General features: G+C 51.2%; 4 protein-coding genes and 2 long non-coding RNA genes across 18 annotated transcripts in view; 5 read left to right on the forward strand and 1 right to left on the reverse strand.

Annotated features, from left to right (window-relative positions):
• PDLIM2 (PDZ and LIM domain 2) overlaps positions 1 to 8,955 on the forward strand; it is a 19,815-nt gene extending 10,860 nt beyond the window's left edge. For both annotated transcript variants that reach the window (XM_073325016.2, XM_073325014.2), the window contains exons 4-10: positions 23 to 92; positions 413 to 606; positions 776 to 860; positions 4,715 to 4,854; positions 6,507 to 6,652; positions 6,907 to 7,024; positions 8,029 to 8,955. In XM_073325016.2, the coding sequence (XP_073181117.1) occupies positions 23 to 92; positions 413 to 606; positions 776 to 860; positions 4,715 to 4,854; positions 6,507 to 6,652; positions 6,907 to 7,024; positions 8,029 to 8,227 (952 nt within the window). In that variant the 3' untranslated portion in view covers positions 8,228 to 8,955. The remainder of the gene's footprint in view (positions 1 to 22; positions 93 to 412; positions 607 to 775; positions 861 to 4,714; positions 4,855 to 6,506; positions 6,653 to 6,906; positions 7,025 to 8,028) is intronic.
• An 11,442-nt stretch (positions 8,956 to 20,397) lies between these two features.
• C26H8orf58 (chromosome 26 C8orf58 homolog) lies at positions 20,398 to 40,489 on the forward strand. 4 transcript variants are annotated; one of them, XM_073324787.2, is made up of 8 exons: positions 20,606 to 20,671; positions 23,177 to 23,252; positions 28,169 to 28,848; positions 32,796 to 32,960; positions 33,359 to 33,557; positions 34,221 to 34,333; positions 35,059 to 35,177; positions 36,462 to 37,581. In XM_073324787.2, exons 3-8 carry the CDS (start codon positions 28,291 to 28,293, stop codon positions 36,562 to 36,564), a joined length of 1,257 nt encoding a protein of 418 aa, XP_073180888.1. In that variant the 5' UTR covers positions 20,606 to 20,671; positions 23,177 to 23,252; positions 28,169 to 28,290; the 3' UTR covers positions 36,565 to 37,581. The 4 variants fall into 4 exon arrangements, with proteins under 4 accessions (XP_073180887.2, XP_073180884.2, XP_073180885.2 ...); XM_073324786.2 differs by lacking the exons at positions 23,177 to 23,252; positions 36,462 to 37,581 and adding an exon at positions 37,753 to 40,489 and having other exon boundaries at positions 20,398 to 20,671; XM_073324783.2 differs by lacking the exon at positions 23,177 to 23,252 and having other exon boundaries at positions 20,398 to 20,671.
• Positions 40,490 to 41,148: 659 nt separating this feature from the next.
• CCAR2 (cell cycle and apoptosis regulator 2) lies at positions 41,149 to 73,384 on the forward strand. 7 transcript variants are annotated; one of them, XR_012156297.2, is made up of 23 exons: positions 41,149 to 41,257; positions 41,488 to 41,617; positions 43,082 to 43,173; positions 43,683 to 43,774; positions 43,987 to 44,101; positions 44,469 to 44,595; positions 44,959 to 45,055; positions 45,176 to 45,292; positions 45,489 to 45,717; positions 45,794 to 45,907; positions 45,988 to 46,151; positions 46,584 to 46,767; positions 46,860 to 47,087; positions 47,220 to 47,408; positions 47,490 to 47,649; positions 47,744 to 47,823; positions 47,920 to 48,069; positions 48,152 to 48,260; positions 48,344 to 48,541; positions 48,637 to 48,842; positions 48,998 to 49,284; positions 60,840 to 60,999; positions 73,186 to 73,384. XR_012156297.2 is itself a non-coding variant. In XM_073325111.2 (21 exons), exons 2-21 carry the CDS (start codon positions 41,551 to 41,553, stop codon positions 49,046 to 49,048), a joined length of 2,769 nt encoding a protein of 922 aa, XP_073181212.1. In that variant the 5' UTR covers positions 41,149 to 41,257; positions 41,488 to 41,550; the 3' UTR covers positions 49,049 to 49,547. The 7 variants fall into 7 exon arrangements, 2 of the variants coding, with proteins under 2 accessions (XP_073181212.1, XP_073181213.1); XR_012156295.2 differs by lacking the exon at positions 60,840 to 60,999 and adding an exon at positions 69,343 to 69,477; XR_012156296.2 differs by lacking the exon at positions 60,840 to 60,999 and adding an exon at positions 69,343 to 69,465.
• Positions 49,394 to 105,593, reverse strand: BIN3 (bridging integrator 3). Of its 2 annotated transcripts, XM_073325115.2 has the most exons (9): positions 105,496 to 105,593; positions 85,644 to 85,692; positions 76,743 to 76,783; positions 76,130 to 76,191; positions 72,183 to 72,319; positions 71,156 to 71,196; positions 53,413 to 53,554; positions 51,027 to 51,161; positions 49,394 to 49,770 (listed from the first exon to the last, which is right to left on the reverse strand). In XM_073325115.2, exons 1-9 carry the CDS (start codon positions 105,501 to 105,503, stop codon positions 49,624 to 49,626), a joined length of 762 nt encoding a protein of 253 aa, XP_073181216.1. In that variant the 5' UTR covers positions 105,504 to 105,593; the 3' UTR covers positions 49,394 to 49,623. The 2 variants fall into 2 exon arrangements, with proteins under 2 accessions (XP_073181216.1, XP_073181218.1); XM_073325117.2 differs by lacking the exons at positions 76,743 to 76,783; positions 85,644 to 85,692; positions 105,496 to 105,593 and adding an exon at positions 72,477 to 72,541 and having other exon boundaries at positions 76,130 to 76,185.
• On the forward strand, positions 82,709 to 91,473 carry LOC140903592 (uncharacterized). The gene is made up of 3 exons (XR_012156300.2): positions 82,709 to 83,318; positions 88,142 to 88,304; positions 89,109 to 91,473. It is a non-coding gene; the product is annotated as an uncharacterized LOC140903592 (long non-coding RNA).
• LOC140903591 (uncharacterized) lies at positions 105,371 to 119,366 on the forward strand. Of its 2 annotated transcripts, none has more exons than XR_012156299.2 (4): positions 105,371 to 105,795; positions 106,775 to 106,888; positions 107,596 to 107,678; positions 109,293 to 119,366. It is a non-coding gene; the product is annotated as an uncharacterized LOC140903591 (long non-coding RNA). The 2 variants fall into 2 exon arrangements; XR_012156298.2 differs by having other exon boundaries at positions 110,008 to 119,366.
• The last annotated feature ends 3,274 nt before the right edge of the window (positions 119,367 to 122,640 follow it).

The raw sequence follows: 122,640 nt of genomic DNA on the forward strand, positions 1-122,640 counted from the left end.
TCTCTTTTTCCATTGCACTCAGGTCCCCGTTGTTCTTTCCCGGCCAGACTAATGGTGAGAGCTCCCCAGAGATGTTGGCCATGAGGTTCCAGGTGAGACCCTCCCCACCAGGTCCTTCCCCAAACCCTGGGGAGAGTGGAAACATCCAGCACCACCTGGCAGCGGGAGTCCCATGTCTTGGCTCCAAGCCCTGCCCTTGGGGTGGGGGGAAGGGGATGCTGTGCCTGTTAATGGTCCTGGGCCCTGATTTCAGGGCATGGCTGCCTTTGCCCACCCCAAGGCCTCTCCCCACGCAAGGGTCCTTCCCGCTCAACCCCAAAGAAGGGGGAGCGATGGGGAGCCGGGCCATCCTGACTGGTGTGTGGGGTGGTTCCATCCCCCTGCCCGCTTGGCTGACAGTATCTTTCCCCAGGATGTTGTGCGAACCAGGGATGACAGCCAGGGCTCGGTGAGGTCCTCCTACTCCAGCCCAGCATCCCTCAGCCCCCGGCCCGGCAGCCCCTTCTCATCCTCGTCACCCGGGTACCGGCCTGGCAGCCCTTACAGCCCCCAGAGGCCCAGCCTGCCCTCCGAGGGCAGAGTGGAGATGGTGGTGAGCAGCCGCAGGTAAGGCCCAGAGCCAGGGAGAGGTTGGGGGTGGGGTGGGTGTGCCACGCATCTGGGTTTGAATGGCCCAGGTGTGGGGGGCTGGCAGGGTGGAGACGGTGGGATACAGCTGACCTCTTTTTGATCCCCCGGTGAATGGGTTTCCCATAGACTTTTCTCCCCCTTTCAGCTTCCAGTCTCTGGCCAGTTCTCCCAGTATCTTTGAGGATCGCTCCCCCTCACCCTATGGGCACCAGCGTTCAGGCAGCAGACAGGTGAGCAGGAGGGCGCTGGGGTAACAGCATCCCAGCTGCACAGCGTTCTGTGTTGGGGGGGATCCCCCCCACATCAAGCTGGGGTGTGATGCTGCAGGGGGCAGGTGTTGGCCTCGTACCCTGGGGACCTGGCATTGTGCTGGGGCGGAGGTACGTCTGTGGGGGAGAGTCTGAGTTACGTTGTCTCTTTCCCCTACCTGAGCCGCTGCAGGAAGCCTTGTGATGCCCTGTGTGGGGCCAATGACACAAGCTCCTCCAATTCCCGCCCCCCAGGGTTTGGGATGCTTCGTCTCTGAACGCAGGGCTTACGCTGTCAAGGGGGAGCGGGGCGCCAGAGGCCCAGCTGGCAATTCCTGTCGCTGGCTGTCCCTTCTTTGTCAGGTGGGGTAACTGGACAGTCTCACCCTAGCAAAGTCCAGTCTGTCTTCGCAGTCCTGCTGAGCTCTCGGCCCCAGCGATATCTTGTGGCAGCGAGTCCCACAGGCTAACCACCCATTGTGCAGCAATCTGAAACATGCTTCCCTTCGGTGTCACTGACTGGGGGGCTCCAGGGGAGGGCCACTGCCTCCCCTGTCCTACTCGCGGCCTGTCCATCTGCACCAGCTCTTTGCCACCTCTCCCTAGGCCCCATTCAGTCTCCCAGAGCCTGTCTCTGAACCCCCCTCTCCTGGGATATTTTTCCTTGGGGCATTTGCCCCTTCCCCTCCCAGTGCTGGGTCTGGGTGCAGGTGTATTTGTAGGATTGGGGAAGAGCTCCATTGTGGCAACAGGAGGGGATTTTACTGCTGGAGGGGGTCGGGGTGTTCACATCATCCCTTGGTGCTGTGACTGTTCTCTTTTGGTCCATCCAGCTTTGCCCACCTCCTCCATCCAGCCTCCATGTTCCTGCCCTGCCCCGGAGTGACCCTCCTGGCAGAGTGAGGGCTTTGGCCTCCGTGTTGCCCCCGGGAGGCCGTGCGCTGGGCCCCGTTACTAAAGCAGCCGGCTGCCCGACTGTAGCCTCCCACTCTGTCCCCGCAGGCAGCAGAGCACCTGGCGGAGGATGTTTGCCTGTTTCTACCTGGCGTCTCCGAGGCAACGGCTCAGGGCTGGGGAGGGAAAACCAGTTTGGGGAGATGCTGCTGCTCTCCCGTGGGCATGCAAGGCAGGGACGCTGGCAGGGGAGGCTGCCTCCACAAAGACACGTGGTGGGTCCTGGGAGCTTCTGCTCTTCCCTGGAGGAGCCGCTTGCTCCATTGCCTCTCAGGGCGGGGGGGAGAGGGGGCGCTGTTCAGTCTCTGTTCAAAGCTGGATACTGCCTGCCCCAGGGCCCCAACCCCAGCCCTGGGTGCGTGTTCTCTGCCTGCTGATAGCCAGGCCCCACTGGTGCCACAGGTCCAGGGAGTTCAGGGCCGGTGAGCTGCAGCCCAGCGCCTGAGCCACGAGCCCCAGGTACCCGTCCTGCCGGCGCTCAGCAGAGCCCGGCTCCAAGGGGCTGCATGCCCCGGGGGCGGTGGGCTCCGTTCCCTGCTGCTCGCTCCTGGCTCTGGGTACGTCCTTCCCTATCCTGGAGGTGCATGGGCAGTGTGCCCAGGCTGGTTGCAGTGCAAGCCCCCAGTCGACTTTCTAGCCAGACCTACACCCAGGGGTGAGGTGCTGGGAAGCCGGTGGTCCACCAGGGGGTCTGGCTCCTGGACTCTCCCGTTTCCCTTTCCCGTGGGGACCTGTTCTGTGCGCTCCGGTGGCGTAGGGCCCGGAGCCACATCCTAGCGCACCCCACTTGGCACCGACCGGCATTTTCTTGGCTCCTGTCCTCTCCAGCGTGTTTCTACTGGGCGCTGCTGCTGCTTCCTCCTGGCTCCGGCTCCGTGGCAGCCACTGGCCCCGAGGGCCCGCTCCCTCCCCACCCTAGTTCCCTTTATTTTCTTGGGGCTGGGGATATTTTTCAAGCCCAAATTGGGAAGCGCGGTGGCCCTGGAGCGTGGCCTGTTCCAGCTGGCAGTGGGCTCAGCCCCGGCAGGCCCTTGGCTTCCCCTGCTTGTTTGTTCTCTCATTCCTTCCCAGCATTTATTTGCTTTGGTCTCTGGGCCCTGGTGAGCTCCTCCCTGCCTGCAGGCCACACCAGAGCTGGGGCCCTGCGGGTGGGATTGGAGATGGGGAGATGTGACCCCACTGGGCGGGAGATGGGCTGGGATGCTTTCCCTGAGCCACGTGGCTCAGAGGCAGCTAATCAGCCCTTCCTAGCAGCAAACAGTGCATCCAGGGCCCCAGAGGCGAGACCATCCCCCCAACCTGCCTGTCTCTTGATTCCCTCCCTCACCTGATGACACCCCCCCCAAGGGTCTGTCTTTGGGACGTTTGCTCGAGTTAACTGCAGGGCCTGGCACGTTGATATGGCCGAACCTTGCTGCGTTGTGGGAGCTGGAGTGTCGCTGATGGGAGGAGGGATGCTTAAAGTTCAGGCGGAACTGCAGGGAGAGTCTCTAAGGGATTGATCAGGGCTGCTGCTCTGGAGCCAGGGAAGTTGCTATGCACATGGCACAGGTACACGCTCGTGGGCTCTGTGCTTGGCTCCTTGCCGAGATCTGAGCCAGCCAGATCCCCTGCTCCTGGGGAAGGGGAACAGACCCCTCTACTTTCCTCCTTGCAGGGAAGGCTGAGCAGCTGGGCTCTGCTGGCTTGTGGGGTGTGCTCTGTCGAGTCTTTCTCCCAGAAACATTTGCTTCCACTTATCTGGGGTTTTGCCTTTCTTGTGGCTCCAGGGCCGCTAAACAGGAGCAGATGCCGCTGGAGGAGCGTTTCTGTGCTAGCAGCAGACAGGCTAAAAATAACAGGCTTTTCGGGGGGCGGAAGCGCGTGTCTCCTGGATTTGGCCAGAGCTGACCCAGAAATAGGCATGCTGAGCAGGGGCACAGCCCTGGCAGATAGGGTGCTGGGCAGCACCGTGACAGGGAGGAGAGGGGCATGTCTGCCTGGTGCTGCGTACCTGGCTGGTCCTTGCAGAAAGGAGCCAGGGCTCTGGCGGGAGTGGGGAGCAAGCTGGGAGGGGCGCTGTGCTGGCCACGTTCCCCTCCGCTCCCCATGGAGGGAGCAGGGTCTGGCTGGCCTTGGCACTGGCTTGGTGGGGGCGGCCAGGGACCCCTTTCAGGGCCTGCTCCAAGAGGGTGTCACTACCCAGAGCATCTTTTGCTTGCCCTGGGGTGGAATGAGCACGTGCAGCTCACCGCATGGTGCCAGGATGCTGGAGCCCTAGCCCCTAGAGCAGAGCCTCCATCTCCCCTGCAAGCTGACGGGGCATCTGCCTCTCCCAGATCCACCCATTGCCCACTTCCCCCAGCAAGCAGAGCCCTCTCTGCACTGCTCATGCCCCCGCCGGGGGCACCCAGGAAACCAGCCCTGCATCTTGGGCCAGGGCCATGCGGGACAAGGAGAGCATTGCTGTGTGTCTCCCCAGCCAGGAGCCGCCTGTCTGAGGGGTCCCCTTTGTTCCGCTGGGAAACGCTCCGGCAGCTGGGAGGAGATGTCTGGACTGTGGGTCAGGGGCGTCCTCTAGTGGCCGGAGCATGCAGTGCAGCCCTGGGTGAACGTGAAAGAGCCGCGCTCTTGTATCCCGCGGGGTGAAAATGGGGTGGACCTGTTGAGTGTCTGCACAAAGCATCCCTGCCCTGCGGCATCCAGCTTGCTAGTATCCACAGCTCCACTTGTCCCTTGCTAAGGCATCGGGACGGGTGCCGTGGCCCAGCGAGCAGAGCTCTGGCTTGGGAGGGCTGAGCCCCCCGAGTTCTGCAACCCCCGGCTGGCGTGGCTGTCTGGCTCTACAGCCTCAGTCAGGGTCTGGCTCCTCACGCTCCCTCCTCCTCTCTCTCCTGTCTCAGGAGCGGGGCAGCTTCTGCCACCCAAGCAGTTCTCCGGTTGCAGCTCTGCCTCTGATCAACCGCACACCATCCCCTCTCGGCCCTTGGGAGATGGTGGGGGTCCCGGGCAGGGCCTCACCCTCGTACAGCCCCCGCAACAGGTAAGCCTTGCTCGCCAGCTGGGTCCTGGGCAGGGAGGGGGGTGTGATCCAGCCCAGAGCGAAGGATGTTGCGGGGAAACAGTCTGTGACCCACAAGGCTCCAGGGGAAGTGAGACATAAGCCAGGCTATCAAGAGGGCCTGCAGGATGCTGCCATTTGGGGCGAAGGGGCATTGGCAGAGTCGTGCCAGCCCTGAACTGATTTGGAGAGTGAAGTGTGTGTGTGGGGGGGGGGGGGGCCTCAGGTTGAGGTGAATCGCCTCAGCGGGGCAGGGAGGGGGCTGTAGCTCGAGACTGAGGCACATTGCGGGATCTGGCTCCAGAGAGGGGTCTCTTTGGGTCTCACCTGAGCTGGGAGATTGAGGGTGAGGCTGTGGGGGTCAGTTTGGGGGTGCATAGCCTGGGGAGACTGGGTCTGGTTTGGGTTGTGGGAGGCAGGCTGGGACTGAGGCTCTTCACCAGAGCGTCCTGTTCCTACTGCCCCGCACCCCTTGCTATTCTAGTCCCACAGCCCTGCCAAAGCACCTCTGTCCTGACCCACGGCACCCCCTGCTGCTCCGCTGAGCTCTGCCAAGGCCCTGCGCAGGCTGGGGGCGGGAGGTGGTGAAAGGAGCCGAGCACTGGAGTAGCTGAGAGTGGGGCGGGGCACCTTTGGAGAGAACGGGCCCCTGGCCGAGAGGGGAGTTGTGGGGTCAGGGGAGCCCTCTGGTCTGCTGGGAAATCCCTGCCCAGTGATCCCAGGCCCCAGCCCAGGGCGCCATGCAAGGGTTAACTTGGCTGACGCAGGTGTGCGTGGGAAGGAGCAGGGCAGGCCTGGGCGTCACCCTGGCCAGGGAGTGTCAGTACCTTGTCAGCACAGAGAGCTGGAGACTGGGCCTGCAGAGAGACCGAAGGGGCAGCAGGCTCGCCCTCTTGGCTGGGCCCGGGGGTAGGTATTTGAGGAGGGGGGTGAATTACCAGTTCCCAGCCCCGGGGGAGCTGGCCATGTGTATGGGATGCAGGGTGCCAGCTGGGGTGTGGCCCCGGGCTCCCTCATGGAGGAAGTGCAGAGGCGTGGGCTAGAAAGGCACCCCCCCGAAGGCCTCGGGTGGGACGGGGTGATGGGCACAGAGTTGTCTGCACCTGGGTTGAGGAGTTGGCTCGGTCAGTGCAGCTCAGCTGCCGGGGTCCCTCCTCCCTTGGGATGGGAGTTGCAGGTGTCTCATCCTGGCTGAGGTCAAGGGGGGAGAGGGATCCTGCCAGTTCCTCCCTAGGGATGGGAGGCCGTGGCCCCAGGGGCCTCTCGGGATTAGGGGGTTAGCAGTCACCTCTGGGACCCCAAGCTGGTACGCTGAGGGGGTTGGATTGTCTGAACACCCTGCCCGCCGCCAGGCTGCTGCTGCCTTGGCACAAAGGGGATTCGCTTGCAGCTTTGGCAGGTGAGGGGACCTTAAATTCCCCGTGTGTTGGGATGGGATGAGCCCCCTGCTCCTTTCTGGAGCACCGAGGCTTCCAGGTGGGTAGCTGCGCACAGTGGGTGGTTAGCAGGGCTGGTTGGCCGGGATCTTGCTCCCCACCCCACAGCTTGGGGCTGGATGCCTGGGGCTGGACATGGCTAGGAGCTCTGTGTTCTTCAGCGGGGCTGCTATACACCAGGGCCTGCTCTCTCTGCAGCCTGGACTTGGAGCCGGCCATGCGGCGCTTGGAGGAGGACTCTGAGGTTTACAAAATGATGCAGGAGAACCGCGAGATCCGGGCCGCTCCGCGGCAGTCCAACACCTTCCGCCTGCTCCAGGTGGCTCTGGAGACTGACGGGGGAGGTGAGCAGAGGCCAGAGGGAACTGGGACGGAGAAGGGAGTGGGCAGGAATCCAGAAGAGGAGAGCAGAGGGGCCAGGACAAGGGCAGGGGTGTAATAGTCTCCAGGGTCTGGGGTTGTGCATGGATGGAAGGGTCAGGGTGAAGGGGATTAGTCTCTGGGGTCCAGGGCAGTGGGCGGGGGGGGGGGGGGGGAAGGGTCTGTGGACATGGGAGTGCATCCTGGATCCTAATGTCTCCCTTGCTCTCCTTTTCAGTGGGCACCGCGACCCCCTTTCCCAGCCAGCTGTCCCCCAGCTCCCACAAGCCAGTCACCAGCTCCGTGGCCGGGGTCCAGAAGCTGCACACGTGTGAGAAGTGTGGCACCGGCATCACGTGAGTGTGGCTTATGCAGGGGAGGGAGACTCTGGAGACCCTCAACCTCCTTTTGGGCTGACAGCTCCATTTATCCCAGGATTTCTGCGGGGGAGGGCCCAGTCGGAAACTCGCAGCAAGCCTGGGCTGTCTTGTCCTTGCAGCCCCCAGTGCCAGTTCCCGCAAGCAAGGTCTCATCTCCATGTGGCAGGAGAGGGTGTCAGCCTGGTGCTCACAGTCCAGACTCCTGGGTTCAATTCCTGGCCAAGGGGGAGCAGTCCAGGTGGGGAGCAGTCTGCCCCTCCCATATTGCTAGGTGGGGGCGCGGAATGGCTTTGGCAGAATACAGAAGGCTGATGCGCTGGTATAGCGATGAGAGTGCAGGGGCTGGGAGTCAATCTCCTGGATTCTATCCCCGCCTTTGCCACCGACACCCTTTGCAAGTCCTGGTCACGCTCCGTGCCTCACTTTCCCCCATCTGGGAAGGCTTCACGAATGTCTGCAGCATTGGAGCTGGGGATCCATCCTTCTCCGGGCTCTGGGGCAGTTCAGACCCACAGACCTGGCAGCTGGAGTCCGTGTGCCTTTACTGCCCCTTTGCTCCGTGAAGCGTGGCTAGGCATGGGGCTTGGCTGCCTTAACCCCTCGGGACGAGACGCAGGTGGACACGTGGTCGCCCTCCTCTGTGCATCTCACTCTGTGTGCACAAAAAGGCTTCCGGGGCTACTCTTGCTCTCGGCTGGTTGCTGAAGCAATGAGAGCTGCTCCGGGTGCCTGGAGCGATGCCATGGTGAGCAGCCTTAGGCTGGAGTTCAGAGGAAGGTGCCTGGGTCTTAGGGATGTCCCCACTGAGCAGGCAGGAACCCGTTGCTTGAAGGGCTTGGCCGTAGCTTGGGAGAATGGAAGGCGGAGCTGACCCTGTTGGGATATGAAGGGGGAGCCTGGGGGCAGTGGCGTCTGGAGAGTTGGGACGCTGTTGGCCAGCTCTCCCTCCCAGCTGACCGTGTCTATGCTGTCTCCCGCAGGACCCAGGCAGTGAGGATCCAGGAGAGCCGCTACCGTCACCCTGCCTGCTACGTCTGTGCCGACTGTGGCCTCAACCTCAAGATGCGGGGCCACTTCTGGGTGGGCGAGGAGCTGTACTGCGAGAAGCATGCCCGCCAGCGCTACCAGGGCCCCGGGGAGGGCGCTACTGCTGCCATGGGCATCTCCTCCAAGTCCTGAGTTGCCCCCGAGAGCATGGGGCCTGGGGCTCCCTGGATCTGCCCCCCCCACACACTTCCTGGGGCTTCCGCCAAGCACAAACGCCACCTCCCACGCTGGGAATCTTACTGATGTGTCCTGCTTTCAGCCTCCCTCGATTGGCTGCCAGGCCCTTGCTCCCACTGCTCCCCAGCCCATCGGCTTCGCTGCTCTTGTTGCCTGTGGCCAATTGAGAGAGACCAATGAGGGAGCCTGCTAGGTATAGGGTAGGGGGTGGGAATGGGACAAAGAGTGGTCTTTTGCCTCTAGGTCACCAGTTTGAATCCAGCTCCCTCTGCTCAGACAGTCCCAGCTGGTGGTTGTCCAGCTGCAGAAATGAGCTTGTTTGGTTCTCAGCCCGTTTCTTAAAAGGAGTCTGGCCTAAGGGGTGCCCAGCTGTGGGAGATGCTTGCCCTGTCTTCGTCCTGCTCAGTGAGCAGAGGGTTCAGACTCCAGGGCTGCCGGCCCCGTACCTCTCACCAGGGCACCTCCAGGACACAGAGACGCGCTGTAGGACGGCTGTATCCCCTCTTTCTCACGATCACTGCCAGGAGCTGTGTGCGCGTCTGGGTGCAGTGGGGAGGGAGGGGTGGCGCTCACACACTTAGGTACTGGGGGCCTTGCAGGGGGGAATGGGTTTGGCACAGCTTTGTACACTGACTTTGTAAAGCTTCTCTAAGGTATTAAACCAGATCTCTATATAAAATATAATATGTATGTGTATATATATATATATACATATACCTGCCCCGCACCCACCCGCTCCTGTGTCTGGTCTGTGAATGCAGCCAAGAGGGAGGGGGAGCATGCTTTTTCCCAAGGACCAATGGGGCTTAAAGGAAGAGGGTGCGTCCCACCCACCTGAGTCAGGATAGAGATAGACAGGGTTGATGGGGAAAATCTCCATTCCTATCAGAGGGGCACACTCTGGAGGTGGAGGAAATGCACCTTCCCATTAGGGATGTAGGGGGATGCTCTGGGGTCTCTCCTTCCCATGATAGAGGTTGTGCAGGGCTTTGAGTCCCTTTCTGTATTCTGCCAAGCTGAGGGGGGTATGGAAGGGGGCACCTCTAGTCCCAGGGGGTGATGCAGAGTTGGGAGGCTCTGTGGCCAACCAACCAGTTAATTGAGCAGTCCGGGGAGATTTCCAGCCGCAGTGGGTCCTCTCGCTGCCACCAGCTCCGAGTGGGAGGTGAGGTGAGGTGAGGGCGGGCGCCCCAGGCCCACGGGAGCCAGGTCTGCACTGTCGTCACAGGCTAGGCAGGGTGTTGGCAGAGGTGTCTGGGGGGCCTGGTTGGGCGTGTTGCTCGGAGGTCAGGGGAAGGCCGCAGCACCTGGGCTGATGGATCCCACTGCACAGTGCAGTGCCTGCTGTCACCTGCCCCCTTTCAGAGTGCAGTGTGGGCAGCTGGACGCTGGAGGGCAGCAGCTTCCCTTCAGCACCTTGCACTGACTTGGGACAGTGCAGCCAGCTCAAAGCCTCCTGGGCAGGTGTGCGTGTGGTTGTGTGTGTGTGTATGATTGTTTGCAGGAGAGAATGCCCAGGCTGCTTGGGCAGCAGTGCATTGTGGGTGAGCTTGGACCAGGGTCTGAGGCAGCTGTGCCCTGGCCTGGCAGGTCCCCTCGCAGCAGGCAGTTGGGTGCATGTGCAGAGGAGGGAGCTGGTTAGAGCAGGGTTGACCCATGGAGCTTTGCTCTTGCAAAATCTGTGGGCTCCTCTGGCAAAGGGCATGGCTGGGGAAGGGGCAGGCAAGCTTCCCTCCCTGCCCAGGTGGTGGTTACCTGACGGGGGCCCTGCGCTGAGATGCAGAACAGCGCTAGCAAGCGGGGCTCAAAGGCTGTCCAGTCCCATGGGGCTGGGTGTGTTCTGACCCTGGGGCGAGCCCCAGGCCAGTGGCTGCCAGATGCACAGGAGGAGGAGGCAGGCAGGCCAGTGCAGGACCTGTGCTCCAGCCCAGCTGCTGGAGGAGAGGCCACAGGTACCAGTGTGCCCATGTCTGGTGTTCCCTGGGGCATTATTATCCTGCTATACCAGGGCACCCTCAGGACAGGGTGCAGAAAGGGTCATGGGGTGGTCATGGGCAACCACCCTACAGATACGTGCAGACCCTCGTGGAGCACGTAGCCTTGAATGCTGGCCCCCTGCCTGGTTTGGTACCTGTGGGGGCACCTGCAGAACCAGCCCTCCCCTTCTCAGTCCACAGAGATGAGACCCTTGCCCAGGTGATCTGAAGGAGCATTGCCCTGTAGGGGGGCTGGGGTGCCCAGCCCCGCTCTGCCAGGGGGACGGAAGCAATTGGGCAATACCCACTGGCCCTGGGGGAGCAGCCCAGCTGTCGCTTCCACCTGCGCGTTTCAAACAGCGTCTGCAAACTGCTCTAGGGACGAGTGACTTGGAAGCAGCTGAGGAGCCTATAACTCGGCCTGAAATCAGCCGGGGGGACGGTTGAGCTTGCTCAGCCAGCAGAGACCTTCCTACCCAGAGCCCAGGCCTGGCATCACCTCGCCCTGCTTCCCAGTGAGGGGTAAGTAGCATTCTGGAAATGCTAATGTGAGTGGGGAGGGGGGTGCAGGGAGAGGAAGTGGCCTCATGGGACTCTCCTCTGTCCCAGCCTCTCCACCCTCTGCGCAGTAGGTGTGTAGCATCACTGGGGAGGGGAGGTGACGTGCCTGAGGATGCAGAGGGAATGGCTGGCAGAGCTGGGTTTAAAGCTCTGGAGCTCCTGCCGCCCCTCTGTTAGGCCTCTTGTCCATCTCCGTGGACGGGAGCTGGGAACAAGAGCCCAGGAGTCCTGGGCCCCTGTCCTGCGTCTGGGCCACATGGGATGGGATGATTGTGGCTTGAGTCTGTTGGACGTGTGCAGCGTCCTGCAGTCGCTGCTCTGCCCAGGCTCCTAGCTGCGTCCCGTTTCTCGGGTGCAGGGTGTCGCGGTGGCTGGAATGCCTGTGGGGTGGGGACTGAATTGGAAAGGAGGTGGGGGGGGTCACTGATCCCCAAGAGGTCAAGTTGTGGGGGGGGAAGGGGGAGAATCCAGCCATTTAAGAAGCACAAACAAAACACTGTGCCAAAGGCCAGGAGCAGCATTCCTGGCGCCTTCTCGCTTCCTGTTTGAAGCTGCATTCCTGTCATGAAGTCACCGCAGAAAGAGCCTGCTCTGGAATGCAGCCTGTGCGTACAGCGCGGTCAGGGCTGCAAGAAGCAGCAGTGGGGAAGGTGCAGGGTTCTTTGCCCATGTTGCACCCCAACGTGTGCTAGGGTTCCCCGGGAGCTGCAGGGGACTCCCCTGGCTTAGTCCGTGGCAGAAATTGGCAGCGCGCTCATTTTCCCTGGGACTGGAGTGACTCCAGGGCAGAGAACAGCAGGGCACTGGGCCTCCTGGGTTCTGTTCTGGTGCTGGGAGGGAATGGGATCTAGTGGTTAGAATAGCGGGGCTGGGTCCTCCTATCTCTATGTGTACTACCATCGCTTTGGGTAGAGAGAAAGCGAGGCGTAGTGGGCTGTGAGCCAGGACTCCTCAGTTCTGTTCCCTGCCCTAACACTCATAGCTTTGGACAGGGCACTTAAGCTCCGTGCCTCAGTTTCCCCATCACTAAAGCTAGGAGGATGACTGTCTTCCCCCACCCCTTGGTGGCAGCCTGTTGGAGCTGAGGACTAAACAGACCGTGGAGACATGTTAGCGTTAGATGGCCATACACCAGCCCTTTAACCCAGGGTTCTCAAACTGGGGGTAATGAGGTTATTACATGGGGGGGTCGCAAGCTGTCAGCCTCCACCCCAAACCCCGCTTTGCCTCCCGCATTTATAATGGTGTTAAATATATTAAAAAGTGTTTTTAATTTATAAGGGGGGGGGGTCGCACTCAGAGACTTGCTATGTGAAAGGGGTCACCAGTAAAAAAAAAAAGTTTGAGAACCACTGCTTTAACCAAAGCCCTCTTTGTTGCTGCCCAGGGTGGGGGATCTCCAGCCAGTGCAGGTGTGAGATGGATGCTGAAGACCCCTTGATGCTGCTAATAAGGCAGCTCAACTGCTGCACCTGGGTAATCCTCACAGGCTTTTCATGCGGCCTCCTGTGGGGGGATGAGCCCCAGGCCCTGCCCGCTGCCCCCTTGTTCTCTGTTGGGAAGTGTTAATGGGAAGTGTCAGTGCTTTATTGCTAGCTGTCAGTGGAGGCCTTTGTTCCCCTGAAGGAGGGCCAGACTGGCTCTTTATCGGCTGCTCTCCAAGCCCAGTGCTCTTTGGCTTTGCACAGAGGTGTGCTGGGGGTACTACTGGGGATTTGCTGCTTCTCTGCAGGGCCTTGTGCAGCAGCCCGCTCCCCCTGGGTTTCACTGGGCCCCCCTGCTGTCTTGCTGGTTTCAGCAGAGAGTCCTGTGCATAGATTAGGAGTGCGGAGCCGGGGTGGGGGGAGGCTCCTGGCTGGAATGGGAGCCGCATGGACAAGGCCTCCAGTCCTGGCCAGGGCGTGACTGCTCCCAGCAGGATGCTTTCCCAGCAGCAAGGCCCAGGACCCCTCTCTCCCTGGGGGAGGGGCCCATCATCTCCCCTGGGCTTGGCGTGCTGGTGATGACTGGGTAGCACATAGGGGATCCGGGCAAGGCCCTTGCACCCCCATCCCTCTGCCTGTTCACATTTCAGCTCAGAGTGCCACTGAGGGACTTCAGTGCCGTGGTACCCACCAAATGATGCCCCAGAGGGAGGAAGGGGATGTCCTGAAGGCCTGATGGAAATGCAGCAGGCCCTGCAGTGATGCGCTGGTGGTGGGCGGCAGCAATGTGATCGTAAAGCCCAACATGCCCTGTGGGGTGGACACCAATATGCCCCGGAGATGCACAATGCACCCCATGAAAGGCTGTAGAAAATCGGTGCTGTATGTGTGTGGCTAGAGGGTTGCCAACCCTTCAGGATTGGCCTGGAGTCTCCCGGAAGTGGCATTGATCTCCCGGTGACTATTGAAAGCCATCCGGGAGATTTGAATAGGATATTTTAAGAAAATGACATGTCGTGCAGGCGGGCGGGAAATCTCCCAGAATAGCTCCAGTCAAAGTTGGCAACCCTATGTGTGGCCCTTATGACCCTGGGAATGCATGGCCAGGCTTGTGTTCAGGGGCTGGTACCATACGGCCCTTGAGCCCTGTGTGATGAATACTCTGGGCTCCCTTTTCCCAACTTCTGCTGGGCCCTGCTGTCCCCACCTGCCATCCGGGTTTGGGGTGGGGTTTGAGCAACCGTGGCCTGTTAGAACACTTACCGTGGAGTGGCAGGCAGTGGGCCGCGGCTGCAAGGTTGGCTGGCCAGGAGACACATTGGTTGGGCTCTGCAGTGGAAAGATGATGGCTCGTGGCAGTGGGAATGAAAGGACCCATTTCCGTCCCTTGTGACAGCCCAGTCTGTCAGGAGAGGGTCTGGGCAGGTTGCCTGTTCTCCAGCCCTTGGGTGCTCTGGCAGTTGTTACACCTGGTCTCCAGCCCCCCTCCAGCTGCAGAAAGCTGCTCTTTATCCCCTGCTGGATTAGAAGTGAGTCTGTCACTGTGCCATTGACCCGTGCGGCGATGCACACTCCCGTGCATCCTAAAATGCCTCCTGTTTGCTGGCGTTCTATTGCAGCACCAGCCGTTGTGTCTTTCTTCCTCTGAGGGCCCTTCAGCACATCTGCTGGGTCCTCAGAGCTGCGAGCTTCCCCAGAGCAGTGCCCTGCCCATGCCAGGCAGGACTCCGGGGTGTGCACTTCCCCCCAGCAGGGCCTGGCAAATAAGGTGCAAACACTTCAGCGCCCATGCAAGCCTTCCAGGCCCTCCTACTCCAAGGTCTCTAGGTGGGAGGTTTTTTTCACTTTTGCTTGAACACAGGTTCTACCACTGAGTTATCTCAACGGTGGCCTGGCCTGGGGCTGGGTTACTCTGCTCTTTCAGAGAGGCAAGACTTGTCCCTAAAGAACCCCAACCAAACTCAAATAAATCAGGGAGGGAGTGGGGTCTAGGAGTTAGAGCATAGAGCTTCCTGGATTCCGGTCCTGGCGCTGGGTAGGGAGTGGGATGTAGAGAAGTGGTGGGCATCGTCCTTGCTGGGACTCCTGGGTTCAGTTTCCAGCCCGGGGGTGCTGTCTCTTTTGGGTTGCTTGCAGTCTGTGAAAGGGGAAGGGGGGCCTGGGCCCTGGTGTGAGGGGTGAATCCGTGGACAACAAGTGCTGTGCTAGGTACGTGCGAGGGGCTGGTCCTGTGAACCAGGTAGAAGAGGCCAGCCCTTTGTGTTTGCAGCCCAGCCCTGTCTGCAATCCCACCTGAACTCTGTCCCTTTGGTATACGTGCTCCCCTTGCCCTCGCAGATCCCTGCCTAAGCTCCTGCTGCTGCTGAGGGCTGATTCCGGCTTGTCAGCAGTGGCAGGAGGAGGGGGGCAGGTGAATTCCCGCACGTTCGCCTAAGTCCCTTTATCTCCCTTATCTCTGTCTCCCTCCCTGAAGGGACTGACGGAACAGGAGGCTCAGGCAGGGCTTCCTTCAGCAGCTGCTCCCACCCCTGCGTTCTCTGCAGGCCCCGGGAGGGCGTGGGCCCTGATGCACACGGGGGCTCCCCTAGGTGCTGAGGGGCACTGGATACATTCTAGGCCCTTCCTGGCTTGTTTCCTTTTCCCCACAGGAGAAAAAGTGAGGGGGTGGCTGACCCCTGTCTGGCACCTCTAGCTGGGTCCATGGGTCTTGGTCTTGCCCATGAGTGGCATGCTGGCTCCTCTCCTGTGCCCCACAAAGGGAGGGGCCCATGGGTCCCTGCCTCACACCCTAAATGGATGTGGTGGGGAGGCAGCTGATTACATGCCAGTCAGCCTTGGAGGGGGAGCCAGGGGCTAGTGGATTCTTGCCTCGTGCCTCGAGTGGGATGCCAGCACAGCTCCCCATCTGCTTGCAGCTTCTCTGACCTATGGGCGGGCAGGAAGCAACAGCTCTGCACCACCTTGGGCCTCCCCACCTTGAACCCCACGTTCTATGGCACTCGGTGGCTGGAGGAACCGGCCCCTCCGTCTTGACAGCTTCTTAATGGCGCCCTGATCGCTCCCTCCCTGCTGAGGCTGCACTGCTGGGCTAAGGGGAAGGACTCCATGGCGGGCAAGAGAAACAAGCCCCCAGAGTCTCACAGGAGCTCGGGGCAGCATCACACGGAGCCATGGACCTTGGCGTCCTCGTGGCTACGGCCACTGGAGAGGCCGCCTGCAGGCCCCTTCCCCCGTGACTGGTGTGGACAGCAAGGCCAGGGCTGCTGGACTCCTGGCCTGGCCTGAGGGAACTAGAGCAGGGAGGCTGCCTTGGAGGGGCTCCATGGCCCGGATGTGCTGCTTGGGGGGAGAGGTGGGCCACAGCGTGAAGGGCTAGCAGGACCAATGCTGAGGAATGCGGGCTGGGAGACGCAGTAAGACCTGCGTGCAGGTCGTGGTTTCCTGGGTGCTGCATGGGGGGGAGGCCGTTGCTCCTTGGTCTCAAGCAAGAGGATTGTGGGGGCTACTTCATGGTCCCCTTCTGTTTACTGAGGCTGTAGGGCACAGGGGCCCCTGTCCAAGCCCCATTGCTGCAGAAGGGGTGAGGGCCCTGCGTCTCTTGCAGTTGGCAAAGAGATAGTGTCCTGTGTCCCTTCCTCCTTTTTCACTTTTCTTTGGCTCCTGGGGGGAGTCAGGGACACAGGTGCTTGGGGCAGCTGGGGATAGCCAGGACTGGATGTGTTTCCCTGCCCTAGGAGCAGAGTGGGGGGCTACTTCCTTTAGCGCTGGGAGCTTGCTGGGCAACAAAGGCAGTAGGCAGGGACTGTGCCTGTGGGGAGCCCTGGGCACCTGTGCGATGCCTGCCAGGGTTGGCCTACATCCCTACCCCATGATGGCTTTTTTGGGTGGTGGGCCCGTATCTGTGCATGCCTGGGTCTGGCTCTTGTCTCTGCTCCTGAGGGACAGCATCCCCCCACTTCAGTGCACAGCCTTGGACAAGAGAAAGCAGGGTGGAGTGGCCAGGCCCGTGGCTAGATACACCTAAGACAGGAAACAATGCCCCTAATGAATTAAACATCTCTTCACCCCAATAACTGCCCCTTGTTTGCATCTGCATAGGCAGCCTGCTCTGTTTGTCTACACCCGCCCCCAGCACTGAGCCCTGACTCATGACTGCAGGGGTTTGTTTGTGGTGCATCTTAGGAACTGGCCAGGATCTAGTTCAAGGCGTTGGATGAAATCTCATCACCCCCTTGGACCATCTCCACAAGGCCCCCAGAAGCAATGAGCCAGACTCTAGTGTCTGCTCGACTCGCCACAAGCACACACTGTTTGCCCTAAGCAGTCACCACCCAGGAACCAGCAGGAAGCTAAGCAGCTATTTACCTTTTGACACCTAATTACCTCTGAGTGCAGCAGGCCTTGGGAGGGATTAGCTGAGGGGCCTTTTGTTCCCTCGCCTCTTCACCTGCCCTCCCCTGCACGTACCTGCACATCAGCACATACACACATCACCAGGCGCCCGCACCTACCGGCATGCAGAAGCGTTTGCATGCCTGCCTGCATACATGCTCAAATGCATGACCTTATACAGCCGAGAACACATGTACATATGCATCTGGGCAGGCACATGTCAACACCCAGGGCCCCCACAGGCCTAAGAGCACACACGCAACATGCATACCTGGAGACATGCCTGCAAATATGCATGTACATCCATGTTCCCTGCACACACATATGTATGTTCATATATATAAAATATACACACACAAGCCTGGGCGGGCATACACCCTATAGGTCTCTGCCCCCTAAGCCCCTGCCAGCTGGATCTCAGAGCACTTTACAGACCAATGAGGTAAGCCTTGAAAACCCCCTGTGAGGAAGGCAGGTATTCTCCCCAAAGAACAGATTGGGAAACAGGCACAAAGGGAAGTGAGTTGCTCCAGGACCCAGCTCGAGTCAATTTCAGAAAGGGGGGTACAGAATCCAGGACTCCTGATTGCTACTTCACCCTTGCTCTAACCACTTGATCACATTCCCTCCTAGGCCCAGCAATAGAACCAAGGAATTCTGCTTTCCAGATCCCTGCTTTATACGCTAGATCTGGGAGAGTTAGGAATAGAACCCAGGCCTCCAGGAGCCTAGGCCCGCTCTGCACACCCGGCCACGCCCCTTTCACCGACTATGAAGTGAAATGGTTAACACTCTTGATAGGTCTGTGAGCTTTAATTAGGCTTCCACATTAACACTCCATCAAGGAAATTCGCATCTTCTCCTCCTTGTTTTCCAATCTGTCTCCTGATCCCACCAGCCCATATTGGCAGGGCTGGGCTGGGCTGTCTATTAGGGTGCAAAAAACCAGACACTGTCCTGGATTTGAATGTAAATGCTGAGAGTCCGACAGAGAACAGTTGAAAAATCTGGCTGTGTGAATTGTATTATTGTAGCTGATGGCTCGTCTCACCTTGTCCATGTGCACAATGAATGCCCCCTCCTTCCGAGTGTCTGCAGCATCCTGCAAAGTGTGTGTGTGTGTAGATATAAACACACAAATAAAATAGTCATCTGTTTTCCAAGGGAATTGTTGTACCTGGCTATTTTCTCAGGGGTTACAATGAGTTCAACCCTGGAGCGGCAGCCCTGCCGCATGAAACCTGCCGCTCCGTAAAATAGATGCTGCACAGGCTGGGGCAGGGCAAGCATCCTCCATACACTGCTGCCCTTCCAGATGCCTCAGCCCTGCACTGGAGAGATGGGGAAACTGAGGCAAGGTGGAGCCATATGACTTGACTGAGGTTGCAAAACAAATCAGTGGCAGGGTAGGAATAGGTTTCAGAGTAGCAGCCGTGCTAGTCTGTATTCACAAAAAGAAAAGGAGGACTTGTGGCACCTTAGAGACTGACAGATAGTTATAGGAATAGTTGGCTTGTCATCTCTTCAGGGCAGTGGTTGTCTTTTTGTTCTGTTCGTGCAGCGCCGAGCACAAAGGGAGCTTGCTCCCTTAGCCACTACCCTGAGGAATGAAGTCCTGGGGAACCCTGCCTTCTAGACTCCCCAGCTCTAAGCATTGGCCCATACTCCCAGCTAGGAGGTCTGACTCCTAGTTCCTTTGCTCTAACCTTACTGCTCCTCAGTGTTTTGTTTCATTATTCCTTGATGGCTGCAGGTGAGCGCCAGCTCTGAAATAGCAGCGTACCCTGGGCAGATGCCAAGTGGAGTTCCCTGCTTTAGCTGCTGGTTAGGACTGGAGCTCCTTCCTTGTCCAGGGCACGGTCTAAACTGCTGCCTAGAAGGAATTAAACGCCCTAGTGACCCCATATCTGCACTCAGCAGGGGCCGGCCCTGAGCTGCACTCCTCACCTCCTGCCAGTGCATTGCCTGGGCTGGCTGAATGACATCCAGCCAGTCACCTCCCTTCCAAACCATGCCTGCGGGTGCTTGTGCTCCAGGCTATGCACTTTCCTCTTGGCCTGCCCTGACACCCAGTGCCACAGGGCGAGCGTGACGATCCTCAGTGAGCTAGTTCCCGCTCCTTCTTCTTCGTTCTGCTGCCTGCGGAGGATATCAGTTCCACCACGGAGCTGTGAGCCTGGCTGCACAGCTGGCCAACACCCCCATCAATGCCTTATGCAGTGCGAGAGAGACCCTGGCATGAGCCTGGTGCAAGGCACCAGGTTGCTGTCACCTCCAGAACCTGCTTGTCCAGAGCCCTGCGATACTGCCTCCTCCTTGCACTGGACAAGCTGCCCAGCCTTCAGAAGAGGAGGGGGAAACTGGATGATGGCGGGGCAGGGTGTTCTCTTTAACTGTGGAGGCCTTTCCAACCGTCATCTGTCCTTGTGGCATCAACTGGTTCCTTTTTGCAGCAGTGGGCATTACCCAAGGGTCTCTGCCCTCCTGGGTCTCCCCCGTTAGCTGATCTCCTTTTTCACCCCAGTGCCACATTCCCTTCTTCCCTGGGCCTGGGGGCCAGCCCCCAACCAGGCACAGCTGTTGGCATGACGGGGGTTAAATGCCCTGCACTGTTAATCTTCTCTAGGGAGTGGATTAGGAACCTGGCTGGCTGCTTTCCCTGTTCTTAGAGAGAGACTGAGAACCTCCGTGAGCCAAATTTTTCAGGGGATGACAGAAACCTTCCAGTAATTTTGTGTGGGTGGGTCATTTAATGAGAGGAGCCTGTGGAGTGAGACGCAACCAGGCAGGTGGCTGGTTGAGGGGAACAGGATGTTACCACACGTCTTGAGATGCAGATATTTTCTGAGCAGTAGTAGCCCTGCGATGAAATACCCAGCCTTTGGTTAGGACACAGGAGGGGCTACGTGTGCATGCAGTTAATTTCTCCTTACAAGTGCATTGATTTTTAGTTGGAGGATTAGGCCTCTTAAGTGCTGGATGAAGGTGATTAATCTAATCAAAAGGATTTCGGTTCCCAATCCCCATTTATCTGTGTGAGGGCAGCTGTGGGTAGGCCTGACTTCCTGTCTCTCTCAATAATAGCAGGTGCCCTGAGCCCTGAAAGGGATTTTCTTCCTTTTACAGGTGTAATAATTTGTTTTTCCATTCCTTATCCCTGTTACTCCAGCCCCTGCCCTCTGTTGGGAGTGTAGACTAGGGGTTAGTGTGAGCTGGGTTCTTCTCTCCCTAACTCTGCCACTGAATTGCACTTTGGCAAGTTGCTTCCCCATTCTGTGCCTCAGTTTTCCCGTCTCATAAATCGGTGCAAAGGGCATCATCTCAGGAGGAGTGGGCCTTTAGATCAGACTGTTGCCCCATCAGGTTAGGTGTTGGGCTTCATGCTTTGGGGGAAGGCAGCAGCTCCGAGCCAGTGAGTTAGGTGCCTTTGAGGATCCGGGCCCAGATGGCTGTAGTACCCTCCCTCCTAAGCTGGGCTTTATACAAACCACCCCCTCTCCGTGCCCGTGGGGGATTAGCTCCCTCTGCCTCTCCTGGAGAGGGGATGGGACACCAGAGGTTTCGACAGCTTTATGACGAGTGATTTATTTCCCCGTTCACAAACCAAAGGAAGAGTTGCAGCAAAGCACACCGAGGGCTGGCTGGGCAGGACTCTTCTTTTTTGAGCCTTTGCTTAGGGCGTGAGCTAGAGATTTTCTCCGCACTCCCCTTCCAACCCCCCCGCTGCTCATCAACACGCCCCCCCCCCTTCACACCCCCTTCTCTCCGCCCCTCCGGCGGGGGGAGCCGTCCTCTGGGAGTGACCCAGCCCTGGCAGACCCCTCCCCGCAGACCGCGGCCAGGAGCCCACCGAGGGGGGCCGGGCTGGATCAGGCAGAGCGAGCGCCCGGAGCCTGCGGCACGCACCCGGGGCAGGGTTGGTGCCTGGCCGGTGCCAAGCGCACAAGCCCCGCGAGGGGACGCGCCGGAGCCGGTGTCCGCTCAGAGCTGCGGGGAGATGCTGAGGAGGCGGCGGGTCTTCGCCGTGGAGCCGCTCTGGAGCCGAGGTGAGCCCCCGGAGGGGTGGCTGTGGGTGGTAGCCGCGGAAGGGCTGGGGACGCCCTGGGCTCTCCGCTCCCTTTGCGCTCCGGGGCTGGGGCTGGTTGGGCTCTCCCGTCCGTGCGCGCAGCTGGCCTAGGCGTTCCTGCGCCGCGGACAGGCGCTGAGCTTCCCCTGCCTGCAGCCGAGAACGGCCCCGGTTCTCCCCCAGACCTCCCCCTCTCCACCGGGCGCTCTCTTCTTCCCCGCGCCTCGCAGGGGGTCTCTGTGTCCCCTTGTGTCTACGCCCAAATGCGCCCTGGTGGTAGGGAGTGAGTCTGCTCCTGGGTCCGTGGGGTGGGGGGCTCCCTGCGCCCTGCTGCGGTTCCTGTTTCCCAGACTTTCCCTTGGCCCAAGTCGCCCCTAGGACAGGCCCTTGTTTCTGGGCGCCTTAGGGAAGGTTCCTGCTCTGGGTGCCTTGATGGGTGTCCCATTTCTGGGGAGCTCGCTGCTCTGTGTGGGGCCTACACGCACCCTAGGGCGCTCCCTGCTCCCTAATAGGTGTTAGTAGGCTTTGGATTTGTTTGCCATTTGGGCTCTATGCGATCCAGCCCAGGCAAACAAACTGCCCCAAGGCCCAATGCTCCGCACTGCAGCTCCCGCCCTTTGAGGGAAGGGGCGAAGCAAACTTGCACCGGGATGGGCTCCCTCACTTCTGACCTCCCCAGCACAGGGGACTCCTGGGCTCGTGCCCTTCTGGAAGGGGCTTCCGGAACGCCAGTAGGTGCCAGCCCTTTCTGCAGGAGCTCCCTTGGAGGGGGGATGGATGTAGCTACAGCACACAGACCGTGCTTCCTTCTGCGGTTCACTCCCTCCTGGGCTGCAGGTCTCCAGGGTCAGCCCTGACCATGGCTCCGGTCAGCGGTTTAGCCCACAGCAGGTGTGGCTCCATTGGGCGAGTGCACAACTCTCATGCTTCCCTTTTCCACACCAGAATCCCCTGTTACACAGAAGCATGTTGGGGACCCCGCCAGCCAGCCATACGGACAAGGAGCGTAGCTGGGGACCTCTGGAGCAGAGAGGGTACCTGCTCTTTGCACTGACTGGGCTGCTGTTCTTGATACCTGATGTCAAACATGGCCATGTCTGTAGTGCAGCCACTATCCAACCTGCTGGTGAAACCGGTTTTCTGAACCAGTTTGGCTGTGTGCTGGTGTGGACCTGGCTGAGCAGTGGAGACTCAAACCAGCCCCTGTCTGTGGCTTTGTCTGTCCCACCAGGACTGCTGCCCTCCAGTGGAGATCACAGCAGAGTCCCATGAGGAGCAATAACACTTGTTCTGCTCTGTGATTGAGTCCCAGAACAATTCCAGTGGGGCTCAGTCTTTGGGTGTGGGGTTTCCAGCAGGGGTCTTGGAGCCAGGATTCTTGGGTTGTGTTCCTGGTTCTTCCAGTGACTTGCTGTTTGACATGAGGGGGTGGGGGTGTCGGTCAGTCTCCCCTCTGAGCCTAGCTCTGAGTTCAGCCCTGCCCTGTTTCCCCTGTATTATTTTGAACCCCATTTCCTCTTCCAGACTGGAGAAGGGGACTCCTCAGAGGGGTGGGAAAGACACAGCCGTGCAGGGAATGGGGTTAGGATGCAGGAGAGAGGGAACCAAAAACCATTCACAGCGAGAAGCCAGCAGTGAGTGGGGGCTGTGTACATGCCACACCTATGTCCAAGTGGAGGTGTGCCATGGACAGCTGGCTCAGCTACATGTTGGAAGAGGCTAGCTGGTTTGGGATTGGTGATGGAACAAGGAGACTTTCAGCTCTGGTTTCTGGGATCAAATCCAGCTCAGATCAATAGTAACCGAAAGCCCCAGTTCAGCTACCAGTAGCCACAGCCGCAGACTAAGGCGAAGAACTGAGCAGGCCGTCCATGCAGGCTGAACTCCCTTGGAAGGGGGTTCCTCTTGGTCAGCACTGAGGTATGTTGGCAGCGTGGACATGTGGAGAGGGCTTACACACCGGTTACTGGTGCTGTGCCTGTCCTGGGAATAAGGAAGTTGGCAGGGCTGCACTAGCATGAACATTAAATATGAGCATTAAATACACGTGCGCACGAGACTGGGAGGGTGGTAAGAGGCCCCATGTATCTGTTATAATCTGTTCCCTCTGGTCTTTCCTTGTAAAACTACCTTGTGTGTGTACATTCCACCCCACCTTGAAACTGGAGGTGGAGTTAACAGTCCCTGCGGGCTGATGGAAATATTTGGGAATTACTGGAATTGGTATAAAAACGTCCCTGCAAGGTGTGTTTTGGCCATTAATTGCAAAGTTGTTGTTTAAAGGAAATGGGGAATGCTGCAGATTTAACTGCTGCCTATCTGATTGGGCATTAATCTGCCTTCCAGTCCTACATGCATCTGCCTTTTGGTAGCATGTGCTGTTTAGGTATCTGTCTTGTCTTGCTTAAAACCAATAGGCTATTGATACTCTGCAATGTATGGTATGAATGAAATCTTGGTCTTGTGCCACTTCTGTTTTGGTCAGGATACTTCCTGGAGTGTGAGGCAAATGTGGTCTAGTGGACCGAGTATGAAGCCAGAGTCCAGGAATTCATGAGTTGGTGCGTGACCTTGGGCAAGTTACTTAACCTTTCTAGTATCTCTCTTTTTTTACATGGGTATGCGCTTAGCTGAGCTGACTCACACCACCTTGTGAGTCAATTATTGGTGACGGTTCATACATAGCTCTGGCACAGCCAGATGCATCTTCAAAGCAAACTATTGCAGTAGGATTGTTGCTGTATGATTAAATGCATAAAGCACTAGCTGAGATGCTGTCTCATAATGGGGGGCAAACAATAGATGATGTGGTTGTGTTGGATAGTCTGTGTGTCCAGGCGTGGCCCTACATCTTGGTCTCCAGACACAAATCCCGTCTTCCCTGCCTGGGAGGATAAATCAGCCCAACGCAGGGCTCTCCGGAAGGGAGAGATGCCCTCCCATAAGACCAACCCTGCCAGCCACTGAGGTCCCCGAATCTGGGCTCTGACTCATTCTTTCTCCAGCAGGGATGGAAAAGGGCCTTCCGTTGGCTGACACAGCCCATGCCCGACCCATACCATGACATGCGCTTGACCACAGCTAGCTCCTACGTTTCACACTTAGGTGTCAATAAAGCTAGGTATCTAAATCAATGTTTAGGGCTTGTCCACATGGGGTGTTGTCCATTTCCAATATATCCGGAATTGAGTTAATTTGGCATAAATCTGTCCATACATGAAGCTAATCCAGAATAGTTAATCAGATTTAAATTCATACCCTTCCTTCGTCCAGTTTAGCTTTCATGTGTAGACAAACCCTGAGTGATCTAACCCATTTTTCAGACGTTCTGAGCACCTGCAGTGGAAGCAGGGAGCTTGCCAGTTCTGGAAGATCCAGTCACTTACTCAGGGTCCGAACTGTTGATCTAACTTTGTAGCTTTGTGGATGCTCAAGTTTGAAATGTTGGTGTCTGTGTGGTTGTGTCTTTCCACTTCCTCGGTCCAGATTTAAGATTTGTTCTTAGTTCATAGGAATCGTAAGAGTAATCTTTTGCTTAAGGAAGGAGCTGAAATAAGGGAATTGGGGGAGCTTTGCTTGTTAAAACATCTCTGGCTGTTGTGTGTGGTTAAGGAGAGGTGCGTGAAATAAACTGGTGTCCTAGTAGAAGCGCGGTCGGGAAAGTAACTGAAATACTTTCCTCGTGGATTGTTTTTTCTAAATGGACAACCTACCTTCAATTCTCAATGGCTGAGGGACAATCTTCACTCATTGCTATATTTGCTTTCCACAACCAACTCTCTGTTTTACTTTTCATGAGTGATGTACCCGAATGCTTGGCTGCTAATATCTAAACTGTATTCTTAAATTTATTCACCTACATTTGGTCATTGCTGATTATGCACTGTATGTATCTTATGACTTTAAAAACAAACGTTGTATTTGTGGATAATCTAAGCACTACACCCAGATGTACAGACACTCTTTACTTAACCTGTGTACTGTATCATTTTTTAACACTGGCTTTAATAAAACTTTTAAATCTGAAATCCATGTGGCTGGTTGGTTGCCCCAAAGCCACTCTTGAGCCCTAAACCACCATATTGGCCCATGCTTGGGGTCAGTGGAAAGGTTTCTTAACGGATAGCTAGATCGTAGTCCATCTGGAGGGCTTCCTCCCTTGTGGCACCTGGGGGCATGTGCAACTGCTATCACTTGTGACTCAAAGCCTAGATCCACCTGTCTGGCAGCGTGGGAATGAAAGCTTGTCTGTCTTGTCTTGGAGGATCTGCTTTCTGGGCCCCTCCCCCTACTTCCTGACACTTTCACACTGGGGGTTTTGGGCACCTGCGATGGGAGGAGATGTGGGACTGCAATCTCCGAGTGAGTCTTGCTGGTTACACTGGGTGCAATTATGTCCGGTATTGCAAGGTGATGGCAGATGCATTCCTGCCTGTGTCTCACATAGATAAGCAGTTGACCCAGCTATCTCACTGCTGGGCCCTCCCCAGGCTATGCAGCATCCATAGATTGGGGAACTGAGCCCAGCCCTGCTGCATAGATAAGTGTAAGCTGTCTTTGGCCTCTAATGTTCCCAGGATGCCAGAGAGGTGGAGAGGGATGGTGTTGGTTTCTAGAAACATTCGCGCATGCCGTGGTAAGGGTCAGGCATGGCGCTGTGCTGAACCCAGTGTGGGGCATGGGCTGTGTCAGCCAATGGAAGGCCCTTTTCCATCCTTGCTGGAGAGAGAATGAGTCAGAGGCCAGATTCGGGGACCTTAGTGGCTGGCAGGGTTGGTCTTATGGGAGGGCATCCCTCCCTTCCTGAGAGCCCTGCTTCGGGCTGACTTACCCTCGCAGGCAGGGATGACGGGATTTGCCTCCTTGTGGAACCTGTTAACGCTGCTGTGAATCGTGCTAAGACAGAAAATATCATTGCCTCTATATAAATCCATGGTACACCCACACCTTGAATACTGCGTGCAGATGTGGTCGCCCCATCTCAAAAAAGATATATTGGAATTGGAAAATGTTCAGAAAAGGGCAACCAAAATGATTAGGGGTATGGAACAGCTTCCGTGTGAGGAGAGATTAATAAGACTGGGAGTTTTTAGCTTGGAAAAGAGGTGACTAAGGGGGGATATGATCGAGGCCTATAAAATCATGAGTGGTGTAGAGGAAGTAAATAAGGACATGTTATTTACTCCTTCTCATAAATACAAGAACAAGGGGACACCAAATGAAATTAATAGGTAGCAGGTTTAAAACAAACACAAGAAAGTATTTTTTTTCACGCAGCACACTGTCAACCTCTGGAACTCCTTGCCAGAGGGTGTTGTGAAAGCCAATACTATTACACGGTTCAAAAGGGAGCTAGATAGCCATTGATGAAGCAATCCTCCATGAATCTATTAGCCAGGATGGGCAGGGATGGTGTCCCTAGCCTCTGTTTGCCAGAAGCTGGGATTGGGTGACAGGGCGTGGATCACTTGATGATAACCTGTCTGTTCGTTCGCTTTGAGGCACCTGCCATTGGCCACTGTCGGAGGACAGGAGGATACTTGGCTTGATGGACCTTTGGTCTGACCCAGTGTGGCCGTTCCTATGTTCTTTCCTCCTGGCCTCCACAGGATGGTGCTGGGCTCTGTGTTGCTGGCGGGTCTGTTCCCTCTGGCTTCCCTGCTCAGGCTGGGGTATGTTGTCCCTAGTCGGTGCCCCTAATAGCTGTGGGGAGGGTGACGTGTGTGTGCTGGCGATGAGGGAAGTATAGAAACAGGGCTCTTAAACCCTGGTGCCTGCCGAGAGCGTGAGGAGTGGGGCAGGGAGACCTGCGTGGAGCTGGGAGGTTACCCCTCCACGCAGCAGGGCTCTGGTGCCCAACTGAAAGCACTACCTGTGCCCTCGTGCCAGCTCCCTTGCCCGGGCTGGGACACACTTTACCCGCTCATGGAGTGACGGGGTGAGAGTGGTGGTTTCAGCGGAGCCCTGGCTCGCTCAGGGCCGAGGAATGCGGTTTGGGCCTGGCGCCAGGAAGGAGCTGTTTACAAAGCACCTCAGCAATGCGTTGCACAAAGGACCTGGGATCTGGGTCGGGCCCCAGGGGATGTTTCCAGGGAGACTTGGGATGCGCTGGGCTGTCAGATGCAGGCTTGGCAATGGGCTGCAAAATGCAGATTGAATCCACCCGTGGGGTGTAAGAACTTGAGGTCAAAGGATCCCAGTTCCTAACCCAGCCGCCAGGGGAGGGCTGGGGTCACCGTGTAGAGAGATGGATTCAGCTTCCAGGGAGATGGCGAGTGACCCTCTCTGAGCTGCCCTTGCAGAAACTAGATCAGACCTCTGTGTTCTGCGGCCAGGGGCAGGGCAGGATCCGTCCCTGCTGTCCACTCCAGTCACAAATGCCCCAAACACCAGCAGCTCCCATCCCTCTTGGAGAGGGTCCGCGTTTCCTGATAACGCTTGTGCCTCTCGGTCACCTCCCCCAGGTATTTGTAGACAGTTACTGTGTCCTCTACCCCTAATGCACACGCCTCCCAGAGCTTCATGGAGGGTTGTGCTCTAGCTTGGAGCTCCCAGGCCAGGGGAAAGGAGCGTGACGCAGGGCAGCTTGGCCGAGTGGCGCATTCAGTCCCTACGCCTGGGTTTCCCTGGGAGGCTGGAAACCCGGGGGATGGGTGGGGGATGGAGGAGGGGGAGCCTTGTGTCTTCACAGTGGTGTGTTTCTCTATATCCAGCAGTCCCAAATTATTCAGCAGAGGGCTGGGACTGGAAGTGCATTGGCGGAGCTGGGCGGGAGGCCCAGAAATGGACTAACAGTGTGGGGGGGCGGTACCTGGGGTGCATCAGCAGAGCTGGAACGGGGAACCCAGAGCTGGAAGATGAGGTGTCTCAGTAAAGCCAGGTGGGAAGAGCAGGGCAGAGCTGGAGTCCGTCGGCAGAGTCGTGGGAGCGCACCGGGCTGGAATAGCTGGGGAGCCGTGGGCCAGGACTGAGGCGCTGGCAAAGCTGTGGGTCAGGATTCGCAGCGTGGGGTGGGGGGGACTTGCACATGGCTGACCGACTGGTTCTGGGTAGAATGATGCTTTCAGTGAGCGCTAGATTGACATATACCTCGTAAAAGGAGGGGAGGGGAGGAGGACTGCAGTGGCTGGCCCCTGATGTCCTAAGGACTACACAGATGCACGTGCTTGTCTTTACCCTTTGCACAAACTTCCATGGTGAACTCTCCCGCCCCCTTCCCCCCATGCTCTCTGCAGCATTTCTCCCTGAAATGCCCCGCCCCCCTGAATCACCAGGAGCTGGGTTGTTCTCCTTGGTATGCACATGGAGCAATAAGGGATAGGCATGGGGCAGGGAAGAAGGCTGGAGTTGGGGAGGGCTTGCCGGCTGGGCAGGTACCATATTCAAATGGCCACAGGTAAGGAGAGGACAGGGCTGCGGTTCTCTGGAGGAGGGAGAGAGACAGCCTCTCTGACAATGCATCTCTCTTGCCTCGCAGATGGCGCACAGAAGCCCTGGGAGAGCTGCGTGGTGCTAACCTCGGCCAGCATCTACCGCAAGCTGCAGGAAGCCTCTGGAAAGAGCACGGATCCTGCTCCCGAGCCACAGCGGGGCTGCAGAATGAGCGGTGAGCTGGGTTTATGGGACCAGGCCGGGTCACCGACGGAGCCTGACCTCCCCCAGCAGCTGGGCCTCTTCCCGAAGAGCGGGCGGCTCCTCAAGTCGGAGTCTGAGGACTCTGGGGTGGAGATGGCCGGCAACGAGAACTCGCCCTCCACCCCACTGGGCTCAGAGAGCAGCTTCTCCCTGGACTGTCTTGATGGCTTCCAGCCCTCCACCGCAGACTCTGCTGCCAGCGACCCAGAGGAGGGCTGCCCCGAAGCAGAGGGGCCAGAGGAGCCAGAGCCTCTCCGGGAGCGGGCCTACCTCCGGAACCTGTCGGTCAGCAAGAAGCTGGCCCAGGTGATGCAGCGCTCCGGGAAGCTCCATGCGCCCAGCCGCTCTCCCAAGCCACTCGGCCGGAAGAGCCTGAACCTGGTGGACTTGGAGCTGTTGGCTTCCTACGGCTTGCAGGAGCTGAGCGGTCAAGGTGGGGCTGCAGAGGGGCACAGCCAAGCCCTCTCCGGCCGCCGGAGCCTAGAGGAACAGAGCACTGAGTCCTGTGGGGAGGAAGTGGAGGTGAGTGCCAGGAATGGGCTTCCTTGTGGTTCAACAGGGGCTAGCCAGGGTGGAGAAGAGGGACAGCTTTCCCCCTCCTTCCCAAGATCTGTTGCAACTGGACTGACTTCCAGCAGGTGTGGCCTCCTCTCTGGGGCGGAAGGGTTAAGAGACGCCGTGGCTCAGCATGGAGCGGCGTCCTCATGCCGATGCCCTAGCGTAAAGGTAGCAGCAGCTGAAAAACAGCTCCTTGGGGCCCTGGGCGACATGGTCTGGGCACAGGCACTGCTGCGAGGAAGCCCGCGTGCTCTCTCCCCTGCACTGGGGGCAGGGAAGACGGGATGGCCGTCACCCCCCCTCCCTCGCCCATCTTGCCGCAGGGAGGGCGGGGCGGTTTCAGATAGGGAAACGCTCCACATTTCCATCCCATGACACAAGCGCGTGTAAGTGCCTCTGATTAGATTGCGGTGTCGTCACCGCTCCTGTGATGACTAAGCCGGGATGCTCCAAGTGGCGTGGGCAGAAGCTGGGCTGGTTGTCAGTAGAACTGAGCCAATAACTGACTTTCCAGTTTGCTGGCAGTTCGAAGAGTTGGAAAAAACATAGGGTCAAAGGGAGGTTTGGTTTTGATGTCAAGGTTTTTTATTTTTGAAACTAAATGGAAGGAAATTTCAGGGAAAAAAAGTCGGTTTGAATCAAGAGACAAGGAGGGGGAGTTAACATCTTTTATTGGGCCAACTTCTGTTGGTGAGAGAGACAAGTTCTGACCTCTGTAGAGCTCGTCTTCAAGCTTGAAAGCTCCTCTCTTGCCCCAACGGAAATTGGTCCAATAAAAAATATTAGCTCCCCCACCTTGCCTGCCGGTGTCTCCCCTGTCCTGGGACCCACGTGGCTTCAGCAACACAGCAAAACAATTTTCATTTGAATCATTTTGACTTGTTGGTTTGGAATTTTGTGGTCCGTCTCCCCATCCGTTGTGTTCCCTGCAGCCCCCTCTCCCACCCCACAAAAAATCACCACCACCCCCGCCCCCACACACCCCAATTCAGGGAGCTGTCTCGGAGTTGCTGAACCTGCATGCTCCACCAGAAATCAAGTTTTGGCCAGCTGTAGTCATGAGGTTTCACCCGGCTCTGATGTAAGAGTGTCCTGGTGATTCCTGACCTGAGATGCAGTACCCTCTGGTCACGTGACCTCGGTTCTCTTTGGCATAGGGGCAGTACCAGCTCCCCCAGGATGGCAGGGCCCTGCAGCGCTAGCCTGTGGGTCACTGAAAGGGAATTTGCTGGGATCCTGTCTGCTCCTGTTGTCCCCCCAGCTGCTTTGCTGATGCACCTGTCCCTCTCCAGAGCACTCATTCCGATGCCATGTGCTGGTCCATGCAGCGTGACTTGCTTGGTGCATGCTTGCAATGGCTCGTTAGGGCTATTGCTAGTGAGCTGAGGGATAGAGCTCTTAGGCCTTACATCTGTGCCTGGCTCTGCTGGGTTAGTGGCGGTGTGGGACGAGGCTGGCTGGTCCCATCTCCTCTCACTCCCTCCAGGTGGGTTGGATCCTCCTTTGCCCCTTAGAGGTCCCAGGTTGTCTGTGGGGCCTGCCCACTGGACAGAGCCCTCTGTGGATGCTGTAGTCCCTCGCCCGGCATGTGCTAATAGACAGTGGCACGTTGGGGTCATCCCCTGCACTGACTGCCAGGGTGAGGGGCAGCTCCTACAGGCTAGGTCGGGGTGGCTGTGGGGCCAGGAGCTTGCGGCAGCACTAGAGAGGAAGTTTCGATGCTTGGCCTGAAGCTCTTTATAGCTTTTGATAACCCGTAACTCTCCTGGGAGATCCCGTAACTCTGCTATGGATGAGGAAACTGAGGCCCAGAGAGCCAAAGCAACATGCCCAAGGTCTGTAGAAGAGGAATGGAACTTAGGACTCCCAGTCCCTGGCTCTGTCCCCTAGGTGGTGGGGGAGAGTGAATCGCCCATCAGCAAAGAGCTTAGGAGAGGACGGGAGGAAAATATTTCTGTGGGTGCACAGAAAGGAGTTCCCTCTGCTGTGAGCAGGCAAGGTAGGGCGTTGTGATGTGAAGAGCGGCTTGGCAGGCAGCCCATCGCAGCTGGAGAGGGGCAGGAATGCTGTGGGCGAGGGCCTTCCTCTCCTGAGCCAGGAGCCTTAGCCGTGTAGAGCTGCCACTCAATGAGACCCACCCACCCTTGGGCTTCGAGGGGCCGGGAGACCACTAGGCCGAGCGGACGAGATCCGGCATTGCCAGATGGAGCAGCCCTCCTGCCGGAACTCCTCCATTCTCTTCTCCCCTTTGCTCTGTGGGGCAGCTCTCCAGCCCCCTGCTAAGTAGTTCCCCATGCAGGAGTGGCTCCATTCAATGCCTGCCCAGCCTGAGACCCCCCACTTCCAGCAGCTGAGACTATCCAGTGTCTGGGACCAGTGGTTGCCTTCCAGGGACTGGGCGACCGGCATGGGGGTTGGGACACAAGGAGGCTGGGTAGATACGGAGAGGCCCATTGTCTCCCCGCAACCCTTTGGACTCGAAGCATAGGATCTGTGGGGGTCGTCTGGGCTTCCCTGTCTGGGTTGGTCACTGGCCGGAGCTCTGGCCTGTCACCTGGCGACCCCAAAGCTCAGGGCTGCAGGATCGATTCCAGGGGTTGGTCCAAGGGCCAGAGGCCAATGGCAGGGTACAGGTGCCATGCGGACAGATAGGTGCTGGACCCAGTGACCTGAGATGGGATTGCCTGGCTGAGAAGGGCTGTTGGGTGGGGAAAGGGCTGCTGCTTCCCATCGGCATAACAGGGGGCTTGTACTCCCAGCTGGTGTGGCAGCAGGCAGGGCACTGCTGTGAGGGAAGTTCACAACCTCCCCAGCCAGCAAAGGAGGGCAGTGACCTGAGGGAATGTAACCTTCATAAGGCCCCAACCCCAATTACACAGTGACGTGTTTAACCACCCTCTGAACGCAACCTGTCCTCTGCTGCGATGTGTCTGTCCACGGCTCTGTCCCTCCCCAGTGCAGTGCATCTGTCTGCTGCTCCATGCCTCCCTGCTGGGAACGGGGAGGAGGTGTAAGGCTTGGGTGTCCCTGTAGGTCCCGGAGCGATGGAGCTGGCAGAGTCCAGCCCCTGCAGCTTGGCGCCTTGCTTTTGCTCTTAGAACTGAATAAGCCCTGAGCCCCACCTCCTCTTGGATTGTCCTTGGCATAGATCTGATTCCCCACCACCCCAAAAAACAAAACAAAAAAACCCAACAAACAACTCACTCTGCCTGTGTGAGCAGCGGGATGGAGCCAGCCTGCATCAGGCATAATTGGAGATGCCCTAGTTTCATAATCTGGTTTAACCCCCTTAAGCTGCTGCTATCTCTCTAGCTTCCTCTCCAGAGCGTGTGGGGCTGGGGAAGTGCCAGCAGTCGGGGGGGCTACAGAGGATGGATGTGGGGGAGGAGGAAATCTGCCTCCTCTCTAGCTAGGAGCTTCACTCTGCCTCGGCCCACTCCTCAAGGGTGTGGCGTGGCGTGTTCACAGCACAGACCTTGACGCTAACACGGTGGGAGAGGCTGGAGGTGGCTGCATAAGTAATTCGCATTGGTGCGGTTCCTGGGGAGGCCAGTGTGGGATCTGGGAGCCAGGAACTGATGCAGGGGGTAATTGCAGTCTGAACACAGCCCCTGTTGGGAAGGATCTGATCTGTCCCGTCCGGGTCCCACCATGGAGATCGTCCCCAGCTGTGTGTTTCCAGTGAGCTCCCCCTGGGATGGGTCCCCCTGTAGGGAATAGCCCCTCCATGGACCTCTCCCGAGGATACTGCATTTGTTTTTGGACACCTTGACCCCTTGCAAGACGTTGACAAACTTGGGAGGAGCAACAAGTGCTGCCCTGGCTGGAGTAACTGAGAGCTGCAGGGCGTGCCCTGTCCCCCACGCTGCTCCGTGTCCGTGCCTGATGCTCTGTGCTGTGTGATCCCCCAGGTGCGGAGAGACCCCTCTTTAACCCTGCCGGGCCAGGGCCTGCGCTACCTGGAGCACGTCTGCCTGATGCTGGAGAAGATTGCCCAACTGCAGCAGGCCAACCTGCAGCTCCAGCAGCAGCAGAAGGCGATGGAGAGCCAGCTGTGGGGCCAGCAGGCTGAGAACGTAAGGCTGGCTGTGCGGGGGGCACAGGGGGTGAGTGTGGCTAGGAACCAGGGTGGGAGTGCAATGGCCAGGTCTTTCCATTCCTTAAGGAAGGAGGAAGGGAGGATGCAGCTGCTTGTCCAGTGGTGCAGCACCCCTTTCTGGGGGATACACCTTGCAGTGTGATCCCCTTGGAGGAAGGTGGGGTGTGTGTGGGGGGGGGTCCTCTGTCCTCTTAGATCTCCAGCCATGGTGGGGCTTCCTTAGATACTCTTGAGGAGCTGGGGGAGGTGGAAGGGGAAGGTGGGTCTTCCCTGGGCTCTGGGATTCCTCTCGCCATGAGGGTGGGAATGACTAGGGGTCTCCCCACCCCAGTCCCCACAGTAGCTTGTTTCACTCCATGCATCCTCTCTCCCTAGCAGGCGGTGCCCCCTGAGGAGAAGCCATGCAGAGCCCCAGAAGAGCGGGGACTGTCCGAGCCAGACCCAGCACCTGAGAGCAGGGCGGAGGTGGAAATGCAGGAAGAGGATTTGCCTCTGGACTCTTGGAGGCCCCACCACTTCAGGGCGCGCTCGGTCTCAGACACCGGGGTGCTCCAGGACCTGACCAGGAGCTCAGGTGAGTGAGCCCAGCTCGAATAGCAGCCCCAAGGCCCAATCCCTTCTCCTGCGTGTCCTGGCGGCTAGAAGCTCCTGACTTGTGCCAGAGTAGGAGGGTGGGGCGGAAGAACCCTGCCTATCCCTGCACCCCCAAAATTAATGAGACCCATGCTGTGCAAATCGAATGTCCTCGCTGGGGTGGCTCATTCCTTAGGGAAGGGGAAAAGGCTGCTGCTAAGAATTTCTCCTCCCTCCCGTGAATATGCCCCCACGCACCCAAACTTTCCGATCTGGCAGCAGCTCCCTCGGATTCCCCATTAGCCAGTTTTCTCCCTGTAGAGCATGCCCCGTGCCCCCTTGGGGCTGGGTGTGCTGTCCCCACTAGCCTGGGGAGAGCGAGATCCCTGACCAGGAAGTCTGTCTGTCTCCCATCCCCCCAGGCAAATGCCAAGCACAGGGTGTCTGGCATTAAAAAGGCCTGGGCTCTGAAATTAAGCTTGAGGAATGATGACTGAGGCTTTTCCCAGGTGGGTGTGCAACTCTGAGACCATTCAAGCAGGGAGTAATGACCCCAGGACTGGCCCTGGTGCTAGATGGCCTGAGTTCTCTCCGTGGGGTCGCATCTGGGCTGGTTGCTTTAACTCAGCGGATAATGAATGCCGATGCTGTCTCTTCTCTGCAGAGAACAAGCCGGTCTGCTCCAGGAAGACGGCAATGCACTGCGTCAGCTCACCCACCCTGCTGGATCAGCCGGACTCGGGAGCCCATACCCTACCGCCAAACATGAGACCCAGGGTAGGTTTAATGCCCTGTAGAGCAGGGACCAGGGGGAGAGGAGGGAGAAAAGAAGGATCCCCTACGAACTCCATGTGAATCCTCCTGATGCTGAGAAGACCCTGTACGTGCATCTACTTCTGGTGCCCTTCTTTGCCTGTGCTGGGCCAGCACTTACCCAGTGTGTCTAACTCTGTTTGCCAGAGGCTGGGAATGGGCTACAGGGGATGGATCACTTGATGATTCCCTGTTCTGTTCCTTCCCTCTGGGGCACCTCGCACTGGCCACTGTCGGAAGACGACACTGGGCTAGATGGACCTTTGGTCTGACCCAGCATGGCCGTCCTTATGTTCTGTCTCTCTGGGTGCTGCCTGCTAAGTTGTTCCCCAGGTGAGAGTAGCGCAGTGCAATGCCCGCCCAGCCTGAGACACCCCCCAGCCCCGCCCCTGCTTCCAGCAGCTGCAGGGGAAGTGGCTTTTTGGAAGTGCTTCCTGACAGCCAGCAGCTGAGACACTTGGTTCCCCATCCCCACCGCTCTACCCTGGAGAGGAGTTTGGGGTTCCTCTGCCCCTGCCAGAGGGAAAGCCCTTCTTTCTGCCCTGTCCACGTCTCCCGAGGGAGAGTTATCCCTGAGAACAAGGACTGGGTGTTTGGGTGCCAGGACTCTGGCTCGCCCCTACATGGCAGGAGAAGCTACTGCCCTCGCTCCTGCCTTCCCTCACCGCTGCCGTCTCTCTCCCTCTCAGAACGACCGCTCGCACTGGGGGAAAGTCAAAGTGCTGATCAACAGGATCACCAGGAAATCCATCCGGGCCAGCGAGCCCTCCCCGTTTGGGGAGTTGGCCGTCGACAGCAGACACTGTCGGTAAGGCTGCCCCAGCCTAGAGACTGAGTGGGGAAGAGAAGGCTGCTCCTTGTGAACAGACTGCTGGGAAAGCCCTGCAGGCCTTCACCCCAGCATGGGTACAGTCTGGGCAGGCTCCCCCTGGTGCCGCTCAGCCATCCTGGAGGGAGCCCAAGGTGGGGGGCAGTCTCCATGGCCCACTTGATCCTTGGCCTCTCTGCTGAGGATCCCAACAAGGGTCCCAGGTTGTCCCGTCTGTGATCAGAATTTACAGATTCTAAGGCCAGAAGGGACCAGTCTGATACCAGTCTGACCGCCGGCCTAGCTCAGACCAGAATAATCCCTAGAGAAAATCTCTTTAAAAAAAAATCCCATCTTGATTGGAGAAGTGTCAGTGCTGGAGAATCCACCACGGCCCTTGGTTAGTTGTTCCAACGGTTAATTACCCGCAAGGTTAAAAATGTACCCCTGATTTTCGGTCGGAATTTGTCTAGTTCCAACTTCCTCTGCTGGATGTCAAGAGCCCAGTATTAAATATTTGTTCCCCATGTTGGTACTTAGACTGTGATCACGTCACCCTTTCACATGCTCTTTAAGCGAAATACATGGAGCTCCCTGAGTCCGAGGCTAGAAGGCAGGCTTTCTCATCCTTTAGTTGTTCTCGGCTCTTCTCCGTACCCTCTCCAATTTACCTACATCCTTCTTGTGGGCGGGTGGCCCCTAGAACTTGTTTCACCCAGGCCACCAAGCCATCAGCAGGTGAGAGATCCCTCCTTGGGCACCAGCACCTCGGGACCTAGGGATGGGAGGCCCCATGTGCCTTTCCCCCCCAGGAGCGCCCCCTCCTGAGAGGCCTATATATGCTGCCTCCTCCTCCAGAAACCCTGTACTGGGCAGGTGCCAGCAACTGGGACCCCAGGAGCAGCAGCAGCTGCCTGGCAGAAGGAGCAATGCATGGGGCGTTCGTGGTCTGGGGTAACTGGGTGTGAGCCGAGTCCAGGGGGAAAAGGAAGTGAAATCACTGCCCCCTAGTGGTGCAGTGCCTCCCAAACCATCTGCCTTGGGAAGGGCAATGCAGCTGTCTCTCTGCAATGGGGGCTGAGGGAGAACAGAAGGGGATAGCTGTTTCTCCCTGCCTCGTGCCTCTTCCTGCTTGTGACTGGGTGGCAATGGATGGGCTGGGATCCACAGGGCCGTGGGTGTAATTTGCTGACTGACGTGGGATTTGACGGGGAGCACGTGCCCTGGCACGGGCGTATGGTGTCCCCAGCCTGATGTATTCCACCCCCTGCTCTTCCCTGGCAGTCTGGAAGCTTCACTGGAGAAACACGGCTCCCACCCCAGGAGGAGCTTCCTGCCAGCCCTGGGGGTGAAGAAACACCGCTCGAAAACCCTCTCTGTGCGCTGAGTGCCCCGAGGCCGCGGGAGCCTCTTGGAGACAGGAATGATTTAAAGCTGCTGAGGCTTCCCTGCCGTGAACGGGGGAGCAGTATACACTCTCCATGAAGGGTCCCCTTCATCCCCCTGCCCCCTCGACGCTGGTTTGGATTTCCCAGTCTCGCCCGCTTCGATGAGGTTGATGGGATTTCTGGCTCTTCTGTGGAAAAAGGAGGGCGGCGAGGGGCAAGTGTTGCTCTGCTTCTGTTCCTGTGGAGCTGTGACGTAGAAGCCAAGCAACTGTGGATCAAGCCTGCATAAACATCTGAACACTGGGGTGCACGCTCTCCCTATTAACCCCTCGTGGTGGGCATGCTTAGGATGCCCATTCCTCCATTGAGGCAGGTCCTCAAGGAAGCTGGGTGAGCCCCAGAAGGCCTCTGGTGTCTGTTTACACACACACTCTCACTCTCTTGCCCAGCATCTCCCCCGGGTATGTTTGTCTTTAGCAGGCTGGTTCTGAAATCTTGCTACTTCCTAGCTTGCAGCGTGCTGCTGCAGATGCTAGGAGGCGCTCCCGCTGCGCTGCTCGCTGACTCACTCCCACCACCTTCATCCTCCTGTGACTGCAGGCAGCTCCAAGGCTGCTCTTGGTATCCGGGTCTCAACGGTGGGTAACAAGGAGCCTTGACCACCGGGCCGCTCTCCCGCAGACCTTAACGGAACTACGGGGCTGACCTGTGTGCAACCGGAAGTCTCCCTTCCTCCTAAGGGGATGTCCATCCAAACTCCCGTTCTGTTCAGCCCCCGTGCGTCGGCTAGGATTCCAGTGCTGGAGTCTCTGCACAGCAGTGAGAAATCCCCGGCATTGTCAAACGTGAACGAACTCCTCTGACTGCTTAGTGGACCACTACTAGCACCTGGTCAATTTGTAAATGCACCAGTGTATTTGTATGTAATGTGTTTATATGGTCTGATGGAGAGAGGTGCTTATGGAGGCTGATGGATTCTTAGACACTTAACAAAAATAAATACCCACTGAGTTTTGCATCCTGATCGGTAAAGCGAGAGGTGGGGGCATCCTTCTCACGCTCCCATGTTACTGGGCAGTCAGTTGGCCAATGGGGGGGAGTCTGTGCGTGCAGGGCCTTTCTGCGTGATAGGACTCAGGAGTACGTGCGCCGTCCTGGCAGCTTGTTGGTATCTGTCTCCCATGCAGGAGTCCCAGGATCCTTCCCTCTCGCGCTCTGGCCTGTCCATATTGTGGCGATAACAGCTCGGCCTGAGAGACCAGTGCAGCATGAAGTACCACGTGCTGCTAGTCCGGCCGAGCCAGCCCCCCTTCTCGGGTAAGGGGAGAATTGATCACCCAGGGTCACCCTCATGACGGCTTCGTGATCTAGCCATGCTCTGGCTGCAGAGGAGTCTGCGTGGGAGCGGCACTGGGGACAAATCAGCAGTGTAGCGCAGTAGGGAGTAACACGTAGTGGAAAGGTAACCCTCTCCCCACCAACAGAGGTGAGCTAAAGAGCCAGGCTGCATGGAGGACATTACTCAGGCATCTCTTCAGAGGTGATGACTAGTGCATGGAGCAGAACTGCAGAGGAATTGAGAGAAGATGCAACTGTGACCGTGCTCTTAATGCTGAATGCCCACATCGTCCAGGATCCAAGGATGTTGGGTACCTGGAGTAGGGTCATCCCCAGCACTGCCTCCTGCCCTGTACGTTCCTGTTGTTGCTTCTGTCACCTACTCACTCCCCTTTAGCATCACTGATACCTGTAAGTCCTGGTACTTAGCATTTATAGAGCACTTACCAGTGCTTTTCAGACATAAGAGCGGCCATACTGGGTCAGACCAAAGGTCCATCTAGCCCAATATCTTGTCTTCCGACAGTGGCCAATGCCAGGTGCCCCAGAGGGAATGAACAGAACAGGGAATCATCAAGCGATCCATCCCCTGTAGCCCATTCCCAGCTTCTGGCAAACAGAAGCTTGGAACACCATCCCTGCCCATCCTAGCTAATAGCCATTGATGGACCTACCCTCCATGAACTTATCTAGTTCTTTTTTTAACCGTGTTATAGTCTTGGCCTTCAGAACATCCTCTGGCAATGAGTTCCACGGGTTGACTGTGTGTTGTGTGAAAAAATACTTCCTTTTGTTTGTTTTAAACCCGCTGCCTATTACTTTCATTTGGTGGCCCCTAGTTCTTGTTTTGAGGAGGAATAAATAACACTTTATTTACTTTCTCCACACCAGTCATGATTTTATAGACCTCTATCATATCCCCCCTTAGCCGTCTCTTTTTTCCAAGATGAAAAGTCCCAGTCTTATTAATCTCTCCTCATATGGAAGCTGTTCCATACCCCTAATCATTTTTGTTTCCCTTTTCTGAACCTTTTTCAAGTCCAATATATCTTTTTTGAGATGGGGCAACCACATCTGCGTGCAGTATTCCGGATGTGGGCGTACCATGGATTTATATAGAAGCGATATGATATTTTCTGTCTTATCTATCCCTTTCTTCATGATTCCCAACATTCTGTTTGCTTTTTTGACTGCTGCTGCGCACTGAGCAGTTGTTTTCAGAGAACTATCCACAAGGACTCCTCTTGAGTGGTAACAGCTAGTTTAGACCCCATCATTTTACATGTATAGTTTGATTATTATATGTATAGTGAATGATGAAGCCTCCTGACCCACTGACCTGTACAAAAGTAACTGTAGCTGAGAGGCAGAGCAGAGAAGTGATAGAATGGAGAGGGTGAAAATGGAATTTGGTTCTTGTGCTCACATGATATATATCTACAGCAGCTGCTTGTGTGTGTGGACAGACCTACTATTTAAGGAGTCTGTTGGGATGTATGGACAGGGCAGAGACGAGGGGTTAACCTTCTTCTGGCCCCAGGAAAGGTCACAGCTTCCTCAAGTGCAGGGATCTGTAAGGTAGCTGAGCCAAGTCATGTGTGGGGAAATTAACGAATTCTATTCTCCCAGCATGAGCCATGGGGAGGTGGGAGTGTGTGGCAGGGAGAGTGGGTTGGAAGGTTCTTTTAATTTTTTTTAATTTTTGTTTTTTTTTGAGACAAAGACCTGGTTGGATTTGGGCCCTGTGTAAGAGCAGCTATTTTTCTACCCTGTTTTTCAATAATCAGTACTATGCAGTTGTGAAAACTCTGCCTACTCGCTGCTCTGACAGGCTTGTCTAAGGCTTGCGTCTGCATGAAGCTTAGCCGCCACTTCCAAAGTGAGCTAGGCCTACATCTGTAAGGAGCCTGGCTAGCGAGCACGTGCTGCATTTGGATAGAAGTGGCGCTGTTATCAGTTATGCTTTCTACTGAGGAACTGGGCTAGGGGCAAAGGGGAGAACCTATCCTGAACAAAAGTGGGGAAGGTTTTAAAATTAACCACATGATGGCAGTAACGTCTCCATTATAATCCTCCATGCAGCTCCCTGGAATAGATTTGTTGTTCGAGATGCACTCCATTTATTGCTCAACCTCCTGCACGGTGAAATGTTTATCTGTTTACACAGGGAAAGGATTTGGGGCGAATTAAATACTTGCTTAAAATAAGGCATAAATGATTTCAATTAACAGGTTGCATAGGGTCCTAGTGTGATTAAGATGCAGGGGTAATGGCTATTCCGAACAGTTCACCTGCCACCCCTTGCCTGGCAGGGAGTAATGTACAGGCAGTGTGATTGTTAAAGCTCACTTAGACTGGGAGATGTAATGGGTGAGTTTTGTGGGGTGGATAGTGCTAGGATCCATCTGCCAGAGCTAAGGGAAAGACTGAAGTTGGGCCAGAGCCAGAGTTTAAGGAGTAAATTCCTAAGGGCCTACTGGCCTCTAGAATTAGATCTATAGTAAAGCCTGCGTGAGAGACCACCTATCACGAGCGACTATGAGTAGCGGCCGTGGACCATCGCCGCGCTCTGGCATGCAAGCCTTGGGGGAGAGGCGACCGCTTTTGATAACGCCCATGAGGGGTTGCTCTTGGCGGAGCACTGGCCTGTGTCCTGACCCTGGCTTGCTGATGGAAATGACTCTGGCTGGAGTCCATCAGCTGTGTTCACCCTCCTCCCTCCCTAGCCACAAGGGGTACAGGGGGGCTTGGCCCAGTCGAGGGGGGAGGGGGAGATGGGGTTTCGGGAGGAGGGGAGTCTCCTTGTGCGCCTGCTGGGGTGAGATGGGGCCCCGGTGCTGCGGGTCTCTTGCCTGCAGGGGGCAGTATTGCCTCAATGGGGCAGGGGGGCTGTCTAGCGAGTGTCACTGTACGGGGGGGGGTACTATGATGTCATCTAACAAAGTGATGCATAACTGTGATGTCACTGGGATATTATGATGTCACGCTATACGCTGGCATCCCTTTGCCCAGGCTCAGGCAACTCCCCCCACGCCCGAAGAACATCCGGCGGGGTGCTTTCCCTGACCCCCCCCCCCTCCGCCACACTTCCGGCTAGTGTCTCCGTTTGCCGCTCCGGGCAGCAACACTTCCGGCGGCGGCAGGCTGTGTGTCGGCGGTTTTCCGTTCCCTTCCGGTTGGGCGGGAGGGGGCGAGAGCGGGCTTCCGGTGAAGCGCTTCCGGGTCCCTATTGTCCCTTCTCCTGCTCCGCCCCCGCGCGCAGATTGGTTCCGGTTCCGGCCCCGGTGGCTTTTCCCCCGTCGCAGCTACGCGGGGTGTGAGGGGGGCGGCAGCGTCTCCCCCCTGATCTGGAGGGTGAGGGGGGCAGCGTCCATCCCCCTCGGACCCCCGGGGTGGGCGCGGGCAGCGGGCCGGGCCTAGAGGGGCCGGGGCCGGCCGGGGCGGTGCTCGGGGCCGGGGGGAGCCGCTCTCCCGGGGCTGGCCGGGCTCCGCCCTGCTCCTGACTTCGTGCCCGGGGGGCCGCTCGCCGGCCAGGGCGGCCGGTGGCTGATGCGGCCTTTGTCTGTCTCTCTTCCCTCTCCTAGCCCAAGGCGAAGCCGCCGCCGCCGCCGCCGCCTGGAGAAGAGGAGCAGCCCGCTCCGCCCAAAATGGCCCAGTTCAAGCGCCAGAAGCCTCTGCGAGCTGGCAACCCGCAGGGAGCGAGGCCGTTCTCAGGTCAGCTGGCCCGGCGCCTGGGGACGGTTTCTGCAGGCTGGAGCCTGCCTGCCAATGGCCCCGAGGGCTGAGGCGTCGCCCCCTTTTCCTGGGGAACCCGGCGTCAAGTGTTTGATCCGAGTGAGAGCCAGGACTCCTGGCCCCGCCGCTGACTCACTGAAGTGTTATCCACGTTTTATTTATGGATAATAAGGTGGTTTCACAGGGGACTGGTAAAGCTTTTCAGAGCCCTGGTTGAAGGGCAAATTCGTAATATCATGCTATTATTATTAACTCAGTTATTCCTGCATTTCTTTTTGCCACGACTAAAAGCGATAAGTGTAATATTAATATATTTCAGATGTAGCATGCCTTTCATCCCAAAGGAAACCTCATTGCTTCACTAGCTAAATACAGTTACGGAACTCGTAAATCTTCCCTTCTTCTCTGGAATATCACTGAGTTGCTGTAGGTCTAGTGAGGTTTCAAATTTTAGAATCTCTACAGAGAACAGCACTGAAATGCAGCTATCTTTGGGGTGGAGGGCTACAGCCAAGTAGTACACAGCATAATAATGTGTGTACGTATGTGGGGGGCGGGGAAATCAACTTTGGCTTCTCTAAAGACCCTCCCCTCTGCAGTTCCAGTCAGGTACAGTTGGCCTGCTTTGGGTCCCGTCTTAAATTGTTGCATGGATTCTGTGTGTTGGTGGTAATTTAACAAGTTCCACCAGAGAGGTGGGCGGATGAAGAGATTTCTCTGTGGTGTGTGAAGTACTTTGAGACTAATGATTTTTGTGAGTGTCGGAAAACAGTGAACATGGCAGCTTCTTTAATATTCTAATTGGTTTGAAATGTGTTAAATGTCAATTGATCACACACATTACCTAGCATTCAAAAATACAGGTACCCAAGCCCTGATTTTCATGGCCCAAGGCACATAATAAAAGTGGGGCTGAAGCAGAATATTTCTGCAATATTTAAGCTTTCACTTTTGGGCTGTTCAAATAACTTTCCAAGCATGGAAAAATTGTGGTACTGTCTTCCTGAGTCTGCAGGTAGACTGCTCCTGTGCTTTTATAGCTTTGCCAAGCAGCAGAAAGGTGACACTAAGAAGACATTAGCCAGGTTTAACCCTGGGGCTGTGGCAAAACAGGCAAGAATCATGTCCGTTTCATGGGAAATAGGTGAGCACAGATGGACATTGAAGCAATTCTTGTGAGAAGGAGTAGGAAAACTGGGACACCTGGACACAACAGATGTTATTCTCCTGCTTGCCCCCCTGTAATCTGGGCTGGACGAGTTGATTGTTGACACTGAAATGCCCAAAGTCTTTCCATTGAGTAGATCTGATTGGAACTACTATCTGAGTTGATCCCATAAGGTGTCGCTTTCCTGCTGAGCATGGAAGTTTGTACTTCCACTTAGTTTTTGACCTTCTAAGAATTTTCTAGGGATTAAATTTTTCTTTTGGTTTCCCTTCTAGGGACACACCCGACCTCCTTGTTGGGACCTCCACCTGGCCTGTTAAACCCTCCGGTCTCAGCAGATCTTATCCAGAATGCACGGCACCTGCAGGTATGTTGAGGACAATCCTTCCCTCAACCCCAGCTGCTTTGCTGCTTCAGGAAACCTAGAGTTTCTGTCCCCATGCCAATGTATTCTTTAACCCTCCAAGTCCTAAATCACTTCTGAGTTGGTCAGCTTTTCCCCTCATAAGATGTGGGGCTCCTAGTGCACTATCTGATGAGCCACGGCAGACTGGGTTGGAAAGACTTGTGCGCTGTGCATTCATTAGAGAGAGCAGGGCCTCGTAGCTGCTTGACTACAGTATTGTTCGGTCCTGGGGATAGTAGGGGCTGCCCAGGGCTGAGGCTGGCTGTGTGTGTGTGTGTGTGTGAGAGACAGAGAGAGAGGTGATTTGTGCTTGTACATGGAATGTGAGCACAATGACTGTGTGCATGAATATGTATTGTCTGTTGACTGCAGTGTGTAGTGGGGTGCGTGCGCAGGCGGTGACAGAGCGTAGCTTGGCAGCAGTTGTGTGCTCTATGCCATAATGAACCCGCTTGTCCTTTGCCTTGCAGGTGGGTGAGAAGCAGCGAGTCTTCACGGGCATTGTCACCAGCCTGCATGACTACTTTGGGGTGGTGGATGAAGAGGTCTTCTTCCAATTGAGGTAAGGCGAGGGCTGCTCTGTGTGTGTGAGAGTGGGGAAGAGCTCTAGGAGCACTTTAGGACAAGAGTGCTCTTTCCTTTCTGAGTTTCCAAGGGCCTTCGGGAGGGGAGCATTGCTCAGGGGTTAGAACAGAGGGGGACTGAAGTCAGGACGCCTGGGTTCTGGTCTGAAATGATAACAGCAGTGCCTTGTTGCTCTGTGTTTTGCGACAGTGTCGTGAAGGGCCGGTTACCACAGATTGGTGAGAAGGTGCTGGTGAAAGCTGTCTATAATCCAAGCCAATCGGTGCCCTGGAATGCCATGAAAGTCCAGACATTGTCCAATCAGGTATCAGTTAAAGCGCTGGTAGTTCTCTCCATGTGTGGGCTGAAGGAGAATCTTTCCAGGCTCAGAGAACATTTGCCTTGATCTGGCAGCAGTAGCAGTTGCCACATTCCATCTCCGAGGCGGCTGCACCTTAGCTATGGGTGAGGATAATCCCTGTGAGCCTACTCAGGCTGCTTGTTTACCTGCTGCTGTGCTAGGCCCAGCAGCTAGCCTGGTCAGTGAAAGGTTAAACCAGGCTATGCCCTGGTGTTCCCACTGCTGCTTCCTGCCAGGTGAACTCCCTCTCATTCCCTTTGAGGGCCACTCTCCTGTTGAGCCCTTGTTGTGAGGCTCTAGGCTTGAATATTGCATGCCTTTCATTCTGTAGCCCCTCCTGAAGGCCCCCACCCCTCTCCTGCATGTGGCATCCTTAGGACAGAAACAAGGCATCCTGGGAGCCCAACCTCAGCTGCTGTTCCAGCCTCACCGGATCCCTCCTCTGTTTCCCCAGAAACGTGAGTATAATGCGGGGGAGACTTAGAGCACTGGAGCTACAGGGATTCCTGGGATGATCCATCTGTCTTAGTGGCAAGGGTCCTGTGGACATTTTGGTCTCTCCTCTTAGCAAGGACACTTTTGGTCCTGGTGGCATGGGTAAGAAGTCTGGAATAAGCCCCAATCTTCATGAAGCCAGAGGAAAGCTTATGTGCACCAACCAATTCGATTGCCTCCAGACATGGGTTGTGGGAGCCCTGGGATGGCACCTCCTGGAGCGAGGGAGGGGGAAGCCAATGTAGCAATAACAAGCCTTAGTTAGTCCAGATAGGGATTGGCTTTTGGAGCGGCTTAGCAATAAGACTGTTTATTTGTTTCCCCAGCCATGAGCCTCTTCCAGTCATCCCCTTCGCTCCATCTGGGCCACCTTGGGAGATACCCTGGTCGGGGCCCAAAGGGCAGGCAGGACTCAGGCAGATGGTAAGGACTGTGGAAAGTGTGTCCCCTATAAGCTCCAAAGGGAGGGTTTTGGAGGAAGGAGAGAGGTCGCCTGTTAGGGCTGGAAGATGACTATACTTACGGACACTGTGCTGGTTACAGGGACGACTTTGATTCGAAGAAGCGGAAACAGAAAGGCGGCGAACCGTGGGGAGTGAAAAAGCCACGCCATGATCCGCCACAGTACCGGGTCTACTTTGCACGCTATGCTGTGGACAGGTGAGAGCCCACGGGTGCTAATGCAATAGCTCTGATTGCAGTCTAGCTTTCACTCTGCCCCTAACTTACTGCTCTCCCCCATATCCTTGAAGCCGGTAGCAACTGAAAGTCATTACCATCACTAGCTTCTAATGCTCCACTGCCTGAGGCTGTGTGTGTCTGCTGCTAGCCCGAGTTTCTCTCTGCCTGGCTCCAGCCCCTTTTGCGATGCCATGGAAATCCTGAGACGCTACTGCAGCATCCAGTTGCCCCGGGAGTTCTACGATGTCCGCCTGTGCTGGCTGGACACGTTCCCGCTCGCCCAGCCGCTGACCCTGAGGCACCCCAGCCGCATCCTGGTGGCTGACCCTGCAGAGGAGGCGGCGCCGCCCAAGACAGAGGAGGATGTTGTGCCGGAGGACGCGGATCCTGCATTCAGTGCCAAGGTGAGAGATTTCCTGCCCTGGGTGACATAGGGCAGTGGGTATCTGTGCCCGTCTGACCCTGTTGCTGTTCCCCCAGGTGATGCTGCTGTCGTCCCCAGGGCTAGAGGAGTTGTATCGCCATTGCTTATTATATATTGAAGAGCCCAGCGAGCAGAAGGAGAGTCCAGAGCACCCCACAAAGCAAATAAAGGTGAGGCTGCTGTTAATCTGTCGGGAGCAGGAATTCCCTCCTCTACAGAGGCTAATTGGGCTTCTCTTCTCCTTCCCTAGTTCCTGCTGGGGAGGAAAGAGGATGAAGCTGTGCTGATTGGAGGGGAGTGGTCGCCTTCCCTAGATGGCCCCGAGCCGGACTCTGACCCCATGGTTCTGGTTCGCACAGCCATTCGCTGCACCAAGGCCCAGACTGGCCTGGACCTGAGCGCTTGCACGAAGTGGTGAGTGTTCAGGGCTGCAGCCAAAGTGACCGCCATTACCAATGGGTGAGATAATCGGACCAAAAATATACCACTCTAAATGAGTTTTCCTGTGTTGTTCATTCCCTTCAACAGGCAGGATGGAATAGCTGTATAGAACTTTGGGGTGCCTGCTCCGGGTTGGTGGATGGGGTGCTCAGATCCATGTAGATATGGGCTGGAACTTTGGTTTGGCTGATCACATCATGGCTATATATAGAATTCCTGCACTGGGTAACCGTAGCAACTGATTTTACTTTGCTTAAACCTAGTCTCCCATGTGACTTGGTTGGTTAGTAACAGCCGAGGGAAGATGGAGACCTTCTGTCTTTAACATGGTGGGGGAATGGACCCTAGCAGTGATAGGTTTTATTCCCTGTTCCTAAAAGCTGAGCCTCCCCTCCCCTGCTCCAGGTTCCGTTTTGCAGAGTTCAGGTATCTGCGTCGGGGAGACCCATTGCAGAGGGAGACGGCGGTGATCTTCCTGCCGGATGTCTGGAGCTGCATGCCGTCTCTGGAGGAGTGGGAGGCCCTGTGCCAGCAGAAAGCCGAGAAGGCCCCTCTGCCATCCCCCTCGCAGGAGGAGAAAGCTGAGATGGTGAGAGTGGGCTGTCATAAAGCCAAGAGCAATGGTAGTAAAGGTCTTATCATTCAGTCTTGTCAAGATCTCTCTGTAATGCTTTCAAAAAGGATGTGGAGATACCAGAAGCAGCCCCTGACCAGGAAATGGAGGCCAATGCACAGGAAGTAAATGCCACAGATGCTGCTGCTGAACCAGAAGCTCCAACTCCCCCACTTGAACCTGCCATCGTTGCTCACCCGAAACCAGCAATGCAAGGTGGGCAGCCGAGCTGCTCCAACCTCTCGCTCTGCACCCTGCTGGAGTACAGGAGACAGAGGGAAAAGCTTTCATTTGAGGTAGGCTCACCTCTCCCTGGGGGCAGGCACCAGGCCAAGCTGGTGTGTGGTTCCCTGTTCTACTGTGGGTGAGCGGACCAGTTCTGTAGAGTGCTGCACTTAGAATTCTTTCTGTCCTTCTCCCTCCCCAAGGTGGCGGTGATGGCAGAGCTCTTCCAGGAGATGCTGCAGCGGGATTTTGGCTACAGGCTTTACAAGGCGCTGCTGGCTCTGCCCGAGAAGGAAGAGATGACAGAAGCAAAGAACCTGGAGTCAGAGAAGCCAGCTGAGCATGAGAAAGTGCAGGAGGAGGAGGCAGCCAGTGAGCAGGAGCCTGGGCAGGTGTGTCCCCATGCCCATGGGGCCCTCAGCTGAGACTACAGCGAAGTGCTGACTCTCTCTCTCTTTCCTGCCTGTGCGCAGACCCATCAGGAGGAGGCAGAGCAGAAGCCAGCATGCAGTGAAGATCCCCAAGAGGATGAGAAGGCCAAAGTGGAGCCCAAAGACTCAACTGATGAGCTGTGCATGCTGAGCCTAGAGGATGACCTGCTGCTGCTGCGAGACGAGGAGGAGGAGGACTTTGGTAGGTCTGGCGGGCGCACGGCGTGGGTGGCACGTGCGTCCAGTTCCTCCAGTTGGGCTGTGCAGACAACTTGCCTTGCTTGTATCCCCTGTAGGTGTCAAGTTAGAAGATGCAGAGGTGCGATCCATTGCTTCCAACCAGTCAGAGATGGAGTTCTCAGCGCTCCATGACCTGGTCAGTAAGCCACAGGGCTGGGGGAGAACAGGGCTGTCATGAGCTTGGGTTTCAGTGCAGGTCCCTAGCTATGTAGGTATGTGCCTTGTTCCTCAGCAGCCCAAGGAGCTGGACCCAAGTGCTGTGCTGCCCCTGGATGCCCTCTTGGCCTTTATCTACTTCGATTTGAATTTCTGTGGCTACCTGCACAGAAGAGACCTGGAGAAGATCCTCATGACGCTGGGGCTACATCTTTGCAGGGAGCAGGTGCGTACCAGCTGGGGGGGAGGGGAGGAATGCTCCATTGTGAAGGAAGTTGGCACTAACTGGCAGCATGTGCTGTTGACAGGTGAAGCGTCTTGTGAACAGACTGGTGACTCAGTACGTGTGTCAGTATCGGAGCCTGCACTACAGTCGCCAGGACAGCTCTGACCCCATCCCGGAGGAGGGGCTCTTGGGTAAGTATTGGCTACAGGGGCCGTGGCAATAGGTGCCTGGTGGGGGAAATCCCCCCGCCCTAAGTCAGTTGCTCTTGTTTCAGGAAACCTTGCTTTGCTGCCTGCCTCAAACTCTGTGGCTGAGGGTTCTGCCCAGCCCAAGGCAGTGGTGGAGCATGGGGATCTGATCTCCCACAGCGGGACCGTCCTCAACTTGGGAAAGCTGCTGGAGAAAGCAGAGCAGACTGAGAGTAGCCGCCTGTACCTGGAGAGCAAAATCCACACTCTGGAGGTCAAGCTGGGTGAGCCAGAGTGCACTGCTGGGGTGGGGGTGCTAGAGTAGGTCAGGGCCCACCCGGGGGGGGGGAACAGGGTTGAATTTGTTCTCTGCCCACAGAGGATGCCCAGACCAGGTTCTCAGCGACAGAGTCCTCAAACAAGGTGCTGGCTGCTGAGCTGCAGGATGTACAGAAGCAGCTGGCTGATATGGAGGAGCAGGTGAAATCAGCAGAGAGGCAGAAATCCCACTTCCAAAGGCTGCTGCAGGAGAACAAAAAGCGCCTCGTTCCCCTGCAGCTGGAGATCCAGCGGATCATTGAGAAGGTATCAGACTCTCTCCACACACCCCACCCTGAGAGAGTGAGACATGGTAGTTAGTATCTCTTCTCTCAGCTAACACCTTTGCATGGGCAGAAGTGAAGTACTGTGATGATGGGGGGGAGGCATCCTGCTGCTCATGCCTTCTTTCTCTCTTCCAGACTAATAACTGCTTAGAGAAGAAGGAGGAAGAACCAGCATCTAGCAACTGACACCTGTGGATCCCCTGAAGCTATTATAGTGTGCCGAGTCTGTGCCCTGTCATGAGCCTAGACTAAAAATGGCAAGGTCAGTGAGTGAGGGGCTTACATGCTGAGGAAGGAACCAAGAACCCTTTCACTGCCTGAGGGAGGAGACTTGAGCTGGGTTCCCATTATGGGGGAGCCTAACAGTGTTGGACTGCAGCACATGAGACAGCTCCACTCTGACCCATCATCAAACTTTTGAGGTAGGAATTGCTAATTGTCTACAAAGGTGTCTGGTAAGTGATGGCTGTGAGCTCCAAATGAAGGTCTGCCATCTGCACTTAGTATTGAGGTGGTGCTTTAGACAACAAATATGGTAACAACTTGTATTTAATGGGAAAGGTTGAAACCCCCCTCCTTTTTCTTCACTTGTCTGTGGCTATATTTTGTCTTGTCTCTTGTTTTCCTACTGAGATGACTTTTTTTTAAAATCCTGAATAAATAGTTGTGTGCTACAGGAAAAGTTCTGGTGCTTGTCCTGTCTTTGCTCAACAGGAGTAAGCTGGAGCGGACAAGAGGCTCCCCCAGCATAGGTAGGGTGGTCAGTCATCAGCCACAATGGACAGGGCCCGCAGCTCACTCAGCTTGGCTTCATTCTCTTTCTCCCTCTGCTCATCTGTAAGGCCTGGCTCATCAATCTGCTCTGTCAGGTCTCTGAAGATCTTGTGCATTTCAGTGTAGTACACAACCTGGGGAGAGATGGTATCAGCCTTACATTTTAACAATGGCTGCTTACTGGCCAGTTAACCTCAGCCCACCCAAAGGGGGGAGGGGGGGGGGGTTTGTGGTCTCCAGTCAGCTGACTCCCATAGGGAGACATACTTCAGTGGGTGGTACTGAGTCAGGACTGACCACCCCCTCCCTGCAGTGGATCAAGCTTTACTTTATTATCTGCAAGAGGCAGGGTACAATGTTAAACAGCATCCACTAGGGGGCTCCACACTCTAACTAGAGGATCAAGTGATGCCCTATTAATGAAGCTTACCTTACTGAACATTGCGACTGCAAGGAGGAGAGGGAGAGAGCAGACTAGCATTTAAAGCCTCCCTGAAGTGGGTGCATGTGCCCACTGGTGCAGAGAGACTGGGTTTTAAGCATTAGCTGAATATCTACCCTGACCTTAACAAACGATGGCAGGGGCCCCCCCCCGCTCTCTAGAACTTTGAAACCCTGCAAAGATAAATAACCTGGAATACGCCTTTGCCAGTCGGTGAGGATCGGCACAGAAACAGGGACGCTCTCGCCAGCCTGAGTCAGGACTCCTGGGTTCTATTCCTGGCTCAAGCACTGACTCATTACAATTACATTGCCTTGGGCAAGTCACCTCCCTTGTCAGTAACCTTGAGAACTCCCTGTGCTCAGTGGGATGCGAAGCAGGACTGACACCTCACTGCCATCCAAACAGGAATGGAAAAAGCCCTCTCCACATGTCAGCGTCCCAGACGCCTAACGGAGGGTGATCAGTGCCATATCGCAGGTGAATCAGTCTGTGGGCAAGTGGCTTTCGGATATGCAGATCACAAGTTCAAATGCCAGGAAGTACCTACAACATTCCACTTGTGTTGCCTCCCCTCGGCTCGAGGGCCCAGGTATTCAGATCAAAGAGCCACCCAGCCCCACAATCTCACCTGTTTTGGGGGGGCTTTGCTCATTGACTTGAGGGGGATTGTAGGATGGGGCCCTAAATAAACATCACGAATGTTTTGCTCAGGTCCTTCTGCTGAAGCGAAGCACCAGATCTGGGCAACGCTTTGAGGCAGAAAGGGCGCAAAGTTCACTCATGCTGTTCTTCCTGCACGGCATAGAACCAGATCACTATGCTGGTGAGATCAACCGTTCACCGAAATAACGTCTGAAAGAGTCTCCGCTCCAGAGAGAAGCACAAGCTAATGGATGTTGACATGAGGGCAGCCAGCGCAGGGGCAGGTTTCACTATGGGTCTCACCTGAGCACGGATCAGTGATTCAAAGCTGGGCTCGAAGTAGTTGATGCGGCTGCTGTAGAACTTGGGCATCTCCTCCAGAAGCTGCTTGTTTTTGGCTTCAAAGTCCTCCTTCACCGGCCTCAGCTCCTCACGGGCCTGGGAAACGAGAGAGGGGGTTGCTCAGCTGCCTTAAAAATCCCCTTTCCCAAAACAAACCAAGGTATGAATCTCGATAAGGGAACATTCATAAAGAGATTCACAGGTAGGTCACTCAAAGGCAGTAAGGACTCTAACACCACTGTGGCAAGCTCCTTGTATCTGCCACATGCACCAAACATTAAGAGCTTTCCTTAGCCAGTCTCCTCTATGTTGTACTATAAATATGCATCAAAGTTGCTTTTCTGTGAGCAGCAAGGTACAGATGACCTGCTGGGAGACCTAATAAAATAGTTCCTTCTCCTGCCTCACAAAGAGAAATGAACGCTATACGCCGGGGCCCTCGTCCGAAACCAAACAGAGCTCTACAGAGCAAACCCAGAATGCGACACAAGATCCTCTGACTAGCAGCTCTAGGACAATGTTAGCAAGCACCTCACTTGGACATTGGCAGATCTCTCTCGCTGGGATAACTGTGAAAAGTTCTGAAGGACCCTACAGCACACGCCATATTGGGGGCCCATGCCGGTGCCATGACCCCATATTCAGAGAGGAGGCCTCACTTGGCCAGCAAAGCAACTTTGCTATGCTGCTGGAAGTAAAGGTGAGTAGGGGAGACGCCAAGTTGAGCTAAAGCTTGGCTGTCGGACCTGCTAGCGCCGCTGGGCTGATGCCGAGACTCTGATGGTCTTTGGTCTGCCCTCGGGGTTTTCTCCCTAACCTTGTGCCCTCTCCTGTCTTTGCACTTTGCCTGTGACCTTCAGTTTGGAGAGTCCTATTGGCGATCTTTAAACAGAAGCGTGGGGAGAAAGGGAAATGTCTCTGAGAAGGGGTGGAAAAGGGCAGGGAGGGGGTGGGTGCTGAAACATGAGACAAGTTCAAGTCTGCCACTTAATCCTGGTGCAATTCCAAAGGGCGGGGGTGGGGGCTAGCAGTGAGATTCCACATGCTGGTCCTGCTCTGGCAGTATCTAATCCTATGGACAGATTGGTGTTAAGACAGGTTCCGGGGCCTTTGTTGGGAAAGCACGCTAGAGATATGGAGCAGGCATGACTTAAAGGCCCAATGTATATTTCAGGCCGGATGGAAATACCTTATGAGGGTATGCTAACTCCCTACCAAATATCTGGATCTCTCTTGAATAGCCTGGCTTCTGGTCCTCCCCAGCAGCAGCAGCAGCTCTGGCTATCCCAGGTGTCCAAGCTCAGACTTTTGATTATTTATTTCAGATTTTCATGGGGAAAAAATTAGATCACACCAGAAGTTCATTAGGCAAAAAATAAAACCGACTTAATCACCAGGACAAAAGAACTCCCATTTTTCCAGCCATAGCTTTAGTCACTGAGGCTGAGCAGCATAAGCTGCTTACTATGAAGTCTGAATTCTCTTTTGTTAATGCTGATAGGGCTGTTCTTTAACACAATACTTAATTTGGCGGGGAAAGTGATCAAAACGGTGTGTTCTTTGACTCTGATGAAGGCGACTATTCCTTAGAGGTTTCAAGCGAATGTTTTGTAGCAATGACAGATTTGGCCGGGAATGCTGGTGAAGATTTAGTAAAAACAAAACCTAAACCCCAACAATTTTGCTCGAATTTCAGAAAGACGTAAGAATTTGGTGACGGTTCATGTTAACCAGCTATTGCAATTTTGTGAGACCTAAGCTTTGTACCAGGTGGCAAAGGTGTAGAATTTTATGATTGTTTTTTATAGCTGTTTAGGCAAATTCTGAAGTTCGGGGGAGTGCTGTCTCCTAACGTGCTCTTACAGTTATCTCCAGTTCTTGTGGGCTTTAGTTTGGAGAGGACGTTCTGTTTGGTCTTAGACTGAGTGCTCTTAATTTACCTAGATTTACCCAGCATTGCGCATGTCAATTTAATTTTGAAAAAATAACGGCACCTTGCCCCAAAACACTGAATAAATGATACTGAAGGACAAAAGATCATTCAGTCCATTTCCCTGCTGAGGTAGGGTTGTACCCAAGTGTACGTTTCCAAGGGATTTCCCAGGTCTAGTTTTAAATGTCCCAAGCAATGGCGTTCCGATCATTTCCCTTGCGAGTCTATTCCATAGCTTAATAGATCTTCGATGCCTAGATTGTCTCTGTCTTAATTTCATCACGCTATGCCCACATACGCCAGGGAAATTGTACTGTGCCACCCTGCATGCAAGCCTGCACACAAGGGGTGCCCTAACATTCTCTCCAGAGCTTTTCAACCCCAGCAGTAAGCGCCCGTCTCCCAGCTCTGTACCTGGTGTAGCTTGGCAAGGATGGGGCCGGTCTTCTCCTTTTCTTCGTATTTTTCCACCTTGGACTGCAGCCGCTTGTAGTCTTGCAGAGTCTGCTCACGTCTCTTCACTGCCATGTTCAGACTGGGGAACACGCTGCTGAACCTGCAGGGGTTCAAAGAATAAACCCCCCATGAATGCTGTGGCCTAGCTGGACTCATCTTAGGGACATATCTGCTTGGCCAAACTCCCAGCTAAGAGCGTGTTAATGCAAGGTGCTCAGGCAGAATTCTGAATGATACTAGGAGTGGGCGTTAGCACCTGTCCTCAGATTACTGGTAGGGCAGAGGCAGGGGTAGGACAAGTGCTCTTAAGGCCCGATCCAACCCCCAATGACTTTAATAGGAATCGAATCAGGTCCATAATCGGCACGAGTCTTTCCATGCAACAAGACACGAGATTACACTACAGACCATATTTATCCTTTTGGAGCTTCCAGCAGATGCATCATGGGTCCTATGCCTTTACGTCGAAAATGTATTTCACATTAACAGCCTGCAAACATCTGAAAGATGCAGATATTAAGTGGGGAGAGGAATTCTATGGGGAGTTGCAAGGGGGTCTGACTAGAAGTAAGGGAACAGTATTGGACAAATGGAAATGTAGGCTGAATATCAGTAAGCATTTCTTAACAGGGAAAGCTACAAGGTCTGGCATAGCCTCCCTAGGAATGGGGTGGAAGCCCCAGAGCTCAGGATATTTAAAATTAGACAGGGAAAAATGCCAGGATGGAACATTTTTGCTCTGGCCGCTGGAGTGGGTACAAACTAATTTCTATGACGCTATGAAAGATATAGGGGAAGGAGAAAGATAAGAGCTGCTGGCCCTGCAACACGTAGCTGTCCCTTCTCTCGTCGACTGGAAACTGGGCTCTCCTTAGCCAAGAGACTGCTATTAACTCAGCCCAAGAAGGGAGAGCCCTAAGACTAAGGGAGGCAGAGACAGCCCTCAGCATTTCCCTGGGGGAAGAGAAAAGCATGAACAAAGGCCTGGGACCACAAAGGAGCTAGTCCTGAGGGATCCCAGTGGCCCTGGCCCTGCCTTGCAGTTTCTCCACTGCTTGGAAAGATTATATGAGCCACATGTTGCTCTTAAACCAGGGCTTGGGATCATTAGCCAGTCTTCCTGGGACACAAGCACTAGTTCATGACTGAGAAGGAGGAGGGTTGCCAAGACAAAAAGAGGAACAGGAAAGAAAACAGAGGGAATGCAGAAAGCATTCTTTTCTCTCTCCTGACTTGTGCTGGCTAGCACTCAGGGCACAATCCTGTGAGGCACTGAGCATCTCCAGTGATACCACGGGAGTGAAACATCTTGCAGGATTAGGCTGCAATTGATGAAACAGAAAGAAACCCCGATCACCTCTTTTTGCATGTGGAAGAGCTCCATTTTGCTATTTCCTAAGGTGAATAATTTGCTCACACCTATCCCACTTCCTGCACAGAGCATGGAAGAACAACGGGGGTTGTCTAGGTGCTCAATACTCACCAAAACATTGGTTGTGAAAAAGATATTCCCGGCAGCTTTCGTGGCATTTCCCACTAGAGTGAGCGTGATGCAATCCACACTCCCAACACCCTCTCATCCCTCTGAGTCCTTTCGCTAACATGAACCCTGCACTGTGGGGATTTAAAGACACACCACTCCTTTTACTGGGCTGATCTTACTCTTTAATTACTTTCCCTTTCAGAGAGGGACACGGTCAAGTTAGTTTAGATCCAGAATTTAGAATCTGTTAATCAAAACAAGGAGTGAAACCAAACCTAGTCCAAATAGAAATGTATTTATTATAAACTTCCATGGGCATTGTGAGACTGAGCTAACTAGTGTTTGTAAAATGCCATATTTATCCTCTTGGAGCTTCAAGCAGATGCATCATGGGTGGAGGGTGCTACTAAAAGGGAAAGTTCATAGAATATCAGGGTTGGAAGGGACCTCAAGAGGTCATCTAGTCCAACCCCCTGCTCAAAGCAGGACCAATCCCCAACTAAATTATCCCAGCCAGGGCTTTGTCAAGCCTGACCTTAAAAACTTCTAAGGAAGGAGATTCCACCACCTCCCTAGGTGACGCATTCCAGTGCTTCACCACCCTCCTAGTGAAAAGGTTTTTCCTAATATCCACTGTCATCTGCCACCACTGAGAACAGTCTAGCTCCATCCTCTGTGGAACCCCCTTTCAGGTAGTTGAAAGCAGTTATCAAATCCCCCCTCATTCTTCTCTTCCGCAGACTAAACAATCCCAGTTCCCTCAGCCTCTCCTCATAAGTCATGTGTTCCAGTCCCCTAATCATTTTTGTTGCCCTCCACTGGACGTTTTCCAATTCTTTCACATCCTTCTTGTAGCGTGGGGCCCCAAACTGGACACGGTACTCCAGATGAGGCCTCACCAATGTCGAATAGAGGGGAACGATCACGTCCCTCAATCTGCTGGCAATGCCCCTACCTATACATCCCAAAATGCCATTGGCCTTCTTGGCAACAAGGGCACACTGTTGACTCATATCCAGCTTCTCGTCCACTGTAACCCCTAGGTCCTTTTCTGCAGAACTGCTGCCGAGTCATTCGGTCCCTAGTCTCTAGCGGTGCATGGGATTCTTCCGTCCTAAGTGCAGGATTGTGCACTTGTCCTTGTTGAACCTCATCAGATTTCTTTTGGCCCAATCCTCTAATTTGTCTAGGTCCCTCTGTATCCTATCCCTACCCTCCAGCGTATCTACTTCTCCTCCCAGTTTAGTGTCACCTGCAAACTTGCTGAGGGTGCAATCCACACCATCCTCCAGCTCATTAATGAAGGTATTGAACACCACTGGCCCCAGGACCGACTCTTGGGGCACTCCTCTTGATACCGACTGCCAACTAGACACGGAGCCATTGTTCGCTACCCGTTGAGCCCGACAATCTAGCCAGCTTTCTGTCCACCTTATCGTCCATTCATCCAGCCCGTACTTCTTTAACTTGCTGGCAAGAATACTGTGGGAGACCGTGTCAAAAGCTTTGCTAAAGTCAAGGAATAACATGTCCGCTGCTTTCCCCTCATCCACAGAGCCAGTTATCTCGTCATAGAAGGCAATTAGATTAGTCAAGCATGACTTGCCCTTGGTAAATCCATGCTGACTGTTCCTGATCACTTTCCTCTCCTCTAAGTGCTTCAGAATTAATTTCTTGAGGACCTGCTCCATGATTTTTCCAAGGACTGAGGTGAGGCTGACTGGCCTGTAGTTCCCCGGATCCTCCTCCTTCCCCTTTTTAAAGATGGGCACTACATTAGCCTTTTTCCAGTCTTCCGGGACCTCCCCCGATCACCATGAGTTTTCAAAGATAACGGCCAATGGCTCTGCAATCACATTTATTTTGTTCATATAAATTAGGCAGTTGCCTGCAGTAACAAGGAAGTGGATCCAAGAATGCCCTTTCCAGTCTTATGTTCCCATGTCAGGGTTTTGGGTTTTTTTATTTAAAGATACACCAACTATTTAAAATCTAGTCCATTTCACACACCTCATTAGAAGTAGTTAAGAGGCCCCACACTTGTCTCCGAGCCCTCCTGCGGAGACTGGTGATTTTACAGTCACATTTTTGTATTTTTTAAAATATTTTTTCTCTCCTGTTCCTGCTGTGTTACAGAGCCACACAACACCGTGGGAAGCTGGCTGTCTACACAAGGGGGGAAATAAAGAAACTGACCCCTACACAAGTCCTGTTCTACGCATAAAGCACACAAACTGACAGAGGAGAGAAAAATACTATTCCCCCACTCATCTTATTAATTTCTAATCACCCGAGGTGTTATTTGCAACAACACCAGCTTCAAACAACAACGTTCAGACAGATGGGAAAGTTTTAAGTGGACGGTGGCTCTTTAAATATTGTCCTGCATAGTTATGAACCCAATGACAACAATCTTGTGTTAGTGCCTGAGAATTAAAAAGGGACGGTGACTTGCTGTGAAACTAGCCTGTCTAGTTTCACTGTCCTGACCAAGTGAGTTGCAAAACATAAGGAAATAGCAGTGAGAGGAAGTAAATGAGACTGTGAACATTTTTCAGGATTAATAATCTACAGTATTCATATAAGGCAAGGGAGCGTTTAACTCTGAATTTACCTTATCAATGTCTCTTTAACACTGAGTTCCAGCTAACGCAGTGCACCGTCTCTCTTATCGTTACCACATTTGTTCTGTGCAAAGTTAGAACCGGGTTTACCTCTCACATATAACCGATCAAATTCTAAGTATTTTGTGAACCTGACCTCCTCTACAGTCCATCCAAAATGTTACTGCCACAACCATCTCTCTAGCCCATTGCTTCACCATGACACGTCCTCTGTGTGAGGCACTTGGCTGGATCAACAATGTACTGAAGAGCAAAATCACACATCTTGCTGTCAAGGTTTTATCTCACACAGCCCCTGCCTACCACTTGCACTTTCTCGCCTTTCATATTCCCTCCTGCTTTTACCAATGATACCGATCTCGGGATCCTCCTCCCACAGCTGACTCCTCACCTCCCTCCATGCTCCCCCTTATATTTGGCACCCCCCCTCCCTGAGTCTGTTGGCCAAGCCATGTCACTTGCACCATTTAAATCCCTCCTGAAGGCTCACTTCTGCTCCCTCACCTAGGCCAAGTAAGGGGAAATAAATAGAATCATTGGCACTGCCAGGCTGTGCCTAAGCCTTATGGAGTTGCTTCATCTTTGGATCACTGTCACCTTTCTCCTTCCTCACCTCCTTCCACTTATAGCCCTCACTCTACCCAAAACCATAGGTGTCATTTGACTTCTATATTTAGGGGGTCAGCTCCAGTCAGGCCAATGTGGTTGTGCATTTGGGGGGAGGAGGAATTTCGTGCCTGCCCAACGCTTGTAGGTTTTTTGGGGGGGGGCGGCAACACTCCCCTGTCCCTCCCCAAACTATGCCCGTGCCCAAAAACCTCTCTTACTTCTGCTCATCAGTGCCAGTCCACATGTAATCTAATATCAGCCACCTTTGGGTCAGCTGACAGCAGAGTTAAGGAGATCTCCTCCTACACTCGGAGACATCCCTTGCTTTTCATCTGTCCCCTTGGCTGCTTTCACCATTGGAGAGAGGCAGTGAGGGTTATTAGTCTGGGAGTCACTGTTGTAATCCTGGCTCTAACACTCATTCCCTCTGACAAGTCACAACTGCCCCGTCTCAGCTTTCCCCATCTGTAAGATAAGGGTAATAATTCAGATCTCCGGTTTTAGGCTACACTTGATGAAATCTCTCTGAAGCAATAGCACAAAATGGGTTTTTATAATGTAGACACATACACAAACACCCAACAGGTTCCAAGTTTGAGGCATTGAAAACTGCTGATGGGTCCCCAAAAGCCGTGTTTTGTAAAGCAATCTGACGGTGAAAAGCACTATGCAAAGGCTAACTACAACCTGGGTAGAAAGCTGAAGTCGCCCCACCCTGCCCCCGTCCCTCTCCTCTTGTCACAGACTGTCCGGAAGTGCTGCTAAGCAAGAGCCTTAGTCACTGTAAGTCCCACCAGCAGCACACCCAGGATGGGAGCTCTGTGCCCCAGACTGAAGGGGTAGTAGGACTATGCTATCAAAATCCATACCGCCCATAGCCATGGAGCCAGGTGCCAACAATTATGCAGGCGACAGGAATATTCATATTAGCACCAATGTTTTGTGAATTAAGAAATGTCTGAATGAATATTTAAGTATGAAACCAACAGAGTATATTGCTGAAAGTGACAGAAGAGGCAGCCAACTAGGAGATGGAGGAAAGACCCACAGGTGACCATATTAAGCTGGTTTACAGAACTGAAATGAAGCTTTGTGGTAAAAATGAAACCACCCTCCCTCCTCACTAACTGTCAGTGGACTTCAATCATGCACACAAATGACTGCCTATCAGAGAACTTGCTCCTATGAAACTGGCCACTGTACCTCCACAGTGCCCTGGATAACTTGCTGTTCATGAACTATATGGTCAGTTTTACAGGCTAAAACCAACAAATCCGTCATGAAAACAGCTTCAATAGTACTGCAACATTTATCCTTCTGTTATGTCTTTCTTACAGGTGAGCACATTTTATACCCACCTGTACTGAAATACCTATGATCAACAAGGGGTAACAGAGCAAAAAGGAAAATCCCAATTTATGAATTTAATTGTGTTTGATATATTTAGATACATGAACTACGTCGAAGGATTCAGCCGTGGAAACAGAAGCCAGGCTTGCTTTGCAGCACTGACCACTTCGCTCTGTGCATGTTTAATATTATTTATTTTTACCGGGGCTGCACTCAATATGTGCTACGTGCTGAGCAAACACATAGGGAGACAAAGGCCTTGCTCTGAAGCACTTACAGTCTAAAAAAGACAAAGTCCAGAAGCGTTGGGGCACAGGATACAAGGACCATTAGTGTTTAATATTCCCTGCTCAGACGGCGAAATACCAGCTGGTGTTACCATGATCCCGATCGCTAGGTATAACTCAAAAATAGACATAGATGTATAGTGGGTTAGTGCAGGGGACGCAGTGCGCCTTTCATATCTAACTATGTGCCCACCTGATTACGCTTCCCACTCTGCCCAAGAGTCCACGGGGTGACACAGACTATCACAAACCACAGTCACTGCAAAGCCGCTGTTCCAGGGCTCACAAGTGCCCACAATGTCACCAGCAAGACAACCGCTAATCAGAACAGCAGCCTACAGAGACCACCCATAAGGACAGACCCTCGGGCCTTACGTTATCCTGCCCTGCAAACACCAAAGGCAACTGTGCCTTTTATTGGTGATTCTTTGCATCCACCATCCCTTTATCTCATTAAGGAAATGGGGCTGGGGCATTAATAACCTTGCATCGCCCTGTGCAACCTGAAAAAGTCATCAGCGAGCCCAAGGTCACTCTTCCATCCAGCTGGTCACATGCAGATCAGATGCTGCTACTCTGAGATTGCTTTTTATAGTCAGTTTCACACAGGGTTTGCCATTATATTTAAATGTCGTATCAGCTAACAGAGTGGCTCCCACTGGGACTGGCTGCAGAGGCCCTGCATTTCGTGGGCATGGGGGAAATATTTAAATATTTAGCTGCTATGTAGATAAGTCAAGAAACACATGTATTAAAAGGGCTGGATAAATAGGAATCTGAATGAACACAAGAGATCTGCACAGAGGGAATGTATAAACCGTCATGCCCTTCCCATATTAAAGGCCCCGTGTACTCTGTGGCAGGATGGCCATGAATTCGGTGGCTTTTTGGTGCACCAGCCTGCAAATTCTGCAGTAGCTTCACTCAAATTACATGGTCGCTATTTAAAATGAATTCGAGATGAAAAGGAATCAGACAATCAGTACAGTGACCCCTGTTTTTATTGGGATATTACAATTTAATTTATTTTAGGATCCTGAAGGAGGCAAGGGCCAGATGGCGCAGGAGGATGGTAACGGACCATGGGAGCCTTTCAGCTCCGAGTCACAACTTCAACTCCCGACCAGGCCAGATGTTATTGAAAGTTGTGACCATCCGATGGCTCAGGGGTGGCCTCTGTGCTATTAGTTTGGTGGGTCCCAGTCACGTTGCCAGCAGACGGGTCTACAGCGCAAAGCCCACATTGCCACTGATTGCCTCCCGCTTGGTAGTCTCAGCAGAAATGCCAGGACTGACTGGGCCGGGGGATGGAATTCCCCTCTCCCCAGGTCCACACTGAAGCACTGCTGTGGGGAAAGCTCACACTCCAGCTGCCTTTTGCTGTACTTGTATGTGGCTAGACAGAAGCCTTCAGTCTCCAGTAGCATTTGGCCCCAGCGCTGTGTTCACATGCACACACTTGTGGCTTTTTTTTAAATACCCTGACCACGTTTAAGGCAGTCATTGTCTTAAAGAGGAAAACAGCCTTGACATAACCACTCACTCTTCTGTGGCATCGCTGCTTACATACACCCAAGATATGTGCACGCTATGAACCGAATACATGGTGAGCTCGGAACGGACGGCCAGAAGATGGAATGCAGTCACTTGTCAGTGACAAAGGACTTTACAGAGCACAGCCATCAATTTGCAGCATTTCTCTAGAAAAGCAACAGAGGCTAGTGGTGTGAGCAGAGGGCTGGAGTCCAGACGCTCTCAAGTTCTAAGCGCATCACTGATACTGACTCTTTCTGTGGCCTCAGGTAATTCACTTATCCTTCAAGACTCCTCTCTGCCATGATGCCTGCAAAACCCAGCCGGTTGGTCATGGCTAGGCAGGTGACAAGCTGTGATTGTCGCTCCTCCTCGCTTTCTTTCCTTTTCCTCCCTACCTCCACCCTCAACTATAATCCATGCAACTAACACAGCTGAGCCAATTCTACATCATATTCAATTGCCGTGTAAGTTGCATCCCTATTCTCTGGCTGTTGGGGTCTTTACATTGTCGGCACAATGGGGCCTCAGTCCCATCGGAAGCCTTTGGGTGCTACCACAATATAAATATTGCTACCACCTATAAGAATATCTGTGCCTTACTTTCCTCACCTGTCATGTTGGAATGACTCCTGGGTGGAGTTTGGAGGATTCATGTCAGAAACATACTTTGAAAATGTACAGAGTTATGACAGCATTACACATTACCCTTTCAGTAGGCTCCTCAACATGGTTTATGGATAATGCTCAAAGATGTGTGTTTAACAAGGGCTCTCTCCACCACGACCCATTGGGCTTAGTACTAGGATAGCACTTTACACCTTGAAAGCACTGCACAAGACATCAACTAATTAGCATGTAACCATTCACATCCGATGAACCCACTAAAGCAGAAAATACTCATTTGGCTCTGAAACGTGGCGTGCGAGATCTCAGACAAGGACCTGCGACAATGTTGCCATTTGCTTGAAGGTAGATCTGTTTTTAAAACAAGGTGGCTTAAATTTTTGCGCTGAATATCTTGGATTTAACAAAGTTAGATTCTGTCGCCCACAATGGAGGGGCATCATGCTTCAGAGTGCTTTAATAAAATAGCTCCAGCACAGAGACTGAAGAGGCAGCTACTCTGTAGGCACGGCAACTTCTGTCTCATCAGGACTTTTAGTGCATGGGTTATTATATACTGTATTTTGGGGTGCTGGGGTTATTGGACTCCGCAAGCTGCCATCATCATAGTGCATCATGCCAGCTCCAGACAATCATGACAAACTGCAGATTCAAGCTCCTGAATCAAAAGAACAGAACTCTATATTCAAACAACATGGAAAGGGATGAGCCCTCAAAACCAAGGATGTCCAGGGTTAAAGCTGGGATGCCGTGGTTTGATGCTCCACGCCCCTGAGGTTTAAAATATCTTACTCAATGCTGACGTTTCAGCGTTAACTTTCAGTTTCCCGGGGTAGGTGTTATGGGCTTAAATCAGACCCTGAGAGCTTTTTTATGAAAGGCTATCCAGCAAACTGAGGATCAATGAGATCTGCACCCACTTACACGACAGCTGAATTTTTCCATAGTGCATTAATAATCATCAGTAAACTATTAACAGAAATGATAGTTTTTGGAAGTTTGTCATAGTGTCTGAGGATATCCTGGGATGCCACCGCATTGTCTCCGTTGTTAGGAGTTCTCTCATTTCAGGTCTGATCCTGAGGAGTTCTGAGCACCCACAGACACGATCAAGTTGTGATTGCTCAGGACCTCGCAGGAACAGCCCTTACTGCTCTGTGCATTCTCACAGGTAGGTAGCGAGGCACATGGTTTAATTTTATATTGCAAGGGTAATCAGGTAAAAAAGGCAACATGCGCCTTCACTGGGCTGGGGCTGGATCGGGTTGAGGAAACAATTCTCCTGCCATCAGATCCTGTTGGCTCTAGATGGAACATTCCTATGGAAATTCTCTCATTACGACAGGACTTCTAGACTTACACTGAAAGGTATGGCACATGCTACGTATTTTCCCTCCCAATTAAGGTTGTCCCTAATTTTTCTCCTTCTTTACTGGAGTGAACTGCATGTGGAAGCAGGCTCTCAAGCCAAATGCCTGGGTGGTATGAAGCACAGATGAAAGATATGGCTCTTGTTATTGCAGTGGGGTAAGGCACAGGACAGTGAGCCAGGAGACCTGAGTTTTGTTCCCAGCTTTGCTACTGAATCATTATGGGCTTCGAGTAAGTCCCATAACCTCTCTCTGCCTCAGTTTCCCACCTCTACGAGACTCACGATACCTACTTTGCAAAGTGCTTTGAGATCAACAGATGACAACTATTGTAGACGTGTTCCGTACTCGTCATAAATCCAATACCATTATTTCTCCACATACACATGTCACTGTACAGGGGAAAGATGTTTTGACAGCCACAAACACTTAAAAAAACCCCAAGGATTCTAGCATGAGCCATTTAAAAAAAAAACTTGGTGAAATAATGAAGCCGACTAAGTGGGTCTCACTTCGGTGGGTATGTTGCTGAAAACAGGTAGCAGAGGGGAGACTCAGCTGAGATTTTAGAGAAGTCTCTAGCTCACCCCGGCTTCCCAGGGCTGCAGAATCCTGCTTATAGAGTAAGCTGCCATTGCTTTCTGTCACCTCTTAGGAAATGTGGTTGTGGGGGATTCCTGAAAAGAATAGGTGAGGGTAGATAGATAGGAATAACTAAAAGAAAATACAAATAATAGTCGCCCTACCTCTGGGGGAAAAATGTACCAGTGAAACTCCTTTTAGGATGACATTTTAGCCTCAGAAAAAAAATCCAGACTTTAGAAGATTCTCTGAATTATAAATAATGTTGCCACTTCATTTCTATGCTGTAGCCTCCCGTCAGCTTCCCATAATTAAAGGATGGGGATTGAGAGACACTACCACGGAAGATAAAAGCACCATCAGAATTCCCACCACTGCCGGATTCATTAGCTAGTCAACCTAGCTGACAAGTCTGTTACTTGAAAATTGCAGACTTCTCTCCCTCTCTGGTTGTGACATGGGGACTGCAACAGATATCCGTTAGCGCCAGGGCTCTGCACGCCTGGAGTTAAAGCGCTAATAGGAGGGGAGGAGACTGTGCTGGCCTGTATGCATACAGGTGCACATCAGCTGGGCGGTGTCTTGATGGCTGGAAGGAATCGTGTGTGCAGAGCGGATCCGCTGCAAGGGGAAAAGGGATGTTCACAGGACACACGGGAAGAAGCAAGCGGTTATCTCGAAGCTCAAGACAGCAGACGAGTAGTAGAGAGGGCCAAAGTCTGTTCCCTCTGTCGATCTCTCAGCAAGTTATAACCATTCAGATGATCATCAGCACCAAGGCCAGCTAGCAATCTGCCTTCTCCCTCCTAAATGCCTCCTCTTTCTCCGTCTCCCCTTCCCATGTCCATGCAGACGCTTATACCTTCTCGGAGACAGTACAGGCTACTAGATGAAGCGTGAGACAGGGGAAAACAAGACACCTTGGTTCTATTCCTAGCTCTTCCACTGACTTGCTGAGTGGCCTTTGGCAAGTCACAGCTCTTCTCTGCCTATTTCTCCTGTCGCAGGCAGGTTGTGGGGATTAACATTGGTTCAGTGCTTTGAAAATGCAAAGTGCTGTGTAAGTGCTAAGTATTGTCATTATCTTCTACAACAAACGACCTCCTCCTCTTTATTCAAATCCCTCCTTAAAACACACTCCCTCCTGAAAAGCATTTTAGTGATGAACCTTCAGAGTGATCTGCAGCACTCTCACACTGCATCCTCAAGCTGCACAGCATGTGTATCTCAATGCTACTGTCTGTGTCTGATGCAGATTGTAAGAGATCTGGGGAGAGGGGGCCCAATTCTGCTCTCAGTGTAAATTCAGAGTCACCCGACGGAGGTCAGTGGCGAGATCCAGGATTGACACCAGTGATAGCTGAGATCCGAACCTGGTGGGATGTTTTTATGTTTGCACAGCATCGAGCATGCTGATGGCCTGCAATAAAAAAAGAACGATCCTCACTGATCCTCAATGGGCAATCTGAAGGCGTTGGGGAAAGGAAAGGGGAATGAGGAAGAAAAGAAGGTTACAAGGGAAAGGAAGGACAGGAATCAGGAGGAGAGAAAACAGTAACTAAGCATGGAAAGGAGAAGGACAAACCTGGGAGTAAGAAAAAAACGGGAAGGAAGTTGAAAGACCGAGGGAGGGATGGCTCAGAGCTAGGCCAAAGCACTTGGGCTATGTTCAGGAATGCCTGTCATTCCACACTCTGTGCCCACACGTCCGTTGTGGGCCCATCCACCCACCAGGAATGGGAAATTAAAACCATCCCTTCCGACTACAGCAAAATGCAACAGAAAAATAAGACGACAGTTCAAACTGGAGAGAGCTGAGGATTAAGGCTAAGAGCCCCGAGATGAGGGAGGATGCACCGGGGGGCGAGGCAGCCATGTGGCTTGCTTTGTGTATGAAATCCTCATTAGAGGCCTGTAAGGACATGAAAGCGGCTTTTCCTGTTTCCGGTCCCCAGCACCCCCAGGGGACCCTTACGGCTGGTTATCTGCTTTCACTGTCAGAGAAGGAAGTGCAGATTGAGGCTGTACACTAACGGCAGGGTTTTATGTGGTCACAGGGGAAAAAGGAGATCACACAGCATGTGTGCAGGCAAGCTCGGGAGGCAGAGATGAAGCAGTGCAGCTGCTATTTGCGGGGACTCAGGCCAGCTGATCAGGAGAGGCATGGGCTTTGCTCTGATGGCGCAATTCCTCCAGACGGTGGACCCCTGCGCTAAGGATAGGCCGCAGGGATTTTAGACGCTCACTCCCGTTTTTTCAGCCCTTATGGAAACCGGTCAAGGGACTCACTTGCATGCCGATGTAATTTAGTTTATACATCAATCTGCAGTGGGAGGCATTCCACTTATGGGAATTTGAGTTCTTCTGACATTAAGACCAAGCACAAACTGGCCACACATGGAGGTAGCATCACCTGCACCCCCTTTGCCAAAGCACCTTAGGCGTGGCCTGCCTTACTCCCTGATATTCTAGTTCTGGCCCCTCCCTACACGGCTCTGGGAATGCACCTCCCTCCTACCTGGCAGCCCCCCTGCTATTCCAGCCCAGGGGCCCACACAGCCCAATCCTGACCTGCAGCCTTTTCTATTACTCTAGTCCTGCCCTCATCCCTAGCTCTGCCAATTCACCGCAGTCCTGGGACCAGTACAGATTCTAACAGCCCTTTAGTCCTGAACTGCAGCTTTTCTCGAGTCTCAGGGCAGAGAGCCGACTGTGCCAAGCTCCTTCATATTCTGGCCACCATATAACTCATGCAAGACTAGTAAGCGCATGCCCCAGCAACTGTTTTGGAGGAGAGTTCACCGGGATCCCCTCATTCTACTCAGTATTTGGGTGACGTTCTTTTCCCTGCCAAGGAAGGCTGGATGCAGCTCCCTTTGACCATTTGAAAACACTTTTTCTATCATCTGGGAAACAAACTGCACAGCAATAGAAGCTGTTTATAGCCACTGCTGGTATGGGATCTCTGGATCCCTTCACACCAGTGTGGTACAAACCACATGGCTGACCCATTCACTATGACAGCAGAATCCTGATTCTCCAAACCACCTGGGTAACAGCAATTATTATTGTTATTTACTTGCAGTTGCATCTACAACATGAGGGGCACCTGTCAGACATACAGGAAAGGGAAGGCCGCTGCCCCAAAGAGCCCACAGTCTAAGACAAACAGACAAGTAGACTGATGTCAGGGATAGGGAATATTTGTGCTAAGATAAGGGCGAGTTTGACAGATTGGGAATTTAGGCTCTGAGGGAAGCCCTCATTAAGCTTGGGCTACACGCAGGTAGCTTGACAAACAGGGTGGTTCAAATCATCAGTCTGTTAAATCAAGATCCCCTTGCAATTAACGTCAGATCGGAACCCACAGCTCCAAACGCGAAAGACATTAAAGTCAATGAATCTTCAAACCGCATGGCTTATTTAAACTGTTTCCTGCCCTAAATACTGACACATAGGATGTAATATCAACATGAAAGTACACAGTCCATCAGCAACCCCAAGTCCAGCCAACGCACTTCAGCCCTCACCCAAGGGACAAGAGGAGCCCAGCCAGGCTGACGAACTGGAAGCTACAGAGTGCAGTAAAAAGCATCTGTTTTTTCACTGAGCTGATCTGGTGTGAATTTACACAAGCAGCTCCCAAGTGAAGCCCTGACCTCTCCAGCCATCCGATCTCTTTGCCCAACCCACACCTTAAACCATGTCATATTCTAGCTAGAGCTTTGCTAACTCAGTGAAATTAAATGAGTGATTTCCAGCTATGAGTTTGTTACAGTTTCAAAAGGAAGAGAAGACTGCATGATCCCAACTTTGCCATAAGCAGGGAGATCTGGATGATAGAATCACCCCTTGAGATGGTTACTCTTAATGTAGCTGATAGAAACCTCATATCGCTGGACTACAGAATGGAGATTTTATGACACATGTGCCTCTGATTACAATATATTACCATTAATATAATGCCTTCTTTCTACTTATCTGTGTCTTTGGCTAATAAACTATAGAAGACCACCAGTGAAGAAGTAATAAAGCACAGCTGTTGAATCAAAGCCTGTTTCTAGGTCAAAGCGAGTTTGGGAGAGGCCGGGGAGAATGGGCTCTACCAGGGGAAACAATACTGAACTGAAACGAGAAGAGGATCCTCCAGGCAGCTTTAATTAATCTTTAGTTTTATCCCAGAAATGTTACTGGAGTTCTCAGCAAGCAGGCCAAGAAGAGGATGCAAGTCTGCATTTCCATAGTGCATCTCATTATTAGCCAAATGAACTCCCAAGGCTCTTTATCTTACATATGCACGTACTTGCACTTGTGCATACTTAGAGATAGGGAGAGGAGACGAGTCATTCCTGGTCACCCCTGAAATGCAGCCGCCACAGTCATGAAACAGGAGCCGTTTTAGAATGCACTGTAACAGTGCTCAACGGACAAGGGCAGGAAATGAAAAATGTCACATCCAAGTACCAGGGAAACTGAAGGAGACAAAAAAAATCACCAGAGCTGGAATATGTAGTCAGGACACTGGGGTAAACCACCGTCAATCCTACAAAAGTGCTTTAATGCCAAGTGGTCAGGAATTGCGTTTTACATCTCATCACCACACAGAGCTCAGCACCACGACCCTGGGGGCGAAAGGAAGAACGTCAGCTGAATCACCAACACTGTTTTCAGTGCGATTCTGGGATTTCTCTAGACCTCTTGCACCCAAATAAGGACTTGGCCTGAATCTACTTAGCCTGAAAGATGGCTACCCCAGAACTCAAGATGGGATGGAAGGGATCTTCCTTGTGTGCATACATGATTATTTATGATTTGCAGTACTGGAGCGCCTAGGAGCCCCAGCCCCAGATCGGAACCCCACTGTGCTGGGGGCTGTGCACAGATATAAAAAAGACAGTCCCATGGAAACCCCACCTGGCTAGTTTACGCTAAGATCTATTTCTTGACAATTAAATGAGATGGTTTTAATAGAATGCCAGAACACAAAGTTGCTGTATCTTTCATGCTGAGGACTATCTACCTAATAAGCAACACAATTCCACCATAGAAGGTTTGTTTTTTTTTAATAATCAAGGATATTTGGTTATAGTGTAAACCACAAAAGCAAAACTCAAGTCACCATGTCCCCCCACAATAAAAATCCAGGGCAACTCTATGCACTGAGTGGTATATGTTGGTTTACCCTCAGACTTGGGATTAAACAACAACAAGCAAAAAAACAACCACCACCAAAACCCCAGATGTCAAATGTAAACTAAAATTGTTATTCAGCAATTTGCATCACTTACTGTCTTATTAAAGTCAAATGATTTTCCTTTCTCTCTCTCTCTCTCTCTCTTTCCGTTCTTGTAACAAAATAAAGAATCGAGGGACTTCTGAAGACATTTTGCTGCACTAAATGAAATTCTCCTTTTAACTTTTAGGGATATAGTCTCACTTACAACTCCTGCCAGCGCTGGTGGGACTTGCACAGAAATGAACATTTAAGAGTTCCATGGATGACAAGATCCCTACAGAGACGATGCATCAGTGGGTTATGACACACTGTAAGACACATGGTAACTTCTTGCCGTTAGCAAAGTGTGGCGGGAATGCCGTGATCCTGCAACAGGGGCAGTGGTATTCTCAGTGTAAAGGCACCAAAATGTCAAGTAAACGTGACTGCAGACTAGTGCTTTCAGCATCTCATCTTGGACTGACTGAAGCCAATGGAAGTTCTGGCATTGACTTTAGTGGGTACAGGATCAGGTCTGAGAAAAGCAAACAACTCCTAGGGAGCCCAGCTTTTTCATGTAAGCTCTACAGCTCATGGAAAGAAACCACACCAAATTCAACCCCCACGCCTGGCAGCAGAGGGTCAGGTGACTCATGGTCTGATCCTCCTGGGATCCTTCCCCCCCCTACAAAGGAATCTGTCTACAGAAAATAAGTCAGTGGGTGGCTTCTATGCCAATGAATTCATTATTAGACCTCTGCCTCCATGGTGAGCACCAAACACTGACTCAATGCCAAAATCCCCATGGAAATCCACCTGCCCTGCTAAGGCTCGATGGGATGCTTTCGCAGAGCTTCACAGATTCAGTTCCCTCAAGGCTTTTATCTGTCTGTGATACGTCATGCCATCAATATTTATTTGTAAGGTCTTTACTTCCTAGCTTCTTCTTGAATAAAGTTCAGGGACACTGGCGGGTCAAACCTGGCCCAAAATTTATGTTTTGAAAAAATGCCTTTCACTAAAATTAAGAGGAACAAAATATTTCTGAAAATTCCCTTTTTTACATTTACAAAGGAAACGTTCACCTCTAGCAACTGCAGCCCCAAACCAGCAGCAATGCATTAGACTGTATTATATTCGAGGGGCAGCCGTGTCAGTCTGGATCTGTGAAAGCGGCAAAGAGTCCTGTGGCACCTTACGGACTAACAGACGTATTGGCGCATAAACTTTTGTGGGTGAATACCCACTTCTTCAGATGCATGCTTCTTTAGACTGCATTGCAACTTCCTAAGGACCAGAGACTGAAATGGATTAGAAATCAAATGACACTGACTTGTCCATTGTCCTCCTTCAAGCCCAGAAAAATGTAGCAAGTAACCGACAGCATAGGTGGAGACAGGCTGGATGTTTTAAGTGCTTTCAAGTTTTTCATAACTTCAGGTGTTCTGTGAAACACAGTTAAGTGCATTTGGCAGATTGAAGTACAAAGTCAGGAACAAAGAGATTTGGGCTCTTTTTCCAGCTGTGCCACAGGCTAACAGCCTGGACCTGGTCAAATCATTTAACCTCCCTGTGCCTCAGTTTTCTCACTGTAAAATAGGGATGATACCTTCTTGTATGGAGGCTGTGACAGATTATTTGATTTTGGAAGGACTATGATTTTAAACCCGACACTGTCCCTTTAAATGATGCACGTCTCTCAGGGACATGGCTACTGAGAGCACGTGATTCTGCTGATTGGCGCATAAACTTTTGTGGGTGAATACCCACTTCTTCAGATGCATGCTTCTTTAGACTGCATTGCAACTTCCTAAGGACCAGAGACTGAAATGGATTAGAAATCAAATGACACTGACTTGTCCATTGTCCTCCTTCAAGCCCAGAAAAATGTAGCAAGTAACCGACAGCATAGGTGGAGACAGGCTGGATGTTTTAAGTGCTTTCAAGTTTTTCATAACTTCAGGTGTTCTGTGAAACACAGTTAAGTGCAGTTAAGTTCTCAGGAAAATGCTGCTACTCACTTTTTCAAGGGCTCTATCACCGTCTTTTGGATCTGGTTCACCTATTGGAAGAAAAGAGAGTGACAAACAAATGTTGTTGAAGAAGCCGCTTTGAACTAAGTTATACATTTGTGCAGCGTCTTCCACACCAGGGCTCAGGCCTCGAGGTGCTACCAGAGTACAAATGAACAACAACGTCATCATCTTCATCAAATCCTCACCCCACAACCTCCTGTGCTCTGGTCCTGTGCTCCCAAACCAGCAAAGATGGGAAGTGCTGTGAGGGCAGCACTCTGGGTCCACAGTGGAGTGGGCATGAAAGAAAGCACCTCATGTTACGCTGTAGAACTCTCTCTAGTCAGTTTAAGGCAGGGATCTCAAACTCAAATGATCACGAGGGCCACATGAGGACGAGTACGTTGGCCCGAGGGCTGCATCACTGACCCCCTTCCCGCTGCCCCCACTCCACCCCTTCCATGAGGCCCCGCCCCTGTCCCGCCTCGTCCCACCCCAACTCCGCCCCCTCCCTGCCCCAATTCCAACCCCTTCCCCAAATCCTCACCCCTGCCCCACCTCTTCTCCGCCTCCTCCCCTGAGCGCACAACTCCCCGCTCCTCCCCCCTCCCTCCTGGAAAGCGCTAAGTGCCGCCAAACAGCTGTTTGGCCACAGGAAGCGCCTGGAGGTAGGCAGAGGAGCAGGGACGCGGTGCGCTGGGTGGGAGGTGGGGCGGTGGGGAAGGGGAGCGTGGTGGCCCCAGGAAATACTTGCGGGGGAGCTTGGTGGGCTGCAGCAAATAACTCCACGGGCTGCTGTGTGTTTGAGACCCTGGTTGAAGGACTAGCCCTGATTGACTCCAGGTGGAGGCACATGTATCTCCTCTCATCTGAAGTGTCCCAGGATATGATAAATTAATCTGGGGGCCCTGCTAGGGTGAGAGAAGAAATGGAAGGGGTAGAGGAGAGTTCACCTATATGGAGCAGACACACACACAGAGAGCACAAGTTCCCATCCCCGCCTCCTCCCCACTTCAGTAAAACCCACACTCACCTTCTCTTGGTTGAAAGAGTCCATTCTCTTCATGGCAGTGTCCAGGGCTGTTACCATCGCTAGGAAATTGGGGTCTTGCTCACAGAGCGGGTTGGACAACAGGTCTGAAGAGATTTTCACGGCTGATTTCGACATGGCTGCAGTACGATGAGACCCAAGAGCATGCAAAAGAAGAAGAGAAGGTCTGTCAGTGACACAGAGTTGCATAACAGGACAGGCACTTGCAAAATAATCCAGCTTTGCTGGAATTAATTCATTATCGCAGTTCTACAAAATACGGTCTGGGACACAAACCTAAATCTTCAGCCATTAAGGCAGTGAGTTCGGCACCTAAACTTTCCAGGGACACAAGTTGGAGGCTAAGAGAGAAGATAAAGAGAGAGGTACTGATTTTTTCATGTAAACACAGAGAGAATAGTTTTTATACAGCTTAAGTGTGGACCATTTAAATGCAAGATGTGATGCTGCCAGAAATAATACCAGACTAACAAAAGCATAACTTTCTTTTAAAAGTAATGTACATGGCTTTTTTGACTTTTTTTTATACGTCTGCCTTTTTTTAAACAGACTATAAAGCATTGCTCTGTCTCATCGTAGCTCCTCCACAATGAGAAAAAGTACAGTCCATTAAGTCTTCCAAAAAAGCTTTACAAAGATACGTACTTTAAGTGGATTTAGTGCTGGGGGAAAGGGGCCAGACTGACAGGGTTGGAGAAGGAAGATCTTTATTCGCCTGCAAAACAGGTACAGCGTGAGCAGTAGTAGTGCAAGCTTGTCACCAATGAGCCTGAGTTTTCTTCCAGAGGGAACCATTTCCACCCCTCCACAGGCAAAGACCTCTCTGCTGAGACTGCCAACAAGAGGGCCAGCTGCTTTGGCAGTTGTGAACTGGCCACTTGGCCACTGGAGAGTCACAGAATTTAAGGCTAGAAGGGACCCCCGGGACCACCACTGAATTCAGATGCAAATTTCATTTAATCAAGCCCCTTTTGCTCTCTTTCAGATTTACAAGCATCTCTTCTTTTCTATCCGATCAACTGGCCTCATTTTTCAACGAAGAAAATTCAGGACAAAGACCCTGCAGTGGGTCATCCCCACACACACCACTGTAGAAGGATAAGATGCGAGACCAATGAAGAGTTTGTATGGCAGTAGGCTGAACGACATTCAGAGTAAAATAACTGGAATATAACGTAGGAAGATGAATAAAACGGAAGAGCCAATATGTAAGTAAAAATAGTGTAGCTATCCAGAAATCTCTGTCTCTTTTCCCAGTAATGTTGCTGTAAGTTATTTCAGTTAAGGATCTGAAGGCCGGAGTCTTTTGTACAGTAGCTCAGAGGAGCTTTTTCAAGACTATCGCTGTACAAACTTTTAATGTCTGAATTAAAGTCATCCTCAATAATGGGGCTTAAGATCACAATTTCAAGAGATTAAATGCTCTGATTTAAAGGTTATACACAATTATACAGAAAGCTCAGAATTCAGCTCAGTCCAGAGTGAGACACTCACTATGGAATAACAAAGCTACTGTGTCTGACTATATTCAAACATTAAGGGTTTAAACATTTAAACCTTTAGGCAGATGGGACAGAAACCTCATGTGAGACCACATCTGAGGAAGAATTTGTACCAAAATAGGACTGGGCTAAAAACCGTAGAACTCTTTAGGGGGAAGAGAAATTACTATGTGCCCCCAAAATGCAGGCTGCTGGGACTTAATACAATTAGGATAGTGAGTGATGGCAGGCAATGGTCAGACAGATTCTCAGAGGCTGGGAATCAAGATTCCTGGGTTCTAGTCCCTACTCTGCCATTGATTTGCTGTGTGACTTTGCGCAAGTCATTTCTCTCCTCTCTGTGCCACCGTGTCTCCATCTGTACAACAGGGGGAAGGAGGAGGCTTGGAGGAGGAATTGGTTAAATGTTTGCACAGTACTTTGCAAATATAAAGTGCTGAGTATTATTAATATTAGAAAAAGTGACCTTCGGTTATCGCTGGTTATTCAAAGCAAGATAAAGCTACCATTTTATAATTAAGGGAACAAGTGATGGAAATGCTGAGTGACCCTTAACCACAGCACAGCAAGTGTTGCAAATAATTCTTATTGAGGTTTGGATCACCTTTCCCAGCCATGTTGCTAAAGCTGGCAAGGCAGCATCCAAGTCTCCCAGGAAAACTTATGCACCTGAGAAAGCGTCCGCTTATTTCAGAGTGCGTATCTATTGTTGGCAGAACATGGAGGCTCGATCCAGGGATGATTAGATCAAACGTGCTAGCGAATGTTTACAGTCCGACTGAACGATCAACCCCCTCGACGCTCAGAAACAATGGAAGAAATAAGACACGAGGAAGAATAGCAGCAGAGCTGATGCACTGCCAGACTTCTGCTGGACATGGAAACTACACATTAGCTAACTACAGTTATCTCTTCATCTCTCTGTTACTCAGATATTGCAGGGCGAGGGAAGCCTCCAGAGGTCCCGAATGCCTGTTCACGCATTTGTCCTCCGTCCTCTGTGGTCTGGGACACTCTCTATTCACTGGCACCCAGTTTAAAATTCTCCCCTTATTCAGGATTTCATGCCTTTAAATGAGAAATCAGCTCATACCGGATCTGGCCAGGGCCTGGGCTAATTTACAACTCTGCCATGAAGCAGAACGGAAAAGGAGAGTCCTCCCACAGCTCCTCTGGGGCTTGAAATGCTCCATATAAAAACACCCACTGAAAGGGAAGGGAGGGGAATCCTTTACAAGGAAAAACTTGCCAGAGGAGCCCTGATAATGAACAATGTCCCAGGGAGAGAAGCTTTCACCTTGGAAGGAGTTTTTTCTTGCAGCATTTGTTGTTCATGTCTATGATGGTGCTGTGTATGTAGCTATGTATCCCCCTGCCCTCCTGCTGGCAGGCAGCAAAATGTGGGTTCTTTTCAGCATACCTCTCTCTTCATAAATCAAGTCACCATGAGGTGCTTGTGGAGATTGGACCAGCCCTCACCTGCCTATTCATGTAATTTGCCTTGGCTCCAACGCCCAGTGGGCCAATAAAAATAGAGACTGCTCCAAACTCTGTGCTGCAAAAAAGCCATCTCTGTTTAAAACAGCTCTTTTCTGCATGTTCCAGAAGGCTGCTCAGCTCGCTTCAGTAACTGGAAATCACTAATCTCCACTTCCCCCAGTGTCTCTTCCTTCAGATTGTCTAGTCTTTTCATCTTACCCATGTTTGTTAAAACCCTGTATTGTGTGATGCGGTCAGATTGGGTTCCTATTGGAGAAACTGCTAAGTGAGTAGGCAGGACCCCATGTGCAGGAGGGACGCACACCTGCACAGCAGATGTCACTCTCTGAACTTGCAGAAGCAAACAGCTGGGGCAGTGACATGAAGAGACTACTTGTTTATTGCTTCCTACGTAGCCCACTGCAGCCAAACCAAGCCAACTATAAGGCAGAACTTGCAGGGTTACTCTTACTCTTACAGGTGAGCCATTAAGTTGGCAAAGTTAATGAAATACAAACACTTAGCACTTACACAGTGCTTTACAATGTCTCTCGCTAAGTGAGGATACAGTGACCAACCCAAGGGGGCCTCGTTCTCAGCTGGGCCCTTTAGGCGCTACCCTAATACAAATAAGAATTATCCCAAATTTTCAAAGGCAGAAACTGAGCCACAGAGAGATGAAGAGACTTGGCCAAGGCCACACAGCAAGCTAGGGTTCAGGAGAATGAGGTTCTATTCTTGGCTCAGACAATGGACTCACAATATGACTCTGGGTAATTAATATTTAGGAGCCCCCAAGAGGACTGTCTTGTAGTTAAGGGACTGAACTGGAACGCAAGCGACCTGGGTTGAGTCTCCAGCTCTGTCACAGGCTTCTTGGGACCCTGAGAAAGTCACTTACTCTTTCAATGCCCTGATTCCCAATCTGTGAACCACATTCTTACATACCCACATCTGCATCTGTGCTCTTCTTCATGTCCTTCTGCAGTTTCTTGGTCTGATCTTCCAGCCTGAAATAGGAAAGAGTAAGACTAACTTCTGAATCTTTAAAAAATAAACAAACATATACATGAGAACTATGCCAACGGGCCAGCTGGTAGTTAAAAGGCAACTGGACACGTTTCTATTATGTATAATGCTGTTTGACCATATAACTAATTTCAAGTGACCTCCCACATCTCCAGATGACCCTTATGTTAACTATAAAAGTAAGAGTAAAAACGTATCAGATATAGGTCCATACAATATAACAGTTACAACAACTACAACATTAGATCTTACAAACTTGGATGGTTTTGGACTCCTTGAAGATATTCTGGAAATTTTATTTTCTGTGCTTTAGAATTGTAATAAAACTGTCAATACCTCATGACCCCACTACGGGTTGCGACCCACTGACTGAGAAACACTGATCTAAACCACCTCGAAATTACAATGCACTAAGCGGGAGAACAACAAGCTGCTAACAGAGCATTAGGCAAGCAACACAAGGAAAGATGGAACGAGACTGAGTTGTGTGAAAAGCAGATCCATGGTCATCTCCAAACTGGTTAACACTTACTGCTGAAGTTTCCCATATTCCCTTTCAAAGTCTTTCTCCACCTGGGGGAACGAGAAAGAGAAACCACGTCAGCTCAAATGCATGAGAGCACAGTTCAAAAAAATCCACCCAACCCCCTGTCCTCCCAACGGAAAGTACGAACTTGATCTGCAAGTATCAACAGATACATGTCAAGCTATTGCTATTTACATAGTGTCAACAGCATGCTAGGCACTTTAGAAAACAAACATGAGGACAACAGGTAACATTTTCAAAAGCACCTAAGCCCCATTTTTAAAAGAGATGTAGGCACTTAGGAGCCCTAAGGCCTAGTCGGTACTTAAAATTTAGATCAACCTAGTTACATCACTCATGGGTGGTAAAAATTCACACCTTTGAGAGCTGTTGTTAAGCAGATCTAGTCCCTGGTGTAGACATGGCTAGGTCAACAGAATTCTGCTGTCAACCCAGCTGCTGCCGCTCGGGAAAGTGGGTTATTTATACACATGGAAAAACCCTTTCCATTGATGTAGGAAGCATCTAAAATACAGTGCTTCAGTAGCACAGCTGCAGTGTGCCACTGTAGTGCCCGTAGCATAGACATGGGCTAAGTCTCACTGGACTTCTAAATCACCTGGATGCTTTTGAAAATTTTACCCAAGGTTCCTGCCCTGCTGATATAACAATCTAAATTCAGAGCTTGTTTAGCTTGTAAACTACATAAGATCCAAATAAGATCTGAGGCCTAAAACCTTCAAAGTATTTGGAGTATTAAACAACAAAACAAAACTTTTGACTTTCGGTGGTTCCTCCTAATTTAGTTGCAAACCGATCACTGGGATTTCAGATCAGGAAACATCATGAGTCTTCCTACACCAGCAACATTCTCAAGTTCTGAGTTTCATTCTAAGGCACCCGGGGAACTGTCGAAAGGTGGTGATATGAGTGTAGTGTATTTTGTGTAGTGAAATTTGTCTTCAAGAAATACCCAATGGACCCAAGTAAGTGGGTGCTTTAGCTTCTCCCAAAAGTAGAAGCAACACCAGGGGTTTCTGTTACTAGACAGACCACACCATTTTAGAGCATTGCCACCCGCTATGTCAGTTCATTCTGAGGACATGCTATGGCACATGAACTGGAAACTGACAAAATAAATGGAGCCGTTCCAAAAGCACACAAAGGTGGCAGCTGAGCAGGTATAAAGACACATGAACACACATGCATCCGCTTTACACAGCCCTGCTCAGTGTTTCAGAAGAGGAGCATGTCATGTGAGAAATGTTTCTGCTCGGGGGTCCAGAAACACTGTGTGCACACGTTCACCCATGGTAATGGAGAATGAGATTGGGGGCATGCCTCTCTCTCTTCCGACATCAAATTTAAAGCACTCCACACTCCCCTTTGCAAATTATTAAGTATCTATCTTCTCTGCATGCAACTGTTTTGGATTTCTAGGTCACTAATATTGGTTCTTCAGGCTTCAGTAACAGGTATTCTGGGCTTCCTCCTCCTTTCCCCTTCTGATTTGCCTCTGTGATGTGCCCCAGCACTCCTCCCAACTCCCATTCTAATCCATAGGTTCTAATCCACCACAGAATCCGGACTGCTCCAAGCCTTAGACCTGAAACTGGCTTTGAAGCAGTTCAAGCTCCACAAGAGACTGCACAACTGAAGGGGCAGCAGTGGCTACTGGCTGCTACAGCTGAGTTCTTAGATTAACTACTGTGGTTGTCCCAAAGGACTGGAAATTTTGTATTTTAGCACTTCTTTTCTGATCACTTCCTATGAAACTATACGTTCTCTGCACCATACCCTCTGTCTCCATCAGCTCAGGTAACCAAAGGCCCCTTTCTAAACCTCAAGATATCACTGGGTCTCCATGCCCCCGCCAGATTCTAATACATGACCCTATTACACAGAAATCCACCAAATCATGGGGTGACGAGAAAACAATTTTATTATTTTAATTACAGTAATATTCTCAGTGTGCTGGGCACTTTCCAAAGAGATGAAGACAGAGTAACTGCCCCAAAGAGTATACAAGTAAAAAAAAAAAAAAAAATCACCCAAGCAGAGACGTATTCTCCGAATATGACATCAATTACTTCCTATTCCAACCTGCTGCCTGACAGAAAACCTCTGATGAGATACGATACTCCACGGTGCTCTCATTCCAGGTGGACTGTTTTAACACATACTTTCCACATTCGTTCCACATCTTATCAACCAAATAAAGCACATGGATTTCAACTGACCAGCCAAGAGTAAACATGTACTTTTGTTGTCATGGGATCAAAACTGGGTTCTTTTTTGTGGTTAAGCTGCCACGCTATTAAACAAGCAGTGAAGTGTTGCGCTCAGCCAAGACTAGAATGAACCAGAGTATTTTTTTTTAAAATGCACTCCATGCTGCTCCAGGCATTCGAGACTGAGACTCACAGCAGCAAAATATAGCTAAAGAAACAACAACATTTAATAAAATTCCCCCTTGGTTTTCAATTCCAATTGCTCTAAGGCCAACGTTTTAAAGTGGAGACCTACAGGTGTAAATGTCACCCTCAGTTTTTGCAATCCCTCTTTCTTAAATATCTTCTTAGTTTGCAGGTTCAAATCCACCCAAAGTCAGTAGTGACAGACTCACTGCAATCTGATGGCTGTTTGGTGGATAGCGAGTTTGGTGAGCTTCAGTCAAATTCCAAGGGGACACGTGTCCAGACCAACAGAGACCACTACTGCCGGCACCCACGCTGGCTGTCTCTGTAGACCGAAAAGCTCCACAGAGACTGATCTCCCTTTCTCACTGCTAAAATTGGTCCCTCCAGGACAGGGTGGATCAATGAGGGGGCAGCTTGCATAGCCAATGCCTGGTTCACAGCTCTGCAAAAATCCACGACAGCTGGTGGCTTCAGGTCAGGTAACCAGCACATAGTAAAATCACCCTATGTTTCTATGGTTGTTCCGGCTGTAAAAATAACCCCAGACTATTGCATTCTATTTATATGTTTATGTGAACTGTCCTGGTTGCAAACCAAAGGGGGCCGGCATGACTCAGGCTTGAATCCTTTGACGGCTGATGGTATTATTCCCCCTGTTCTCAGCATGAAGCTCCATCCCATTGCGGATATACTATTCAGAAGAATTTCCCTTTCATTTGGTCAGCGATCAGTTCTTCCTAGGCTTAGTTGCAAGGGGTGGGGTGGCTCGGGATGAAATGGAATGTAAAGATGCAGAGCAGTTCCTGACATTTGCTGATTTACCCCTTCAATTCTCCCCTCTACCTGCAGTGCCTCGGGGTGAAACAAAGGTATCTCTCAGTCTATTTGATATGAGGGAGGCCAATGCATCTGAAGAAGTGAGCTGTAGCTCACGAAAGCTTATGCTCTAATAAATTGGTTAGTCTCTAAGGTGCCACAAGTCCTCCTTTTCTTTTTTCTATGTGGAGTACACGTGTCCCTCAAACTCTCATCCTGTCCTATCTTTCTTGGGTTCCCTGCCTAGTCGTCTTGTGTGCGCTCTGCATATCAGGGACTGAATCCTCTTCTTCACAAGGCAGCACATCAAACACCCCTCCCTACTCACATCCCCAGTGACATTTATAGAGACAGCTGCCCAAGCCTTATTCTTGCTTCACCCCCACAGTAACAGTTGGCTACCAGTCACTGCATTCTGCACACCCATGTGCCTCTGCTAGCTACTATTAATTATTATTTCTATTACAGTAGCACCCAGAGACTCCAATCGAGGCTCATGGACCATCATGCGACACAAATAAGTCCCCTGCCCCAGAATGCTCACAATCCGGGGTTATGTAAAGATACAACAGGTGGCTGAAAGAGACAAATGCAGTGGGCTGCAAGGGAACGGAACACCAAGCACGTTATGCATAGAACCCAGCAGTTTTGGCTCGGGTGACCAAATGTCCCGATTGTATAGGAACAGTCCCAATATTCGGGGCTTTTTCTTATATAGGGACCTATTACCCCCCCACCCCGGGTCCTGATTTTTCACACTTGGTATCTGGTCACCCTCGTTTCAGCTCTCACTTAGATTTCACCAGCCTGGAAACTTAGTGGCCATAGGCATCTGACATGTAAAGCAAAAAGCTACTCATAGAGTTAACAAATTAAAAATAACAAGTACTAGAGGTACTCTGAAGAAATGAAACCAGCTAGGTAAGTTTCCACAGTCAAATAATTCCTCCCTCCAATCCACCTCACTCACTTCTGGAAACCAAAAGCTTGAAACCAAAATCTGTTTTCCTTAATGAAATGCTTTTTGCTCCATGAACATTGGTTAGTTATTGTAAGATTGCTCCCGAGTGCAGACCTAGGACTTTTAACTGAAGTGCTCTTTAAAACTCCCCAGTGAATTACGTTGAGTTTGTAACAGATCCAAGAAGGGGTCAAACTTTGGGCTTTCCAGCCACGATAGAATCTTTGTAACTCAAAGGGGGGGTCGTAATCAGCAATGTGGTAGAGAGGAAATGATGCAAGACCGATGAGCGCCACAAGAGGATGGGAAGGCAGTACTGTGTAGAGCCTTCTTACTCTCTTGGAGGAAGGGTGCTATTTGATTTCCACATGGCGTCATTCCATTGGACTCAGACTCCCTTAATGGGATTTGGCAACAAGAGGGAAGAGAAAAACCTGTGTAGTTAAGCCAAAAATGTTATTATAACCACAAACTTCTGCTGGGTATGTGCCATCCCATCAAATACAACAAAGATCCCACCTAGACAATGCAAGTTGTGTGCATAAATTGGGTGCAGCAGAACAATTAGCACAAGACACAATAACCCCTTTGTGTCTGACAGTCGAGTACCTTGAGCCAAAATAATCCTGAAATGAAGTGAAGCCGGAATACGAGCCTGTACACCCATGACTAGGATTCTGTGGACTTCGCAAACCAGCAAGCCATACCTACCCATCTTCTAAGTAAGGCTATGGGTGGATAAGCAGTGCACAAAATCAATGCTGCTCATATGCCATTCCCCAAAGAGCATCACATGCAGCTTCAGAATAGAGGGAGGGGATTCACCCCACCGCAGCTTTAATGAGAGGGGGTGGAAGGGAGAGTGTAATAGACGCAGTCACCTAATTCACCAGGCCCATTAATTTCATCCCACCAATGCTGTTACTCCCGTATTAGAGATTTAAAAGGTTAGTCGTGCACAGTGGAAACTAAATATGGCAAACTTGCTGTGATGGAATTCTTGTTATAATGAAGCTCAGTTATCCCAAAGGTCTCAGGGGACACCAAAATCTTTGGCTAAACAAGGGAGCAGGGTCGAACAGACTCCGAAGTCTGCAACCCAGGTTTGTGAGCTCTGGAACACACACACTCAATCCTGCCCAGCCAACTCCCTTAAGGTCAACCAGCACCGCAGTGGGGGAAGGATACACCCCAAAACTGAGCAGACTGAGGGCGGGGGAACCCCTGACCAACTCACCCAAGGTTACTGGGGGAGGCTATGCTCTGGATCCCCCTCTTCCAAGAGAGAAAATGAGCTGACTGGCTTCCCTTGCTTTGCCTGGCAGTGATGGGAGGCTGTGCTCACTGTGGAGAGGCACAAGCAGCCATTCTTTTCAGCCACCTTCCAACTCAGATGACCCAGTCCCCACTGAAGAGTCTGGTACAACCCCAGGGTGACACAGACGAACTTCCGTTAGCTGGGGCCGCACTGCAGCTTGAACAGTGTAACCTTGTGCTTAGAGTGAAGTTGTCCTGGGGGTGGAGGGGACTGTCTCCACAATAAGAGGCTTCCACTGCGTAGTGGATTTAAACAATAAACATTCTGCACACAGATATAATTCTAACAGGTTTAAGTCCTATCGCTGGGCATTAGTTTAATTGGGCTGCGTTATTATGTCCTCTATCGTTCCCCTGACAGCAGGTCCTCTCTGTATATTAGATCCTCCCACCCAATCTCCTCGCCTCTGTACGAGCTCAGTGCCAGATGCTCTTTTCAGGGGAAGGGGGCGGGGGGGGGGGGGAGATTATTCCGTCTGGAATTGGATTTGCCCAGGTTTAGGTGGAAACAAAGTAGTGCCATGCCTGAGGGGGCAGGAGATCACTTCAGTTCACCAGCTGGTATTTCCTACAGGGGTTTCCTTCTACCTGAAGAGCTAAACTGTGGCTGACACTTTGCCCTTCTTCAAAGGATCAACAGCGAGTGGGCACAAGGAGTCGTGACTAATTCCTACTGCAGCCCAGTTTCCAGTGCTTCTGCTCGTACTAGAGCCTTGTAATCACAAAAGCTTTGGTGAGCGAAGCCTGCCATGTCAGAATGACTCTGTCTCTCTCCCCATGTTGCAACTAGCATGCTCTGGTGGGAGCCAACTGCTAAATTCTGACAACTGACTTTCTTTCTTTCTTTTTTTTTTTTTTTTGTGGTACAATCTTGTGAGTGGGAGAGCCTCTCCATAACCGCTTCCCTTCTGATGAGCTCTGGATGGAGCCCTGGAGATGCCACACCTTCCCACTTCCTGCAGCAGCCTCCAGAGGCCAACATCTGGAATAAAATGGAGAGCTAAAGCAGATTGTACTGCTGTTCACAAAAGCCCGCACAGATGGAATGTCTCAGCCTGCAAGGGGGAGGTAAACTCGGAGGTCTAAGCTAACTAGATGAGCTACAAAGCATCACTTCCATACCCTGAAACTAAGAGGAGTATAAATCTGAAGGTCAGGTTCTCAAGGGAGATTGGTAGTTTCCTGTCGTTTGTTCTAAGGACTTGTTCTTTGAAGGACTGTACTCTACACTTACCCTGTGCAGTTACATTGCTCCATGCTTCCTGTTTGGCACACATCTGTCCCAAGAGTATTGTTACAATTAACAAGATGGCATAGTGGAGGCCAGGTAAAAATTTCCAACTCTCTCCAGGTTACCATGTCATCAACATTTAAACTCTCAGCACTTCTGCTGAATTTGGGAAGCGGAGGGACAGATGAAGAGCAGGGGGAAGGGGAAAAGGCTTGGAACCAGTAACAGTCCTGGATGAAACTTTGCCCCTTGGACACGCTGAACTTGACAAAAGGTTTTTATTTCAGAAATTACAGCCCATAACTGCCAGTTTATCTCTATTTGTGGATGTGCTGGAGAAATCCCTGTAACTGGATAGGCAAGAGGAAAATGGCTACAAAAGCTCAGGAAGGAACTGGAGAGTGATCTCTTGTATTTGCCTATGATATACTGTATCTCCACATTGAAAGACAAGACCCAGGGAGCTAACAGACATCCCCATACTGCCACCATCCAAAATGCCAGGCACAAGGCATACCAGGAGGGAAGAGTGTTAGGGCAGAATCCACTGCAAACTGAGAGCAGAGAGAGATCTGGAAGGTTCAAATATTAACTCTCATTCAATCCGAGCTCCTGCTCTACCATTAGGAGGGCTAGCTTCAGAGGTGACGGTGGAGACCTTGGTGTGTGGCACTATGGGCAGTGATACAGGTTTATGTCGTATAAGGACTTTCAGGCAAACTGCATCCTGAAACACTTTACATAGTTAAACAATACGTTATGGCACAGGGAAAGGGAAATTAACAGGTGCAGACAAAGAAAATATGTACTCATATGAGACACAAAAATCAGATGGGGAGGAAATGTCCAAAAACACTGTTCAAGCCATTAGGAGACGCAGAGAAGAAGGCCCTTGCGCCAGCAGAGAAGAAACCAGTGCTAGATAGGTGGATGGAGCAAGTAAGGAAGTGAGGGAGTCAGCATCTCTGCGATCCGATAGAGAAAGTCAACGAGGGATTTACAAACCAAAAAAAGGGTAATTTTGAACTGGATCTTGAAATAAACAGGGATCCAGTGGATTTGCCTGAGGCTGGGGGTTGTATTTCTTTGCAGAGAGCAGCATTCAACACATGATGTCTGGATCACTAGAACTTGGGAAGACCACAGAAGAGTGAAAAGGAGTCAAAAGCCCTGATTAGGGTTTCAACATTGCCGTTCTTTAAGAAGGTCCCTTGCTTAAATTTTGCACTGCCAGTTTGAAGCAGAAAGCTGCCGTTCTGCAGCACCACAGAACGACACCATCCTTTAAATAAAAGATTACAGTTCATCAATATTGGGAAGTGGCAGAGTAAACCCTCCGTCTCAAGGGGAAACTTCATGCCACAAAAAGTATCTTTGGCACCTTAATACAAGTAACCCACGCAACCGAAGGAATTAGCAGTGGTGGGTGTCCCACAGAGGAAGGATCAGGAATGTTAGTCTGTACAGGGGATTAGTTCACCAATGCAGTTATAATTATAAAGCCAATGTCTCTGTCACACTAGCGATCAGGACGCTTCTTTTAAAGCAGGTACGCAGGTTAATTCAGGGATTGCTACTGTGAGCACTACAGCTTTCACAGGACAAGGACCATCTGCTTAGGCAGGGAAAATACCACAGCCAGCTGCAAGAAACAGCACTTGGGAAAGGACTTTCAAATTCATCAGAATACAAAATGCTTTTTAAATTTTCTTTTAAAGCAAATGCTGTGCAGTACAAATTAATTCATGCCTGAGTACTAAGCATCTCAGCCTCCTCTGATAAGCTTTCCTTTGGAAACAGTTATATTCAGCGATCTGAACCACTCCCCCTCCTCCATCTGCTCAGAAAGGATGAACAAACAAGCCATTGCTGAAAGAAGGAAGGAAGGAAGCATGTTCAGTCATCTCCTAGGAAAACCGTGCCAGAACGAAAGAGCCCCCTCCCTTAACAAACAGATCCTGAGACCAAAATACTGCATGTAGCTGGGACTCCCCCTCACCCACAGCACAAGGATGTGATGGTCAAACACAGCAACAGGTTCTGCTCACTCACATTCCCCTCGCACATACACACACAAAAATGGGACGAGTCAAAGTGCTGGCTTGACTCATCAGCCACATGATCACAGACTGGATCTAAAAAGGGGGAATTGGTTTACTCACTGTCTTGGGTACAATCTGTTTCTTGGGCTGCCCAATCTTGAACGGAATCCTGGAAAAGGAAGGAGGGAGAGATAAGGAATATGTAAGCGAACAAGAATAGCTGGCCTCACATGCGACAATGTCAAAAAACATGTTCCCCAAGCTCTTTCGTAGAGAAGGATTTTTGGATGCAAGCTTCAGTGGAATAACATCCCAGATCCTGGTACAACATTCAAGATAAAGTATATCTCCCTTTGGAGTCGGCTTCAGCTCCGGCATCTGTGATCTTCCCAAACAGCAGTGCCAGCTGGGTCTCCAGCAGCGAAATCCCCCTTTTTCCTCCAGTGTCCTATTAATACAACTAAGGGCTCTAGATGTCCAAGGCACTCCTTGGCAGAACAAGGGTCTGAAGGTTGTGCAAAATTTCAAAAAAAATCTGAAAGGGGAGGTGGGGGTGGGAAGGAAGGAATCAAACACTACAAATATTTACAAAGAGAACCTTAAATGGGGCAGGGGGAGAACGACCCTCAAAAACCACCACCCAAGAGTCTGGAGTTTTGACCTGCTTCAAAGGATTTTTCTTACCACAGCTGCAGGGATGGCTCACCTGCCAGCTGAACAGCCTTCATTCGTAAAAACCTTAATATGGTTGTGAGTACAAGCTGGATGAGCTATTCCCCCCCGCCCCCCTCACATAAGCTAGTTGGAAGGTGAGAGTGCTCACTACGTATCCATTTTTGGCTTGGTCAGATTGTTGTAGTCATAATCATAAAGCAATGAAAATAATTAAGTTTCTTTCCCCCCTTGATAACCAAAGTAATAAAAACACAATAATTCAGCCATTGCTTTCAATGTATTAGACTAATTTATGTTGTCTGGTTAAAATTCATGGTCCATAACGCTCCCAGTTTATACTAAACCCAGTTTACAGCATATTCTGCTGATGTAGCTAAGGGGAAAATTCCGTTATGTCTTTTAAAAATAGGAATAGCCTTATCCAGGAATTTCCAAACTAGAACAGACCAATGGTTCATCTAGTATGGTATCTTGTCTCAAACAATGTTCTGTACCAGATGCAAAACAGAAGGTGCAGAAGTCCCCTAATGGTCCTGTGCAAATAGCAGCACATTTCTCACATTTTTTACTAAAATTGATTTTAAAAATCTAATTTAGTTTATATTATTGAGTCTCTTAACCGGTTCATTTTTGTCAGTATTGCAGAGTGAAAATGGTTAGTCAGTTTCACTACGGTGTCTAATCAGTTTCACTTACAGGTTCCCATGCAGGGTTGCAAAGGTTGTTGAGGAAAGTTTTAATTCAAACAACTACATTGATTTCCAGTGATTATTTTTAACCCTGAAAACATTTTTATTATCCTATCGGTTTTGTAAAATCTCTTATATACAACAACTAACTTTTAAGATTAAACTACCAGTTAGAGACTTCTCTCTGCAGGCACCACTCCACAAACACCATACCATATGAGACAACACTTAATATGGGAATGACAGCAAAAACAAGATCATCCAATGACCCAATTCCCCCTTTGCTTCATTTCGGCCAACCATAGTCAAACCAATGGTATAATTAGTAACCAGTAATAACCTAGACTGCAATCCATACCTCCTGAACTGACCAAGGAGTAAAAGTCAACATTAGTCACAAATGTTTAAATTTAATTTCTGGAGTACTTCCTGTTTATTGTTCTCCAGCATGGCTGATGTAATTTTAGGCTATTAACCCCTTCCAGTTCCACTGGCAGTCACAGCAACCATGAATCACACTTCTTCTATAAACAAACAATTGTCTAGCATATAATTAAACTGTCAATAACTACTTGTGGTGCCTTACAGGAAGGAATAGGAAATTAAAGATTTTTCTTTTTTCGACACGGGTAAAAAGTCAATAAAAATGGGGCAACTCCCTTATTACCCTCTGGGCACTGGTCATACTATTGGAGTCAGTATAACCAGGTGCTATCTTTCATTAGAGCTAGTCATCTGTGAATCTGTGACAGTGTAAAAGGTATTCTGATGGGATCATTAGAAATCTGCATCAGTAACTGCCCTCAGGTAGAGGCCAGGAACAAAACTGGAGAACTGAGGGGGAGCAGTGGCATGGAGAAGAGGAAAACTAGGACCAAATACAGCTTCTGGTGTAAACAGATGCAGCACCGTGGCTGAATTTGGACCTGCTGTGCCCAGCCTGAGACTGGCTGATAATATCTTGCAGCAGGCACTGCTGGGAGTTCCTATAGAAACGTAACACTGGAAGATGGAGATTGCTGGCAGTAAGTGAAAGAAGCATGTATAAGTAAAAAAGCGTAATCATTTGATCTCCTGTGAAATATACAACATGCAGCTACTAGAGTGGCACCCTGAGGTCCCATGCATCACTGACACTATGCTGAAGTAATCAGCTAGCAAACATGCACCTTTAAAGACTTTGCCCTTCTACATGACGTTATAACAGAGAATCTCTGAGTGCTTACAAGCTGAATCTTTATCTCTGTTTTACAGATGGAGGACACTGATGCACAGAGAAATGAAGTGATTTACCAAAGGTCACAAAGTGAATCAATGGCAGACAGGAACAGAACTCAGGAATCCTTATTCCCAGTCCCCTGCCCTAAGCACTTAAAGGCCATGAGTAGAGATGTGGCATTTAAATAGAGATATTATGGTGAGTGGTGTTGTATCGATAAGAGGAGGTGGGGGAAATTCCACCAATGGCACCCCATTTTAATGCATTATTTACTATTCATGTTGCACCATGAATCGCACGGTGCATTACAGAAGAGAGAGAGAGGGACATGGTCCCTGCCCCAGAAACTTTACAGTCCCAGCCAAAGAACAGTTAACACTGTGCACGATTAGGGATAATTGTTTCTATGTTGCTAATGATTAATCTTAGTTAACAAAGAAACAAACACAGAATTTAAATACAGGCCCCTTACAAAGGCTCTGAACCACCACCAGCCAGAGAGGACCATTCAAACAGAGATGCCTCCAGAAAATTAATCTGCAACAGACAGAGTGGCTGGCTGCAAAACGCAAGGAGCATCAGTGAAGATAGCTGGAGTTGTGTGAGTCTCTAAACATTTGGTTGCAGCGGTTTTGGAGCTATGCTGATCCCAGGATACGAGAGAGACAAAGTGGCTTAGGTACAGAGTTGCCAACTTTGGTTGGATGAATTCCTGGAGATTCATCACATGACATTATCTTTAATTAAAGATGAATCTTTAATTCCTGGAGGGCTGGCAACCCTAGTTAGGTAATATCTTTTATTGGACCAACTTCTGGAGGTGGAAGGTACAAGATTTCGAGCTCCTTTCCCCAAAGCTGAAGGAGAGCTCAGCGGAGCTCGAAAGCTTGCACCTTCCACCAACAGAAGTTGGTCCAATAACAGACATTGTCTTGCTTGCCTTGTATTACTAAAACATGACTTTTCACCATTTACTTAATCAGACTTCTTTACCCAATACAGCTTTGCACTCTCATGAAGTATGGGGGCTTCCGAAGAAAAGGCAGCCGCTCTGGAAAATGTGTGGGGCACGGGGACAAACCCAACTGTCAGTCTTCATTAAAGAGCATGACACAACTAAATAAACTCTAGTAAAACAGGGACACTGGAAACTGACCAGATTAAATAACAAGTCATACTAGAAGGCCTGGATCCTAGTGTTCTAAGTCAACCAAGACCAGCAGCTGAGGGTGCAGGCAACTGGTAGTTTATGTAACAACTAATTGCAAGACGGAAGGGGATGGAGGAATCCGGCCTCAGACCAAGGGAGTATTTCAGGTCTTCTACAGCACCTGAGTAGCCTGGTTGAGCTTAAATTGTCTCTCTCCTTCCTCCTACCTTTAACCTGAGCTGACATAGTCTGCTTTAGCACTTGCGTTTCTTCTCGAGCCGAACTAGGATAAAACAAGAAGCTCAGGTCAATTAATGGATAATGGGATCAGCCCATCCTGTTTCAGATGGCTCACTTTTCTTTAAACTACTCATTACATTTATGCAATGAAGGGCAGTGCGGGATGTGAGCTACAAGATATTTCAACTCCATCTCAGTTGGGAAGGAAAAGGTTTTCACATCCAAAAAGTTCGGCGTACAAGGAAGAAACGAAGACTATTTTCTTTCACAGCAAAAGAAAGTCAACAGGATGTTCAACAAAGCTACAAATACACTTTGAAACAGCAAATATCTCTATCAGCACCATGATGCCAGTTGGTAATTATGTCTGTCTCAGTAAAACCTTTTTAAAAAACCCTGTTCATATAACTATTTTTTTTAAAATACTATTTTATATTTTGAGACAATTTTCCTGCTTTAATATGGCTCAGTAAAAAAGCAACACAAGAAAGAAGAACAGAAAGAATAAAGCAATGAAGTAGTAAGACGATCAGAACCACTGATCTTAGCTGAGATTTTAAAATAAATTGACACACCCGCAGCTTTGAAATGCAGTTGCAAGATGCTGCTGGCAGCAGAAAGAGATGTGCTCCAACAATCTGAGCACAAGCCCGAGAACCAATAACTCCTCCCGGGTTCTAATCCCAGTTCGGACATTCTATTGCTGTGATGCCTTGGGCCAATCATTTCACTACTGTGTGTCTCAGTTTTCCCGTCTGTGAAATGGGGATAATATTATTACCTGATACAGGGGGGATGCACAAATTAGCAGCTGTCAGAGTGCGCTGTAAGATGAAGAACTCCAGGTATTATTAGTCCGCCTGGATACCACAGCGATGAGCATATCAGAAATAGATCAGGTTGACATACGGCTCCACATCTTTTACTATGTGTTACAGAGCCTCCTCCTAGTGTGCCAGAGCCGCAAATGCTACCCTGAAAACCTGAGCACGTTTCCACACAGCCTAGAGGAGAAACCTGGTCTTGCGTGTGTTTCGGTTCTATTATTTCTGCTGAGCGAGAGAAAGCTGGGGTTGTGTTTGGGGTGTGAAATCCCTTGAAATCATGTTCATAAACAGTGTGGGCACGCTGAGTCAGTCGGAGCTTTCCCACTCTGAAGAGCTCTCTGGTCAGATACAGCCATTTAACTCAGCAAGCCACAGTAACGGTAATGCCATGAAGATTCCAGGCCTCATTCTCTTGGCTGGCGGGGGACTGCGGCAAAGGCAGCGCACGCAGCCCCCATCGGGACATTGTGAGTCGTTCAGCGGAGCCAATCTGGCTCGTTTGGGAACACCGATTTCAGAAGGGAGGCTCCACCTAGTCTTCCTCAATGGAGGGGAGTGAAGTACTGAAGAGAGGGGCTGGGTGCTTAAAGTAAGAAAAAAGTGTAGGTGGGTGGAGAGAATCCTGAAAGCATCCCATCAGGGAAGTTGAGGAACCCCTGGGAGGGGAAGGTGTGGCTAATTTTCTCTGAAATTTCCCCAGCAATGTAGTATACTTCTCCATGTACAAGCTCAAAGTCACACACCAAAGGGTCTAAGGCTGTGTCTACTCTACAGTCTATGTCGGTAGAACTCACGTTGCTCAGGGATGTGAATAAATCACCCCTCTGAGTGAAAGCTTATGCTCTAATAAATTGGTTAGTCTCTAAGGTGCCACAAGTACTCCTTTTCTTTTTATAAATTACACTGGCATAAGCACCGGTGTGGACAGTGCTATGTCGGCGGGACAGCTTCTCCCACTAACATAGCTTCTGCCACTCGCAGAGGTGGTGTTGTTATGCTGACAGGAGAGCGCTCTCCTGTTGGAATAGAGCGTCTTCACCAGATGTGCACTGACGCAGCTGCGTCACTGCAGCGCTGTACATGTAGACGTGCTCTAATTCTCCTCCGCATGCACGGGAGAGTTGCTGATAAACCCACCAGGCAATGGGGAATACAGCCCAATGAGATTTGCAAGATTTACAGATTTTCTGTAGTCCCCTCTGAAAGTAAGATGCAGAGGGGATCGTCCGACTGGATCAGACCATGTGATTTCTAATCTAGGGCTGCAGTTGTGGTTTTATCTATTCTCCTGTATAATAACGTTCCCCACCCCGCAGCAAAACGCTCAGTTTCCTGACAAATCTTGGACACTCTTGCTCCCTCATCAGACAAAGACCAGAAAAAATGGAGGAGGGCTATCAATCTCAGGAATTTAAATGGAAATAAGCATAGACTGCAACAAAACACATGGTAACACCCTCCACTTGAGGACCGCAAAACACTAATCAGGCTTCCTAAGACCTCTCCCAGGTAGATAGGGAAAACACATGAATATTTTCAGCCACCACTGAAATGCAGCTGCTTCTGGGGATATGAACAGCTGCTGTTCAACATTGCACAGCAATCTCCAATGATGGTTTAGGACAGGAAGTAAGGAAAAAGCTGTATGCAACTGAAAGTGGAGGGGAAGTTGGAGGGGGCACAATGTATTTACCCACAATGTACATGGTCAGGACCTCAGGGTTTACACTCAGACTCCTGCAGAAAGTGCCACGGGCTCTCAAATAACTAGAAGGGGTCAGACTAGGGCTCACTGAAAAATTTCTGTTGAAACTGGTTTTCAACCAAAAATTGGGTTTCCAACTCAACAACATTTTTCATGAAAAGCATCCGCTTTCCAAGGAAAAATTTGATTTTTCATCAAAAAACTCAACGCTGCGTTAAGTTCACCTTAATTAGGTGACGGGAACTTTCTCAGCAAAGTGCTGAAAACCCTCGATTCCCACTCCCACCACACACCATCTGGGACCTTGTCTGCATTAGCAGCAGTGGGGCAGCTACAATGTTTGTAGCAACAGTGGACGCACTAGTGAAGACGGGGGGTAGGTGCTTCTCGCACAGTATGATTCAGTGCTGTTCTGTGCACCTTTTCCTGACATAATAGTAAAAATGCCCAAGCCCCTTCTACACTAGCAACCTTAGGCAGCTGATGAAATATGGGTAACAATTCTGCTAATATAGATGTGTCCTTGCAAGAAGTGGGCAACACCTCATAGGATCAGGGCATAAGAGAAATTATTCACTGCATGCTGACAGTGTGCTTGGTGCTGTACAATGCCTTAGTGAAAAACCTATACAACCACCGAACATCCACGTCTCAGATAGCTGAATCAGGAGTCCGAGACTGTCACAGCCTTAAAAAAAACCCCTATGACCGTATACAATGCACCAGCAAGTGTCCAAGGAGCAGGGGGGAATTCCAGCCCCAGCCCTCACAGGTGAGAGATGCATGAACACAAGACACAGTTGGAATTAATATATCACATCACTCTGGATGTCTTGCTGTACTACACGGTGTCCATGGAAACCGCATGCACCGTCCCACCCCACTCCCCCTTCTTTATAAGAACTCATAGCAACCACTCCAAACAGAACACTAATGCGAAAGGAAAAAATTATTCAAATGGATCACAAACAGCTTATGTTAAGAGAGATACTGCGCCAAATTCTGTGTTGACTTCTGCCCATGAAGCTCCATTGGGAGGTCAGTGGGATTGCCTGGGGCATGCAGCAGCACAGAATTTGGCTTAGAGTATTGGACACCTCTGAAATCAACTGAAAAATATACAGACTTAACCCTGGGTTTCACTCCGCCCCGACAAAGCTACAGGGCACAAACCAACAAAACTGGTCTCACTGTGAGCCCCTATAACAAAGAAAAAACTCATAATGTAACCACGCAATTTATGTTGCCTCAAACTATAATCCTTAAGTATTTAGTCCTTTTTGTTCCAAACCTGCTTCCACTGAGTTCAGTAAGAAGTAAGCCCACAGACTGTAAGCTCTTTGGGGCATGGACTGTCTTTATCCCTTGTGTCTTCTGCAGAGCCAAGGCCAGTGTTAGTGCTCAACAAATGCAATAATAATGTCAGAAGTTACTCTCCCACCCGCTCCAAGATGATAATGAAAAAGCTAATGATATTTTACTCACCCATCAAAAGAGAATTACTCACGCCAGGTGCGTGGGCGAACAGAATTTTGCAAGGCTGTTTTAGGCCCTGACTATGCTACAAAAATAACCATTTTAAGCGTGGTTGTGAAAGATGGTTGTGGCTTAACTCTGTTATAAGATTGTTTTTTAGTCACCCGTATGGACCACCACCACCACCAAATCATGTGATAACCATGTTAGAGTTAAAAGAGGGTGCTCACATAGTTTTTTCTGTACACACAGGTAAGAAAAAATTATGGCTCTGATCCTGCAAGCTGGTGCACGTGGAGGGGACCCCTGAGCCTGTGTGGACCACCATGGATTCCAGTGGCTCAGGGGTTCAACTCACACAGACTAATTTGCAGGATCAGGGGCTACATTATAACACAGGTAACTACATTTCACTATGGTGTTTAAACATGAGTACTTCTGTAGTGCATGTGACCATCTGTGCTATAAAATCAAGTATCTAGGTATATGTAGGAAGTAATTATCTATGTAGCTATTTGTACCTTGCTCACCACTTTGGTATCCAAGAGCTTTTTTTGATCAAATTTTATCAGATACTAAGGGTCAAATGCTGGTTTCACTGGGAGCTCTGCCATATACACCAATGAGACCATGATCTGGGCTTTAGAAAATACCCTTGTTTGCTTTTCTCTAGAACTCAATGATCAAACAGGTGCTAGCCTGCTATCATTATAAGAAAATTCTGTTTAAATTCCATCATGAAAAGTGGCATTTGGCAGAAAAGCCCTCAGTGCATGGGACACGGAGAATCAGCTCCCCTCTCATCCCTAGAAATGGGCCTTCTAGTGCAGAGGTAACAGCGCTTCTCTTGCAGAGACAGAAGACTGCATTCTCCAGAGCTGTCAGGCCTGCACTAGGTTCCCTATAGAACTAAGTTCACTCCAAAAAGGTGACAAAGAAGAATTGCGGGTTGAGACCAAGTTTAAAAAATGTCAGCATACAAGGTATTTTGTGGGGAAGGTAGGCAAGTTAGCAGTTATAACCCATTGAAAATGGAGACTTAGTCTAAAAAGTACCTTCTTAACTGTAACTGAAGTATCCCTAGACTGTAAGAAGCTAGAAATAAAGCTCTTTGGGGCAGGAACTGTCTCTTTGCATGTGTTTGCACAGCACCTAGGAAGATAGGGTCGTGATACTGATCAGGACTTGGGGCGTGGCTGTAATATTAATAATGTTAATAAATAATAAATGTTTATGCTGGAACCTGAACATGCCTGTCATTTCCCACCTGTTCCCAAGTATACTTCCTCCCAGGACCTCTGGAGTAGACAGGGTTCAGTGATCTACACAACTGTGATTTATTGCGCTACATGAGCTAATCATCAGCCTTTACACACCGAAATCATTTGGAAAATGGATTAACATGGAAGTCTTGTTAGATCAAAACCTGGTAAGGGTTTGGGGAGTTAAATGTCACAGGACTCTACAGTTCAACTCCTAACTTTAAATTAATGCTAGGTGTTTAGTCTAGTTAGTACGCTGGAACTAGAAAACTACTGGAGGAGGTGAAATGTAGCTTGAAAACCTGCTTTTGAGATACAACAGACCAAGGTTTTAAGTATTTTCTTCCATAACTACAAGTACCCTTTAGATTATAAATAGATGCTTGCATTGTAACTGAAGAGAAAAAAACAGAAACCACTGGCCCCCAGTAATGGTCCCAGTATAGCCCAAGTCATTCACGTTTGCTTTTAGAGAATGGAGGTCAGAAGATCAGTTCTGTATTTTCTACTCTTTCCCCCAAAGTGACCTGGGATCTTTAAATTTCACCCGTGACAGCCACAGGAATAGAGCTCACTTTAATATGTCATCTGAGGGCCAATACCTCTAGCCATACAGCCCCCACCTGAGTATGGCCCTGAAATATCAGCACAGGAGAGGAAATCCAGATCCTGGTTTGGAACTTGAGTGGAGACCTCCTGGTCTCAAAGTGTGTTGCCACCTAGCCACACACAGCAACTTGCTGTCTTCCATTCCTCACCTGTAAATCTGCAGAAAAAGTGCTTAACTGCCTATCAATGCTGCGGCGACAGAGCCACTAAATACCTGCTACACCACAAATACTCACTCCAAAGGGCACCAAAAACCAAGCTACAACTTCTCAACGCAGTCTCTGGGGCAGCTCATGTAGGAGAATATAATCCAAGCAAGACACAAAATCTTAATGATGCCAATGTGGGTCACAGAAGGATCAAGTTTCAAAACTACCTACATAAAATATCGCTCCCCAAACAAGCCTAATTCTGCTCTAATTAAAGTTGGCCCTAAAACATGGTAGAGAAAACATCATCTAGTCATAACCAGGTGTGGAAGTCAGGAGATCTGGGTTTGATTCCTGCTTCTGTCACAGATTAGTTATGAGGTCTCTGGCAAGTCACATCCTCTCTGGGTCTCAATTTCCGCATTTGATCCCAAGGATTCCAGTGTGCTTTATAAACATTAATTAAGCCTCGCAATACCTATGCAAGGCAACTATTATCTCCATTTTACAGATGGGGAAACTGAGGAAGAAAGACTAGGCGACCTTCCTCAAAGCCACACACTGAGACAGTGATAGAGCCAGAAATAAAACTTTGTAGCACCATGACTCAGTCCCTTTCCCTAATCACTCGGGTAAACCTCCCGCTAACCTTCGAAACAGTACATTCCACGCTGCGGACATGCATCTGATGAAGGCCATTGTTGGAGAGAGGCAGCACGCTCAAACTAAACAAATAGTGATATATCGGCTAAACAAAGAAAACTCTCAGTCTTGCATGTTTGGAACAAGGCTCATCCTCTCTTTATGCAGAACTCCCAGCAAGCGAAGTGATATAAATGTTAGACATTTTTTACCCTGACATTTGGGAAGCAGGGCACAATCCCCTAGACAATAGATCCCCTCTGATATGCATGTTGTTCTACAGAAGAATTTGCTACTGCCTGGCTCGTTCACAATCACCGCAGCCTAAATGGTCCAAGTGTGACCTCAGGAATCTTCCTACATCAGAGGCTGCACGTCAGTAAGACCCTTTCCCCTCCGAAGACGTACTGAATTCCAGACCTAAGTGAATGACACAATTCATTCAATAAGCGGCAGCACGACTTCACATTGGCCATATCTGCATGAATTAGCGACTATTACAGTTGGCATGGCCTGCCAGCCATTGACAACCGAACTGAGAGCGATTGTCTGCGTTATACACAGACTAACCTCCTCAGAGTTCAGGTCTCTCACATTCATGTGGAAATGGGGCCACAACACGCGCAAAGACTGACGCTGATCTGTTGTGGAGGAAGAAAGGGGAATCACAGATTTCAGTTGAGTAACCCCACCCTTGACAATGACCCCTCATTCCTATCCCAGCAAAAGATGAAAAATTCATCTCCCAATCACATGGCTCAGCGGGAACCATGTTTAAGCTATGCTCTACCATGGCTTTCCCGGATGGCTCCATCCTGAGTGTCTGTCTTCACTGCAGTATTAGCGCAGGTGACTTCTGTTGAGTTACCCTAGTTTGGGTGAGAACGGCCACACCACACAATAATCCTCATGCTGCTGTGTCCACACTGACGCTGCTCTCACTTGTGTGTTGTGCTAGGATTTCTGGGGGCATATCCCATGGTTCCAAACTGCAGTAAACTGAACTGCTCCAGGCATTCCTTCTCAGGGAATTACAGGAGAACTCATCTGTCCTTTCTGGGCAAAGGAATGGGGCTGTGGGAAAGGACCAGCGACACTCGAGTGGCTCTAGCCTGAGTCCACACTACACGAGTGGCTGCGTTAATAGCTGATGACTTGTGCTAATCTGAACTTTAGCTTGTACCACCTGACAGGCCAGTGGACTCAAGTGAAAAGCACCATCATGCTCAGTCTAGGGGTACGTCCACACTGCAATGTAAGCCCAGAGCTAGTGGAATGTGAGTCAGCAGACCCTGGGTTTGAGCACCTACACTGATTGTCAATCCTCCATTAGGAATTTTCTAACCTGGTCCCAAAACTGGGGTTCAAGCATCTACACTGCATTTCGCAGACCTGAGTGCAATCAATCATATCCCAGCTTTCCCAGTGCCCTCCCGCCATGTGGCTGCTCTAGCTTTTTGTTGTGCAGTTTGGGAAAATCTGACTGTCCACTAAACTTGACTGTCCAAAGGTCCAAGAAAGCCAGCCTGTGGGAACGTGGGAGACTTTTGGCCAACTCCCAGAGCCTGGGTCCAGTGGGGCTGCATCTACACTGCAAAGTAATAGGGCTTGAACCCTGGGTCCCGGACTCCCAGTTTGACTCAGGCTTGGACCCTTCACCCTTGTGGGGTCCTGGGACCCTGGGTTAGAATGATTTGGGTATAGATGGAAGGAGGTTAGGCTTGAGCCTAAGTCTGAACCTTGGGTTTATGCTGAAGTGTAAGTGCACCTAACTGTTTTTGTGTGGGGACGTGACCTGAGTTATAACCAGGGATCCTAGTTTTCTGTGATAAAAAAACCCAAATCCTCTGATTAAAAAACCCATAAAAATCCACTTTTTTCGCTATTTAAAGGAAACGCTGACCTTTAGTTTCTCTAGCCACAATATATATAGGTATCAGTTGACACAATGTTTTATTGATATATTTACAATTTTTAAGCTGACAGCCCGAGCACCGTTGCCTGGGGCTGACATCCCAAGCCCTGCCCTGCCCATTTCCCTGATTATCTGAATTTTTGATTATCCAAACTGGTCCCATTCCTAATTAGATTGGACAGTCAGGGTTCTACTGTATATGGTTTTATTTTCTCACAAAATGTAAAAACTAAAGATTCTCTCTAAGAACACAACTTCTGCATTTTTCCATGGCAAATGGATTTCTAGGCTCCCTGGTTATAACTCATGTTAACTTTGTAGTGAAGGCAAATCCTTAGTGTAGATAGGAGGTTAACATGCAGTTATGCTCTGAAAAGCATAACAATGACATGATAAAATTCTCTGTTTACTGTCAGTTATTTCTGATCAGACTGGACTGGCTCAGTTTGAATGTTTCGTTCCTAACCGTCAGCTCTACAGACTCACCAGAGATCTGAGGGTCAAGCTGAGTTCTTTCTGGCTCATTTCTCACCACTGATAGATTCTGTATGCCAAATTTTCCCTTCAGTTACACCTGTGGTATCGTATTGTCTTCAAAGGAGTTACAAAGCTGTAATTTGGCAGCATTTAAAGCCCTGTACTGTATTTCATTAATAACGATATTTACGATATCTCAGCCATCTGGTTTTATTAGCTCTGCAGTGCTAACAGGTGTAAAATGTAGCAAAAACTGATTCTCAGTATACAGAGAGTAAATCTGCTGAGCCAGGTGCTATTTTCAGTTATTTTTCTGACCACGGCCACATTTAAAAGCGCGTTTACAGACAAAGACTAAAGATTATTTGTCTATCTGCCAGCCCTGCAAACTCAATCTGGGATCTCAGAATCAAGCTAAATTCTCTCTTTCTTCTTACATCAGCATACATCTACCTCTAACTATTTTGGCTCTGCGTGACTAACACGATTGAAAAATTGCTTAGGGCAGTGAAAATATTTTTAATTAAATGACCAGCACACACGACAAGAACTGTGGATGTGATCTGTCCCATAATGTTTTAGGAGTCTTGTACAGAGTTTTTAGCAAATCTGACAAACACACACAGAGGAATTTTTTTAAAGTTTTTTGTTTGGAGTTAAAGGCCCTTCAACAATATTTACAAACCAAGCATCCCGTCATTGTGTGAATGCATGAGAATCTCCAAGTGAAACTATCTATTATTGCCCAGGCTGAACAGAACTAAAAAAGAAGAAGTGCATAAATGGATAAAAAAAAAAACACAGGAGGCTTTTACTCTCCTTCCATTTTTAACAATCAAAGTTAAGGACATTTTAAGTAATATGACTTTTAATGTGACACAGTCCCCTTAACTTTAGGCAGATTTATAAATGTTTGCTTTTAGGATGCAGCCATTTATAGCATAGAACACAGACGATGCAGCGGTGTCACTGAAAGCGCAGGTGGAGTGATTCTGTGTTGTGCAATTTGAGTAGTAAGATTGATACAGGGTGAAATGAATTGATTATTTTAAAATTAAGTGCAGCAATAGGTATTTCTATGTATAATTTATCACAATAAAGTGATGCATGAGTCAGGACTAAAAATACACTGATTAGGCTACCTGGTCTATAAAGTACGTATTCCTTACATAGCCTGCTAGCCATCTATAGGGCAGTATAATCAAGAAGATGATTCTGTTAATCTATCCATGCCATTTGTCTTCAAGGCAGATCTGCTGACTTTATGGATACAGAAAAGTTTCTCCTGTGGTCCTCGAAGAGCCAATATAAACACAGCAGAGTGAGCTGGAGTCTCTTACAACAAAAGTTGTCAGCAAACTTCTGATCCTAGAATCTTTAGTACTTATGGTGACAGTAGGAGGCAGAGAGAACACTGCTGGATTTTTCAACTCACAACTTGAATTTGCGGTGCTAGCAGCTAGGAAAAAAAAAATCAAATATTTGACTTGTAAACTGAGACCATTTGAGCAGGAATCAGTGAACAAGAATAATTACAAAACCCAACAAGGGTTTCTAAGCAAAACTTTATGCGGGGAAATGGAGGTCAGAAGAATCTAAGCAGAAATGCTGCACATTGATCTGTTACAAAGCAGGAAATCGAGTTTTGTAGCCGGACAAGTAACTTATATTTAGAAAATCATTCTGGATAGCTGAGTAATTAAAGCAGGTATGCATGTATACTGATGATGCGCGTACATGACAAGGCTTGGTTTAAATGTCTCCATCAAATGATTTTGAACATTACAACAAACATTTGAAATGCCTCAGATAGATAAATACCAATAATCTTAAAGAGAATAATCAGTTATTTTAATTTATTGCAAATAAAGCGTACAGTCATTTGAAACCATGAGTGTGAAGGGCTGCATTAGTGTTTCAAGTATCTGATCACAGATCCATTTTCATTAATAACAGAAGCACAGATAAAGCAAAAGAGTACATTTATTTTATAATCATATTTGCAATAGGCAAGGAGGGTAGGTAAGGAGGAGGATGCAGTCAGAGAGAAGGGAGAGATGATTAAGAGGGGGGGAACCAGGAAGGAAGGGAAGGGTGTGTGTCTGGGTAAATAATAAGACGTTAAGTGAGTACTATCCTACTTTTGCGAAAACCAATCTCATTTTTGGGCAGGATGCCCTAAGCATATATGCACATTGCTGAACTCTGGTCCTTACTCAATCCATCCCTCCCTTCTGTTTGCTACTGTCCCATCTATGGCATTAATTGATCTTTAACTATTCATGGTAAATAGGCCCATGGCCTGTGATGGGATGGGATCTGAGTTACTACAGAGACTTCTTTCCTGGGTATCTGGTTGGTAAATGTTGCCCACATGCTCAGGATTCAGCTGATCGCCATATTTGGGGTCGGGAAGGAATTTTCCTCCAGGGCAGATTGGAAGAGGCCCTGGGGTTTTTTCTCTGTCCTCTGCAGCATGGGGCATGGGTCACTTGCTGGAGGATTCTCTGCACCTTGAAGTCTTTAAACCACGATTTGAGGACTTCAATAGCACAGACATAGGTGAGAGGTTTATTGCAGGAGTGGGTGGGTGAGATTCTGTGGCCTGCATTGTGCAGGAGGTCAGACTAGATGATCATAATGGTTCCTTCTGACCTTAATATTTATGAGTCTATCTAACATTAGGCCCCAAACCCACAAACATTTACACATGGTTAACTTTACACATTAGTAGAACCTCTGAAGTCAGTGACGGGGCCTTAGATATAATAAGCTCTTTGGGGCTGGAAAGATACCTATGCATGCATCTGTATAGCACAATAATGGCCTGATCCTTCTTGGAGCTTCTTAGTAAGTACAAAAAGAAAAGGAGTACTTGTGGCACCTTAGAGACTAACCAATTTATTTGAGCATGAGCTTTCGTGTGCTACAGCTCACTTCATCGGATGCATACCGTGGAAACTGCAGTTTCCACATACATACAGTTTCCACGGTATGCATCCGATGAAGTGAGCTGTAGCTCACGAAAGCTCATGCTCAAATAAATTGGTTAGTCTCTAAGGTGCCACAAGTACTCCTTTTCTTTTTGCGAATACAGACTAACACGGCTGTTACTCTGAAACCTGTTAGTAAGTACATATTCTTTAGGTCAGAGACCGTATCTTCCAAATTGTTCGATGAAGTATCTAACACATTTACTTTAACGCACAAACATTCATAAATAACAATGCTTAACATTCCCAAGCTAAGATGAGGTATGCTGCCGGGCCTGTTACAAAGGCAGGAAGCCTTCCCACGAGGAAACTGGACAGCATTGCTAGATCACACGCAGAGTACATACAAAACCCTATCCCCCAGACTGTATTGTTACTATTTTGATATTGACATTATGAGGTGCAAATAATGTCTAACACAAACATATTGAAATCCACTTGAGAGGCAAGATACAAGTTAAAGTGACTTCAGATAGTTCTAAACCCAAAGCAGGTTTCATAAAACCTATTAATAGACTGTTTCGGGCATTTAAAAAACTAGCAAAAAAGTTTTGTTTTGATGTAAGCCTTCCTCTGCTGTGTTTACATTACAGACATTGTTATGCAAGTACAGTATATAAATAAGAATTTGGGACCAGACCCAAAACCCTTTGAAGTCTATAGGTGCCTTTCCATGGACTTCAAGATGTGTTGGATCAGACCATTAAGCCCCTAAAAGTTGTTTCTCTTCCACAGACCAAGAGCTGCTTCACCAAGGGGAGCCAAGTTGCAGAGTAGCAGCCGTGTTAGGCTGTATCCGCAAAAAGAAAAGGAGGACTTGTGGCACCTTAAAGACTAACTTTTTAAAGGGGGAGCCAAGTATCAGTCCCGTTTTCTATCAGGGGGAATTAATGTGCAGAAGGGAAGCAACTCTCACACCAGAGCGGAGAGCAGCCGAACTAGGAACTCAGGCTGTTGGATTCTCAGACCCTTGCCCTGTCTGCAGCAGCCTGGTGCTGGGCCGGGGGTGGGGGAGCGCTGAGAGTGAAAGGGACTAAAAGAAAGTGAAAATAACCAGGCCACTTTCACTCTCCAAAGGGAGTAACAAACACAGGTGGCGAGAAGTAAACAACCACCCCACATACACTGGGTCACACAGGACGGTAGGCGAGGCAGCTTCCCGGCCCCCCGACGGTAACAAACTTGACATCACAGCACTTTACTACAAGGGAGACGGGTGCGGGAGCTGGGGGGGGTAGACACGAGTGGGGCGCGGACAGCAGGTCAGTAGCGGATGCAAGGGGGGAGGGGGAGGAGAAGGGGAGGGGGAGAAGGGAAGGGCCCGGAGCACCGGGGGGGGGGGGGTGGGGAGGGGGAGGGGGAGAAGGGAAGGGCCCGGAGCACCGGGGGGGGGGGTGGGGAGGGGGAGGGGGAGAAGGGAAGGGCCCGGAGCACCGGGGGGGGGGTGGGTGGGGAGGGGGAGGGGGAGAAGGGAAGGGCCCGGAGCACCGGGGGGGGGGTGGGTGGGGAGGGGGAGGGGGAGAAGGGAAGGGCCCGGAGCACCGGGGGGGGGGTGGGTGGGGAGGGGGAGGGGGAGAAGGGAAGGGCCCGGAGCACCGGGGGGGGGGGTGGGTGGGGAGGGGGAGGGGGAGAAGGGAAGGGCCCGGAGCACCGGGGGGGGGGTGGGTGGGGAGGGGGAGGGGGAGAAGGGAAGGGCCCGGAGCACCGGGGGGGGGTGGGTGGGGAGGGGGAGGGGGAGAAGGGAAGGGCCCGGAGCACCGGGGGGGGGGTGGGTGGGGAGGGGGAGGGGGAGAAGGGAAGGGCCCGGAGCACCGGGGGGGGGGTGGGTGGGGAGGGGGAGGGGGAGAAGGGAAGGGCCCGGAGCACCGGGGGGGGGGTGGGGAGGGGGAGGGGGAGAAGGGAAGGGCCCGGAGCACCGGGGGGGGGGTGGGGAGGGGGAGGGGGAGAAGGGAAGGGCCCGGAGCACCGGGGGGGTGGGGAGAAGGGGGAGAAGGGAAGGGCCCGGAGCACCGGGGGGGTGGGGAGAAGGGGGGGGAGGGAAGGGCCCGGAGCACCGGGGGGGTGGGGAGAAGGGGGGGGAGGGAAGGGCCCGGAGCACCGGGGGGGGGGGGAGAAGGGGGGGAGGGAAGGGCCCGGAGCACCGGGGGGGGGGGGAGAAGGGGGGGAGGGAAGGGCCCGGAGCACCGGGGGGGGGGGAGAAGGGGGGGAGGGAAGGGCCCGGAGCACCGGGGGGGGGGGGAGAAGGGGGGGAGGGAAGGGCCCGGAGCACCGGGGGGGGGGGGGAGAAGGGGGGGAGGGAAGGGCCCGGAGCACCGGGGGGGGGGGGGAGAAGGGGGGGAGGGAAGGGCCCGGAGCACCGGGGGGGGGGGGAGAAGGGGGGGAGGGAAGGGCCCGGAGCACCGGGGGGGGGGGGAGAAGGGGGGGAGGGAAGGGCCCGGAGCACCGGGGGGGGGGGGAGAAGGGGGGGAGGGAAGGGCCCGGAGCACCGGGGGGGGGGGAGAAGGGGGGGAGGGAAGGGCCCGGAGCACCGGGGGGGGGGAGAAGGGGGGGAGGGAAGGGCCCGGAGCACCGGGGGGGGGGGGAGAAGGGGGGGAGGGAAGGGCCCGGAGCACCGGGGGGGGGGGAGAAGGGGGGGAGGGAAGGGCCCGGAGCACCGGGGGGGGGGGGGAGAAGGGGGGAGGGAAGGGCCCGGAGCACCGGGGGGGGGGGGGGAGAAGGGGGGGAGGGAAGGGCCCGGAGCACCGGGGGGGGGGGGAGAAGGGGGGGAGGGAAGGGCCCGGAGCACCGGGGGGGGGGGAGAAGGGGGGGGAGGGAAGGGCCCGGAGCACCGGGGGGGGGAGAAGGGGGGGAGGGAAGGGCCCGGAGCACCGGGGGGGGTGGGGAGGGGGAGAAGGGAAGGGCCCGGAGCACCGGGGGGGGTGGGGAGGGGGAGAAGGGAAGGGCCCGGAGCACCGGGGGGGGTGGGGAGGGGGAGAAGGGAAGGGCCCGGAGCACCGGGGGGGGAGGAGAAGGGGGGGAGGGGGAGAAGGGAAGGACCCGGAGCACCGGGGGGGGGTGGGGAGAAGGGGGAGAAGGGAAGGGCCCGGAGCACCGGGGGGGGTGGGGAGAAGGGGGAGAAGGGAAGGGCCCGGAGCACCGGGGGGGGTGGGGAGAAGGGGGAGAAGGGAAGGGCCCGGAGCACCGGGGGGGGGGAGAAGGGGGGGAGGGAAGGGCCCGGAGCACCGGGGGGGGTGGGGGAGGGGGGGGAGGGAAGGGCCCGGAGCACCGGGGGGGGGGAGAAGGGGGGGAGGGAAGGGCCCGGAGCACCGGGGGGGGAGAAGGGGGGGAGGGAAGGGCCCGGAGCACCGGGCGGGGGGAGAAGGGGGGGAGGGAAGGGCCCGGAGCACCGGGGGGGGAGAAGGGGGGGAGGGAAGGGCCCGGAGCACCGGGCGGGGGGAGAAGGGGGGGAGGGAAGGGCCCGGAGCACCGGGGGGGGGTGGGGAGGGGGGGGAGGGAAGGGCCCGGAGCACCGGGGGGGGGAGAAGGGGGGGAGGGAAGGGCCCGGAGCACCGGGGGGGGGGGGGAGAAGGGGGGGAGGGGAAGGGCCCGGAGCACCGGGGGGGGGGGGGAGAAGGGGGGGAGGGGAAGGGCCCGGAGCACCGGGGGGGGGGGGAGAAGGGGGGGAGGGAAGGGCCCGGAGCACCGGGGGGGGGAGAAGGGGGGGGAGGGAAGGGCCCGGAGCACCGGGGGGGGAGAAGGGGGGGAGGGAAGGGCCCGGAGCACCGGGGGGGGGGGAGAAGGGGGGGAGGGAAGGGCCCGGAGCACCGGGCGGGGGGAGGGACGGGGCGCCCCGGGCGGGTCCGGGGGGCCGCAGAGACCCAGCGCGGAGGAGACGGGCCGACGGCGGAGACGGGCCGGGGCCGGGAGCGGGACGAGCCCCCAGCGTCTCCCGGGGCTGCACTCACCAGCTCATGGTCCCCTCCGGCCCCGGCTTTCTCCCGGAAGCGCTTGTCCTTTGGCCCCGCCCCCTCCGGAAGCGAGGCAGTCGGCACGCTCGACGGCGTGACGTCACGCACGGCCTGGGGGGCGGAGACACCTGGAAGTTCTCACGCTGCCTCCCGGGCAGGCCGAGCCGCAGCGTCGGAGGCTGTGTCGTGATGTCACAGTGCAGCATTGTGATGTCACCACGTGGAGCCGTGATGTCACCGTCCAGCGCCATGACCTCGCTGGGCTGCGCTGGGGAGGGGCTGCGCCCGGTGTACAAGGCAAGGCTTGGCCTGCGGCCGCCCTGCGCTGCTCTGCCCTGCCATCCCCCGGCTCCCTGGGGCGCTCCAGAGCCGCCCATTGCAGTGACCCCCCAGCAGCCCTCCCCCGAGCCGCTCCAGGGCCTGGCTTTGGGGAACAGCCCCCGGGGACAGGGGTCGGCAACCTTGCAGAAGCAGGCGCCGAGTCCTCATGTATTCACGCTTAGTTTAAGGTTTCCCGTGCCAGTCACACATTTTAACGTTTTTAGAAGGTTGCTTTCTATCAGTCTGTAATATATAACTCAACTACTGTTGTAGGCAAAGTAAATAAGGGTTTTGAAATGCCCAAGAAGCTCCATTTAAAATTAAATTAAAATGCAGAGCCCCCCGGGACCGGTGAGTGCCACTGAGAATCAGCTTGTGCGCCGCCGTGCCGTCGGTTGCCTACTCCTGCCCTAGAACTTCAAACTCCGCTCCCAGCAATGGCTGCAGCTTAGCCCGGGAAGCCTTCCGCGGCAGATAAATTGACACCCATGCGGCTGACTGGCTTTCACAAAGTGGACGGCTTCCTGGCCCAGGCCCTATGTGCCGCGTGCGCATCCCACAGCGCTCTTCCTGGGAGGCAGAATTTGCCCAACTGGCCTTTGTCCAAAAATTGGGCTCTTTTGCTGCACAGTGGATGTGCTACTGGGGGCTGCGTTGCAGCAGTTACGTATGACTATGGCAGTGGGCTAAAGAGGTATTGCTCCAGTGGACGGAATGACTTGTCTCTCCGTGGACAACTTTGAAGCTAGCTTCTCATTTAAAGCATGATTTATTTATTATTCGACACAGCCCCTGAGGAAGCCATCCCAGCATTTACATAAGGCCCAGTACACGTTGGGACAGGTTAGCAACTCTAGTTTAGTCATTTCAATGTAGGCATCCAGCCAGGTTAGATGGATTGAGTAAGGCTTCCAGTTCTTCCCTTTAATTCTGAGTCTTGGTGTATTTATTCCAGACTGCCGGAAAGCTGGTACAACACACAAAAAATGTTAACAAGTAATAATGCCAGGATCCACAAGAAAAACAAACTTGAGAGACAGGACCATGGCAAGGAACTGATACAAACAAGGTACATTAAATGTAACGTAAGATGGAGGCCAGTGACTAAGAAGGAAAATAAATTGCATACTATTTTAAAAAGCCCTTGAGGGAACAACTGTGTTATGAGTTTTGCAATGTCAGGAAAGGTCCAGCTGCACTCAATAATCAATGAAATTGATGAAGCACATGGGAACTGAATAGGGAACCATATGGCTTAGCACTTATAATCTTCAAAGCATTTACAAACCTTTAAAAATTACCCCTCACAAGCTTCCAGGGGTAAATGGCCCCATTTTACAGATACAGAAACTGAAGCAAGAAGAGTTAGACCAAACTGTTTAGATGTGCCAGATTGTGCCCTCTGATTTTGGATGCCTTTTGAGTGGCTGATCAGAATTATCTAGGCCCAAATCCTCAGATATATTTAGGCACTTAATGCTCATTGATATCAATGGAAATTAGGCATCTAAATATTTTTCAGGACCTATGCCATCAGGCATGATTTTCAGAGGCACTGAGCTACCACAGCTCCAGCTGAAGTCCGTGGGAGCTGCAAGTTTTCAGGTCCTCTGAAAATCAGGTTCCAAGTGGCTCACATCAGGCATCAAAAAAAGGAGGCACCCATATATAACAGATTATTTGGAAAATTTTAATCAAAGTGACTTAAAGTGATTCCTGTGCGGGAGTCCCAGAACCAAAGCCCCAACGTCTACACGGTAATTTTTATCTCTGTAGCCTGAGCCCCGTGAGCCTGAGTCAACTGACCTGGGTCAGCCGTGCCGTACTGCGAGTCTTTTATTCTACTGTAGACGTACCCGGTAAGGTTATATGTCCTGCCCTCTCTCATTAGGTCCTTATCTGGCCTCCACTGCTGTAGTACCTGAGTACCTCATGATCCTTAATGCATTTATCCTCTCACCACCTCCATGAAGTAGGGAAGTGCTGTTATCCCCATTGTACAGATGTGGAACTGAGAGATAAAGAGCCAGGGTTTTCAAGGGTATTTATGTGCCTAAAGATGTAGACAAGCGCCGAGGGGGAGTTAGGTACCTAATCTTCTTAGGCTCTTTTGAAAATCCCACAAGACACCTATCGGCATCTTTAGGCACCTAAATACCTTTGAATATCTGGCCCTTAGTGACTTGGCCAAGGTCACACAGGAAGTCCATGCCAAAGCAGGGAACTGAATTTGAGTTTCCTGGGTAAATACCCTAACCACTGGATTGTTGTCCCTCTGCTAGTCAGTTAACAGGGCAGAGAACAGACCCTATTTTCCTGCCTCCCAGGCAGGTGTTGTATCCGCATCCTGCCCCTTTGCCCTGTTACACGTGCAGCCCCAAAGGTATGCATGACACTTTATGGATATGAAAAAATACAAAGTCCCTGCCTCGTACATCCTTATAAGAATGGGGCGTGCTACTGTAATGGGCACAAATGCTGCAGCCTTCCAAAGAACTAGTGCGACATTTGGAGCCACCACTGCAGAAGGTTGTCACGCACTTTAAATAAGGGGAAGACAGGTGTGCACTGGATTACAACACGCTCAGCTTCACACCCCAGGACTTGTATACAAGCTCCCCGCCCCGATTGCTGCTGCTGCTGCACCTGGCTGCCAGACATACTCCTCTCTGCAGTCCTAGATGCTTACCTCTCCCCCACCCAATTTCATCATCCAGGCCAATTGCACGCTTCTCCTGGGAGTCCCGTCTCGCTCCAGTTTGAGGCACAGGGTTTAAACTTCCCTGCAGCGTGGCCCCAGATCCCTATTTTGAAAGGGGCACAGGGAGGGAGAGGCCACTGACCAGAGTGCCAGTCAAGGTGGCAGCAGCCGCAGCCTCTGCTCAGTTCCAGACATGAACAGGGCGATTGTCAAGTGCAGGCAGGTGCCCTGCTGTGCCAGTAGGATGCGAGGAAAAGGCTTTGAGTCAGTCACTTGTCTGCCAAGCACATGGGGAATTAGAACATCACGTCAGGACCATGCAGACTCCTGTCTGTATCCTCAGGGTGGGACAGGGCTGGAGAACAAAGGCTCCTGTGTTTTTTTAGGTGGCGAGAGGGACTGGCAGCACAGGTAACCTTTTGGATCAGTATAACGAGAACCTTTGAGGAGGGATGGACCCTTACTACTAACAGTCCCAGGGTAAAATGGTGGTGCTCCAGAGTGATGACTATGGTCATTCTTACCAACTACACCTTTGCCTGGGGGAATCTTTCCATGTCCTATGGCTAGGAGATACTTGGAGTTGTGGGTGGTGGAGGACCGAGATGCCTTTGCTTTAGGAGCAGATAAAAGGGCATCTCCAAAAGTGAGCTCAACAGAGGTCACAGAAGGCCCTGGCATTTCAGAAGGTGATGAGAGAAGCTGTGGGGGGGGGGAAGGCTGGGTGGCAACATGAGGGGGTGAGTTTCTAGGCTTTTCACCTCACCCACAGACCCCGAGTGCAGAACAGAGACAGCTCTTGGATTGAATGGGCAATGAAGACTGAACTCCACTCCAGAGGAGGCCTCTCCAGAAACGGCACACGGGCAGCGTAGCTTGCACCCTTGTTGCTCATGCTGGACCTACAGGATCAGGGGAGAATTCATTATCTGCAGCCCATACAGTCCATGGTCTCTCTGGTGAGGCTGCCAACAGAGGGACCGCTCAGTGGCGGCATATCTGCCTTCTTGGAACTCGACTTGGACCCTACCAAATTTTCACGGGAGCTGCCAATGTTCCATTAGAACTTTTAGTGACGAGTGACCTGGGTCAAGGAACCTGGCAGTGAAATGCTGCATGTTGCACAGCCTCCCTCCATCACTCCCCCTGAGCCAGCCACTCCCCGGATGCTGCTCCTTTCCCCATTTAAAAGCCACAAGCGTCCAGGACAATGCCAAAGCGTTCCTAGCTAAGTGCTTTGCCTATTGCAAAAGAGGCTCTCGGGCACTGTGGCTTCCATTTCATGTCTGCCTGTTTGGATTCCTGCTTGCAGAATGACTAACTTTAAGGACTAAAAAATATATATATATATATATATGTTTTGATTACACTGCCTTTTTGCCAACTGGGAGCATTAGTCACAGGATTTTTGTGTGTGGAGATACCAGGCTTAAAGCTCAGCAGAGCTTCTTTCTTTCTCCCCCTCCTCCTCCTTTCTGACTTATTAGCAGGATTCCAAGCATGATGAAGAAGAGAGAGAGAGAGAGAGAACGTGCATGAACATCTTCAGGGAAAATTACTCTGCATTATTTTTCTCCCCCCCCCCCACCAGAGAGAGGAAACCACCAAAGGCTTTTTAAAGGTTTGGGGTGAGTCTTTGGACACATGGGGGTCAGATCCTCAGCTGGTATAAATCGACACAGTTCGGGGGCTTTGACAGAGCTACGCCCATATGCACCAGCTGAGGATCTGGTCCACAGTTTGGCACCTATTCATCTCTCTGTATAAAGCAAGGGCGGGAGAAGGATTCTGGATTGGCAACTGTCTGGTGATGGGCAAAACAGGGGTGCCTCGCTTAGCTCGCTGCTCCTTGGGCATGCCCCACCCCTGCCCCAGGAGGCCCCACCTTGAAAGGGAGACGGGGTGTTCAATCTCCACCATCCATTCCATCTTTGTGGAAACAGCCAACAGAAGGAGCCAACTCGCACTAGTTGCAGGGGTGATTTTGGTGACGCCTTCCTCCTGGAACTAGACTACCGTGATTATTGTGTGTATTATGGTCGCACCTATGGACCCCATCATGCCAGGTGTTGTACGCCCATGTGTGAGAGAGTCCATGTCCTGAAGCGCACACTCTGGGTGGGGAGTATTATTATCCCCACTTTACAGATGGGAAACTGAGAGAGACTAAGCATCAAACCCAAGGCCATACAGTCAGTGGCAGAGACAGGAACTGAATGTAGATTTCCTTAGTCCCAGTCCAGTGCCTTAATCACAAAACCATATTTCCTCTCTAAACTTGAGACCCACTGCACTCATTTCCGAGAGGCCGCCAAACAGCAGTCAGATGGTAACAGCTTTGACACTAAACTGGGAGGAGAGGTAGATACGCTGGAGGGTAGGGATAGGATACAGAGGGACCTAGACAAATTAGAGGATTGGGCCAAAAGAAATCTGATGAGGTTCAACAAGAACAAGTGCAGAGTCCTGCACTTAGGATGGAAGAATCCCATGCACCGCTACAGACTAGGGACCGAATGGCTAGGCAGCAGTTCTGCAGAAAAGGACCTAGGGGTTACAGTGGACGAGAAGCTGGCTATGAGTCAACAGTGTGTCCTTGTTGCCAAGAAGGCCAAGGGTATTTTGGGATGTACAAGTAGGGGCATTGCCAGCAGATTGAGGGACAGGATCGTTCCCCTCTATTCGACATTGGTGAGGCCTCATCTGGAGTACCGTGTCCAGTTTGGGGCCCCACACTACAAGAAGGATGTGAAAGAATTGGAAAGAGTCCAGCGGAGGGCAACAAAAATGATTAGGAACACATGACTTATGAGGAGAGGCTGAGGGAACTGGGATTGTTTAGTCTGCGGAAGAGAAGAATGAGGGGGGATTTGATAGCCGCTTTCAACTACCTGAAAGGGGGTTCCAAAGAGGATGGATCTAGACTGTTCTCAGTGGTGGCAGATGACAGAACAAGGAGTAATGGTCTCAAGTTGCAGTGGGAGAGGTTTAGGTTGGATATTAGGAAAAACTTTTTCACTAGGAGGGTGGTGAAGCACTGGAATGGGCTACCTAGGGAGGTGGTGGAATCTCCTTCCTTAGAAGTTTTTAACGTCAGGCTTGACAAAGCCCTGGCTGGGATGATTTAGTTGAGGATCGGTCCTGCTTTGAGCAGGGGGTTGGACTAGATGACCTCCTGAGGTCCCTTCCAACCCTGATACTCTATGATTCTATGATTGAGCAGCATCGGCCTAGGTTGAAGGTGAACTAGCAACGTAGAGCTCTGTATTCCCTTATTCCTTTCTGGAGCCATCCAACTCCCCATACGTCAGCAGTAGCCTCTACAAAACACGTTGATGACTTGGCACTTAGGAGCTGGCTAATACTAGAGACCCACCAGTTTGTCTTAACAGAAGAATATAAGCGGTGATCTCCAGCACCGAACAGGCTTGGGGCTGTGTTTGCCAGCAGGGGGAGTAATGCTGGAGCCGAATTTAAATACATTGTCAGAGTGCCTTCTATGGTACCTCATCTGCCAGCTGCACAGGTTACATGTGCCATCTGCATAGTTCCTCAGCTGAAATTGTCACTACACTCTCCTGGTTCGCAGGAGACATGTCTGCCTGTTGAGCCAGAAGGGCCAAACTGGTCGGAGCCACGCTGAGCAGGTCTTGGAGGTAGACGCCCTTTGCAAATCTTGCGGCATGCAAAAGGGCTCCTGCTCTTGGTGCTCCTGGCATGGGATGGTAGGTATTTGGGTTCCTCCCAGGGGTTTTGTAATACCCCCACATCTGACACGTTGCACTCACAGACTTGACTGGCATCTCAAGGCACCGCACAATAACAGAAGATAATTAAACTAATTACCGAGCTCATTGAAACCAATTAAAAAGGGTTCCGGGAGAATATCAAGTCTTTTAACGGGCACCAGCTGAATGTTGCAAACCTGGGAGTACCCAAACATCAGGATGCAGATGACAAAGGCTCCAGCACCTGCTGTGTAAGAGGTGGGACTGGGGGGTGACCATGGGAGTTGTGCTTCCAGGTGGGTCCCACTGGTGAGTAAGTTGCTGATTCCGTTCCCACGGCATAATGGAGAAAATCCAATTTATTATGGAGACAAATTGCCCCATGAGCCCTTCAGAACATGGAACTTCATTGGCTTGGCAGCCTTGCTGAGAGCCAGCTGCCTCCTTCCAGCCTCCCTGCTAACATCCTGGTGAACCCAAATACCGCCTTCATCCTGTGATTGTCTTTCTCTCCAGAGCTTGAGCCCTTCTTCCTCCTCAGGAGGAAGCAAATCTCATGATATGTGCAGTCCCCCCAGTGCCAGAAGGTGACTAGACACGTTGTCCATTGGTAGGTACAACTCAGGGGCCACCTTATGGAAGGAACAGACACAACCTGTGAATCTAGACACTCCAGAGGTGGGGTTCGTGGGATCAGTGTCCCCACGACTTTTCTCCAGAATTATAAGCTCCAAGTTATTTCAACAGGGCTGCCGGGAAGAGGACCAGCGCTGATCAGGGGCACATGACTTATGAGGAGAGGCTGAGGGAACTAGGCTTATTTAGTCTGCAGAAGAGAAGAGCGAGGGAGGATTTGATAGCAGCCTTCAACTACCTGAAGCGGGGGTTCCAAAGAGGATGGAGCTCAGCTGTTCTCAGTGGTGGCAGATGACAGAACAAGGAGCAGTGGTCTCAAATTTCACTGTGGGAGATCTAGGTTGGATATTAGGAAAAACTATTTCACTAGGAAGGTGGTGAAACACTGGAACGGGTTACCTAGGGAGGTCGTGGAATCTCTATCCTTAGAGGTTTTTAGGGCCTAGCTTGACAAAGCCCTGTCTGGGATGATTTAGTTGGGGTTGGTCCTGCTTTGAGCAGGGGGTTGGATTAGATGACCTCCTGAGGTCTCTTCCAACCCTGATCTTCTATGATTCTAAGATTGGAAATCTTATCTGGGACACATCTGCACTTCTAGTCTTGTTACTGGTGTTTAGGAGAACCTCTTCTATGTCCCATCATGAGACATGGGGAGGGCTGGAGAGGGGAGGGGTCCTTCCATACAGCATGGCAGAAGCTCAACCCAGGACAGTCTCTGCAGAGACCATCACCCCAGCAGGGAGAGTGCACCCACATCACCTTTCCTCCTGCTTTGGCTGGAAGTTGCCTACGTCAGTTGTTTTGCTTGCACAGACACAACAAAACGAGACAGCATGTTTTAAGGGAAAGCCAAAAAAGGCCTCAATTATCCGTGGGCTCTGATTATACCACTGGCAGGAAAACAGGCTGGAGAGGGCAGGAATCTCTCCTCTTGCTGCTAGAAATGAGCCTGAAATAGCAGAGCATCTCCTAAGCGTGCTTGAAGTTTCCATGCACCAGTGTTATCCTTATTATGGAATTTGTGTCCATGAAGTCATCTACCAAAAAAACTTCCCTCTGCTAACGTGACCTGGATGTGCCATGCCCAGGTGTGAGGGTGTCTAAATTGGCTCTGCTCTTCCAAACTGGTCAGCTGGAGACCGCCTGGCACAACCAGCTGGCCTTGGGGATTTGTAGTCCATTTACCGTATGCAACTCACCTGAGTTTCCGTAGCAAAGCCCTACATGGCAACTAGTGCAGTTTAGCATGTGGAGGAGTCTGTTTCTTTCCTCATTCTTTCGGGAGGAGCAGATGGAGTTTAATTTTTCATGCAGTGCCAGTGAGCTGAGAATAGCAGCTCTTCAAACTGGCACCAAGGCGGTGGAGAGGCAAAACAAGAAACACCCAGAAATGCCCCCTACCAACCTGGATGCTGGATTGCAGAACTGGGTCTTGAGCTGCAGAACAAGCACAACTGCACACCGGGATAAATTCAGACCTGGTGTAAACGGCTGCAACTCTGGTCTCATGCCACATTTGAATCTGACCTGGGATTATTGATTTTGTTCCATCCCGTGACTGGCCCTCTGCTATGGCCAATTTGTCAGGGTCCAATCCTGCCAGGTGCTGAGCTCCCTCTGCTCCCAGTGAGTCAGTCCAATGCAGACTGAGTGCTTTAATTCAGAAGGATAAAAAAGGTAAGATCCCAGAGAAGGACAACGCCCCTCACTGCTGGGATCAGGGTAAATTGGTGGGATATTTCCTCTTCCACGTAGCAAGACAGAAATAGGAGGCTTGGATACAGCCGATCCCTCTGCTGGAGTGGAAGATCAGGATCTGGCCCTGAGCCCTGTCTCTTGTTGCCACAGGGGAAATTTAGGTCAGGCTGTAAACGCCCTTGCACTGCTGGAGCAGGGAGATCAGGTGCATGAACTGCTGAGTCAACACAGGGCCATGCGGCCCCAGAAGCACTCACTTGTGCTGCTTGGAACTGGAAGTTCTGCAGCCCAAACCCTCACGTTTATTCACAGCAACAACTTATTATTTGAATTTCAATAGTGCCCAGAGGCCCACCTGAGATCAAAGCCCCATTGTGCTAGGGACTGTTTAAATGCAAAGCACATGACAGCTCCTGCCTCAAAGAGCTCCTGACCATACAGAGAAGACAAAGAGTGGAGGAGAGGTATTATTATCCCCATTTTACAGAGGGAGAAGCTGAGGTTTTCAAAGGGATCTGGATGGCCAGTTCCCATTAAAATTAATGGGAACAGGCCTGTTCAAATCCCCTTAGGCAGCTTTGAAAATCTCAGCCAGTGAGATTAAGTGACTGGTCCAAGGTCACACAGAGAGTCTGTGACCATGAGCTGGGAACTGAACGGAGCCCTCCCGAATCCTAGTCCAGTGCATTAATTACAAGACTGTGTTTCAACTGTGACTCCTTTCAGATGTCAGACAAACAAACCCCCAGCAAGGAGAGAGGGTAGTGACTGCCGCCAGGTTTTGGCAGAGCTTTTAGATCTGATAGCCTGTGTTTAACTGTGTACACTTAACTGTCATTAACAAGGAAAACCTATTTCTTGTAGAACTTCTTATTCTGAGAAATTACACAAAATGGAAGAATTCATTGAGTAAAGGGGGGAACAAACAAACCCACCACCACATCTCTTCTCATAAGTACAAATCATCTGTATCAGCTCTTCTCTTGGGAATACGCGCTGCTTTTCAAATCTATCGCAATTTTCCCTGCATGACAGAAATCAGAAAAACTGTTCTTAACATACAGGGGAAGGAAACATCGCGGGAACCTGGCATGCGGCGCAGCCTAATGCAAGAGAGAAATTAAGAGAGATAAATATCCCTAGACATTTCACTCCCCACAAACAACTCAGAGAGAGTTTAAAATATCGTGAGAGCGTTTAATTGGTTTTTCAATTTTTTTTAAATAACAAGAGCTGGATCTCACTTGTGCCTTGAATGGAGAGAGAGTATTCTGAGCTGGAAGCACCAGTTAGGAAAGTTAATTGGTGTTAAAATTAGAATCCCCTTGTTTTAGAAACCACACCTGAAAAAAATGGAAGCAAGCAAGGTTTAGGGTCAAGGACTGTCTTGCAATTGGATGTGATTCAGACGATCTGGCTTCAGTTCCCTGCCCTAACACAGACTTCCTGTGTGACCTTAGAGAAATCACGTAATCTCTCTGCTCCTAATCTGTAAAACTGAGAAGATAATACTTCCTTGGTCAGTCTTATTCATACTGTATGATCTTCAGGGCAGGGACTGTCACTTAATATATATCTGTACAGTGCCTAGAACAAAGAGGAATCTGGTCTTGGATGAGCCCTCTCCCTTCTATCATAATACAAATAACATAATTCACGGCCATACGTGTCTGTAGGACTGGGGCTCTAGTTCACCAATCTAGATGCTGATTCTGCAGCATTTAAGCGTTTCGGCAACTCTACTCATGTTAGAAAAGTTGCACGTAATTGTAAGTATTTGCAGGACCAGGGCCCTAAGGAATGCAGTTGTAAAGCAAGGCACAAAGCAAGCTATGGCCCAGTGGCATCATTCCACAAAGCCAGCGACTTTGCAAATCAAAATAAGAAGGGGAAAAGCAAGTAGGAGGAAATTATAGTTTCAGAGTTATTTTCAGAAAGGAAACTGGGAAAAAAAAAAAGTCCCTAGTTTCAGTACAAGACATGGAAAGTGGAGCAAAATAACTTCCAGCATGTTTTTTTGGGGGGGAAGATCAGGGAGATTTTCCTGTTCCTTGTCTGGGACTTAAAAAAAAAGAAAAGAAAAAAAAAATGGCAAAGATCCCTCTTTGTGTGTGTGTGTGTGTGATGTGCCACAGCAACTTCAGTCAATTCCATTCTCTTACCACTCCTAGGAGTGGTTGTGTTTGAGGCAGTCTGGGTGTATGTGAACCCTGGGGAAGTCTAGAGCTGCTGTTGTGTGTATGGGGATAAAGTGTGTGAAAGGGAGAGAGGGGGGCGTGCCGGTGGTGGGAAGGGGATTCGTGTGCATATCGGGCCGTGTTGTGTGTGCAGGATTGATGGTGCAGAGAGTGAGTGAATGTCAGGAGAATGGTGCAGAGACCATGCCCACGTGTGTGAGGAGTGAGGAATGGAGTGTACAGTGGTGGGGAAAGGGTGTGTGTGTGATGGTTGCATGGAGAGGGCACGTGTGTGACTCCAGTGTGTGATGGTGGGGCGGAAAGGGAGAGGTTATGGACTAACCAGCTATGCCGCTACACCAGTGGTTCTCAACCTATTTACCATTGTGGGCCGCATCCAATACTACCTGTATGGCCCTGAGGATGTCACATGGGTCGCAGCTCTGTGCTGATTGGGCCACAAGCAGCCCGCGGGCCTCAGGGTGAAAACCACTGTGCTACGCGGCCCCTTATTGTCTTCCCTTTCCATTCAGTCTTGGTTTGAGCAGGTTATAAGCACCTGTGAGTTGGAGGGGTTAGGGAACCACAATGGAGGGGACGCCTGGGATTTGAGAGACATGGAAAATGTATCTGTGGGGAGGGAGGATGGATGAATGAGGCGGCTGGCAGCGGGGAGAAGGGCAACGCTGAGAGAGAATAAAAGGGAAGATTCAATGAGCCAGCAGCTTGGCCAGTTGAACTGTCTACAACTACATGAAGGGTGTAACCACCCAGAAGGAACAGGAGCTCTTCCGCGTGGGATGAGGGGTATAACTGAGAGCAAAGCTGCGTTAAGTCAAGGCAAACTTAGGCAGGATGATCGGAGAAATTCCCTAGCCGCAAGATCTGAGACTGCACAACTGATTCTGCCGGCACAGCCTCCCTGGGAAACTGAGGGTACAGCAGCGCTCAAAGGGCTTAGCTGAGAGTGAGCAGCTGGAGTGGAGAAAGAACCCACACGAAGGAGAAAAGCAGAGGGTCAGCTGCAGGGCAAGTGGAGCAGTTGAAAGTGGGAGAGGGTCCAGTGTACGGATCAAGGACCTGGAAGAAGAAAGGAGCAGGCCCAGATAGATAACATTTACCTGAGGCACAAACCTGAGGGAAAAGGAGACAAACACAAACACAAAGGAAGGGGATATGCAGCTCCGATGGGCCTGGAGAGATGTGGAACAGACCAGAGACAAGTGTAGTTTAGCCCATGCGGGAGAGAGCTATAAGGTGTGGCAGGGACCTGCCCCATTAATAGTCATGCTCTAAAACCCCCTGAGCAGCAGGAGAGTCTGGGCAAGAGAAGGAGAAAAAGCAGCATAAGCCCCTGAGAAAGAAAGACGTAGAGGCAAATGGAACCAGAAGCAATACGCAGCACTGGAGACTGCTGAAGTAAATACCACGTCAGAAATACTCAGTCGTTTTAATCTCTAATTACAACATGAGTGGATGAAGGGGATGCGGGAGATATAATACATCTAGACTTGGGGAAATGATTTGATATGGTGCCTCATGAACTCTTACTTGAGAAGCTAATTCAAATTGGCTTGGATGTGTGAGCGCTGTCACATGGATCGAAAACTAGCTGAAGGATTGGCGACTAAGGGTAATGCTCCATGGCACTGTGCGGTGGGGAGGTGTCCAGCACAGAGCTGCAGGGATCAGCGCTAGGGCTGGCTTTATTTATTAACAATCTGGATGTGCAGGTAAACAGCACGGTAATTACATTTGCAGATGATACTAAACTGGGAGGTGTTACAAACACCAGTGAGGACAAAGGATTAACATAAAAGGATCTAGGGAGGTTAGAAACACAGGCAGGAAATGAACATGGATTGATCTTGGGCAAATGCATCTAGGGAGGAGAGATCCCAAAGCACAGATATTCACTGCGTAGGTGACATTTAGAAAGCAGGAAAAAATACAGCTAGAGGTGAGAGCAAATAGCAAATGAGATGGGAGCTTGCAATAAGACATGGCAGCAAAGTAACAAACAAACAATGCTGTTTTGGATTGCAGATGGAGATGCATCAGAGCATGAGGGAAGGGATAGCTCTTCTTAAAGCATTAAAAGAGCCTCTACTTCTCTCCCTGGCTTGAGTGAACAGGGGTCCCCACAGCTCCCCCGCGTCCCTGACTAGCGTGATGCACGCTCCTTCTTTTTCTTCAATTGACTGCCCCTTCTCTGCCTGACACCTTCCAGTTTGGGCTCATTGGTAGAAGGGAATTATGAGCAAACCAGGTGGAGAGCAAAGAAGAGATGGAGAAGTGACTGAGCGGAGCGAGGGGGCTGACAGGAGGAAAGCTATCGAGCCTGATCTTGTGAGGGGCCCGGAACTGCTTTTGGACTTCAGTGCGAATTTAGGGTATTCATCATCCTTCTGTTATTAGGCCTGACTGCTGAGCACCTCTGGCAAATTGGACTCTGAATATGATCAACTTGACCAGACAATGACCAGCGGTGAGACACCCAACCATTGGCAAGTGCCTGAAAGGAATAACCAACAAAGAAGAGGAATGTAGGATAGTCCAAGGGTTAATATCTAGGGGCAACAGGATGTTTAGCAGAGGAACACTTAGGTTGAATATTGGGAACTGGGACGTCTATTAGCTTATGGAAGAGCCTTGTGAAAGATCATGGAGAAGCCCACAATTTAGGTTATTTAAAACTTGATCAGACCTAGCACCGACAAACAACAGTGTGGAAGTTCCTGCATTGCCCCTTTGCTTCCCCATCTCTGGCAGGGAGGAAGGACAGCCTGGTGTCTAAGGCACTGAACTAAGGACTCAAACGATCAGGGTTCATTCCCAGCTCTCCCTCACGTGACCTTGGACAAATTGCTCCTCTTCTGTGCGCCTCCGTTCCCCCTCCCCAACATGGGAATAAGGACACTTCCCCAATTCACAGGGGTGCACTGTGTGGATAAATACCTGGAGACGCTCCGGCACTATGGTGATGGGGATCAGATTTGTCACTAGCACTCGGGCAAGAGTGATGAGTGGGGGGGAAGGGCAGGATAAATGCTGAAGCAAAAAGCAGGGAAAACACAACCAAAAAGATGGAACGAGAAGGCATTGGAACAGAGATGGGGCCAGCTGCAAGGAAAAGCCAAGCACGGATGGAATTTAAGCTGCTTCCTCTGCAGAGAGAGCTCTTGGTATAAGGAATAGACTGTCAGGGGCCATAATAGGAATGACTCCTATAAATCATTTAAAGAAAGAGTTAGAGAGGTGAGTCGTCAGTCTGCTATGGGCCTGTCCACCACCAGCAATCGATAGCACACACCTTGCATGGAGCTCATCCCACACAACTGCTGATATTAACAAAACCCAGCAGCTCCCTTTTGGAATCCCCCAGCCCATGGCCCCTGCCTGCATCAGCAATAGCAGGGCTCCCCTTCCGAGAGGGCACAGGCTGGGATCCAATTGGTTAGACTAGGAGACATTTAAAAAGGCCCCGGCAGATTTTGGGAGCAATTTCCTTTGTCAAATTAAAATGGCCCTTCTTTCAACTATCTGCAAAGGAGGCGTGTACAAGGACTGAACATTATAATCTACCCAAACAGCTTCCACAGGCACAACTCCTACTCTCCTCTAGAAATGTTTGTGCTGAAATCTGGGGCGAGAAGTTGCCACACTGTGTAAGGGAAAATTTGTTCCACGCAGACAACTGACTTCAAGGAGAGAGGAGAGGGGAGTCCAATGACAGGACCAAATATCAGCCAGACCCTCTTGAGAAGATGCAGTATTCTGCCATATGGGGTGAGTGGAGGCGGAGGAGAGTGGTCTAACAGGTAGAGCAGATATGGGGAGTCAGGGCTCCTCGGTTCTATCCCCAGCTGTAGGAAGGGAGCTGGGTTTAGTGATTACAGCAATGGGCTGGGAGCTAGGACCCCTGGGCTGTTGTCCTGAGCTCACTGTGACCTTGGGGAAGTGGTTTCTGTTCCCTGTGCCTCAGTTTGGAAATGAAACCTACCTCGTAGGGGGCTGTTGGGCTTAATTAAATGTTTGTCAAGCCCTTTAAGAGCCTGGGCTGGGAGGAGCCAGACAAGGGCGAAGTGATGTTATTACTGCAAAGGCTAAACGTCAGCCAGTGAGCTTATTCATAAAATTAAAGGGCACAGTTAAAAAAAGAGAGAGAGACCAGATCTATTCCAGATAAACTGGTGTGTGACTGGCAACAGGACATGTATGCTAGCCAGTCCAGAAGGGGTATGGAAAGCATTGTGTTCCCTTAGTAACCATCAGCCTTCCTGCAAGGTGCTGCACTCCCATTGACATCAGGAGAACGCAGGGTGCCCAGCACCTTGCAGGTTCAGCCTGCAAATACTCACTACCTACATCACGTGGGAGAGCAGAAGTAGCTGGGAGGCAAATCTCATACACAAACCCGCCTTATGTGAGGGCCCAATCCAGCTCCCACTGAAGTCAATGGGAGGTTTGTTGTGGACTTCAGTGAGATCAGGATTGGGCCTGAAGAACTGCAGGTCCCTTGCTTTGAACAGTAAACATCTTGGCTAGAAACATCCAGCAGCCCCAAATGGCAGTGACACACTATGGGGATGTCCTCACTGCAAAGTTAACCGAGGCTGTTACTTGGGTGTTGTCCCTAACCCTCCTCCCATCCACACACAAAACTCTCTCTCCTGAGAAAACTGCTGCTTTCCACCCAGCCTAACTGGCCTGGCAGGGGGCTGGGTTGAAGCTTGGGTTCTGCTTTCACTCGGGCTAGTAACCTGCCCATTCTGCAGTGAGGACACAGGCTAAATCCCTTAAGTGCTGAGAGTCCTCAATGCTTTCCTACAATTCCGCCCATGTGCCCAAAAGGACAGACCATTTATCCCACAATTAATTGGGAAAAGAGTGTCTCAGCCGACTGCAGCATAAAGAACCATGGGCTGTGCCCCCAGGAGAAGTCCTTGTGACACACATGGGGGACATACAGCTCCAGTGAGAACACAGGAACTCAGACTAAACCAGATGCCAATCACCCAAGCTAACTCTGCAGCGCAGACATACCCAATGGGCCCTGCCCACTTGGACTCCCTCCACAACAAAAGGCAACCTGCCCACTCCTACTCCAGGTCCACCCTAAAAGTTCTGTTTGGTCGGAAACTCTTCCGAAACAGCCAAGAAGGATCCCCTGCTGTGGCAGAGGGACACCAAGATGGTATCTCTAGCTACCACCACACCCCTCTCTCTTGTCAGGCCTGACAAGAGGCATCCCGTGCCACAGACCCAAATTTACCTTGATCCTCTACAGACTTGCTTTGTTTTCACCACTTTTTAAATGCAAGCTGTTGACAGTGACAGAAATATAGACCAGAAGAAGAACGTTGTGGAGCTCGAAAGCTTGTCTCTTTCACCCACAGAAGTTGGTCCAATGAAAGATATTCCTCACCCACCTTGTCTCTCTCAGAAATACAAAGGACAGTTCATAGTAAACATTACAGACAAGATACCCATGGTGGTCTGGGATTCCTGCTCTATAAAAGGCAGTTTCCACAGTATGCATCCGATGAAGTGAGCTGTAGCTCACGAAAGCTCATGCTCAAATAAATTGGTTAGTCTCTAAGGTGCCACAAGTACTCCTTTTCTTTCTGCTCTATTTGTGGCTGTTATAGGCCTCCTTTCAGGGTCTGCGTCACACATTGGAAAGACCAGCGTCACCCACTTGGGACAAGGGAAGGTTACAAATTTACAAGGACTGTGCTGACAGCAGCAGGAGACCATTATCCTGTCACAACGCTCTGTTTCACTGACATTCGGTCATCACAAAGAGACCAGTTGATTTCTCTTCTGGGCACAGGGGCAAATTCTTCTCCTAGCTGTGCAAATTCCCTGTTATTGTTAG

This window comes from Lepidochelys kempii, chromosome 26 (assembly GCF_965140285.1).
Source record: "Lepidochelys kempii isolate rLepKem1 chromosome 26, rLepKem1.hap1, whole genome shotgun sequence".
Lineage (NCBI taxonomy): Eukaryota > Metazoa > Chordata > Testudines > Cheloniidae > Lepidochelys > Lepidochelys kempii.

Excerpts from the sequence above, each read along its gene's own strand:
- CCAR2 (XM_073325111.2), top strand. The coding sequence starts at position 41,551 with ATGGCCCAGTTCAAGCGCCAGAAGCCTCTGCGAGCTGGCAACCCGCAG. Across the intron at positions 45,293-45,488 it reads GCACGCTATGCTGTGGACAG|CCCCTTTTGCGATGCCATGG; the intron begins GTGAGAGCCCAC and ends GCCTGGCTCCAG. Across the intron at positions 47,088-47,219 it reads GGGAAAAGCTTTCATTTGAG|GTGGCGGTGATGGCAGAGCT; the intron begins GTAGGCTCACCT and ends TCCCTCCCCAAG.
- BIN3 (XM_073325115.2), bottom strand. Across the intron at positions 76,784-85,643 it reads AACAGATTGTACCCAAGACA|GTGGAGAAAGACTTTGAAAG; the intron begins GTGAGTAAACCA and ends TCGTTCCCCCAG. Across the intron at positions 53,555-71,155 it reads GTGATAGAGCCCTTGAAAAA|GTTCAGCAGCGTGTTCCCCA; the intron begins GTGAGTAGCAGC and ends GAACCCCTGCAG.
- C26H8orf58 (XM_073324783.2), top strand. The coding sequence starts at position 20,623 with ATGCTGAGGAGGCGGCGGGTCTTCGCCGTGGAGCCGCTCTGGAGCCGA. Across the intron at positions 28,849-32,795 it reads CCTGTGGGGAGGAAGTGGAG|GTGCGGAGAGACCCCTCTTT; the intron begins GTGAGTGCCAGG and ends GTGATCCCCCAG. Across the intron at positions 35,178-36,461 it reads GTCGACAGCAGACACTGTCG|TCTGGAAGCTTCACTGGAGA; the intron begins GTAAGGCTGCCC and ends CTTCCCTGGCAG.